Source organism: Camelus dromedarius, chromosome 8, assembly GCF_036321535.1.
Source record: "Camelus dromedarius isolate mCamDro1 chromosome 8, mCamDro1.pat, whole genome shotgun sequence".
NCBI lineage: Eukaryota > Metazoa > Chordata > Mammalia > Artiodactyla > Camelidae > Camelus > Camelus dromedarius.
The window spans coordinates 54957849-55079744 of NC_087443.1; the positions used below are offsets into that span (position 1 = coordinate 54957849).

General features: G+C 40.2%; 2 protein-coding genes across 10 annotated transcripts; one reads left to right on the forward strand and one right to left on the reverse strand.

Annotated features, from left to right (window-relative positions):
- Window positions 1–3260: 3260 nt before the first annotated feature.
- On the forward strand, window positions 3261–57644 carry ZNF518A (zinc finger protein 518A). 8 transcript variants are annotated; one of them, XR_004139732.2, is made up of 8 exons: window positions 4200–4583; window positions 7041–7126; window positions 21267–21417; window positions 22407–22497; window positions 23817–23868; window positions 24423–24546; window positions 42132–42213; window positions 57061–57644. XR_004139732.2 is itself a non-coding variant. In XM_064488300.1 (7 exons), the coding sequence occupies exon 7, from the start codon at window positions 24815–24817 to the stop codon at window positions 29282–29284; it is 4470 nt and encodes a 1489-aa protein (XP_064344370.1). In that variant the 5' UTR covers window positions 3261–3507; window positions 7041–7126; window positions 21267–21417; window positions 22407–22497; window positions 23817–23868; window positions 24423–24546; window positions 24687–24814; the 3' UTR covers window positions 29285–32397. The 8 variants fall into 8 exon arrangements, 7 of the variants coding, with proteins under 7 accessions (XP_064344370.1, XP_031317347.2, XP_031317352.2 ...); XM_064488300.1 differs by lacking the exons at window positions 4200–4583; window positions 42132–42213; window positions 57061–57644 and adding exons at window positions 3261–3507; window positions 24687–32397; XM_031461487.2 differs by lacking the exons at window positions 42132–42213; window positions 57061–57644 and adding an exon at window positions 24687–32397 and having other exon boundaries at window positions 4206–4583.
- Window positions 47819–121624, reverse strand: BLNK (B cell linker). 2 transcript variants are annotated; one of them, XM_031461497.2, is made up of 18 exons: window positions 121360–121624; window positions 112082–112262; window positions 98650–98715; window positions 94800–94849; window positions 84636–84676; window positions 80045–80201; window positions 77407–77570; window positions 72027–72108; window positions 70753–70824; window positions 62777–62849; window positions 61002–61029; window positions 60153–60195; window positions 57656–57740; window positions 57200–57231; window positions 54809–54885; window positions 53895–53978; window positions 51836–51991; window positions 47819–48215 (listed from the first exon to the last, which is right to left on the reverse strand). In XM_031461497.2, the coding sequence occupies exons 2-18, from the start codon at window positions 112135–112137 to the stop codon at window positions 48096–48098; spliced, it is 1386 nt and encodes a 461-aa protein (XP_031317357.2). In that variant the 5' UTR covers window positions 112138–112262; window positions 121360–121624; the 3' UTR covers window positions 47819–48095. The 2 variants fall into 2 exon arrangements, with proteins under 2 accessions (XP_031317357.2, XP_010972675.3); XM_010974373.3 differs by lacking the exon at window positions 112082–112262.
- Between the last annotated feature and the right edge of the window lie 272 nt (window positions 121625–121896).

The window sequence follows — 121896 nt, forward strand, 5'->3', positions numbered from 1 at the left end:
ATATCTTTTTGTGAATTTTTCTTTTCATGTGTCTTGGGAGCTTGTTCTCCTCTTTCGGGTAATATGTATTTAGGTCAGGTTGAAAACTAGGCCCTAGTTAGTGTGTGTCCTTCAGTGTGTGTCCTTTGGTGTGTGAGTTTAAGGAGAGATGAGTGAAAGAACCCTGGAGCTGAGAGAACAGGTACCACAAAGCCACTGCTGATCACTGTTGCCAATCCATTCATCCAATCACATCATGAGCAACTATTTCCTTTTTGTTGATTAGCCCTAATTCACTCTAATGATTCTTGTTTCTTTTTTCTTCCTTCCTCTTAAAGAATTGGTTAGTTTCTCTGAGCAAGAGCAAGGCAGGTCAGACACTTCTGATATTATTTGCTCTTAACAGGTAAGATTTCCAGCACTTTCACTTTATCACTAGTGACCATATAATTTTTCTTTTTTTTAAAACATTTTTTTATTGATTTATAATCATTTTACAATGTTGTGTCAAATTCCAGTGTTCAGCACAATTTTTCAGTCATTCATGGACATATACACACTCATAGTGACCATATAATTTTAGAACAATCTAGGACACTTTTGACTGAGAGTGAGAGCTAGGGAAAGCAGGTATAAATCAGTGCTTTCCAGGGCAAACTGAGTTGTATGGTCCCTCTATTCAACACTGATAAACCTTGTGTCTGAAAGTAAGGGCAGGTCTCTGTACCCTCTGGCACTTAGCAGGCATTCCAAAATGATTATTGAACTCTGGGCCACTGTTGTAATTTATATTATGATACTATATTTATCTCCTCCATCTGTCTAAGGCTTTCTGAATCTATTCTGATAGCAATTCTAGCTGTGTTTCTGTGTACCTTTATATTCATCCACATGCTTTCCTCTGTGTTTTCAGCTTCCAAGTGATATCTTTCCATATATACCTATAAAGTTTTAAAATAGAGCTTTTCCTCCGCCTTTGCATTTAATTCTTTCCTCTTGAACAAATTATGCTCTTCCTATTGTTGAATTATATTCTTAAATCCTTTTCTATCATAGCTCTCCAGGGTTGCCTCACCACCTTGAAGTTTTCTAATGCCAGCAGGAACAAGGCATGTAAAAACTAAATGAAGTGTTATTGGTTCTTTTTAATTTCATAATTATTTCTCATTTATTCCATCTGACATTCCAGGATATGCTTTAAGGACCTGTCTTCACACACACCCCACTTCCCCAACAAATGATGTTAACAAAACAAAACAAAACATGAGCACCAACATTAACACAACTTCAAGACCTCTGAGGCATTATATGGCAGTATTAAGGCATATGCTTATTTAAAACAACTAAACAATCATCTGGATTTGGGTTTGGTTTTTTCTCTTTTTTTGAGGAGGAGTTACGGAAATTTGCAGGTGGCTGTAACTTGGGAACTCTAGATAAATGAGCCATAATAATCTACCCTTACAAGTTCTTATGTGTGATTCAGTGATATTAACATGGTGCAGTGCCACTGGTCTCACAGAAATTAGGTTTGCTCTTTTTAAAAAAAAATTTTCCACAAAATATCAAATTAATTTAGGTAGTATTTAATCTCCACCAACAAAAAAAAAAAAAAAAAGAAAGAAAGAAAGGGAAAACCCTATACCTTAATTATTTAAAAATTTTAATAAAATGTACTATACATACGCAAAAGTATACAAAGGAGTATATATAACATATATATGTACCATGTTTGTTCTTAAAATAAATATAGTTAACAAGCACTCAATTCAATTCCGTCTTTTTATTTTGTCTAAGGCCCTGAGTTTTCTATGCTGTGTGTTCGCATATCCTCAGGATACAGAAATTCTTAGAAAGAATTAGATATAACTGGGGACAGGGAGAGGTACCCTAAAACATTTAGGTAAGGCCAATATAGTTTACATAGGTAACATTCTTCACAGTTGAATATACTATCCACTGAAAGAATTAAGAAAGAGGGACTATATCTTTAATCAAAAAGTAATAAAAAGGGCAACATGTCCAAATTCTCCATCATCTAGGAAGTGTAGGTTGAGAGGAAACTGCAGGGATGCCTACCCTAAAAAAATATTTCATCACCTGTCATTGTGTCTGAAATCCCACCCTTGTAATTGTTCCGATGAATCATGAAATCTTTTAGATATTCAAGAATCTCCCATCGAACTGATGACTCCATGAGGGATCATGTCTTACCATTTGCACAGTTTCTCATACATAATAAGTGTCCAAAAAGATGTCTGCTGAATAAATATTAAATGACAAACATTGCAGAGGACATTGGAAAGGATAATACTTGAAGCTCATATTTAACTAATGCTTGTTTGATAGACTGAAGAGAGTCATCAACTTATATTTTTTTGTTGTTTCTTTTTCATGTGTGTTCTTTTTTATAATGAAGTGTAGTCAGTTAACCTATAATTTCTTAACCAAGAAGTGTGACTATTTTCAGCTAGATCACCCGCGCTCTTGGTATCTCTATTTTCCCAATTCTGGTTACACTTGATGATAGTTTTGGGGATAGGGAGTCTGGATTTGAGAGATTAGCAAAAAGAAGGAAGTTATTTTTAAAAGAATTGTTCTCACTTAATTCTTGAATTATGATTATCATTTATGTAATGCTTATGATATACCAAACTACCTATGACTAAAAGTGTGCTTACATTTTTGTAAATGCATATGTAAGCTTGTTATAACTTAATTATTGGTATGGTGTTATCTATGATCCAAATGTGTGAATCTCTAGAGTGAAATGTAATTTCCATTTTATATTAACTATATTTGTGAGGTACAAAATATTCCAGAATCGTTTCTTAAGCTATGTTTCAATATTCTCTCCTTTGTATTTTCTCTTTTAACTATTGTCTTTCCTTCTTTTCTGTTTCATTCCCTTTTATGTGCTAAACTTAACATTCTAAAAGGAGGGCAAGAGAGATGGACGGAGGCTAGGTGATACACATGGAGGAATTAAAAAGAAAAGAAACAAGGACGGGTCCGATATAAACACACTAATTTTTTCATAACATATATTCAACATTGCAAGATTTTCTAGGTGAAATGCAGTACAAGAATAAAGTTGTAACGTGTGTACTGCAGAGGAGGGGGGTGCAACTTCTTAATCTGAAAAACAAAACCCCAAAACTACATCAAAACACTAAGCAACTCCATTCACGGTTCCAAATATCGTCGTCTGTTTTTGCTATTTTTAAAAAAAATTATCTATCCTCTCTTTTTCCTCTGTGATGTGTGCTCATGTCTGACATGGAAACCAAGACTGGAGAGAAGAGGATGATGTTTAATGCAATATTAAATCCATTTTGTAAACATGTTCCTCATTCCGTACTGGCATTCTTTTCGGTATTTGTTGAAGATTCCTCTTTGTGTGTTTTATACAGGCGTACAAGTACAAGATACATGAGAACATCTAATGTGGACTGCCGACCACTCATTTGCTTTTTCCAGGAGGAAATCGTGTAAATCAGTAGACAGTGATAAGAAAATTCCTTAAAGGTAAAGTGAGGTTTCCTTTGCGTACTTTTTATTAGAGGGAGAAAATCTTGTGTATGGTTATATGTGGACATTTTCAAAAGCATACTCTAAGACACTGAAAAATGTTTACGATAAACAAAGTTTTTTTTTTTTAATCACAAATGGTATATATACTTTCTAAGAACATATGGAACATAAAAAAATTGAAGATAAAAACTCGATCATAGTCCCACTTAATATTTTGGTATATCCCTCCGCCCGAGTCGGGTCGTTCCCCCACCCCCCACCCCCCGTTTCGGCCTTAACAACCCCCGCCCCCCCCAACTCCAGGAAGGTAATTTATATACAAAAGTGAGGTCAATTAAGAGGGTTAATTTCAGAAATGCTTTAAAGGCTAGAAGACGAGCCATACTGGCCTTTGGGAGAAACTTAATTATATTGACCTCTTTGTCCAGCCCTGTGTGTGATGTGGAGGATTCCTTTGTTTGGGATGAGAGCCTCCCTTGTTGGAACGATGGTTTTCAGATCAGTTATTAAAATATGTACATGTTTGGAGTTCAGTATCTTCCAGAGATGCCTGTGGCAGTTTCCTTCATTGACCTGGGCTGCAATGGTTGCCAAAACCTGCGTGTCAAAAGCAAGGGGGTGGGGAGACGCCATTTGCAAAGCCGGAAATGATTAAAATCTCAGGGTTGAGACCATTCCCAGTCAGCAAGGGTTTGCCAAGAGCACAGTTCCTGCTTCTGGTGTCTACTCTGGAGAGCACAGAGTGGAGGTGTGTCTCCCATTCCATTGGCAGTAGGCTCTCTCCAGCTGCTGGTGAGCCAAGGGGGAGAGCGAGCCACTGCCGTGGCCCGCAACGGGGCAGCGCGCTACTTTGAGAGGTCAGCGCCGAGCCCAGCTCAGTGGCCTAGTCTCATCAGGCTGAGGCGCGGACCCTGTCGGCCTCCGTCCTCTTCCGCTTGCCTCAGGTGCAGCGCGGATCCCTCCGCCGCAGCGAGCGCTCCCGGTAGCGCTGCGATCGGCTTTTCGGCAATACCCGGATGGAAGCATAATGGCCGCCATCAGGGACTCGCAGGCAATGGGGACCACGACAGGTATTCTCCGTGAGCGGGAACGCCTAGACCTGTTAGGATGCCGGGACTTTTAGAGAGCCAGCTAGTGGGCAAAAGGCGAGCTTGTGGGGGCTGCAGGGTCCTTCGAACCGCCTCAGGGCTCCGCCTCTTGTGGTAGGAAGCGTCTGTTAAATAGTCCCGGCCATTCAGCGCTTCCGCCTAACTTGTCGCAAAGTTTTTTTTCGAGAAGTCGGTCCTTTTACTCGGCGCTCTTGCAAGCTGCTAGAGCTAACTTCCGCTTGTTAGCTTGGGCTTGCTATACGTCGGGGCGTTTTGAGCCCCGCACTCTCCCACAGCCCAGGAGCTGGAGCGGGAGCGCGGCGCTGTGTGCCTCCGCGCGCCCGAGGGGCAGCCGAGCCCCGGAGGAAGGGGCGGATCGGGCGCGGTGTTTGGGACCGAGCGGGGCGCGCGGCGCTAGAAGCACCCACTCGGCGCGTACCGGGGCTGGTGGAGACTGCATGGGCATCCCTCAGACCGCACCCCTCGAGCTGTAGGTTCGCAGGCCCACGGCAGCCCGACTCGACGGCGTCCCCGTTTTGGGTCCAGTCTGTGGTCTTTGGAGGTCTTTTTTTTTTGCAGATAAATGCTCAACTTTCTGGCGCGCGCTCCTTTCTCCAGAATTGGCCAAGGGCGCTCTTCCGTGCAGACCCCAACCACACCCAGTGGCAGATGGATTTCTTTGTAACTGGCTTTCTCACTTGTAGGGTACATTTTGAGGCTGTTCTTAACATGATGGCCTCATTGTCAAGTAGACAGTCTCTTCCTAGATGGTAGTGATAATTGAAATATATAGGGTGAATGAATGTATGGTAAAATGTATGTCTTAAGTAGACCGAAGAAACAGCTATGGTAGCTTTAAGGTTCAGAATGCAAAAGTTAAGGTTCAGTTTTGTTTTGGTTTTAAATTTGGGAGCATTTAGTGCTTGAGAGCTATTTTAGCGAAAACAAGCATTGGTTATGTTTGGATATCAAAACTTCAAAAAACCCTCGAAAAATAAGTCAGTGTTTAAAGAGTTCATAATAATGTTGAACTTTGTGTGGTTGTCACAATGATGAAACAAGACCAAACTATATCTGGGTAGGAATTTCATTGACTTTGAGCATCTGTGTGTTAGGCCTCGTTCAGTGACGTTGATTTTTTTTTTTTTTAATGCAAGAAGGGGTCTGATTTGAGTGTACTCTATAAAGTTATTGTCCTCAAGTCGAACAGATAGAAACCATTTCAACTGATTCAGTGAAATACCCTAACATTTTCAGAGTTTAACTGCAAATCAATAGAAATGGGTTCACTTTCTTTAAGCAAAACTGTAATTTTCTGTAATTCGTAAAAACATTGCAGTATATTAACATTTTCAGGGTGTTAGCATTTCATGAGTATGGTAAGCATAGTAGACCATGTTGATTTTTGTTAAAATTTTCATAAATGAGTCCCAGGTCTAGAAAATGAACAAAATGGTGAAGAGGGGTAAAATGTACGTATCTAACAACCTGTCTTGCACATCCAAATTTTTCTTTATTTTTGCTGCGAAAGTAAGTATAAATATCAAAAACGTTTTATGCCTGTTATTTTTGGAAGGATAAAAGGACAGCAACCACAATGAATGCCTACTATGTGCAGTGATAGTGTACAAACTTTTAAATACTTGAGATTTTAATCATCGCACTTCACATCCTCTCCTCTCTAGTAATGGTATAGTGTACTGTGTTCCCAAAGGTTTTATATGTTGGAACATTCCAGAAGGGATACGTTTTAGCAAAAGTCTGCACTTTTACTTTAAACGTGCCCTTTTAATGTACTTTTATTGTCTATTTTTCTGTGTGTAATTGTTCTTATTGAAGCATTGTGTGGCGTATTTCACCTAATACAACTTCTTTTTTTTTTAAAATAACTTGAATCTTGCCTAGTTTCCTTCAGTTACTCTGCTAAAATTTTTTTTTGACAAAGCACTGTAAGCAGAAGAAAAGAGAGTTGAAATTTTTCTTATATTTTATCCCAGCTGTATAGGCTGTGAGTATTTCAATTCTCTTTGGGGTATTGACTTCACATGGTGAGCAGTTTTCATGGGGTGTTAGATGTCTGAAGTGAGTAGCATTGTCGTGGTAGGGTATCTGGAGTGGAATCAGATCCAGATTCTAGTTCTAGCTTTGTGACTTTGGACAAGACTCGCTTTCCCTATCTTGCAATAAAAGAAGATACTGAATTAGATTGATTCTAAGTTCTCTTGTAAGCTTTGAGTTTTGTGACCTTTGTTAATTTATGACATGTTATCACTGGATATCAATGATAGGCTATTTGTCTAAGTGTAGAGAGGTGTTTTTTTTCCCTTCTAAATTTATACACATAAATTGACTGTGAAGCATAATTGAGTCAAAAGTTTAAAGTCATTTTACTGACAGTTTTTGCAGTCAAAGTTTTAAAATCTTGGTCTTCATTTCCAGATATCATCTCTTCTTTTGATCACTGTTCCTGATTCTGGCTTTGTCCAAGCATTAAATTGTGTGCCTTTTGTTCCTTGAAGAAAGAGGTATGGTAAAGATTGAAGTACTATAGTATATAGTATATTAAGTAGTGAGTTAATGTGTTTTAATACTGGACGAAGTAAAATAGCTGTGTATACATGAGTTTTCCAAAGTTATAGTTTTATTTTTGGCCTAAGAAAATAAAATACACATCGGTTTTCATTTTAAATAAGCAAAAAAAGTAGTTTTTGTTTCATTGTTTGTGTTTTAATATTTCATTAGAGATCTAAAGATGATTTTAACTGTATCATCCTTCTAAATATAAAGATGGCACTAAGGGCTTCTGGGTAATAAATGATGGAGATAAATATGGTAGGAAGATGCTTTGAAGCTATATAAATACCAGAAGAGTGTTTCTGTTTTGCTGTAGTAAGCACAAAGTAATGCACTTAAAGAAAAATTACCTAATGTATATTTGTATTGTGATTAATGGTACCTACTTCTGAGTCAGAAAAGGGACTTAGGAATCACCATAGAGTTATGACTGATTTCCTGGAAATAGTCATCTGAATATCTTGGTGTGAACAAAAAGAAGGAAAAATACCTGCCAACAAATCCGTGGTATTATAAGGAAAGTTTTGCTTTCAGTGGAAAATGTTGTACCCTGGTCAAAAACATGGCTTATCTACCCTTGAAACACAAGTACCTCTTGCTAGTTGTGTTGGATAGGTTTTGGGATATCACAGTATTGTGTATTTCCTCTCCCCAAATATACGCCCAGGAATATAACCCTAAATTAGGAAAAAGATATGTACGTAACTACTATAATAACTGACATGAACTATACCAACTTAAATTATGTTAGTAATCACAACCTTGTTCTTCTGTGACTTTACTGACAGATGGATTTCTTGTCAGGCCATTTTTCACAAAGGCACACATTTTAAAATTTTATTCAAAGTTAATGTCTAACAACTACGATAAGTAGAGAGCAACAAAATTGAGTTTGAAATACCAGATTATCATTTATTTTCATTTACCTGTATCATTTCTTCCTGTATAACATTGATCTCTTATCATAGGAGATTCACATGGGTACTGTGTTGCTCATGAATAGAGAAAGTAAATGCTGAGTGCTAGAGTTTTCTTTATTCTGTTTGAGCCAAACTACTCAAAAAAAAGTAATATGGTGAAGAATGAAAGCTTCAAATGTAATGAAGTAAACAGAAGGCTGTTACATGGTGACTGACCAAAATGATTTGGGTTATTCTAGCTTAAAAATTGTGAGTCAAATCTGACTAAAATTTTAAAATCCTGATTGGTATGACTGTATGGAATAATATCAGAATATTGGAATGCAGGTGTATGACTTGAAGCTTAGGAAAGTTAAGTGGGTTTCACATAGGTCTCATTTGAAGAAGTGGTAATAGCTAAAAACAAACATTGGCTGTATAGAAAGTCAAATAATTCTAAAATATGGTGAAATTAGCACCGATGCCTAATTAAAACTGGGTTGTTGGAGGCTGTGGCTGGTAGCAGGCATATATATGTATGTGTATTGTTTTTGTCTACTCAGTATCTGTTTGGGGAATCATCCCTCCCTTCTTATGAGTGATTGGTGGCTTATCTTATTAGTCTTACAACCCAAGCCTAGTCATCCCTGCTGCAACAATGATTGCCTGTTACTCAAGCAGAGCCAATCAGAATCCTTCTTTGAAATTTATGTTTGAATGTTAGGAGAAAGATGCTCCCTTTTCTCTAACATTGTTAATATGGGAAGATGCTAGTGACCTTCTTTTCCCACGTGTATGGGACCCCCATCTGCAGGAGGTGAAAGTGAAGCCATATAGAGATGGGAGATAGATGGAGATAGAGTGCTGCTTTCAGTCCCAGGAACCATGGTATGAAGTAAATACGGTTTTCCTTTGATTCTGTCTGCTACTCTTGTGTCCTTCCAGTCCTTTGGGTCAAAATTCCATGTATAAATTAGTTTGAATTGGATTGCAACAGAAAACATTCTGATGAATATGTGGCCCTTATGAATTTAAGATCTATAGCTTCAGGCTGGTCATTCACATTCATCCACAATTTGCCCTTTTCCTCTACCTTGTAAATGATACCCCTTATTCATTCATTTATGCATTCATTCGTTATACAAGTATTTCTTCTTTCCTTCATTCAACCTATACATATTTATTGAGTACATAATAGTATACATAAGTATTGTGCAACTGCCTGTATAGTCATGGATTAGACATACTAGGCTGAATGGATGGTAGACTTTCTCTAATACAGCACATTTTTATATACTTAGGTTATACAGATCAACAAGCGTGTGCTGAGGATAATCAGTGCTGTACTTAACATTTTAGTAATATGTAAGAATAGGAGGAGTTCTTTGTCTTCAGAGTGCTTAAAGTTTAGTTAAGGAATCCAGGTTCATGTACATGAAACACAACACAAACAGCTAAAATAGACAAATGAATGCACAATTGTATAGTATGGATTTTAAGTCTGAATTCTGATAGGAAGGAAATTAGTGAGGGTTGGCCCAGTCTAGGAACTAGGTTTCTTGAAGGAGGTATAACTTCAGATAGATTTTGATTTATGAATTGGGTTTTGATAGGCATAAAGAATAATTTAAGAAAGGATGGAGATCAAAATGATCAAGGACTAATCCAAGATGGGGAGGAGATTGGTTTGATTGTAACAATTTATATTTTGGGGGAGTGAGAGAGAATGGGAAGTAAGGTTGGCTGTTTTAGGTAAATCTGTGTAAGAGGCATTTGGAAAGCCAGGCAGAAATTTCACTTCTTTCTACTGAGGTAGAGATTTCTTTGAGTGTAATGTTTATATTTCTTTCAGTGTGATGCCATTTTTGTGATGTGAAGATATAAAATAAGTATAATCAAGTAGTGTAAATTTATTTGTGGAAAAGATCTTGCTGCTAATATCCACCCATCTGCCTTGAAATTAAAAAAAAAGTAATTAACCTGCAGTGCTGTTCTGTGTTTTATATGTAATTAGTTTATTCTTACCTCCCCCTTTCTGAGAGATCCCTTAGTACAGTAGCAAAACCATAACCCCTGCCTAGAGATAAAGCCAATTTAAAACTAGTGTAGCAATAGTTTTAAAAAAAAACATTTTAAAAGAGATAAGGAGTGAAGTTAATGTTTGATTACTCGTAGAATATTTGTTTTGAACTCCAGATATTAGGAATGATGGAAAAGTTAATGTATCATTCTCTCATTAAATGCTATTGTTTCATAAGTCTTCGCTTATCTTCTTTCTTCATAGCCAGTTATCTGGTCCTCAACTCAGAGTTAACAGTTGGAGTATTCCGATATACCAGGGTTGGCAAATTTTTGCTGTTAAGTGGACAGGTAGTATATATTTTAGGCTTTGTGGGCCATATAGTTTCTGTTGCAGCTATCAGGTGCTGTTATAACACCAAAGCAGCCATAGATAATATGTAAATGAATGTACGTGGCTGTGTTCCAATGAAACAATTTATAAAAACAGGCAGCAGGCCAGAATTGGCCCACAGACTGTTGACTGTAGTTTGCCAACCCCTGTTGTCCACTTAATGAGGCATTTCTCTCTATATCCTTTCACAATGACATCTTCCCACCTGCCAACGTCTTTTTCTTCCTCTCTGGTAACTGTAGATGAATTGTCTTTGTTATTTTCTCAGTTCAACTCTTCCATTTGTTCGCTAGATTGCATCTCCTCTCATCTGCTGAAGGACTTTGCTACTGCATTTCTTTCTCTCCATCATTAAGTTTAACATTTTTACTGGATCATTCTTATAAGCATGCAGTCATACTGTAATTTCTCCTACCTTTAAAAACAAAACAAAAAAACTATTCCACTTCAACTCCTCTATCTCTTGGTTGTTTTTAGTAAAACTCATTGAAAGAATTGTCTGTACTGTATCTCTGCTTTTCTTCCCATTTTCTCTTTAAATTCATGCTAGTGAGCCTTTCTCTATAAATCCACTGAAACTGTTCTAATCAGTGTGACAAGCGCTCTTGACGTTAAGTCCAGTGGCCAATTCTCAGTCCTCATCTTACTTGACAGAGTTGATCTTTCTGGTTCTGGAACCACTTTCTTCGCTTTGCTTTGAGGACACCACTCTCCTGATCTCCCTTCAGCCTCACTGCTTATTCCTTTCAGTCACACCAGCTCTTTCCTTCTCATCTTTTTTCTCTAAATGTTGTAGTATCAAATAGCTCAGGCCTTGGACTCTTCTCTTTGTTTACTTACCCCTTGGTGATTTTATTCAGTTCTGTATACAAAAATACATTCACACACATATACACACACACTAATAACTCCCCCAATTGTATCTTACACCTAGACCTCTGTATTCTATATTCAGTTACATATTCCACATTTCCACTTGGATGTCAACTAGATATCTCAAATTCTAGATGGCCATAACTGAACTCTTGGTATACTTTCTAAACCTACTACTCCTACACCATCTTTTCTGTCTTAGCAAATAGCAATTCATTTCTTCCACTTGGTGAGGTCAGACTTAGAGTTACCCTTGATATGTTTCTTTCACTCATAGACCAAATTTAGTCTGTCAGCAAATCCTATAGGCTCTATCTTCAAAATAAATCCAGAGTCTTGCCGTGCGCCACTGTCTCTGCCAGGACCCCGTCACCTCTTACCTGGGTTATTGCTGTGTAATAGTCTCCAACTTGGGCTTCTTGCTTCCACTTTTACCTCCCTCTCATACTGTGTTCTTAACATAGCAGCCAGAGTGATCTCTTTAAAAAACAGTTCAGCTCATGTGACTTCCCTCTCTACCCAGAATGCTCCAGTAGCTCTCCTCATTCCTTCTCTGACCTCATCTCCGGCTGCTCTCCCCCTGTTGCTTTCTGTTCTCATCATATTGCTTTCTACTCCCATCATTCCCATCATATCCTTCCCTGCTTTATTTTTCTCCATAGCGCTTTTCAAGTTTGAATATATTATGTAACTTTCTTACCTTATTATCTAAATAAACCAATAGAGTGTCAGCTCCATGAGGGGAAGGATTTTGTCTTGTTCACTGCTGTATTCCCAGTGCTTAGAACAAAGACTGGCACACATTTGGTGCTAGCTTCAAGCCCAGCTCTGTGCCAGTGGTGGTGGTATAGCAAAGAGTGTGACAGGTATAGTCCGTATGCTTATGTAGCTTTTATTCCAGTAGTAGAGACAGATAGAATATCAACAGATAGAATATCAATTGACAAATAAATAAAATATTGCCAGAGGAAGAAAACTGTTACAAAAAAAGAAATACAAGAGGCTAAAATAGAGAAGTTTTTTTTGATTCATCTATTTATTTATGTTATTTTTAAACTTTATTGAAAAATAGTCATTTTACAATGTGTCAAATTCCAGTGTAGAGCACAATTTTTCAGTTATACATGAACATACATATATTCATTGTCACTTTTTTTTTTCGCTGTGAGCCACCACAAGATCTTGTATATATTTCCCTTTGCTATACCGTATAATCTTGTTTATGTATTCTACATATGCCTGTCGGTATCTACAAATTTTGAACTCCCATTCTGTCCCTTCCCACCCACCCCCACCTTGGCAACCGCAAGTTTGTATTCTGTCTATGAGTCTGTTTCTGTTTTGTATTTATGTTCTCTCTCTCTTTTTTTTTTTTTTTAGATTCCACATATGAGCGATCTCATATGGTATTTTTCTTTCTCTTTCTGGCTTACTTCACTTAGAATGACATTCTCCAGGGACATCCATGTTGCTGCAAATGGCGTTATGTTGTCGGTTTTTATGGCTGAATAGTATATACCACATCTTCTTTATCCAGTCATCTGTTGATGGACATTTAGGCTATTTCCATGTCTTGGCTATTATAAATAGTGCTGCTATGAACATTGGGGTGCAGGTGTCATCCTGAAGTAGGGTTCCTTCTGGATATAAGCCCAGGAGCGGGATTCTTGGGTCATATGGTAAGTCTATTCCTAGTCTTTTGAGGGATCTCCATACTGTTCCACAGCGGCTGCACCAAACTGCATTCCCACCAGCAATGTAGGAGGGTTCCCTTTAGAGAACAGTTTTTTTGTTTGAGGAAGGGATGGTTTATAGAGGAAAACCTTTCTGAGATGCTGACATTTGAACTCTGACCTAAAAGATAAGAAGAATCTAGTCACTTGAAGAATGGGAGAAGGAACATCCCAAGCCAGGAGTAGCAGGTGCCAAGGCCTGAGATGGAAAGAAAGGAAAGGAATTTTTGAGGAACTGAGAGACTATCTGTATGGTAGCTTGCTGGAGTATATTTACAGATGGGGAAAGTGGCATAAGATGAAGCTGAAGAGAGAGATCCAGGACCAGATATCACTGTTCCTTGCAGGCTTTGCAGGCCAAGAGATTACATTTTACTTCTTAAGTGCTTTGGGAAGCCTCTAAGGAGTGTTAAGCAGAAAACACTGTGATCTATTTTATATTAAGAAGATCCTGTAGAGAGAGGATTCAGAGAAAGGTGGTGGGCAAGAGGGAAGCATGAATGCCAGTTAGGAAGACTTGTTTTAATCCAAGTTAGAGGTGACAGTGGACTAAGATGCTGACAGTGGGGATAGAGAGAAGAACTCAAGATGTTTTTTGGAGATGGAATTGACAGGACTTGCTTATGGATTAATGTGGGGAGTAAGAAAAGAATCAAGAATGATTGCTTGATTTCTGGGTTGAATAACTGGGTGGACTGTGGTGTCATATACAGGGTTTCCCCTGCTATGTGAAAGTGGCATTTCTATGAAACGTTGTAAGCCAAAATAGTGTAAAACGTAGAAGCAGTTGCCTTGGACACATCTTGCTAACAGATGCACAGAATAAATCAAGATAAAGCATAGATGCTCACAGACACAGTTTAAAGCTGTGGTAGCTTGATACTGAGGGGCTGAGTGTAGTTCTGGGGAGGGAGCTTGACTGTACCACTCACTACTTGAAGTGCACTCTGCCTCTGTAATGGTTCGCTGTGAAACAAATGCTGAGTGCTATTTTCCCCTATTGCTTTTTTCCACAAAAGTGAAAATCCTCTTTAGATTTCTCTTGGTTAGCGAAAACAGATTCTAATGTAGGTCTTTTCATAAAAGTGAAGTGGTGTAAAGGGAACTTTTGAAAAGTTGGAGATACCTTTACTAAGATGGCGAAACCTGGGGAGTGGAATTTGTTTTCTGTCCATAGAGACAGGTGCTTTATCCAGCCAGAGAAAAATTGAAAGTCTTTATTATTTTGGCAAGCTGAAAGGAAACGGATTTTATGTTGATACATGTTCTCCCAATCGAGTAATAACAAATCTTTTGATTCTCCCTTCTGCCCGTGTGTTCTAAAATCTTACGCAAAACCTGCCTACTCTCCCTAGATTACTGCCAGAGCAAAATGACAAGCAGAAGAAGAGAGGAACAAGAGATGAAAATAATTTTTCTCCTTCCTGTGTTAAATTCAGTGGTCTTTATTTCACTTTGGACAGATTAGTTCTGATTTTTCTCTCAATTCCTGTATATTAAAAATGTGATTTTTGACTGTGTGTGTGTGTGCTTTAAATCTAATTCCATTGCACCAAAAAAGTTTGTGATCTGTAGCATTGATATAAATTGATTTAATCTGAAATCATAGGAAGTCACATATTTGAGTTGAAAATAAAAGAATCATTGAATTAAGAAGCTATTAGGTCCCTTTGTACACAATCTTCTTGGTTTTTATGAGGGATAAATGAGAAATATAAAATAGAACTTGTCTTTAAGAAGCTTGTAAGTTACCTTGGGAGGTAAAACTTAAAAATGAAATGGTGTAACTACAGAACAGTTGATAATAAAGGGATGAGCAATGGCTATCCTTTAAATGGATATTCAGAGAAGGGAGAGATTAGTGTCTGTTGGAGAAGGTTTCATGGCCTTACAGGAGGTAGAATTAGGAAGGAAGTTTGACCAGAATTGAATTGAGAGAGAGAAGGGAATGACAAGCCTGGTGAAAGGACACAGTATGAACAAAGGTAAATAAAGGTATATGTGGGGGAGCAGAAAGCATCTTACATATTGTGTGTATGTGTGTGTACAGTGAGCAGTCAGTTTCAGAAAGTAATAAGAAATAAGATTCACCTGAACCAGGAACTACTTCTGTATTTTAACTTTTGGTTTTAAGCTCCTTCATAATTGTACACCAGTGTCACTAGCCCACCTGAATGGTATGTGGCTCACATGTATATTAGCATTTTGAGCATTTCTGTGTCTGTACTTGATCACATTTGCAACTTCACTTTTCCTTTTTTTTTACATTATAAAATTTTTTTCATATTGAAGTATAGTTTATAATACTGTGCTTCAGGTGTACAGCAAAGTGATTTGGTTATATATATGTATATGTGTGTACATATGTGTGTATATGTATACATATTTTTTTTTAGGTTTTTTCATTATAGGTTATTATAAGGTACTGAGAATAGTACCTTGTAGGTCCTTGTTTATCTATTTTTGTATATGGTAGTGTGTATCTTCACTATTTACATTTTTAGAGCATTTATCATAATCCCAGTTTTACACTTGTCTTATTATAACAACTTTTTATTTCACTTTTCTGTGTTTAAGTTGCTCATTAGACCATGATTTGAAGAGAGCTGGCTTTCAATATAAATTTAGATGAAGTTTATTCTTTTACTTGTCTAAAATATAGGCATTAGCTGGGGTAAACTTTTTAAAACTTGAAACAGCTACAAAAAAAAAGTAAGCCCAAATGGTTCCAAGTCATGAAAAGATGGTAGTTATTGTTTTGAGATCTCTAAAATAGGTTCTGCTTTGAAAATAAGAGTTTTGGTTTTTTGAGTGTTCCAGATCCTTTTAGGCAGAACCTTATATTTTTCAGTAAGCATTTTCTATACATGCTGCTTTGTTCTGTCTCCAGTTGTATATTCATGTGACATTTTGCATTCAGTTAGCTCTGCAGAGAAGAGTTTGATGACTCAAGGAATGCGCTAGTTATGAAAAATAATGACTAATTAGTTTTCCTATCTGTGTAACGTGGCAAGTTAAATTACTGAGCTACATGCTGAGTTACAAGTAGGGCTAAACTGAAATCGGAGCTTTTTAGTTCTTTGTCTAATGTATAAGCAGCTAGAGTGTTGTGAGTAGCACGTAGATTCTTCCTTTTTATACCTTTTCACCAAAGACTGGAATGTCTTTGCTTTTTAATCTGCTGTAGAAAGCAAACAACTCTGTAGGGATGGTCTTCCTTATCCTTGGCATTTTACTTTGGGAATCATTTTTTAAAAAATTTCTGTGTACCTACTCTGTGGTTCCTAATGCATGCTAACACTGCCAGTTCCCTGATTCCTCACTTTTTATTTAGATTGCCACTTAGTCCTCTTAATTTTCTCACTTCTATTTTTACTGTTTCTCCAATATATCAAAAATACTACTTTTATAACTCTCTGCTCATGAACTAACAACTGTGGCTCATTGTTACCTTCCATTTCAAGTCCAAATTTGTCCTTTATAGTTTTCTCACTTAACCTTCCGATTATACATTCTCTGTATGATCTAGATCCTACAGTTCTTCCAACATTTAAAAAATTGTTTTTATGGTCTGGATAACCTTTGCTCCTTGTTTACATGTTTAAGTTCCACTACTCGTTTAAAGGATCATCACGAAACCTATTTTTCTGTAAAGTAAACAAAATCAGTATGGCTCTATTAACTTAATATCTTAGGTAAGAACCTTTGGTTGTTAAGTAATAAAATTAGCTTAGGCTAGTTTAAGCTAGTGTAAGCTGAAAGCAGGAATTATATTAAGGATACTGAATTTCCTAGAATTCAAGGGCAGGAACATACAGGCAGGACTCCGTAAAGACTTGTGGTAGTGATATTGCCCACTTGGTTTCAATTAGGGTACTTAGGAGAGTTGATTCTCTCCCTGTTGTTGTTTTAGTTTGGGTTTTTTTGTTGTGGTTTGGTGTGGTTTGGTTTGGTTATGTCATGTCATGCTGTCATTCATTAAAAAAATTAACCTGTTATCAGTAGTTTAGAGGGTATCTTTTCTTACTTTTTAAAATTTTTATTTTATCTATTTTTAAAATTGATGTATAGTCAGTTACAGTGTGTCAATTTCTGTTGTACAGCATAATGTTTCAGTCATACATATACATACATGTATTTGTTTCCATATTTTTTTCATCAAAGGTTACTACAAGATATTGAATATAGTTCCCTGTGCAGAAGAAATTTATCTGTTTTTATATATAGTTAATATTTACAAATCTTGAACTCCCAACTTACCCCTTCCCACTCCCTTTCCCCCCGGTAACCGTAAGATTGTTTACTATGTCTATGTTTGTACAAACATGTACTCATGGGATTGTTCCTTCTGACATAAAAATGAGGATCTTCCCTGCTAATTTAAAAATGTGTTACGTGCCTTAATCTGCAACTTCTTTTTTTGAAAACTAAAAAAAAATCACAATATCTTTCTAAGTCAATTCAATACGTATACCTCTTTCTTTATGTTTTCATGTGGGTATTCTTTTATTTAATTTATCATTTTCCTATTCATAGACATTTAAGTGATACTGATTATATATCTATATGTTGTGCTTTTATTTCTGTAAGATAGATTGTTAAAAGTAAGGTTTATGGGAGTATACTAAGAAAATGTGAAGGAAATTGATTATTTTCAAGGAAAGCATAAATTGCCAAAAGTTACTCAAGCAGTAGAAAACTTAAAGATCCCAGAAACCATAGAAGAACTTGCAAAGATTGTACTGTGTAAAAATCTAAAGAGGTACCAGGCCCATATAGTGTGTTTTTACAGTCTATGTAATTTTCAAGAGCAGCCAAGTCTCATGTTTAGTGAATTATTCCAGAGCAGATGAAATGATGGAAGACACCTGATTCATTTATAAATTCTTCATAATACCAGTACCAAAACTGTTAATGATAGCATCAAAAAAGAAAATTCTAAATAAAATTTTGTCAGATGAAAGCCAGTACTTTATTAAAGAATAATATGCTTACCTAATGCAAGTGTAGTTCAATATAATACTTAACTATTTATTTCTTTGTATAGTACATAGGAAAAAAATCAAATTTAGATTGATGTTACAATTTTTACTTTCTTTTATCAATGTACCAAGATTGGGAATCATATTATTAGTTGAATACCACTTGTTTTGTATATAAAATACATGTAACTTTTTATTTGCTTAACAACAATGCACTTAACTGCTATTCCGGTGATGCCAGCTCCCTTTACTTACTTCTTCAGTAACCTCATGACTCTCAAATAAATTGTTAAATAAACAAAAATTTTCTCTTTATAGCGTGAATTTATAAAGTATAGTGACACCTAAAGTGTAGTTCTTTATTCTCTGAGTACTGTGTTTGCCATTAGCTTTGTAGCTGTTAGTCTTTTCTGTGGTGGTGTGATTGGGTACCTGTGTGTTGGTAAGAGGAGTGCAGCGTTGCATGATACCTGTTTTGTTTAATTGCACCTTTAGTGTCTACATTCATCAATTTTGTACTGGCTCAAGTTTACTATTTTGAGTTTGTTCAGGAAAAACTCAGTTGGTTTACCACAAAGTTACTTGCTTTGTTTGAGAATTTCAAGTTTCACGGCTTTAGGCCACTTTTTGATAAAGTTTCTTAACGATGTGGTCTAGGGACAAAGAGGTTGTCCTTCTTGTTACGTCCAAATGTAAGCTATTTGCTTGTGCTAATGATAAGAAAGTATGCCAGTGTGGAAGCCCTGGTAATCCAAGGACAACATTTTAAGAAACACTGACCTAAGGATAACCAGTAATATAAGCATTTTTATGTGTGTATTCTTGACTTTTTACTGAAAACTTGTATGGGTCCATGTGTCAGTTTGTCCATCTATTCTCTATCCATTTATCAACAGTTAAACAAATTAAATCCTAGTATGTCTACTGTTTGTTTTGTTTTTTTCACCACTTACTGTGTCTTAGATATCTTCCTATTAATAAATGTGGCTTTACAATATTGTTTTAAAAATTGAATAATATTCTATTGGATAGAAATACCATAATTTATTTATTGGTGGACCTCTAGTTATTTTTAATTTTGTAATTTTGTAAACAATGCTCCTGTGAACATCTCTGATTGTTACCTTTAGGATAGATTTCTAGAAGCGAATCAGAAGTTATGTACTTTTCCCCCAGGCTTATATGTAGATGTAGGTATGATTGTATTTATGTTTATGTTTATATTATTTTATGTAAATGATTACAATACTTATAATAAATAATTTATGCAACAGTATAATAACTGCAAACTGTTCTTTGTGAAGGTTATGTCAGCCTGTGTTTCTATAATTAGTATATCATAATGCTTTTATTACTAGAAAATGAAATTTTAAAAAGAAGGCATATAAAACCCAAGTCCAAATTTTTATTGTTAGATTCAGCAGACGTAAACTTAACACTGTAAAGTTGCTGTTATAGTTTCTAAATGCCTACTGTCAGTTTCTGAACATATCTTGTCATGGATGGTGGCAAATAGTTAATGGACTATCAGCAGGCCACATTTTTAGTAGCACCATTTTAGCCTAGGAGCCAACCTAGAAGGGGGATATGGGGGGAGGGGATGGTTCGTGTCTCTTACGTATGTGGTCATTTAATCCTCTAGCTTTCTGTATTGTACCCATCCTCTCAGCTGTGTCTGGTATCCTCTATTTCTGGGATTCTGTTTTACTTGCTGCAGAGAATAAGGGTCCAGACTTCTGCTGTGGTGGGGGAACAGCAGTCACTTAGCACGGTGGGGTGGGGAAAGGAATCTTAGCATCTAACCAAAACTCAAGCAGCTTTCTCCAAATTTCTCTTTATTTTAGCCTCTTCCTCCCTTCCTCCCATTTCAGAATTACTTGGTGCTGCCAGTTCCTAAGTCTTTTGAAGATTCAGAGTGTAAAATGGGTTAGTTCCTGGTTTTCCCCACTGTCTGCCTGGGATTGTTTTCTTGGGTCTACAAGGTCATTTTACTACTTACTTATCTGCTTTCCAGCATCTAGAATTTTGTTGCCATTGTTGCCTCTTCTGTTTTCCATTGTTAATTTTTCTTTAAGGGCTGCTTACAGTTTGTCACTTTGCAGATGTTTCTCTTCTCAAGTCTTTCCTGCTTTCTTAATAACTGTGTTTACAAAATATTTACATCTCTTTCGTAGATCTTATTGTTGACAGCTGTTTCTTTTATATCACATTTCTCTTTTTAGTTCATTTTTCTTATAGAAATTTGGTTTCTACTGAAGTATTTACTTAAAACTTTTTTCTAGTGTACGTATTTAATATATTCTCTGAATCGTTGCATACTAAAATTGTGTTTTTCCCCTCATATATGAGAGTTTTCCTGGGTGTAGAATTAATTCCTGGGTTATTCTCCCTCAGAACTCTATGTTATTTCATTGTCTTGTAGCATTTAGAATTGTGAGTGAAATGTCTACTTAATGTTGATGTCTGATTAAAGTTAGTTTTGTGTGTATCTTTTTAGGTAGCTCCCTCTCCACCCTTTCTGGGTAGCATTTCATTTTTATCTTTTAAACTCAAACGTTTTACTGGGATAAGTTATGGATGTTGAGTTTTATACTCTCCCACTAGTAATCTTGCCTGGCATTTGGAGAGTCTTTGATTTTGAAAATTCAAGCCTTTAATAAAAAACAACTCAATGTAATTTTTTCTCTTGTTTTCAAAGTCATTATTTCTCCCTCCATTTACTTTGTTCTCTCTTTCACATCAGTGTGTTCTTTTTTCTCAGTATATTAGCTGAGGTCTTACTGAGATTTCCAATAATTATTGATTTTTTTTTTCAAGTTTTCTTTTTTTTCCCCCTGCAGTAACTTTCATTGTAGCTACTGTTTTTCACTGCTGGATGGGAGAATGGGCAAAAGGTTTCTCTGAGTGTTCAGATCATTTTTCCTTTTTTGAGCTGCTGCATTCACTGATGTTTTTGCATGCTTATCCTTTTTTGATGGCATTGGGAGTTGAGATGTATTCTTAGAGAATAAACCCAAATTTTCTCAGTTGTTTTGGTTAGATGGATTGGGGAACACTAATGTGATAGCTTAGAAATAATAGTTTACTTATGTGGAGAAAGGACAGAATTCTAAAACAGAAGATAGCCATGGATATAGAAAGATGTATCTCTGTTCAGAAATAACTTTTCCTCTTTACTTCTCTCCTGACAGCTGGTGCTAGCAACCCCCAACTCTGTCTGGTCTCTGGATCCAGCTCAAAGCTCTGGATTCATTCTCTTCCCATACCTCAGCCCAAGCCTTCTGTCACCCCAAAGGGCTTCTTCACACAATCTTCCTGTCAAGCCCTTACTTCTCTCCCAAGGTATGTTCAGAGGAGGGAGTGGGTGGAATTGCTACTTCCTTAATTAGGGCATGGTAGATAATACATTCATTGAATATTGGTTGAATGAATGTCCCTTCTTTAAAAGTGGTGCTTGGGACTGGGCCAGCATTTGTTTTCACACTTCTCTCTCTGGACTTTTTCTCTCTAAACACAGTATGGCATGTGCATTGAATTGTGTTTCTTGCCATTTTGTAGGATTTTCTAAATTACATATTTTGGTTTGTGTTTACTGGGCAGTTGGGAGAGGGAGAAAATCAAATGACTAAAGTTGCCTTCTTGATGCAGCAAACTTTTCTGGTTACTTTAAAGGGCCAATCATACCTTAAAAAAATAGTATTGTTATTTAAGGCTTGAGGAGATGGTGGTCAAGTCTTATTGAGGTAATAATACATAGATAGGAGGTAGTAATTTAAATAGGAGATTTAAAATCAGTAATCGTTATTGGTAAGAAGTAGAGACTGGTCTATAGTGAAAAGAGGATTAGCTAATAGGTTTGGAAGATTAAAGTTATAATAAAATTTCTTTCCTTTTTTTAATATTATCTGAGCTGTTTACAATATACAATACATTTTTCCCCATAGGTGGCAACCCTAGTATAATTTGCTACCATGAATCTGATTGCTGCCACATAAAGTAGGTTGAACATAGCTGAAGACAAAGAGATCCTCCAAACTTAAAATGTGAGGGCAGGTAACCCCCCAGATACTTAAAATACACAAACTCTCTTGATACTGTCGTATACACATCATACACTAAATATAAAAAATAATGACATTCAACATAAATTATTTAGCAGTTATCAAACTTAAGTAAAAGCTAAGTGGATTTCTTAATAAGGTGGTCTCTTTTTTCAGCATTGTTTTGCCAGTGAGGAAAGGGTGTGTGCACTTTAATTGGTAAACTTTGTGGCATCTGTTTTGGCTGCCATGCATCCGACTTAATTTTTTTCTGTTTTTTTTGTATACCAGAAGCTTGAGGTTGCTGGATGGTCAACTGAATAAACACTGTATTAATGTATATGTCCTGCCTCTTCCTTTAGATTGCAAGCTGCAATTAAAGGTAGGGACCATGGTTTTGAATCTCTCCACAGTACTCATCAAAATGCATCAATCATATTTATAGTAGTTTTTTTTTGTTTGTTTGTTTGTTTTGGTATTAGGTTGATTGAGTTATTTAAATCATGCTGATCGTCAGACTTCAGCATATGTGTTTTCTTGCAAAAAAGTTTTAAATTGTATAGATATTTTGATATGAAATTGTTGATATTTAGAAATATTATCAAAATCTGTCATCTTTTAGCATTACACATATTTTTGGACACATGTATTATTACTATAAGAAGCAGCTTGCCTTTTGTGATGAAACCTATGATACAGTCTCCTCTTGATCATATGTAGTAATAGAAGAGCTTGGGTATGGGTAGTCCAGAATGACTGCAATATGGTATCCTGGCAAATGCAAAAGAACCATTACTCGATGTGCTTAAAAAGTTTCACATGTTTGAGCCCTAACCCCAGGTTCTGGTATGGCGAAAGCTCTAGGTGATTATGATGCTTTTCACTGTTGAGAATGTGATACTCTGTAGAGAATCTTCTCAGTTGGTGTGGAGTGTCCACCAGGAATCATTGAGCTTTTTTCTAGCCATTTATTGTTTTTCTTACTTTTGAAGAAATTTTTACATTTAGCTTTAAATGATATAGTAAAAAATTTAATTTTTTTTTTACTGTATTAGGGATGGTATATTAAAAAAATTTCAGTAAACTGGAAGTCTTCTAATAAATTCATTGTCAGGTTAGCACATATATGTTTGAAAAATATAGAAGGTGTTTTTTAGACCTAACCAAAAGTTTTAAGTTTGAGAAATATTCAAAGGGCCCCTTAATAGTAATGTAAAATAATTTAACTTTTAGTTATATTCCCTTAGTAAAGGATTTTTTGAACAGTGAAGTTCCTAGTTACTTAGATTAATTGAAATTTAGAGACTTTTGAATAGACATTATGGATGAAGCTTAATGTAATCAACACTTTATTTTCTTCTAAGCTTAACCTAATTATATCTATTAGTCGTATACTGTTTAAGACCATGAAAGTAAGAAAATGTGATTCTTCTAATATGCTGTTTGATATTTTTACTACTGAACCTTCAGTACTCAGATTCCATTCTTAGCAATGAATTGTCACATTTCACTGTGCTGTTTTCTATTCCTCTGTGCCTTGAATCATAATGTCTCATATGTGGTAATCGCATACAGTAATGGTGGTAGCTACAACTTACATAGTGCTGTACAGGATGCCGTTACACATGTTTGTCATTTAATCCTCACAACAACCCTGTGAAAGAGGTAGGAGAAGTACTAATTTTTTTTTTCACTTTATAGATGAAGAAACTAAGACACAGAGATTGAAACTTGTCTAGAGTAACACAAACCAGTAAGTGTTTGAACTATTGGAGGCAGATAGTAAACTGGTCATTCTAATCTGCTAAGGGCTTTCCTTGCTAACATCTGTCTAAGTTCTAGCAACAAAAAAAGCCAAATAGCCAAAATGGTAGGGAACCAAGAACGGTAGTAGATAGACTAGGAGCACCCCAGGAATATGTGCTACTCCTTTTAATTTCTTCCGTTCTTAACAGTTAGTATTGATAACGTGAGCGAGCAGACAGTGTCTTTTTGTTGTTGTTAGATGAATGAAACTTTTGTTTTAAGCAAATTATCCCTGATGCACTAAGGAAGTAGAAATCTGCAGAGAGGTCTGTTGACATTCTCACAAGGTAATAGATATGAGGTCAACTAAGCAATTGAGAAAGTTAATGGTACATGTATATAATTGGAACCGTGTCTGTAAGTGGAACTTAAGTTTATAGGGCTCTCTTGTTAAGATTTTTAAAATCCTGTTTAAAAACTATAGTATCAATTTAATATAAAAATCTTAGAGCTTAAAGGTGCTTATCCAAAAGGTGCTTATCCAGTTGTGGTTTTCTTTAGATGAGGAAACTGAGGTGCAGAGAAGTTGAAGCTTGCCCAGTGTCACACAGCAGAGCTAAAAGTAAAACTTGTATTTCCTGAGATCCAGATTAGTGTTATTTCTTCTTCAAACCATTACTTCTTGGTAAGCTATTCTTAAAATACTTAACAGTTCTTTTATATCTTTTATATGATCAACATTCTTCCTTTGTGTCAAATGAACTTAAAATATGAAATTTACTGATACTTCTGTGTTGAAAATGTTTGTTCTTTGTTTGATTTTAGGTGAGTTAATGTGGGAAAAATCCTGCTATTTTGAAGATGTCACGACAGAGTATTGTTTCCTGTTTAAATTACAAGTAACTTCAAGTGTTTTCAGAAAAAAAGAAATTGGGTTTTTTTTTGGTTAAATCATGCCATCTGAACAGCAACATTTATTTTTTGATGAAAACCAAACTACTTTAAAAAAAGATTGTGATATGAAAAATGAAATAGTTGATACTCTCAGATCAGTACTTAAACCAAAAATTTCAGAAAGTAGTTTTCATTATGAACTAAAAAATGTGAAAATTATTTTGCCGAAGATAAATATTCCAAATGAAATTCTATTGAAACATGACGTTGACAAATACAGAAAATTATTTCAGTGTAAACCGCAGACTGCAAGAAAATCTGTCAATTTAAAGACTGTAAGCTGTGTAGATGAATGTATATTGCTCCATAAGTCTGAGAGAGTTGAAGAAGAGGGTATAAAAATGTCTGCAAAAATACTCAATTTCAACTGTTTAAAGTGCCGAGATAGCACTCGATATAGCCCGAATGATTTGCAGAAACACTTTCAAATGTGGCACCATGGTGAATTACCTTCATATCCTTGTGAAATGTGCAGTTTTTCAGCAAATGACTTCCAGGTATTTAAACAACACAGACGAACTCATAGAATCACTTTAGTAAAATGTGGCATTTGTAACAATGAGAATTTATATACTTTATTAGACTTGACAAAGCATTTTTCATCCACACATTGTGTAAATGGTAGTTTTCAATGTGAAAAATGTGAGTTCTCCACCCAGGATGTTGGCACATTTGTCCAGCACCTTCACAGACATAATGAAATCCTTTATAAATGTGATAAATGCCATTATATCTGTTTAACCAAAGGAGACCTTCAGAAGCACCTTCATATTCACTCTGGAACATTTCCCTTCACTTGTCAATATTGTAGCTATGGTGCTATCAGGAGAGAGTACCTTGTAAGGCATGTTATAACTTTGCACAAAGAACATTTATATGCAAAAGAAAAACTGGAAAAAGACATATATGAAAAAAGGATGGCAAAGACTTCAGCAGGACTTAAGCTAATACTGAAAAGATACAAAATAGGTGCATCAAGGAAGACATTCTGGAAACGTAAGAGAATCAACAATGGAAGTGACAGAAGTATAGAAAAAAACACTCAAGTGCTTAAAAAGGTGAACAAAACACAGGCTAAATCTGAAGACCAGAGCCATCTTGTTCAAGAACATTTAGATAATGAAAAAGGTGAAAGACTATACTGTGAGAATAACGATAAACCTGCTGAGTCAGAGTCAGAAAAGCCAACTCTTCTGTCTCCTGGGCAGTGTAACAGAGCCGAAGAGGGATCAAATTCTACTTCAGGGTTCTTAAAGACTGCTGTACAAGGACCTACAGTGTTAATGGTGAAAAATAATAGAATAACAATTCCTGCTAACTACAGTGCTAAGTTTATGGGCTTCAAGATGGTGGATGGAAAACAACATATTGTGATAAAGCTGTTACCTACCAATAAACAGAATTTGTATTCCCCAGGCTCACAGTCAGGTGCTGCAAGGGACAGCACTGCAAATTTACAGCCTCAGACTTTGGACACCACTGCGTTTTTGACAGGAGTAACAGCGGAGTTAAATGACACGATTTACATGAAAGCAGCTACTCCATTTTTATGTTCATCTCCTATAATTTCAGGGAAAGGAACTTCAGAAAAAGAAATGCCTTTGCTATCTCAAACAGATAATTTGCTTCAAACAGTGGATGATGAAAAAAGTGTATCTTCTTTGCCAACAACATCAGAATTGATTGCACCATCAGTGAGTTTGACCACAAAAGTGGAAACAAGAGATAATGTTGACTTATGGGGAAGTCACATTACTCAGTGTCACTCTGAAATAACAGGTACTGCCATTGAAAGTCCAGACAAAGGCACCTGTGCTACCAAACCAAATGCATACAACAGTGGAGATATGCATAATTATTGTATTAATTATGTCAACTCTGAGTTACCTATTGACTCTTCCAACCAAGGATCATTACCTTTTCATAATTACTCAAAAGTGAATAATTCTAATAAACGTCGTAGGTTTTCAGGAACAGCAATGTGTGAAAATCCTCCAAGAGAATCTTCATCAAGCAAGACCATTACTCAACAACCAATAAGTGAATCGGTTTTATCGCTAGTGAGGAAGGAGAGCTCAAACCCAGATAGCCTGTTGGCATCTATTAGTCTTTTAAATAATAAAGATGGAACTTTAAAAACACAAGCAGAAATTGAAGAACAGTGTGTTTTAGAAAAAGGACAAAACATTGATGGACAGAACCTATTCACTAATGAAAATCAAAATTTAGAGAGCATGACTGAAAAACCCAAGTGGGGTGACTTTTCTAGTATTGAGTCACCTATGATGCCTAGAATCACATCTGTTTTCTCTCTCCAGAGCCAACAGGCATCAGAATTTCTGCCACCTGAAGTAAACCAGTTACTTCAAGAAGTATTAAAAGCAAAACCTGATGTAAAACAAGACTCTGGTAACACTCCAGATAAAGGCTTTCCACTTCATTGTGACCAGCCATTTCAGAATCATGAGGGAGAAGACAAAATAGTTGAATCTTCAAAAGACTTGAAAGTACAAGGCCTCTTTCCGATTCCATCTGGTAGTATGGGGATTAATGTGCCTACAAATGATCTGAATTTAAAACACAGTGGAAAAGAAAAACAAATGTTGTCAATGTCACAAGATGTGAGAGATTCAGAGAAGACTCCTAGAATTTCTGGCTTTGGTACATTACTTAAGACTCAGTCAGATGCAATAATAACACAGCAGCTTGTAAAAGACAAACTACGAGCCACTACACAAAATTTGGGGTCTTTATATGTGCAGAGTCCACCTCTAAATTCAGAACCCAAAAAGGCTATATTTGTTCAGACTCCAAAAGGCTTTTTTGTACCATTGCACATTGCTAACAAGCCTGGATTACATGTTTCAGGAAGACCACTTCCATTGGTTAACACACAAGGTGTCCCTGCCTCTCTTCTTCTAAACAAGAAACCTGGGATGATTTTAACATTTAGTAATGGGAAACTTGAAGGTGTTTCAGCTGTCAAAACTGAGAGTGCTCAGGCTTCTGGAACCACAACTAAGGATCCTGGCAGAACACCTTTTTTAAAAGTAGAACCAAACGGTAATTGTCTGACACCTGCACTTTGTTCGAGCATTGGCAGCTGTTTGAGTGTAAAAAGTAGCTCAGAAAATACTTTGTCATTAAAAGGCCCTTACATTATTAAAACGCCAGCAGGTTCTTCAGTGAAAGCTGCTCCTACTCCTAATGTAATATCTGAGCATCAGGGCACTAAGTTGAATATCTCGGATTCAGTAAAACAGCAGAACAAGATTTTTCCGAAACCACCTCTTTACACCCTTTTGCCTGATGGCAAACAAGCTGTTTTTTTAAAGTGTGTGATGCCAAATAAGACTGATCTGCTTAAGCCTAAATTAGTCCAAAATAGTGCTTATTATAAAAATATACAGCCAAAGAAACCTGAAGGAACACCACAAAAAATTTTGCTGAAAATTTTTAACCCTGTTTTAAATGTGACTGCTGCTAATAACCTGTCAGTAAGCAACTCTGCATCCTCATTGCAGAAAGACAATGTACCATCTAATAAGACCGCAGGAGGAGAGCAGAAAGAGCCAGAGTCTTCTAGAGATGCCTTACCCTTCTTACTAGATGATATGATGCCAGCAAATGAAATCGTGATAACTTCCACTGCAACATGCCCAGAATCTTCTGAGGAACCAATACGTATCACTGACCATTCAGAAGCCAGGGTATTAAGGTGTAAAACAAATTGTACAATTGAGAGAGGCTTCAGTAGGAAAAAGACTTCGAAAAAAAAGTTATCAAGAGTAAAAACTCAAGTAAGAAGTAAAGATTCTGAAATTGCCTTCGTGTCTAGAAACAGAAGCTGTAAACGAAAGTGTAGGGATAGTTACCAAGAACCTCCAAGAAAAAAAGCATTACATAGAAAGTGTAAAGAAAAAGCAAAGCCTGAAGATGTCCATGAATCATTTGGGTTTAGCAGACCTAGGCTTTCAAAAGATTCAGTCAGAACTTTGCGGCTTTTCCCCTTTAGTTCCAACCAGCTTGTGAAGTGTCCTAGGAGAAACCAACCAGTTGTAGTTCTGAATCATCCTGATGCAGATGCGCCAGAAGTAGTAAATGTAATGAAAACTATTGCTAAATTTAATGGACGCGTACTCAAGGTTTCATTGTCAAAAAGAACTATTGATGCTTTATTGAAACCAGTTTGTTGTAACCCTTCTAAAACAAGTTACGATGATTTTTCCAAGAGGCACAAAACATTTAAGCCGGTTAGCTCTGTGAAAGAAAGATTTGTGCTAAAATTAACACTGAAAAAGATGAGCAAAAACAATTACCAGATTGTGAAAACTACCTCTGAAAATGTTCTAAAGGCTAAGTTTAACTGTTGGTTTTGTGGCAGAGTATTTGACAATCAGGATGCTTGGGCAGGTCATGGGCAGAGACATTTAATGGAAGCTACTCGTGATTGGAATATGTTAGAATAATGTACTGTACTTAACCAGTGAAAAGGAAAGTAAAATTACCTTAGAATAAAACAGTGGGTTGAAAACTAATGCAGACATTTTTTACTTTAATACAGTACCTGAAACGTTTAAAAGTTGGCTCTATTTCCACAGAAGAGAGAGTTTTAGTGTGGTATTTGAAAATGCTATCAGTGCACATGTAAGTTTTGAAAGTATCTAATCAGCACAGATGTACCTTGATTTAATATTTTAAATGTGTTCTTGGGAAGTTAGGGCCAAAGAGAATTTTGATAGAACAGTTTTCCCAGTTTAGTTCTTTAGTGACTCTTAGTAGAGGGTAACGGCTGACAGCCACATTCCCTCTCTTCTTCCACCAGCCTTATGACTCTGATAAGTATAGCTCCTCTAAAGATGGTGAGAGCCCTTTCACCATGGGGCTGAAGGAGTTTCTCATCATGTGTGAGGATACACTAAGAGAGCGTGGATAAAGAAGTCATGTACATCTGCAAAATAATAGTTCTTTTGAAGGTAATCAGGCTCCTTTGAGAGTACGTTTAACTCAACTACAGTTACACCTCATATGATGCTTGGTAAGAGTTTTTGACAAGTAGGTCTTTTTTCCTTGTAAGCTGTGTCCCATGTCAGTGATTGGAACACCCTTCCAAGGTGATTTTCTTTTCTAAATGGCTGTGTCAAGCATTGAAGTAGATGGGCTGCCTTGAGAGAAGAATTAAACCCTCCTGGTCTAGTTTGAAGTCCAATTAAATAACTTGAACATTTTTCTGAATTTTATTATATTCTCCAGTAATTCCCTTGCACAGAACTATGTTTATTTGATTTAAATTGTCCCCCATAAACAAAATGGCCATATTTTTCCCTTGGTTGCTATCCCTTTAAAGAGTGAAACATAGAAGCACTTCCAAGGGAATGGCTTTTCTTGAAAGTTAAAAATTATTCCTCAGAAACTATTTTGAAGCAAGATTAGCAAAGCAAGTCATACTTTTGTGTTTATTATTAATGTCTAAACATGTCCACATTGGGACAAACCATTTTTGTTAGCAACTTTTCAAAATGACTGACAACCCAAAGCAGGTTATTTACTGATTGTTTGCAGTTGAAAATGAAGGAGCATTAATAGTGGACTCAGTGGCAGTGCATAAAACTTCAGGACAGATTCCAAAGGGACGTGCCCAACAGGTAGGGTTTTAAAATGGTTATTTTCATGACAACAGCATCATCAATTTAAACTTTTCACTTTGTAAGTTTGGATCAAATTTTGTTGGATCATTGGATAATGGAATTCTTGTATTAAAAAATTACATACTATATAATTTTTGTTACATTGTTACTACAGGTGTTACAACATTTTCATTGATTGAAAACTTCAGGGCTTCTTTTCTGTATATAACAAAGAATTTAAACTTGTACATATTTTTGTACCGTTCAGTTATGTAAATTTTGCACAGAAAATTTTTGACATAAAAATTTATTTTCTTTCAATTTAGTTCTGTGCATGCACTAATAAAACTTCTTGTTTAATTTAAAAGGAATATATAAGACTTTACCCATGTTATTTTTTTGTTTTTTATTTCAGATGTACAATTTTTTTGGGGTAAATTCAGTTTTCAGGGATTGAACACTATTGTTAGCAAGTGCCTAAATGATGTGAAACAGTTTACATATGTCAACTGTAACAGTAGGTCCCAAATGGGCCCATTTCCCCAATAGTTTTATTTTAAAGAAAGCCATACGTAGATGCTTCAAGCTATCTTGCTATGCACATTATACATGTACTGTTTTTGTGCAGTTTGTCTACTTTCCTAGAAGTGAAGTATTTTTTTGTATAAAATCTGTTACAATTATGTTTCTTAAATTGAGCCTAAGAATGGAGTTGATTGGAAATACACAGTATATATTAATAATGTATATGGTTGTTTAAAGAATGGTAAACATTGTTAATTTCTGTAATGAACATTTTCCTCTATTAAATTTATCTTGTTTGTGTTTACACAATAATTTTTTTACTGTGCTAAAATCAAATGGAACTTTTATTTTAATGGGAAGTATTTAAATTTCAAAGTTTTTTTTTTTAATGCTAGAGAACAATGCAAAGTAAAATGGGATTCCCCCCCCCCCCCAAATTATAGGTGAAATTTTGAAGTTCTGTTTGAGAAGGGTGACATTTACTGTGATTTTACTGTTCTGGTAAGGAAAGCCATAGAGAGGCTTATGTTCTTCATAACTGCAATAAAGCTGAAATGTTCTGTTGTTATGGTTAGCTCTAGTATGATGCATCACCTTCTGTGAATAGAGAAGAGAGAGAAGGAGCTATCTTGGCCAATGTTTGCAGCACTACAAAAATACATTTTAGAATAGCCATACTGTTAAAAAAAAATCTGATGTTGAGATACATACTTTTTGCCTTAAGGTCTTAAAAGCTATTTAAAAAGCTTCATGCCCCAGATACTCTGTGTGGTTGGTACCTTTTATGAGGTTTTTTTTTTGTTTTTTTTTTTTAACTTAGGTTATTCTGAAGGAGGCAAACCTGCTTGGAGCCTCTTTATTGCCAAAGCAGAAAATCCAAAAATAAAACCCTCTTATCTTTTCTTTCCTCCTGGCTGAAACTGAGCTAAAGGTGGCTTTCCAAAATATATTCATTAGTTTGTGGTTCTTATTACAACTGGAAGAGTTAGTTTTATTTTTGCAATACAGCTTCTAGGTCAGGAATTTGTTTCATTTTTTTCTATTTGTCCACCTTCATTGAAATGGGCCTCATTATTTGTCACTCATTTAAAATAATAATTTAATTTTCAAAGAGTTTACCTTCTTACCCTATCTAAACATTCAGCACAGATTGAAATGTAATAGTTTTTTTTATGAAAAATACTTTTGTTAAGGGTTCAGTGAGGTATTTCAGTAAAGGGTCAGGTATGTAACTTAGGCTTTGTAGGCTATTTAGTCTCTGTCACGACTAGTTAACTGTCATCGTGCGGAAGCAGCCATAAACAACAATGAGTGTGAAAAAAAGGACAGTGGGCCTGATTGGGTCCCACCATATGGTTTACCAACCCTTGCTTTCTCTCAAAGGAATGTTCTTAGAGTGGAAATTTTATTAAAGACAGAAGTTTGATACAGTTTTTGTGTGTGTGTGTGTTGTACACTAGCTGTATACAAGTTGTGTAAAAAACTAAAGTACTTGTGTGTGTGTCTGTGTCTGTGTGTGTGTGTGTATATATATATATATATATTATATTATATAAAATTTACGAATGAAGATGTATTTGTTTAAAAGTGAAACAAATGTAAAGGTAATGAAAATAATGCTAAAGTAGATAGGTCTTTTGTGTGCTGTGGGTAATACAACTTATGGAGGGGTTAAAATGAGATTAAACAGAATTGCTGTGAGAATTTACATCTAGGTTAGATAGATACTAGTTCTTTTAGTGATTTGAAATCACTGGTGAGAAAAAGTAGTAGGAATTCTTTTGGATGAGGGGAAATGGAGGCGAGCTGAAAACAATATTGTATTAATTTGAAGCAGCTCACTTGTGGTTTTTTCTTTTTAATAAGTGATTCCTTTTCACCATTGACATCTGCTTACTTAAGGTATGTCTCATTTGTGCTGTGGTAGTGGCTCTGTTCCTTGCCTCAGCAATTTACTGTGATCCTTGTTTTCAGCAAAGTGCCTTGCGGATCTCATCTAGAAGTTTCTGGGAGGTGTTAAGACTGTGGTATTTGCAGAAGAATTTCCCTATAATGGACAGTTGAAATAGGGTCAGCTTGGTTGATTTTTATGTTCATTGCTCTAAGTATGCTTCCCTTAATAATTGTTAAGAAGTAGTCAGTATCTTGGAAGAGATGGTTTAATAGTCTTCTTTGAATTATTTTTTGACTGTTTCTCTGTCTAAAATGGCGTGTTAATAAATGCCCCAAGCTTTAAGAATCCTTTTTCTTTAAAAAGTGAATATCATAAATTATGGCCGTGTAAATTTGAGTAATGTAGGAAGAATGTTAAGATACTGTACATCAGTTTTGAAAATCATAATTTTAGTTGATGCCAAGGATGTACTTACTAAAAAACAGTCATTCCAGTAAAGACATTTTTAATATGTTAAAAGAAGAATTCTTCCTTAATACTTTAGAGTCATTCAACCAAAAGTGAAGATTATGTTCAGTTTGCAACTCAGATTGCTTCTGTCAATTAAGGAGTGAAACAGGTGCTTGCTATCATCAGTTATTTCATAAGTTATTGCTAATGTAAAAATGATAGGAAAGCAAATGAAAAGTTGAAGGGAGACCAAAATACTATTTGCAAGTGACTTTATTTCAGTATCTTGAAAATCCAAAGGAGTACACTGAGAAATAGTTACCTTTCCTGAACACTTGACAGTAATCATTTGGGAAGCAATAAAAGAAGACCAATTCCTAATAAGAGCCACAACATAATAGTAGTTGTGTGCAGCTGCCAAAAGAAAACCCACAAAACCTAACTGGGAGAAATAACAGTGTTTCTAGGTATAAAATTAACTATACTCCTCTTTGGTAGATCCCAATTTCCATGCCTGTGTCCCACAGAAGATTTGTATCGAATAGGTGGTAACAGCTGGTTAGTGGTACCCATTGCCCCACTCCCTGTTTCTACAATATAAGGAGAATCAGGGCAGAGCAGTTACAGAATAGTGCAGTCCTCCATTCCCACAAAGCTCTGTTGCAAGAAACCTATCTGGTTTGGTTAGATTGGCAGCCAAGTGGCAGTCCACATCTCTCCCAGCTGTCTAGTGCAGAAGAGTCATTATATATATGTTCAGCAGCTGGTGAACACTGACACGTCCCATTCTCCCTGGTTCAGGGCTATAGAAGAATCATACTGGGAGGTGGCAGCAGATTCTCCTCCCATACCTTCCCCCAACCCCCAACACATCTGTTCTACAGGGAGGATTCAAGAGGACATTGAAGAACCAGTTTCCCAGCCCTCCCCACCCCACAACCTGCTCCATAGCACAGAGGCATGGAGGTAGGTTGGAGTGAGCTTCAAAGACCTAACAATATTACCTGTTACAAAGGACCTGACTTTAGAACATACTGGAGCAATTTATACTCCATAGTATTGCTGAAAATAATACAGCAATATCACATAGCAATTAGTGAAGGCTAACAGTTGCTGGTGATACCATAGATACCAGCCAGAAGCTTAAAGACGAGAGAGAGAGAGAAACCAGACATCTCTTGTGATCAGAAAGATTCTGTGCATGCTCAAGGCTGCAACCACACAGAAGCAACCCTGACTGAATGTAGGGCAAAACGTGAAAACTCCCTAAACGGTGAAAGCAGTCTCCAAGCCTCACACAGCTCTGACGGCAAAGGATGTAAATCTCACTGATTGAGGGGGCTTAAGCCCAACCTCTGATCAATCAGTGGCTGATCGCTAAATGGTGCTGACTTAAAAGCAACACCTAGGAAGTCAGGTTTAAAGATAAAAATGAGGGGAAGCAGTGACATCAGAGGCTGCTTACTGTGAGGGGAAAATAGACTTGGTGGATTAGTTCAGCCAAGTCAACTAAAAACAAGTTCAGAGTTGGGGAGGAATATGCAGAGATCCTACAATATATTACCTAAAATGTCCAGTTTTCAATAAAATTATGAGAGACTCAAAACAGTCAAGTGTGACACACCAGGGAAGAAGGCAGTAGAAACTTCTTTGAGGGATAGCAGATGTAGGGTAAAGGTTAAGCAGCTGTTATAAATATGTTCAAAGATCTGAAGGAAACCAGATACAAAGAATTAAAATATGCTGACAACATCTCATCAAATAGAAAACATAAACAAAAAGATAGTAATTACAAAAAAAGGACCAAATGGAAGTTTTTGAGTTGAAAAGTAAAATAACCAAAGTGAAATATTTACTAGAGAGACTCAATGGTAGATTTGAACTGGCAGAAGAATCAGTAAACCTGAAGGTAGTGATCGTGAAATCTGAAGCACAGAGAGAAAAAAGAATGAGGGAAAACTGCCTTCCTCATACCACATACCACAAATTAACTCAAAATGGATTATAAATCTAAATGTAAGCAAAAACAGTAAAACTTGGTGAAGAAAAGCACAAAAGTAAGTATTTATGACCATTGTTTAGACAAAGCCACCTCAGATACGACACCAAAATCATAAATGAAAAAATAAGAGACAAAAAGAAATATATAGAATCTTTATTAGATTGTAAAGCTGATCTGTTTCATTTAGCTTGGATTAATATCAGTTTAATTTCAATAAAAAACTTTGCTCTATACAGCTTCATTTCTCCACCACCATGCTGTTACTGTCACAGATTATATCTTTGTAAACTGTACCCATAACTGTAGATTTATAATTATTGCTTTATGCATTTGTCTTTTAAGTTAGTAGGTGGTAGTTACAAATAAAAAGCACATTTTTTTTCTTTTGTATTCACCTATGCTGGTGTCAGTTCTGTATTTTTTTGTGTGTGTGGAATTGAGATACTATGTAGTGTTATTTAAACCTGAAGGGCTTTTTTTTGTAAGACTGTTCTAGCAATGTTTATCTGAAAAATGTCTGAATTTTTCCTTCCTTTTTGAAGGATAGTTTTGCTGAATATAGAATTCTTGGTTGGCAGTTTTTTCTATGCAGAACTTTGACTATATCATCTCACTGCCATCTGGCTTACATAGTTTCTGACGATAAACCAGCTGTAAATCTTACTGAGGACCCTTTGTATGTGATGAGTCACTTCTCTCTTGCTGCTTTCAAGATTCTATGTTTTTCAGCAGTTTGATTATGATATGTCTGGTGTGCACATCTTTAAGTTTATCCTACTTGAATTTCTTGAAGCTTTTTGAATTGGAAGACTAATATTTTTCATCAAATTTGGGAAGTTTGTGTTTATTATTTTTTCAAATATCCTTTCTGACGCTTTCCCCACCCCTTCTGTCCTTTGAGACTCACATTTTGTATATGCTGTTATGCTTGATAGTGTCCCATGGGTCTCTAAGGCTCTGTTTATTTCTCTTCATTATTTTGTCTTTCTGTTCCTCAACCTGGACAGTGTCAATTGACTTATCTTTAAGTTCATACATTCTTTCTTCTAACTGTTCAAATCTCTCCTTCTAGTGAAATTTTAATTTCGGTCATTTTACTTTTCAGCTCTGTAATGAAAGTTCTATAGTTAAAAGTTCTCTTCATAACATCTATCTATTTATTTATATTTATTTATATTATCTGGTTGAGGCATTATTCTCTTACTTTTCTTTCATTCCTTAAACATGGTTTCCTTTAGCTTTTTGAACATATTTAAAATAGCTAAGTTAAAATCTTTGGAAAAATCCAATACCTGACCTTTCTTAAGATTCCTATTGATTGCTTTTTTCTGTGTATGGGCAATGCTTTCCTCTTTCTTTGCATGCCTTGTAATTTTTTTTTTGTAAATAGGACATTTAATTGTTTTTATTGAGTTATAGTCATTTTACAATGTTGTGTCAAATTCCAGTGTAGAGCACAATTTTCAGTTATACATGAACATACATATATTTGTTGTCATATTTTTTTTTTTGCTGTGAGATACCACAAGATCTTGCATATATTTCCCTGTGCTATACAGTATAATCTTGTTTATTCTATATATGCCTGTCAGTTTCTACAAATTTTGAAATCCCTGTCTGTCCCTTCCCACCCTCCGCCCCCTTGGCAACCACAAGTTTGTATTCTATGTCTATGAGTCTGTTTCTGTTTTGTATTTATGTTTTTTTTTAATTCCACATATGAGTGATCTAATATGGTCTTTTTCTTTGTCTTTCTGGCTTACTTCACTTAGAATGACATTCTCCAGGGACCTCCATGTTGCTGCAAATGGCATTATGTTGTCATTTTTTATGGCTGAATAGTATTCCATTGTATAAATATACCACTTCTTCTTTATCCAGTCAGCTGTTGATGGACATTTAGGCTGTTTCCATGTCTTGGCTATTGTAAATAGTGCTGCTATGAACATTGTGGTGCAGGTGTCTTTCTGAAGTAGGGTTCCTTCTGGATATAAGCCCAGGAGCGGGATTCCTGGGTCATATGGTAAATCTATTCCTAGTCTTTTGAGGAATCTCCATACTGTTTTCCACAGTGGCTGCACCAAACTGCATTCCCACCAGCAGTGGAGGAGGGTTCCCTTTTCTCCATAGCCTCTCCAGCATTTGTCATTTGTGGACTTTTGAATGATGGCCATTCTGACTGGTGTGAGGTGATACCTCATTGTAGTTTTGATTTGCATTTCTCTGATAATTAGTGATACTGAGCATTTTTTCATATGCCTATTGATCTTTTGTATTTCCTCCTTGGAGAATTGCTTGTTTAGGTCTTCTGCTCATTTTTGGATTGGGTTGTTTGTTTTTTTCTTATTATGTCATATGAATTAGAACACTTAAAATATTATAATGTGGCAGTTCTGAAATCAGATTCTCCACCTCCTCTCACATACCCTCCAGGTTTTGTTGTCATTGCTGCTTGTTGTAGTTGTTGTTTGTCTAGTAACTTTTCTGAACTAATTTTGTAAAGTCTGTATTCTTTTTCATGTGTGGCCACCAAAGTCATGGTGTATTGTGGTCAGCCAATGATTGGACATTTAAACACTGGAAATGAAAAAATCTCCCAGTGTTTGCCAAGGGACCTTGTGTGTGTTTTGGTGATAAGCCTGCCTTAGCCTTCAATTCTGACTTCAGCAGAGCTCCAGGTCAGCCAGATATGAAAGCTTAGGGCCTTCTCAAGTCTTTCCTAAGTTGTATACATCCCTGGGTGTGTGGCCTTCCAGATTCCCAGGAGTGTGTTGGAACTTTACAAAGCCCTTATGGCTTTTCTCGCTAGCTTTTTGGTTAGTCTGTTGCTTGCTTCAAAGCTTATCTATCACCTCAGGCAGCAGCAATTAAAACATCTATCTGTTAATGTTTTCAACACTGCCCCTAGGTAGCAACTGTAGCTCTAGGCCAGCTTCATGTCAGGCAAAAGCCAGTCTTCCAAGAACTCACCAGAGTGGTCAAAACAAATAATTACAGTTCTCTGTGAGTCAGGACTGTTCTTTTCCCTCTGATACCAGGTATAGTGGTTTTTATTTTCAGGACTACTGCTAACATCAAACTTAAAGGTGAGAGACTGACAACTTTCCCTTTAAGATTAGGAAAGAGAAAGGATGTCCACTTTCTCTGCTTCTATTAAACATTGTAATGATGGTTCTAGTTATGACAATTAGGCAAATAAAAGAAACAAAAGGCATCCAGATGGGAAAGGAAGAATTTAAAATATCTCTGTTTTTATATGACATGATCTTGTGTGTGGAAAATCCTTAAATCCACTAAAAAGCCTCTTATAGCTAATAAATGTAATTGGCAAGGGTGCAGAATACAAGATCAATAAAAAAATCAATTCTGTTTCTATACATTAGCAGTGAGCAATCCTAAAATGAAATTTAAAAAATTCCATTTACAGTGGCATCTAAAGGAATAAAATGCTTAGGAATAAATTTGGCAAAAGAAATGGAGACTTTTACGCTGAAACTACAAATCATTGTTGAAAGAAATTAAAATAGGACCTAAATAAATGTAGAGACATCACATGTTTGTGCATTAGCAGACTTAAGGTGTCAGTACTCCCCAAATTGATCCACAGATTTGATGCAACCCCTGTCAAAATTCCAGCTGCCTTTTTGGAAGAAATTGACAATCTCATTCTAAAATTCATATGGAAATGCAAGGGATCCAGAAGAGCCAAAATAATTTTGAAAAGGAGAATAAAATTGGAAAACTCAGACTTCCCCATTTCAAAACTTATGGCAAAGCTACTGTAATCAAGATAGTGTAGTGCTGATATAAGTCAATGGAATAGAATTGGGAGTCTTGAGATAAACCCATACATTGATGATCAGCTGATTTTTGACCAGAATATAAAATAACATGAAAAGAACAGTCTTTTAACAGATGCTGCTGGGACAACTGGATATCCACATGCACAAGAATACATTTGGACACCTACCTCACACCATGCATAAAAGATAACTCAAGATGGATCAAAGACCTAAATATTAGAGATAAAACGATAAAAATATTAAAAAGAAACATAGATGTAAGTCTGTGACCTTGGATTAGAGAATGAGTTCTTAAATAAGACATCAAGAGCACAAGCAATCAGAGAAAAAGTGGATAAATTAGAATTCATTAGACAAATTAGAATTCATTAAAATGGAAAACTTCTGTCTTTCAGAGAACTCAAGAAAAGACAATGCACAGAATGGGAGAAAATATTTTCAAATCATATATCTGATACGGGAATTGTACCCAGAATACAGAAAAATGATTACAACTTAATAATAAAAAAGCAAACAACTCAGTTAAAAAATGCTCAAAGGATTTGAATAGATATTTCTCCAGAGAAGATATACAAGTAGCTAATAACGACATGAGAACCTGCTTAACATTTTTAGTCATTAGGGAAATACAAATCGAAAGCACAGTGAGCTATTACTTCACACCCTTTAGGATGGGTATCATCAAACAGACAGACAATGACAAGTGCTGCCGAGTATACAGAGAAACGAAACTCTCGTACATTGTTGGTCAGAATGTAAAATGGTGCAGTCACTTTGGAAGACAGTTGGACATTCCTCAAACTGTCAAATATTTTTACCATATGACACAGCAATTCCACTTCTAGATACACACCCAAAAGAAATTGAAAACATGCAGCCACTCAGAAACTTCTACACAATTGTTCAGAGTAGTATTATCCTTAATAGCCAAAAATAGAAACAATTCAAATATCCATCAAGTGATGACTGAATAAACAAAATAATGGTATATCTGTATAATATTCAGCAAAGAAAAGAAATGGAGTACTGACACTATAACGTGGATGAACCTTGAAAACAGTATAATAAGTGAAAGGAGCCAGTCACAAAGGACCACATATTATATGATCCCATTCGTATGAAATGTCAAAAGAGTTATGCAAGTCTTTAGAGACAAAATGGAGTAGTGTTTGACTAGGATGGGAGTTGGTGGAGAATGGAGAATGCCTGCTTATGGGTATGGAGTTTCTTTCTGAGGTGAGAATGTTCTGAACAGATTGTGGTGATGGCTGCTCAACCCTGAAAACAGTAAAACCCACTGTTTAGTTTTAAATGGGTGAATTTTATAGTATGTGAATTATATCTCAATAATGCCATGAAAATTATCAGCTAGTACAAATTGGTTACCTATTAGAAGGGGAAGATGGGATGCTAAGGAATCCAGAAATGGCAAATGCTGAAATCAGCTACTATTTTTAGTACTGAGAGAATAAGCAAGGAAGAAACTAAGCACTTACAATAAGGCTCACCAAGCCTTAGTCTGAGATTCAGACCTTTTTGAAGAAGTTGTAGCTGCCACAGGGACAGCAAGCCTGCTGATAGTGAAGGAATTTTCTAAAGGGTGCAGACCTGAGCCGGTTTGTGGGAGTAGTCAATTCTGTGGCTGTGAAACTCATTGAAGGGTGCTGGTCTGCTATAAACAGCCTGCTGAGTGTCAAAGAGACTCACTGGAAGGTGCTGGCAGCCTTGAGCTGGCCCACAGGAAGTTGCCCCAGTGAGTGGCCGACAACCTCACTAGAGGGTGTGGAGCCTAAAGGGTGGCTGAGAGAAATTCACAGGAACAGGTGGGCTAAAGCCAGTTAGCAGAAAATGGCCTGAGGGGTTGCAGAAGAACTAGATGGATGATACCACAAGCCAGAGCTGGTCTGCAAAACGTGACCTGCTATGTGGCGGAGAAACTCCCAGGAGAGTGATTGTCACTGGGCTTCCCTAACCCACTAATAGGGTGAAAACACACTGGAACCAGGACTTGTGAGTCAAGCTCCTTTGATTGGTATCCTGATCTTGCTAATTGTTATGGTAATTGAGACCCCCTGGCTTCTGATACTTAAGTGCCGCTGTCAATATCCCAGGGTTTATGACCTTTAGCCCTAGATATCATTAGCCCTGGCCAGTTAATGTTTGCTTCCTTCTTACCAGAGCATTTCTGATGGCCTTGGTGAACACACTTGTCCTTTGGAACATAATTCTCTGGTGGGTCTTCTGCCCTCATATAATCCACTCCAGCACACTCACTTCCCTGAGCCTTTTAATTCTTTCCTCCACTATCCGCAATAGCAGTTCAGGCATTTCAGCCTCGGTCAGTGAAGGTCATCACTTTTTCTAGTCATCCAGGAGCCACCCAGTGAGTTAGCATTGTCTCCTAGGGTCCTTGCCAGAGTGTTAAATCATGTATCCTAAGAAGTGACCTTAGGTTAACAAATGGTTCCTTACCCAGACTTAGATTCTGGCTCTTTTGCTCCACTTGAGGAACTCCTTCAGCTCCTGCTAGTACGTGGTACCTAATTCTTCAGTCACTTTCAGGATGTATTCTTCTCCTTCGTCAGCAGACCTAGTATATCCATAGCTGATTCATGCTGCAATTTAACTTTAGTTATTGGCCTAACAGCCAAGACAGGAGGTGGGGCATATCCTGAGGGGTATTTCTGTTGCCTTGCAGGAGAGAAGCCTCTGCAGTGTCTTCCCACACACACACAGGTGATGCTAGTTCTTAATGAGTGGGTAACTCTGCTGACTCTGAGAGTTCGGAGGAGTCTGGGAAGCCAAATAATTGGTGGCCGTCACCATCAATGATGGTTTCACCACCATTCATCACTTGATGTTCTCATCCCATTTGTCAGGGTCTCAGGTTTTTTGAACTAGGACTGTGATCTTATAACAGAACTGTCTTGGCTTAGCATTAAATTATCTTTGCAGCCTAGCAACTCTGTTAAATCCTGAGTTTGCTCTTCAGCTTTTTCTTTTCTCCCACTGCAGGAGATTAGCAGTTGCCACTTTGTAGCAGGGATGTTTCATGCTTCAAATCCCCCCAGGATGGAGTCCTTATTGTCGGCTGCTGGTGAGTAATCTGGTTCAATGACCCCATCTTACTGCCTACTACTCCTTGTACTAACTCTGTCATTTGGGTTTTCTGGGGAGGAGATGCTAAGATGGAGTTTGGAGTGCAAGAGGTTTATTGAGCAGTAATGCCTGGAAGAGTTAAAGGGGAGGGAACAAGATTGAGTAAGAAAAGCTTTCACACCATAATGGAGATCCAATACTGGTGAAAGAAAAGGAATGGTGAGTGGAAGCAGGATTGGGTAGAAAGAGCCACAGACTCCCATGCATCACTGATGAAGTCAGCCAACCCAATGGATGCTTCAGGTCAAAGACTGTCCATTAGAGGAGTTCCATATTGGGCAGAAATGGCCAGACTGAAGGCTGCTTAGGAAGAGCATAGATTTGGCTCAAAATCTAAGGCAGATTCTGAAGATGCTAACAGCTAAAGGCTGTCAACTAACTGCACTCATACAGCTAAGTGCCAAATTTTTCTTAATGGGAGATCCAAGCAGTGTACCTCCATGGCTGCCACGCGATGGGGCAATGTCAAATAGTGTGACATTCATGTAACTGGAGTCCCGGAAGGGGAGGAGAAGAAGGAGAACAGAAAAAAATATTTGAAGAAAAAAACGATTGAAATTTTTTCCCTAAATTTGATGAAAACTATAAATCCAAAGATCCAAGAAGCAACATGAAATTCAAGCAGGAAAAGCACAAAGAAAAATATACCAAGACACGTTATAATCACATTCCCATAATCACAAGATAAAGAGAAAATTTTTACAGCAGCCAGGGAAAAAAAGCACACATTATGTAATGAGAATCAAAGATAAGAATTACTACAAATTTGTCATCAGAAACGCTGCAAGCTGGAAGGGCGGAATGATATCTTTAAGATACTGAAGTCATCCTAGAATTCTTTCTCCAGCAAAATTATCCTTCAAAAATGAAGATAAAACAAAGACTATTTCACATAAGAGAAATCATAAGTTATGACCAGCAAAATTGCACTGTCTTAAATGTTAAAAGAAATTCTTCAGGTAGAAGGAAAATGATACCAGGTAGGTATTTGATCTATACTAAGGAATTAGGAGCACTGGCCATGGTGAGTAAACAAATACGAAAGACTGACACAACAGAAGTTGACACAACATTGTAAACTGACTATACTTCAGTAAAAAATAAATAAATAAATAAATAAATAAATAAATAAATAAATAAAGGTATAACAAATCCCAAAGGTCTATGCATATAATATGAAATCTTCAAAATACATGAAGCATTACTGACAGAAGTACAAACAGAAATCCACAAATCCACAATTATAGTTAGACATTTTAACAGCCCTCTCTCAGTAATTTATAGAACAACTAGGAAAAAAAAATCTGTAAGGACATAGAAGACTTGAGGAACACTTCCAATCAACTTCAACAAAATGACATTTGTAGAACATTCCACCCTGTACCTTCTTTGCAAGTACATATGGAACACCCACTGGATCATTATAATTTTCAATAAATATGAAAGGATTAAATTCATGCACACTATATTTTCCATCTACAACAGAAGTCAATTAGAAATCAATCTCAGAAAAAGATTCGGAAAGTCTGTAAATAATTGGAAATTAAATAGCACTTTCCTGATTAACCAATAAAAGAAAAAAATCATAAGGGAAGCTTGAAAATATTTTGAAGGAAATAAAAGCGAGAAAACTATATTAAAATTTGTGGGATGTTCTAAAGCTGTGTTGAAGGGAATTTTCAGCTTCAAATAGTTATATTAGAAAAAAAAAGTTTAAATTCAATTGTGTAGGCTTCTATGTTAAGAAAGCATGTAAAGAAGAGCAAATTAAACCCCAAATAGGTTGAAGGAAGGAAATAATGAAAGTATCTATGGAAATCAATGAATAGAAAACACAAACAATAGAGAAAGTTAATGAAACCAAAACCTGGTTCTTTGGAAAAATCATAAAATTGATCAACCTTAACTAAACTGATCAAGAAAAGAGAATATGTATTACCAACATCAGGAATGGAAGAGGGGGATTACTACAGATCCCACAGACCTCAAAAGGGTTATATGAGAATATTATTATCAACTTTGTCAGTAAATTTGGCATCCTTGTTGAATTAGACAAATTCCTTGAAAGACACAAATTAACAAAGCACATAAAGAGCAGAAAATATCAGTAGCCTGTATCTATTAAAGAAATTGTATTCATGGTTTAAAACCATCACACAGAGAAAATATTTTGCCCACCCAAATGGCCTCATTGATGAATTCTATTAAATGTATTAGGAAGAAATAATATCAATGCTATATGCATTCAGAAAATAAAGAAGGGACCATTTTTCATGTCATTTTATGAGTTCAGCTTTACCGTGATCCTAAAACCTGATGAAGACATTATAAGAAGAGAACACTCCAGACAAATGTCCTTTATGAATGTATATACAAAAATCCTTAGCACTGGATTAGCAAATCAAATCCAGCAATATATAAAATGGAGGATATATCACCATTAGGTAGGGTTTACTCCAGGGAAGCAAAATAAATATTCACAGTACATATATCTATATCTATATCTATATATCTATATATCTATATATCTATATATCTATATATCTATATCTATCTATCTATCTATCTATCTATCTATCTATCTATCTATCTATCTATCTATCTATCTATATCTCAAGGGACTTGTATCCAGAATGTGTAAAGTATTTACAATTTAATGAAAAGAAAAAACCCATTTTTAAATGGGCAAAAAATTTGAACAGACATTTCAAAAAAGAAGATATATGCACATTAAAAGGTGTTCAGTATTATTCGTCATGAAGAAAATGCAAATTGAAACCACAAAAGGTACTACTACATACCTACTAGAATTACTGAAGTTAGAAGACTGACAATATCAAGTGCTGATTGCTAGTGCCATTGTAAAATGGTACATCCACTTTGGAAACATTTTGGCAATTTCTTACAAAGTTAGAAATGCACTTTCCTTGTGATCCAGGATTTTTTTTACTCCTCCTAGGTATTTGCCCAGGAAGAATGAAAACATATGTGTACACAAAGAATTCTATACAAATGTTCACAGCAACTTCAATCATTTAGTCCCAAAGTGGAAACAATCAGATTCCCATCAGTGGGTGAATGGAAAAACAAATTGATATATATCCATGTGATGGAATACTTCTCAGCGATGAAAAGGTACAATTGGTGATACACATAAAAATGTCTGTCACAGCTGCAGTAAGAGTGGTTTAGGTCCCGGAGTGCAGGGTCTCCGAACCACTGCCCTGGCTGACTGGTTATAGCACAATTCAGGCTTCTGATATCACAGACTTAGTCTTCCCGTTGTCCACAGTGAGTAAACTTGAACAGACTTTATGTTCCTGCAGCTGCAGTCTAGTTTGCAACATCCTTGAAACAGAAAACAGGAACTGGAGTGGTTTGTCTCCTTCAGCTGTTATGCAACATACTTCTCTTTGACTAGTGACTCCTATTCTGCCACCTGACTTGCCTGAAATTGTCTCTTATGCAACACTACATGTTTGTCAGGCATTAAAAATCACAGTGAGGGCCTCTGAAATCTCTTGAAAGCTTTTCTAGTCTTAGAGTAGTACGTAGGGCCACTCTTCAGTGCTCGCTTATGTGAGTTGCAGGGGAAGACCACTGTCTTGGGTTGGGTGTTTCTCCCAGCTTTTGGGAGGAGTGAATCCCTCCGCAGACTGGCTTATGTCCCAGAAGATTCCCCAGACTCTGCTCCAAGAAATCCACCCCAGTGGTGCTGAATATCAACTGACTGTGGGTTAGTATAATCTCATGGCTGTACTCCTCCACCTGACCCAAGTGGTTAGGCCACTTCTGGGGAAGGAAAGTGGGGAATGGGGCCAAAGAGATTTTTCTGGAGCCAGGATTACTGTGGTAGCAGATGGAATTAGTGAGGATTTACTTAAGTAGAAAATAATTCCATGTAACACTGAAGAAAACTGATAAACTAGAGAGCTCATACTTCACACTATAAATGGATGCTTTGCTTTACAAAAGATAAACCCAGTTTTCTTTAAATTGTGAATTATCTCTTCTAGTACTAATTGTCACTTCTATTCTAAATAATTCCACTGTTTTCCAAAAAGGGGAAAAAAACCTTTTTATTCAAAATTTCCAAAACCCACTTATATCTCATTTCATTGTATTAGTTTCCTAGGGCTACCATAACAAAGTACTGAAAGTTGACTTAGAAAAAACAGAGATTTACTGTCTCCCAGTTCTGGAGACTAGAAATCTGAAATTAAGGTGTCAGAAGGGCCGTGTTCCCTCTGAAACCTGTAGAGGAATTCTTCCTTGCCTCTTCCTAGCTTTTGGTGTTTCATTGCCAATCTTCAGCACTCCTAGGCTTGTAGATGCATCACTCCAATTCTCCGTCTTCACGTGGCGTCCTCCGTGGGTATCTCTTCACGTAGTCCTCCCTCTGTGCATGTCTGTGTCTTTGTTCAAATTCTCCCTTTTTTAAGGATACCAGTCATACTGGATTATGGCCCACCCTAATAGTTTCATCTTAACTTGATGACATCTGCAAAGGCCCCACAAAGTCACATTCTGAGGTAGTAGGGGTTAGGGCTTCAGTATATCTTTTTGGGGGGACACAATTCAACCCACAAAGTAAATAGTAATCATAAAAGTATATGACATTTAAAAATACAGTTGTCTTTATAAGCAAGTTTGTGAGTTACTCTGAAATCATTACCTTCTAACATTTCAAAATCTTTTCAGAGATTGCTATCTTATTCAGTGATCAAATGCATTCCTCATTTAATTATTATTTATCTTAATTAGCTGCTTTATCATTTCAGAGTTGTCTAAAGTACACGATAGAATAAAAAGCTTTGATATGACAAAGTATAATACATTTCTGGGATGATCTAAGACCTTGGATGTGGCTGCTAACAATAGTATCTCTTATTCTTTAGTGCTAATCGGTGTCTATTTTTATGCCTTTGTTTTGTGGGATGTTTTCCTATGCTTTTAGTCTAGTTTTGCTCTCATCCCACTCTGAATCTCATATCAGGTTTAGGGTCCATTTAATAGACATGCAGATCAAAGAGGGTACAATTATATTTAGTAAGCAAAGCTAACAACATAATCATGGACGAGAAATTCTAGAAAGTTTCTCTCTTTCTTTCTTTCTTTCTTTCTTTCTTTCTTTCTTTCTTTCTTTCTTTCTTTCTTTCTTTCTTTCTTTCTTCCTTCCTTCCTTCCTTCCTTCCTTCCTTCCTTCCTTCTTTCCTTCCTTTTCTTTCTATCTATCTATCCATCCATCCATCCATCCATCCATCTCCCATGGTTAGGAGCACTCACAAAAAGAAATCATTACATCCCCCTTATCTGTACTTATAAATATCATCCATTATCTGTATTTTATTTTCTACACATTAAAATTTTAACCAAAACATAATTGCCAAGCATTGACAGTAGATGTCCTAGTTATATTAGTGCACCAGTGACCATTGTGGTGGCCTAAATTTCCAGCAGCTTCGTTTTATCCAAGAGTATCATTTTCTTACTTTGAGAATAGAGTGTTATTTTATTACATGACTGAAAATACTTTACACCTGTTTCTTTTAAATAAAGACATTTATTTGGAGAATGTTAGTAGCATGATAACTCAGCCTCACCAGATATTTAACAGTTCATCAGGTCAGGCAATAGAATAAGTCCATGTGAACTTCTCAAAAAAAAAATCGATGACCACCTCAATATCTTCCTTATCTTCTATTTTATTACTGGATGATTCATAACCCGAAATATGAAGTTTTGGGACTTTTTCTCAAAAGTAGAAAGGAGATGTCTGAAGCAATGATGTTGACCTCCTTTAAAAATTTTTTTTTTAATTTATGAAATTTTAACTGCGTATTTCAGTCTTGTGGAATCTTTTGTGTTATTCTGATTGTCAATAAGAACCAGGGGATTATTCTGATGATTCTTGATGATTTCAGCAACACTTCTGAAGTACTAGAGTGAGAAAATATAAATGAATTATACATTGGCATTTATATTAACCTTAAGCTCCACTCCTCTCATGTTCTCCCACTCTCTCAAGTTAGTCAGAGTTCCTAGGTCCCAGCTGACATTCTACCCAAAAAAGTCAAATTTAACAAAGGCTGTAACCTTTGAGGTGGCAGACCTTGCCCATTCAGTAAGACTGAAAACACAACTGGCAGCCTCAATTAGTATAACTACTTAGAGAATGAATAGATCAGAGCTTCTCCCCACTCCCCATATATCCACCCTATGGACACCAAAATAAATAATATATTATTATTATAGCATCTAGAAGTACTGACCGAGTCCTTTAAAACTCTTGATTACATTATCTATAATAAAAATATTATTTCTCCCATATACTGAACATCTGAATGGAAAATGAAAACTTTGGTTATATGATGTCAACAATATGAAGATTTTGAAAAATCTGTCTGTATTTGTGTTTGGGTATATATGGGGAGAAAAGTAACTAATCGATTAATTGTTTAACTTTTTTGTTTTTGCAGCTGATTTGGCATTATGTAGATACAGTATTGAGTGTTTTATAGCTTTGATATCTGTTTGCTTTATTTTGTTGGCCATGGGATTTTGAGTTACTGAATAAGTTGTTTTTCTGTCCATGTATGAATATCTCAAATACACTGAATTAGTGTAGAAAGAAAAAATGTGTTAAAGGATAATGGCAACCAAGTTATGCTCAATTCTTCATTCAATTAAATCACAGATTTACCTCAATTTCACTCCCTATTTCAAACATTTCAATCCCCAAACCACTGCAACAAAGCAATACTCAAAGATATTCAGATGACTATAAGAAAGAATGAGATGCTTGTTCCGTTTTCCATTCAGATGTTCAGTATATGGGAGAAGTAATATTTTTATTATAGATGATTTAACTAAGAGTTTTAAAGGACTCTGTCAGTACTTCTAGATGTTATAATAATAATAAACTATTTATTTTGGTGTCCATAGGTTGGATATCTGGGAACTGGGCAGATGCTCTGATCATTTTAAGGTAGGGATGAAGATTCTTTAGGCCAAGAAGAATCACTGCTTATGAGTTTCCTATCAGGACAAAGACGTCTAGAGCCCCTCTGAGAGCTCAAAATTTATGAGAGAATTTCAGGAGCTCTAAAGAAGACAGTTCCCTCACCCACCCTTAAGCCTCTTATAGAAGCACTGGACTGGGAGACTTTGGAATGAAAAACCATCCATTCAATGTCACTCTGTCCTGTTAGGATCATCACCATCTTCTACCACTGATTGCTATTGAGGAGCATATACTTTAATAAAAGATTTGTCAGATAAAGTTTTCAGTAAAAATGAAGGTTTCTGTGAGTAGGGAAAAGCAGATAGTTCTGTTAAAGTTTAACTAATGTTAAATGATAATGCCATATTTTAAAACCCAGGTTTGGTTTTGATCAGTATTTTGTGCTTTCAGATCCAAAAGGATTACGTTTTCTAACTATCTGAGACTTCATTAAGAGCAAAATAAAGCCCCAAACTATAAAACTCCTAGAAGAAAACATAGCGGGAAAACTTCATGAGATTTGGCAATGATTTCTTAGATATGACATTAAAAGCACAGTCAATAAAAACAAAAATAGACAAATATGACTACATTAAACTTAAAAACTCTGTTCATCAAAGGTCACAGTCAATAGAGTGAAAAGGCAACCTATGGAATGGGGCAAATGTTTGCAAATTGTATATCTGATAAGGTGTTAATATCCATATATATGGATATTATATATACACACACACATACATACAAGGAATATTACTTATCCATAAAAAGAATGAAATTTTGCCATTTGTGACAACATGGATAGATCTAGAGTGTATTATGCTAAGTGAAATAAGTCAGAGAAAGACAAATACTGTATGATTTCACTTAGATGTGGAACCAAAAAACCAAAATAAATAAATGTAACAAAACAGAAATAGACTCACAGATACATAAAACAAACTAGTGGTTACTGGGGAGGTGGTGGGGTGATAAGCGAAATAGATGAGAGGGATTAAGAGGTACAAACTTCTAGTTATAAAATAAATAAGCCATGGGGATGTAATGTACAGCACAGGGAATATAGTCAATAATATTGTAATTACTTTGTATGGTGACAGTTGATAACTAGACTTATACTGGTATTCATTTTGAAATGTATAAAAATATCACATCACTATGTTGTACACTTGAAGCCCATTTAATATTGTAAGTCAATTATGCTTCAATAAAAGAAAAGAACTCCTACAACTCAGCAGCAAAAGATCAAATAACCTGATTTAGAAATGGACAAAGAACCTGAATAGACATTTCTTCAAAGATGATATCCAAATGGCCAACAAGCATATGAAAAATGCTCAACCACTGATCATCAGAGAAATGCAAATCAAAACCAAAGTGAGATATCACCTCGCACCCATTAGGATAGCTACTATTAAAAAAGACCCAGAAAATAGCAAGTGTTGGGGGGATGTAGAAGTTGGATCTCTTGTACACTGTTGGTATAGTTGTAAAATGATGCAATCACCATGGAAAACAATATGGAGGTTCCTCAAAAAATTAAAAATAGAACTACCATATGATCCAGCCATCCCACTTCTGGATATATATAAAAGAATTGAATGCTGAGTCTTGAAGAGATATTCGCTCAATCAACAAATCAGTTCATTCATTTTATAAGTACGTATCAAGCATCCATTGAGGCTGGCTATTGTGCTATGGTTCTAGAAATACAGAGATGAGCAAGACATAGTCTAGTCTCTGGTCGCATGTAGTGAAGACAGACAATTAGGACATTTTCTAACATTTTAAACACCTTCTAATAAGTTATGGGTTTGGAATGGGTGTTCTTTGTGGAGGAGTATTGAAAATAATTATTTCTTAACTGAGCTTTTTAAATGCAATTTTTACTGCTTAGATTGTTCTTTCCGTTTTCCTCCTTCTCATGCCCTCCAATTTTCATTCTGTCTGTTCAAATGCAGTGTATCATTCAAGACCATAACAAGTATCAGTACCCTTCTGACCATTTGTGAATTACTGCAGCTCATATTTCAGGGCTCACTTACAAGAACAGGCTGGCTAAACAGAGACATGATAAGCATTGAGTTGGTCCAGATTAAAGTGGAATTGAAGTTCTTGTTTGGTTAGTATTTAAGAGCCATGTAATGCTTTTTTTTTTTTTTTTTTTTGCTGCAGTCCCCAAAGCTCATTCTGGTCCAAGGACTACAATCTAATGTTTCAACTCAAGTCTTTGTATCACTTCTGGATCCTTCCCTGGTCATTCACCTTGATACTTGAGTTGAAATCCTAGTTCTTAGCTTAGGAGCTCTGGGCACGGACCTTGATATTTACAACATTAATTCTACTTGACATTTGAACCTTGATTTCTCTGTCCTCTGGACTAACATACTGAATCAGACTGACCCTGCTAAGTAACAGGATTAAAAAGACTAAGATGTAGCTTTTACATCAGACCAAGTACTCTTGTGTCCGTTGTCCTCATCTCTAGCGCCTAATACAGTATGATGGAATTGTGCTCAAAACATACTTATAGAGTTGGATTAGAAGAGAAATTACTGACCTCTTCACCGTTTTTCTTCTTGCCCAAAGCATACTGTTTTGTTGCTTCAATAAATCGCACGGGTATATTATATACTCGCTTATTAAAGAATACAACTAGTGTATATGGCTGTTTGGAATCATGGCCAGAGCTTTTCCGAATAAGAAATGATCCATCCTGTTTATTAAAAGAAAGAATAATTATTGTTAGTGTTACTTATACTTCTACAGGTTAGAAATCAGTTTATGAAAAATACCTATATTATATTCAAAAGGTAATTATTTAGCTGTCTGATTTTTATTATGATTAGAACTTCTTTTATTATTTTCTAGGAAAATACTTCAGTAAAATATATACTTTAAGAAAATTCTGAATGAAGTCAATGCTAGCTTTTTGATGCATTAAATAAGATATGTTTATAAGATTTAGAAATGTGTGAAGGGACACATTAAGATCAAACCAAAAGGGCACTCTTGAACTAGGAACCATGTTCACAAGTTGTCTATGAATAAAAAAATCAAACAAATTCCATTCAAAAGTGCAATAAGAAAAAAGCAGACAGTATAAATCAAAACATTTCAGCTGATAAAAATTCTCTCTCCAAAAACTTATATTGAAGCAGAAAAAAAATTATAGCACAACATTCCAAATGTAATTAAATATCTTATAAAATATTCTGGAATCATAAATTCAAAAATTATGAACAAAAAATGGACAAAAAGCAGGAAGAAGAAATGCAGTGAGTTGATCAAACTTGCGAAAGAAACTAAAGAGAAAGATAAACCTATTGCAGAAATGAAGAAGAAATTACAGGATGCCCAAGGGAACATAGCCTTAAATGAAGACTTAATAAATGACTGAAGGAAGGCATGGAAACAACCAAGAAAAAAAAAAAGAGAGAGAGAGATTTAAAAGTATATATATAATGAGGTCAGAGTGGTTGGAAAGAAAGGGTCTAAAATACATGTAACTTGAGTCCTTGAAAAGAAAAACAAAATAATGAAACAGAACTACTCTTTAAAACTATAATTTAAGAAAATGTATTGGAAATAGGAGAAAACTTAAATCTACATATTGAAAGGGCTTCCATCTATTTGAAAACATTGACCTCTAAATCAACTCAGATACATAATGTGGTAAAGCAATTAGACTTCAAAAAGAAAAAAAATCTGTGGAGCCTTCAGATTAAAATATAAAATTACATATAGGGTAAGAAAATGACATTAGCATCAGACTTCTCAAAAGCATCATATAGCACAAGGCAGTCCAATGGAACAACACTTTTAAAGACTCAAACCAAGGATTTTATATCTAGCCAAGATTTCCTCCAGGTATCGGGCTATGAAAAACAGTTTGAATGTGCAAGAACTCAAGGAATAATGTAAACATGGTCCTTCCTGAGAATCTACTACAAGGTGAGTCTCATCAAACAAAAAGAGATAACCGAGGAAGCCAGCAAAGGGACTGATGGAAAGCATTTAATATATTTCATTGTAGAGCCAGAACTAAAGCAAAGGTGGCCAAAAAAATATGCAAATGTTGCATATTCTGACAAGGCAGGGTGCAAGTGAAAAAAAAAAAAAAAAGGAGAAGAGAAGAGAAAGAAAAAGAAAAGTGGCACTTTAATCTTGGATTATCCAAACTCTTCCTAGTGTTGGTACATGATTGGGCTTGGACTTTCCAAAAGTTTACTTCCAACTACTTTTTGCCATTTGATCCCAATCTTTTATCCCATCCATTGATTCAAAATAGCCTGTTACTTCTCACTCCTGGGTGGATCTCATGTGGCACTGAACCTTACAGAGATCTTGCCTGGAACTTTCTTCTCTTCCACTGTTTGGAGGGCAGTGGGGCCCATGGATCCATGTATATATGAAAGGACATGTGGCAATAAGATGAAGGAACAGAGAAAGAGGGAGATGCTTGAAAGAGAGGAGGGGATGGCAGTTCCTCTTGAGTAAGTAAAGATAAAAATCCCTGCATCCATAACTGTTGCAATTATTTAATTAGCCTATTATTGGGATGACAACTGTGCCTATGCAGGCTGAGAGCAGAGTATGAGATTTTTAAATGGTCAAACCTTATTTGATTTGTATAATGCCTCTTCGGCCAACTTTCGATCACAGGCACCAGCATACCATGGTTTACAGTGAACATCAGCTTCCTGAGAAATAGAGAACATTGTTGAACATGAGATGGTCCTTCAGTAACACTGTACCTTCTGTGAAACCACGTCCCATTTTGTATTACCAGAAAGGCCTAACTACGTCTGGGCCAGTAATCTGAAAATGGGTTTTAAGCTTCTTTTGATCAACCACACGGATTATGCAGTTGACTTTTTTCCCCATTTGGTCTTAGGGGCCAGACTTAGTACTGGAACAGAAGAACTACATCTGCTAGATTCCTGAACCATTTATTCCTTTCTCCTGAATAAGTTATAGTCCCCTTTTCTATAGTGATCTTGTTGTTCCTTTGTGGAGGGCTTTATGATTTCCAAAATGTTTTTACAGGTATTATATGATTTGATTCTTGTAACTACTTTGAAGGCAAGAAGGACACATGCTGTCATCCCTATTTTACATTTGAGAAAGCTTAGAGAGACTTGCCCAGGGGCACACAGAATTCTTTCTGTGTCTTTTTTTAACCTGCGCTGTTTCATGTGTTTTAACATCATATGCCTCCACAGATCTATTCTGGGAAAATTACATTGTTTAAATAGAATCTGTGTGAGAGGAAGAACAATAAAAACAACACACTTCTTTGCTAGTTTTGAAGAAACACCAGTTGTTATTTAGGGCATCTAGAATACAAAGTGGAATAAATGGATCAAGGTCTTAACCTTGGGGGGAAAATGTATTGTGTACCCATAAGCAAATGACTACACACAAGCCGGCTTAAAATAAAATCTGTTTTCAAGCTTCATTCCAAAATCTCTCGAACAAGAAGTCATACCCTTTCCTGCAGTTTGCTGATAACAATGGGTTCATTTCGTACCTGTTCTGACAAGCTGGAATTAGATGAAAAGCTGGGTAGTGGGCCATCCACGGTTGGGCTTCCGCCTTCTGGAAACCCTGAAAGGGATTTGAAAAATCAATGGATCCCATTATATCTTGAGCAGTTACTATGCCTATATCTCAACAACGTGCTGGGTGCTGCAAGGAACGCACACACTGAAAAATCATACACATAATACATCACACACACACTAAAAAAAAGGAAAAATCCTTAAGAGCAGTGTTTCTCAAAATGTGGTCTGAGGACCCAGGAATCCCCAAGATCCTTTCAAGGGGTTCGTGAGAACTTTTCCAAATACCTCTCCCTTGGAGGCCCAGTTTTCCTCATATACTTCAACAGAAAAACATACTGCGACAGATTAAAAGTAGAAGCAGATATGAGAATCCAGCTGTCTCTGTTACTCAGGCATTGAAGAGATTTTTAAAATGTAAAACAATGCCACTCTTCCCACTACGTTGTTTTTCTTTGGAAAATATAGTTATTTTCTGTAAAAATATATTGTTTATGTTAACATGTAATGAGTTTAATTTTTTTAAATGGGTTGATAAATACGTTTTAAATATTTATTTTAATTAATACATTAAATGTCAATAGAAGGAAACATGTAAACCAAAATTCCTTGTGTCTGCAATGACTTTAAGAGTGTTAAAGTGGTCCTGAGCTCAAAACGTTTGAGAATTGCTGCCTTAAGGCACAAACTCCCTCAAGGGGTTTACGGTCTAAATGTGGAGACACATGAAACAGAGAAAATACTTAGCTGTATTCATTCATTCATTCATTCATTTATTATTGAGTACCTGCCTGGGATCAAGGCATTGGGAATGTTAGAGCAGTCGACAAAACTGCAACGTGCCCTCCCCTCCTGGAGCTTCAATTTTAATGGAGTGAGATAGGTAATAAAGACATAAGTAAGTGTATATATACAATATGTCAGACTCATAAGTGCTATGAAGAAAAATAGGCAGAGGAGGGAGTGGAGGGACAGCTTCAGGCAAGTAGTATGATTAAATAGGCTGGTTAGGGAAGGCCTCACTGTGGTGGCACTTGGGTAAGATCTGCAGGTGGAGAGAGAGGAGGTATGTGGATATCTCAGGAGAGAATGTTCCAGGTACAGGGAACAGTAATGCAAGGGCCTGGCATGTTTCAGGAGCAGAGAGAGGGCCACTGTGCTTGGAGTGCAATGAAAAATGGAGAGAAGAAGAGATGAAGTCAGATAGGAGGTAATGAAGGGACCAGATGAGGTCTTCCCTGGCCACAGCAGCCCTCACTGCCTCCATTCCTCTCTTGCCCCATCCTCTGCCACCTTGCTTTGTTTTTCTTTATAGCACTTTAGCATTTACCTGATATTATATGATTTATCGGGATGTTTATTTTTCCTGTCTGTCTCCTCCAGTAGAATAGAAGCTCCATAAGGGTGGAGACTCTATTTGTTTTATTCACTGCTCCATCCCCTGTGTCTAGAACAGTGCCTGGCACATGGCAGATGGTCAATAAGTATTTGTCAGTTGAAAGAATGACTTGGGTTGAAAAACAATAAATGGTATAATAAAGCTTTTAACATAGTAAAAAAAAAAAATAAAATTTCTATAGCCACAGCATTTTCACTTTGTGTTCAGGATTTTTTTTTTTAAGTTAAACATTTTGTTTGAGTTTCATTTATTTAAGATGAATCTAATTAAAAATCTAATTAAAACCTTAAAAACTGATTTATGTTTATATAAGCATACACAAATTTTTGTATATAACAATTATTCTCTTTATTTGAATTTATTGAATCTGATTATTTTGGAATATTCTCCAAATTACCCATGTAAGGTAGGGTTTTGTTTTGTGTTTTCATTTCTTTGCCTATACTGAGTAAAAAGCAAATCAAGGTTTGAATGATTACATTCTGGGAGCCTGATTTCCTGTATTTTTAGGGTGTTTAATTGTTGGCTTTGGGAAAATTATCCAGATATTTGCCAAATCTTCTTTTCAGGGTACCTTTTAGATTTAATTTAAATGGCTATCGTTTATTGAAAACCTTCTATGTACCAAGCACAATATGTTGTTTTACTTAATCATTTTATTTTGAAAATAGTTTGTATCATTTTTGTGAAAAAAATTACATAAATAAAAGATGACCAGTAAAATATTCAATCAATACTAAAAAAGAAAGAAGTAAAAATTATCTCAGATCTATTTACTTTCCAAATAGCTCTATGAAAAATATCCTTTGTCCCATTTTACAGATGAGGAAACAAGCTAGAGAGGATACTATGATCCTCCAGCTGGAAGAGGCAGAGTTGCTTTGGAAACTGGTGGTTCAGATGTGAAGATCGAGCCTTAGCCAATACCCGATATTGCTTTTCGTGCCTTCATTATACTTACTTGGCAGAGGTATGGGTTTTTGATGGATTTGTCTGAAAGGAAGAATTTCAGATTAATTAAAGGGCAAAGCACAAGATGAATAAGTTTGACTTTTTGCTTGCACAGAAGATGCTCTGAACAGGCGCATCACAAAGGAATAGGCACGAATGGCTAATAAGACATATCTAAAGGTAGGAGAGACACCAGAACCTTCAAGATAAGTAAAATTGTTCCCTTCAGTTTTTAGAAATGAGGAGCCTTGACTAAAGTGTTAGATTTTAGTTAAGTCTGATACTTAACCCAAATATTCGTTAGGTCTGTGATTCTTAGCAGTTCTTTTAAAGTTGTTACCTACTTAACATCTTTAAAATTTAATTGCAAAGCAATGAAATATCAGGTCACTATAAGCCAGTGTCACTGTGCAATGTAACAATGCAGGCATTAAGGAAACTTATTTTTAAAGGAGAGGATTCTTACTTCTGGGCAGGAGGAAACACTGGTGACTGCATACTTTCTTGTCTATGACTAGACCCTCGGTGGCGTTCAGCAGGTATAGGTTTTTCTGCATTAAGAAAATTATAATATTAAGATTAGAGTGAAATGTCTGTCCCCATATCCAAACCCACCAACCAAGAAGAACCAGATTTGGTCAGATGTCTTCCCATGAGCATGTCTTTCACCAGGATGTCATCCCTCTGTGCACCTGTCAGTCTGATGGTATGTCTGCATTATTAAGACCAGGACTCCTGCCCAGTGGTATTACAGGCACACCCTGCCACCTCTACATTCACCCTTTGGCAGTCTGCAAATACTCAGGAACTGAACCTGTGGGTTCTGGACCTTTAAGTGTGTGATTACAGGTGAGAGCCAGGAGATGAGTAAGTTTTAGCGCCCTCTGCTTTCTGTGTGGCCTCTACCCTCCACCCAGGTGTTACAACACCCTGGTGTGTCTTCATTAGTCATAAGATGTGGAATAGTAATTTCTTACTGATAAGAGGTAAAATATTAGAGCTTGTGATTGATCTACTCTTTTTGAAAAATTAATTGAGCAAATTGAAGGTTGTCCATATGTACGTATAGGAATGTAAAATCTCACTTGCATGTCGCTGGGTATTCCTGAAAGGGAGGAAGGGTGGAATTATGTTGTTACATGGGGAAACGGGCATAACCTGAATTCTAAGAAGTCCGTGTTGAAGCCCATAGTGAACTTTATTGCCGAACCACTGAAAAATGTGGTTATAAATTATTGTGATGCTTTATTCTCCCTCAAATTTGGTCTAGAGTGTCTTAAAATCTGGGTATGCCCAAAGGTGCGTCTCCTGCATGGAAGAAAGGTTGAGAACTATTGACCTCTAACTACAGGAACCCAAAAGAAATAGAAGTATAAAAACTTAAAGATTCAAATAAATGATAAGATAGATTTTTGGGGGGGTATAGCTCAGGGGTAGAGCACATGCCTAGCATGCATGAGGTCCTGGGTTCAATCCCCAGTACCTCTTCTAAAAACAAAAATAAACAAACAAACAAACAAACTGAATTACCTCCCCCAATCAGGATTTCTTACAGTGCAGAGAAGTTCTGAAGCCTTGAACCTCTAAATATCATGTTTTTGTGTGTGGCAAGTTATTTCCAGCTTCCCTGTGAGATGTTTTGTTCATGGCTTTACAACTTTGTAATTTCAGAAGGAGAAACAATGAACACATTAGGTTGCCACGACATGATGAGCTTTGACCACACTTGCTTTGCCCTGTCCTCCAGGAGGCTTCCTTCCTAGGCCAGAAGAGGCCACTCACCCACTTTGGGTTTGGATGGCTATTGCCTTAGCTCTTTTTTTTTTTTTTTTTTAGTTATAGTCAGTTTACAATGTGCCTTATCTCTTAAAATGAGCATGACATGCCAGGCTCCTGCACTGCAGCCCTTTGGGAACGAAGACATCTGAGCTATATGGGGCATGCCAAGAGCCCCTTCTCTGCTGGTTTTCGGAAGCTCCTGAAGCCATGAAATTTGCACAGGGTTGTACTTACTTCCTGCAGAGGCTTACCCTAAGGCTCCCTGCTCAACAGGCATGGAAGACTGTAAGGGGTAGGACAGCAGGCAGAAGCATCAAAGGAAGTGTAGAGGAAAGCAAGAGAGCAGAAAGGGAGCGATTCCTCAGAAACAGCCTGGGGAAGAGATGTGGGAACTGATGTAAAAACCCCAACGGAGAAAAGCAGACAGGTGAGTTGTAATGCACATTCAGAAAATGTCTACCGCCCATTGTCAGTGAGACCAGATGTGCCCATATTAACTCAAGAAATGGTGAGATGAACGCTTGCTAAACTTTTAACACTGAGCACCCTCGAGTGTGGAGTCAGACGGCGCAGGACTTTCGCTTCCATGTAGTGTTTAAGTGTTGAGATTATGGATTCTTACTTTGTGTTTTCCCTCCTGTATTTTTCAAATACAAATTTTTGTTTTAATGGGACGTTCTAATAAAAAGTATATGTGATGTTGTTAGGTTATGGTAAAACAAAGGAAGGAAAGCATTTGAAGACCTACTAGGAAGACAGACGTTTGAACTCAGGAAACATTACTTTGAACTTGTTCAAATAAACAGTTTAGATTTTTAAACATTTTATTACCTTAACTAAGTTATTGGTACTAGGATACATGAGTGGCTCTAAATAAGTCTTCACACCTGTATAAGGCTGTGGCACTGTGTCTGGCAAGTCATATATGTCTACAGACAGGCAGGTTTGGGGCGTGTAGACTGTAGCCTACCCCATGCATGCAGCCTGGCAAGCTCAGGTCCTGATCAACTTTGCTACTCACTACTCATGGCAAAGTAGAGGCTGTTTTGGTTAGGACATTGAGGTTTATGTTTACAGTTGCCTTATAAATAATGAAACAAATTTAGAAATACATTTGTATACAAATCCTTAATCAAAATAACTTTTAGAGGACATGCTCACCCATCAAAATAATACAGATTTACCTTCACAAACAGTTGAGGCATTCTGTTGAGAGGCAACTGGAGTCTATTAAGAAAAAAAAAAAAAAAGACAAGGATCCTCAATACAGTGTTATGAGGAAATAAAAGTCAAAGCAATATGATCAAAACAGATATCTGGGGAGAACATTTCTTTGATGCATAGCTATTCTTTCGATCACAAGAACAACAAAACACAGTCTCCAGCCCAACCTTTGCATTAAGTGACAATATGCTGGAAGTGTGTCAGAGAAGAAGCAGTGTTGTCTTGGTGGGGGGACCTCCCCGCTCTGTCAGCAGAGTTGGTGGATACCGTGACCCCCAGCAGCCGCTGGATAGCAGTCCTTGCACAGTGAAAATCTGGCACCCGGCTTTGATCTCAGGGCCCCTCCATCTCGGTGTTTGTAAGTGACTGTAAATGTCAAGCTACAGTGTAGATACCAGGTCAAGGTGGGCTTCCTCCAACAGTGGGCTGGCCCAGGTTCCCCAAGTTCTGGCCGGAGTCTGAGTGTAATCAGACCTGTGTGCCTGATACACAATTGTCAGCAGTTAGCCCCCTGGCCAGCAGGTGGGAAGCAGACATAGGGGTCCCCCATGGGGAAGGCAGAGATTACAGGAGTCAGGAGCCCAGAGTCTGATCAGTCCCTCACACTCAGTGAGGATGCGACCCTCACATTCAGCATTTTCCCTGCCTAACTGAGGATTCCGAGTTTCTCTAGGACTGTCCAGGCAGCCACTTCAGTTGCTAAGATTGCCATGTTCACCTTAGCTGGAAGCACTGTCAGCTTTATGTCAGTGGATAAGAATAAACATTGTGGGAAACGTGAAGTACATTTAAATGCAAAATTCACTTACTGTCTTCAGTGGTGGAGCTGTTCTTTTCCTGGGGGATAAAAAGAGATTGGCTTTGTTAAAACACAACAAAGATAAAGAGAACCTGACTACTTATCATTTTACTCTCAAATTTAAACTAGAATAATGAAAGTGATACGAGTTTGTAGGAAGACTATCCTTGAAGGGCAGAGAGGGATGGAAGCAGGATTTAGCCATGATCCTCCTAGCCTCGGATAGGTCCACTGACAGATGGCAAAGGGGTTAACTGGGAATAAACAGGAGTGCCAGTTGCCAGGGAGTCAGGATAACTGAGCTCTCGTTCCCATTCTGCTACTAATTACTCCGTGACCTCAGGCCTGTTTCTCTTGGCTGTGAGGGCCAGTCTGAGCTTCAGTTTCCTCATCTGTTAAAATGAGGACCAGAATCATTGTTTTCAAAGTGTGTATGCAGAGCCCTCCCACCCACAACAGCACCCCAGGGCTACTGTCTGGGGAAGGAGGGTGGAGATGTGAGGGTGGCCAAGCACCACCCTCATGCCACTGTCCCCCCTGCTTCAGGTGACTGTTCTCTACCAGATGTCTGCCTGGAATCTCATTCCAAACAGATAAACCCAAGACCAACACAGGTTTGAAAACCACTGTGATCTGTGGTCCTGAAGGTGCTTGCCTGAGTTAACATGTTGGTTTGTCTCAGTTCCAGTAGAGGCTGGACTCTGATATTGCTAAGGTGTTATGCTTCTCTTCCGTGTTATTTTAAATACTACGTCTCTCTGTCTGTCTCTGTTTCGCTTTCTTTTGGCCGAGAGCTGGAAGACTGCAGGAAGAAGACTAACAATTCCCAAGTGCCTCTAAGACACCTGGCGCTGAGTTAGGCTCTTCACACGTTATCTAAGCCTCACAGTGCCCTTTTTAAATGGGGGTATTTTTATTACATTTTAGAGACCAGGAAACAGGCTCAGAGAGACTATAAGTAACTTGTCTGAAGTGATAAAGTCGAGCCAAGAAAGAATTGTGCAGAGTTTTGCTTAATAAACCCCTGAAATTAAGAAGTTCATTGCTTTACCCAGTGGCAGAATTAAGATTATAACCATGCAGGCCGACTTTGAACAGATTAAGCGTGCTTTTAAAAATGACCCGTTGAGCCAATATGAAATTATGGAACACTGTTTGTAATATTGACACGTTATAATACTCATCTGATGGTTTACAAAGCTCTTCTAAGTTCAGTAAAAAAGAAAGACTCTCTCATCCAGCTTTTGGAAGGAACTTCAGCACCGTTGCTTTGATTGCACACCCGGTGCAGGCAGCTTGGTGTACATGTTTGTTTACAGATCATTAACTACTTGAAAGAGAAGCCAAGTAGTAGAAAGTAGAGGTGAAACCTGCTAGTGGGTTTCAAAATCGTTTAGGTGCTGGAGCTTCTGCTTTGTGGGACACAAGTCAGTGAACTCAAGCTTTAATTAAAAATGTATGGGAGGAAAGACTACTAGTTTTTTTTATGTCACCAGGGACACCCCTAGTCCAGCTTGAAGCATTCCTTGGGTGTGGAGAAGAGCAGGGCATTAGGGTTTCATTTCCACACTCTTCAGGAACACGCTTCTTGTAAATTTAGGTGCATCTGCCCCTGAGCTGGGTCAGGCGTGCTCTTCTGGATGGAAACAGCAGAAAATCACCCTCCCTCTTGCCCTCAGATTCGCAGGCAGAACTCCTTTGAGGATTCCAGGCAGGCCTGCTCGCAGCAGTGGTGGAGACCATCCACTCAGATCACAGAGGTGCTTCTCTGCAACAGGCACTCACCCGGCTCTGGGCCGTGGGGACGGTGCAGCAGGTGAAGAAGTTGACTTGGAGTCCCAGGCTCCGCTGTTTCGACCTGCACAGACATACACACAGGTCAGTCTCCTGTCCTGCACCGGGGCTGATGGTCATATGGAGCTGGTCTTTATGGCAAACTTAGAAATACATGCACATTTTTTGTTACTTTCAGTTAAACATATATAAGTGGTTACATTGAAGCTGTTGGGGAAAACCTGTAGGCAAAGATGATGAAACTTTTTTTAAAAAATATCAGTTGATAAGCTCAGAACTAGGATGTTAATTAGGAACTCCATCTCAACATTGCTAAACGACCTTTTCCTTTCCTGCATGCGACAAGTTCAGAGCCCCTGATTCTGTGGGCTTGGTGAGAGCCCACAAGTGTTCCTATGGGAGGGAGCCAAGAGTTCACATTTGCATCTGTATACACTGCGCACATGCGCACACCAGAGGTGCCTGGGGACAGAGAGGCACAGACCCACCCTTCCAGATACACACTTATAGACAGCATGGCTCGTTCCTGACCACACTTACATGGTATATACACCTAACCTCACATTTGGAGGACACTCAATTCATCTCTAAGTTCTCAGAGCCTTTGCCCATAAATAGACAAATTGGGACAAGCAGCAAGCTACTGCCCAAATCTCATGATTTTTAAAAACATAACTGTAGTTGATTTACAATATTGTGTTAGTTTCAGGTGTACAGCTTCAGATTCTTTTCCATTTTAGGTCATTACAAGATATTGAATATAGTTCCCTGTGCTCTATAGTAAATCCCTGTTCTTTATCTATTTTTATATATAGTGGTATGTATCTGTTAATCTCAAACTCCTAATTTATCCCTCCCTCTCCCCTTTCCCCTTTGGTAACCATAAGTTTGTTTTCTATGTCTGTAAGTCTGTTTCTGCTTTGTAAATAAGTTGATTTAGATTAATTTTTTAGATTCCACATTTAAGTGGTATCATGTAATATTTGTCTTTCTCTGGATTACTTAACTTAGTAGGATAATATCTAGGTCCATTTATGTTCCTGCAATGGCAATATTTCATTCTTTTTTATAGGTGAGTAATATTCTTGTGTGTGTGTGTGTGTGTGTGTGTGTGTGTGTGCCACACTTTTTTATCCATTCATCTGTTGATGGGCATTTAGGTTGCTTCTGTGTCTTGGTTATTGTGAATAGTGCTGCTGTGAACAGTGGGATGCATGTATCTTTTCAAATTAGAGTTCCCTCCAGATATATGCCCAGGAGTGGGATTGCTGGATCATATGGTAACTCTATTTTTAGTTTTTTAAGGAACCTCCAAACTATCTTCCATAGTGGCTGCACCCATTTACATTCCCACCAACAGTGTAGGAGGGCTCCTTTTTCTCCACACCCTCTTCAGAATTTATTTGTAGACTTTTTGATGATGGCCATTCTGACCAGTGTGAGGTGATACCTCATTGTAGTCTAAATCTCATCTTCTGAAGTCACCCAGATGACCTTGTTCACTATACCCATTTCCCCTCCCACTACCTGAATGTAGAAGCCAGGCAGTTGTTATGAGGAAGGAAGGTGAGAGACAGCAGAGGTTCACTGCTGGGATAGAGAGCAGGCCTGGAGCAGGAGAGGCCAGAAGCCTAGCCAGCTCCCCTCAGCATCTCCTGGCTGCCTCCTCTCAGGCTGCTGCTCACCTGCCTGGATCTTACTGCTTAGTGAGACAAAGGCTTTCTGTTGAATTAAGTTTAACTGAATAAATATTGTATTAAGAATCTACTACACTTATAAGTCCACCATTCCTAATGGACATAATGGGGATACTCTAAAAGTTTAGGTTGGACTTGCCCTCAGTTTGTATTGTCTTAGTTTGCAAGATAAAGTACACATAAGTAAACACTGAGGTCATAATCTGTTACCAAGGATCACTGAGAACCTGGTATGTGTAAAGCACTTGGAGGCACTATATTAGGGGTTGTGGAAGAGCTGGAGAGGTAGATAGACCTCTGCCCTCTGGGAATTCATAACAGGGGAAGTCACGTGCACCCCATGCCACCTCATCTGACAGGACCACCTATTCCAAACACAAAAAAGAGAAAAAAGGCCTCGGAAAGTATTAAACACAGAGATCATCAAGTTCATTCTCATGTACTTTGCTAGAGAGAGGCCTTCAGGCCTTCACTCAGAGCCCATCTGCTTCTTTTCTACACACAGTTCTTAAGTAGTGTTGATCTCCATGAGCACTCACTCATGGCATCTGGTGAAGGAGTGGCCCTTCCCGTGTAAATCCTACTTTAGACGTTACCTGACCCAGATGGGATTTTTAAAAACATTTTGAGAAAGAGACTACATTTAAAATTTTTAACATTTCCTGTGTCAAGAAACTGAAATGTCATCTGAATAGGTAGTAGTATGTGTCCAACTGTGTTTCATAAGCTGGTATATCAAGTTGATATCAGTCTTCAAATTCTCAGTACTTAAGATCGACACTGGGAAAATACCCTTGGCTACTCATAGATGTTGATGGAAGATTTTGGGGAAGAGGCAAAAAAAAAAAAAAAAAAACCCCAAAAACAAAACACAACAACCTTGCCTGAAAAATAAGGAAGTAAAAATAAAGTCTAAGTCAGAATTTCCTCCCAGGGGTACCCGCTCTTTTTAAAAGCCAAGAGCTCGCTTGGCCTGGGCACATTATTGTTGTCACTGCTACTGCCTGGCTTCTCTGCTAAGCTCCCCTTTCCTTCATATCTCCAAACAGCCAGCCAACGTCTTCCTTTCCCCTTCCCTCTTCATAAATAACTTCTGTGATCAGAGGAGAGGGAGGCGCACACCTGCTGCCGTCTGTGGTGGCAGAGTACAGTTACAAGCGCTGGTGGAAAACCTGTGGTCTTGCATCAGAAAGGCGGGTTCTAGTTACTTCTCTGCCGACAGACTGGCTGTGTGACTGCTTACAAGCCACCATGCCTCAGTTTCCCCCTCTCTGGAATGGGGACACCACTACCTACGTTATCTAACTCAGACTTACTGTGGTCAGGTAATACAGTAACTTTGAACATGTTAAGAATTAGCCAAATATACAGTAATATTGCTGGAAAGGGACTGAGAGTATTTGAGGGTCAGAAACATTATGCTAAGTGAGAGGAGTCAGACGGAAAAGACTACACATTTTATGATTCCATCTACATGAATGTTTGGAAAAGGTGACTCCTTAGCAACAGAAAACAGATCAGAGTTGCCTAGGGCTGAGGGTGGGAACAGCATTGACCACAAATGGACAGAAAGTCTCCTTTGGAGTTGGGATGGGCATGGAAAATGTCTAAAACTGAATTGTAGTGCTGGTTACAAAACTCTAAATGCAATGATTTACAAAAACCCATTGAATTATATATGTGAAATGAGCGCATTTTATATGTCAATTATAACTCATAAAGGAGTTCAGTAAATATGATTATTGCTATTTTTGTTTTATCATCTTGTTATCCACACCGCAGTATCTCTAGGTGCTGGGGAACTCTGCCAGGTACCTCACGTGTGCCACCTCTCAGCCTCATATAACATCAAGGGGACTGAACAGAGGCTCAGAGGGGTTGAGGGGCAGGGCTGGGGTTGGGAACCAAGGCTATTCGATTTGAAAGCTCAGGCAGGAACTTTTCTCTTCAGCCAGTATCTCACAATGTTACTTTGGGGCATGATTTGGCATGTCAGATTTGCTTGCTGCTTCTCCCTTATATGGGGAAAGATTGATAAAACAGAGGGGTGCTTTTGTAGATGCCCACGAGAGGATGAAGGCTATCTCTTCATAGTTCAGTGACCCCCTCTGCCACCCTGGCTGAAGTCAGATCCAGGGGCATGGCTGGGGTAGGACAACCTAGTACCCTTTGACCTCCAGGATCCCTGCTTCCTGGAAAAGCTAAATTCTCAGTTGGAAAACTCCAAGGGAGAAACTGGGAATGCAGCAGAGGGAGATGTGTCCCAAAGCATCATAATGAACTAGAAAAATCAGCTTTATTTTAATTGTAGTGAGCAAAAAATTGTATCAGTGTTTAATTTAACAGCACAGGCCTTGCACAAGCTAGTGCTTACCAAGGTTTCTCAACTAGGAAAACAATTTACCCTTAGTTTTCCCTTCTACCCGATGTATTTTATACATTATGCTCTTTTTGGTTTTTACGTGCAGTGTTGGTAAGTTTCCTTATTCTGGACAATCCCAGTGTTGGCACTGTGAGCCCGTGGGATCTAACTCTCTTTTAGCTGCTGTAGACACCCTATTGTCATTAGTGGGGCTTGTGTACTAGCTGGAGCATCCTGTACTCTCATACGCTGCATGAACTCTTACAAAATACACAAAGAGATTCAATTTAACAACTTCAGAACAATTTGGGCTACAGGTAAGGTTCAACTTGCGTAATAGCAGGGAATTGTAAATTCCAAAACTATCCTCTTATTTTAGGAAATAAGGAGATAAAATACTTTCAAATGCTGTTTACTTAGAGGAAGCTCAGAAATACACGCACTGTCTAACCTCTTCTGACAAAAGCTTCTAATCAGCCAAAGGTTGCACTGCCTTCTTCTAAATGCTCATTTAGAGATAAATCACAAAAGCTTTCAGTCTTTCAGTTAGTTTAGACCAGTGGTTCTTCACTGGGAGTGATTTTTGTCCCCCTCTCCCAGGGTTGTTCCTCCGTGTCTGGAGACATCTTTGCCTGTCTCTACCAGGGAAGGGGATGCTACTGGCATCTAGTGGGCAGAGGCCAAGGATGCTGCTAAACACCCTGCAGTGCACAGGACAGCCCCCAGCAAGACTCACCAAGCTCAAAATGCCAGTTGTGCTGAGGCTGAAAAACCCTGATTTAGAGTAAAACTTTATATGGAAAGGAAGAAACTCAGTTTCCTAAAATGGTCCTCTGTCAGACTGGTCATGAATCAAGGCAGGTTAAACAGGGATTCTGAATAATAACAATAATAAATAACAAAAAGCTGTCATTTTATGAGTGTGATTTGTATCTTTTTACTCATTTAATTCTCACAATACCCCTAGGTGTAGGTACCATTTTTTCCTTCATTTTTTCAGACGAGGAAACTAAGAAACAGGAGGATTACTTAGCTTGCTCGAAGTTCAGCACCTAGTGAATGTCAGAGTCAAGACCTGAACCCTCTGGCTTTGGAGTCTGTGCTAAGTCCTGCTACTGTGCTTCCCAGGATGGAGCATGGAGGAGGGGGAGAGCCTGCCTCTGCACCTAATTCACTGTGTAATCCTCTACCAGCACCTCATTAGCCATCAAGGAGCCAAAAGCATTAACCAGAGGCAACAACATTAACCAGAGGCAAGTGTTGTAGTGTGGTACTTTGACAGAAACACCAACCTGAAATCTTAGCACTTTCATGATGCCTATCAGGGCACATTCCAAAGCCTTTAAAGGATAATGATCGATTATCCAAAGTCACAGGCAAGTAGTCTGATTATTCCTTTTATAAAACCCATCTCTGAAAGCTGTACTGTCTGCACACTCAGAAACTCCCTCTCACTGTTCAGGGTGGTCTTCCTGCCCAAGTTATCGCACTTCCTCCCTCCTCCTGAACTTCTTCCTGTCTATAGCCAACAATCATGTAAACAGGAAATTATTTTCTTGTTCACGTTTGGTTTCTTCATCTCATGCCTCTAGTAATAAAACATAGCTATACTAGATTATAGAAAGCTAATGAATAATAAATCTAATGGGCCAATGCTTCATGATGGGGCCATGAGATTCCTTAGACAGCCAGAGCTAGAGGATTCGCTTGCTCTTTCAACCAACCGACCCATCGACCATTTCAGCACCTACTTTGAGTCAGGTCCTGTCCAGGCCCTGGAAACACAGCTATAAGCGAGACATGGAGCTGAAAGTCTTATGGGAAAGACAGACAGAGATCTCAGGAGGGATCAGGGGCTAAAGGGGGAGTGCAGGGTATTTTAGGGGTGCATGCCAAGGGGATCTAGCCCACTGTGAGGTCAGGAAAGTCCTCCTGAGCCAGTGATATTTAAGGCAGTATCTTCAAGGAGCTTGCAACAGACTTAGGGAGATCAGATTGAGACCTAAAGCAATTAGAGAATAGATGTGGGCTGAGTATAGGTGGGATGAGACTTATGGCAAAGGAGAGCTCTCTGAGGGCTGCAGAAACCACAGGAGGCTTCCTGGAGGGGGAGACTTCAAGTTGGGTGTTAAAGGATGGGTAGGATTTGGTGTCATTAAAGTGAGAACACAAACAAATACCAAAAGGCAGGACACATGGAAAACAGGCTGATTGGAGTATTGGGTGTGTATTAGGAAGAAGAGGTCCATGTAAGGCAAGAACGTTTTAAGATGCAAGCACCAGAGATTATTGAACTATTATTCTGAAGGAGGGTTTAAGCCTTCATTTATCTGTTTTAATGAAAGGTTTTCTAATCCAGTGATAACAGCCATTCTCCTGAGTTATCATGTGTCAGGAGTCTCCATTTCAGTTGGGACCAAAGCAGCCTCACCATGACATTTTAGGTTGGTGTGTTGACATTTGTTCCCAGAAGTTAAGATGAGCTGGGTAAGATGCCTCTAACCTCTACTCCCCAAGTATATAGAGCCTGTGGATCCTGAAGGGGTTTGGATAAATAAGAAGAGGGTGAGCAATTGCACAGGAAATGAGTCTAGGGAAAGATTTAAAAAATACTCTTCTTATCTTTTCTCTCAAGGAGCTTGTCCTGAAAGCAGAGGTCAGTCTCCCAGTCTCTGTGTTCGGCCTTCAGGTCTCAGAGAGGCGGGAGTGCACGTGTGTGCAGGGAGGGGGTGAGTACAGGGTAGGAGAGAGGAGAAGGAGAGAATGCTGCAGAGGAGGCTCCTGCACCCCTCTGTACTGTAATAGGCTGGGGGTGTGGGCACCACTCAGCACTGCGGGCCTCAGTCTTGGGATTGCCAAACCCTACAGGAGACACCTAGGAACCACTAACTTTGTAACGGGATGAAGCTGGTAACAACTGGAGGGAGACAGAAGCTCATCTCAGTGACTCAAGAGAGAGCTGAGAGGCAAAGGTGTGGCCAGTGGACTCTCCAAGACAGAGGTATGAAATTATAAAGAAAGCCTGGCTAAGGTGGGCACAACTAAAATGGAAGAGCCAATTCAGGAAAAAGAAATAGCAGGATTGGGAAAGAACATAGGCACTCTGAGTCATGTAGCCTGGAGGCTGACTTGTAAAGAGGAATAGGAACCCAAAGGGTAGGGGTGATGGGTGCATTGAGCATGGGGCTGTGGGAAGGTCAAGGTGTTCACAAGAGAAAGCAGGTCAGGGTTGGACACCAGAGGGTTACCTACTTAGACCAGAGAAGTGAAGCCAGAATGGATGAACTTGAAAGAAGTGAAAAATAATACTCTTTACCAAGCACCTACAGTGTGCCAGGACTACATTAGGAATTTCCCATTCACGATCTCAGATTTCTCCCATCTCAGGGCACAGGCTATTATTTCCATTTCCAGATGAGAAAATGTGATGTTTGGAGAGGTGAACTACAGACCCGAAGTGGGATAGTTAATAACGAGGAGCACTGGGATTCCAACCCAGGTCTGCTTGGTGCAAAACCCATGCTCTTAACTCCCACGATATTCTGAAAGAAGAGCAGAGGGCTGAGGCTGAATTGCACAGATTTCCTCAGTCAGGGGAAGGGAGAAGGAAGAGAAGCCACAAGGTGCCCAGAGAGGTAGGATGAAAGCCAGGATTTGTTTAACGGAGGTGCAGGGGCATGGGGCCAGGGTCCTGTCACCTAGGAGCCACCAGACAGTGGATGAGCAGGAGAGGTCTCTGTTACCGTTTATTAAGACACTTGGAAATACAAGGGATTATTTCCTAATATTTGATCCGAGTTGTTTATCTTATTTAGAATAGATTAAAAACCAAACCCTTGAAATGAATCACTTCACGATAAAACAAAAAACAAAAAACAAAAAACCACCAAATCATGTGTATACTTTACCTGAAGCTTTCCCTGGAGGAGAGACTGGCTTTGAGGAATTATTTGGCTTGGTTGATCTATTCACCATGGGAGCTGAAAAACACAATTTTAAACATAGATATAAAAAATATATATCTATTAGATACATTCTACTGAGGGAGATTTACATTAATGGGAAAATGCATTCCAGAAATGATGAATCAGACCAGAGAATCTGCAAAGAATGGGAGATACACTTATTAAACCTATAAGCCATTAGAAGAAGCTTCTCAGAAGATAAAACATTTTTAGAATGAATATATTAATGATGAAAGTGAATACTGGTTTGGAATTTTACTTGGCAAACTGGAGGTCTAGGAGATGAAAGTTTTTTTTTTTTTAATCAGAAGTATATTGAACTAATAGTAGAGAGACCAGAGTAATAGCCCCAATGTCTCTGCCACATGAAACACACACCATTTCTCTTGGATTTTCTAGGGTTTTTTTGTGGGTGGAGAGTAAGGTGGTGGTGTTTAACATGTATTTATTATTTCATGGTGATGGGTGGCTCAGGAATTCAGGTGGGTCTTGAAGCTGTTGGTGATATTTAGGGAGTGCAGGAGAGGGTTACAATATGATGCAGAGTAAAAACTGAATACTGTTATTCTGGAGCCAAATTTACTAGGTAAGTAATGTTACCCGAAGAAGCAGCATTTATGCAGGATTATATTCTCCACAGAGACTACATCCAGAGTAATCACACACTGTTCCATGCCTGATCTGAGGGTATGTGACACTGGCTTTTTAAGATAATTTGCTTGTAACTGCATTTGTTATTTTGTGAAGGATTCACAAATAAAATATTTCTCATGGGCCTGAGATAGCACTAAATTTTAAAGAATTAGAACAGAGAGCGTATTTCACTCTTTCATTTTTTTCAGTCCTCTGCAGAAATTGTTCCTGGTATAATATTTGTAAGGTCAACGTGGTGGCTCATGTCTTTATGAGTGTTAGGTTTTATGAGAGATCTACTCTAAGCGAGGAACTAAAGAGAAGCTAGCTGCTTTTATAATTTGAGAAGGGAGTATTAAATCATGGAAGAAGATGTAGGAAGAAGGGCAAAGGCTAAAAAAACACAGAGATGATTTGCTCAGTATGCCCTCTGCGGGACCAGCCAAAGAAGGCAAGTGCTGTGGCTGCGGAAGAGAGAGGCCTGGGCACCGTCATTTCTGAGCCCCTTAGTGCTTGCTACCAAATAGTCTTGCTATTTGGGAGCTGCTAGAAGTGCTCAGGTGCTTAAAACTACAAACTCTTGCCTTTTTCAGATGGGACTGAACTGTCTTCTGTGGGATGAATATAGTTTTCATCTTCGTCTTCCACAGGGACCACATAATCAGCCTAAAGGAAATGCAGAAATTAATGAGGAGAGTGCTGTACATTCATAGTTTCCTGCATAAGAAGAAGTGATATTAAAAAACCTTCACTGAGATATAATTCATACAGCATTAAATTCCCCTATACAAAGTGAATTGGTGATTTGTAGTATATTCACAGTGTGCAGCCATCACTACAGTCTATCTTTAGAATATTTTCATCACCCCAGAAAGAAATCTTGTACCTATTAGTCACTCCCATCCACCCCTTCTCCTGACCTAATCAACCACTAACCTTTCTGTCTTTAAGATTTGCCTGTTCTGGACACAGAATATAAATGGAATCATACAATATAACAGTATCAACCTTTTGTGACTTCTTTCACTTAGTAATTTCAAGATTCAACCATGCTGTAGTATCTATCACTACTTGATTCCCTTTTATGGACAAATCATATTCCATTGTATGATGAGACCACATTTTATTTACCCATTCATCAGTGGATGGACATGTGGGTTATTTCCACTTTTTGGCTATTATGAATAATGTTGCTGTGAATATTCATGTACAAGTTTTGTGCAGATGTGCATTTTTCTTGGGAACATACCTAGTGATGGAATTGCTGGGTCACGTTGTAGCTCTAGGTTTAATAGTTTGAGTAACTGCCAAATTGTTTTCCAAAGTGGTTGCACCATTTTTCATTCCCATTAGCAACGTATGGGGTCTCAATTTCTCCACATACTCACCAATACTTGTTGTTGTCTGTCTTTCTGATCATAAGCATCCTTGTTGTTGTGAAGTGGTATCTAATTGTGGTTTTAATTGGCACTTCCCTGATGGTTAATAAAGTTCAGCATCTTTTCATGTGTTTATTGGCCATTTGTATATCTTCTTCAGAGAAAAGTCTATTTAACCCCATTGCCCACTTTTAATTGGGTTGCCTTTTTTATTATTGGCTTATGAGAGTTCTTTAAATGTTCTAGTTTTAAGTCTCTTATCGGATAAATAATTTGCAAAGAATTTCTCCCATTCTGTAGGATGTCCTTTTACTTTATTTGTGGTAGCATTTGCAGCACAAAAATTTTACATTTGAAAGTCTGTCTTATCTATTTTTTCTTTTGTTGTTTGTGCTTTTGGTATTGTATCTAAGAAACCATTGCCTATCCCAAGGTCATACAGATTTACGCCTATGTTTTCTTCCAAGAGTTTTATAGTTTTAGCTCTTACACTTAGACTCATGATCCATTTTAATTTAATTTTTAAATATATAGTGTGAGATAGGGGATCCAATTTCATTCTTTTGGATGTGAATATACAGTTATCCTAGCACCAGTTGTTTGTTTAAAAAACTATTCTTTCCTATTGAATTGTCTTGGCACATTTGTCAATAATTAATTGACCATAAAATATAGAGAGGGAGTGATTCTATGAGGCAGATGAGGTAACCAGATCTCAAAAGTGGTTTTTATAACCTGTCTTGGTGAGTTGCCAAAATGGGTACTGGGAGAAATAAGAACCAAACATTTATTGAACATTTATTGCCAGGTGCTCTTCTAAGTACTTTACACATGTAATCTCACTTAACCTTTGTAATAACCCAGTAAGGTAGGTACCACTAGCAGGTCCATTTTAAGATGAAGAAACTTGGAGAAACTGAGGCACAGAGAAGTTAACTAGCTTGCTCAAGGAGCATAGTAAAAAGTGGTAGAGCCCGGATTAAGTTCAAGAATTGAGTGCCCATACTCTTTTCCACTACATTTTAGTACCTTCCTTCTTCCCCTTCCTCTTTCTGTCTTATTTCTTTACTCTCTTCATTTAAGTGCTATTTCTCGTCTCTTTCTTCACCTCCAAACCTGGCTGAGAGACACCAGGTGGTTCTGTGCACACAACATCTCAATTCTGCTGTCAGAGACTCTCTGGCTGAAGGATGAGGCTTTGGAATCAGACAGACCTGGGGGGATATCCTTGCTTGTCTGTTTCCTAGTTGTATGACCTGGGGTAAATCCCTGAATCATTGGAAGTCTCTTTGGACTTTGCCAATCAGAGGAGACCACTTGCTCCTCTACGACACAGGGAACCTGATCTTCACCTCTACGATGTCGCTAGCCTCACTGTGTTAGACCGTGAGCTCTGAAAGGGCTCTTCCTTATCTGTATTTGTGTTTCCTGAGCAGTCAAAGGGTCACAGAATTGAACTGAAATTGATGCAGTCGCTAAGGCTGGGAAGAGGCTGACCTAACAACATTGCATAATGTTGATGTTCAGTGGCTGTGGCATCTCTGCAGGACCCTTTTGGTTCCATGGGTCTACCTCTCTGGATTAGTTTGTAGCCTGAGTAGTACATTCCAGGGGCTAGTTTTGTGAGAGGAGAGGCTGAGTGTCCAGGGAGGTGTGCCCATCCTCTCAAAGCCTATAGTCAAAAAAATCCTCAAGTATCTTATAGCTGAACACAGAACATTGTTATTGGCACTGAGCAATGACACCTGAATGGATATAGGGAAGGTGGAAGCACCATGCCTCCACCAAAACTTTACTGACCCTACATCACCACCTCAGAATTTATTCTTTCCTCTGGTTTCTCCATTTTGCGTTTGTATGTTCTGTAGAAATTTATTATAGTAGAAGATGGTTTATCTGCAAGGTCTAGAATCTGACCTGTTTAGAGTAATGATATTCTGGAGTTGAGAAATTTTTAGCTCAAAAGAGCAGTGATAGAAAAATAGACTTGATCCATTCCCAACAAATTCTGTTTGTAGTTCTCTCCCTGCCCCTACCCTCTCCTTCCCCATAATAGGATTTAAGGAGAAAGAATGTATAATATGTATTTTTGGCAATTCATTTCAGTTGCAGTTCAATATTTTAAAGTTGTTGCCTGCCAAAATAAGCAAATGCTCAAGAACCATCATAATTTGTATCCTAACAAGTTCATCTTCACATTACTGCAGTGTTTTAATGTAAACCACATTTTCACATGTTGCCATCACAAAAACCTGGCTCTAGTTACATGAGTGGTTGGTCTTTTGAAGCCAGGTAGATTATTCCACTACCACAACCTACATGCTTTTAGAAATCCTTCCTTGGTTTTTATAATAGCATAATTAAAAAAATAAATGGATGATTATTTAAAAATAATCTTAGATCAACTCCAGGGTTTAGATGTTCAGTAGTAAGACACTTGCTATAGGTATTTACATGTTTACCTTCCCCTAGAATTTAAGTGTGAAAAATAGGACTGTCATGGATTCATTTTATTTTCACTTTCCCATTGCCCTACACTCCATTTCATATCTAGAGTCATTTAGATGAGCTATTAAATGCCCACATGAGTTTCTTCCTTAATATAACTCATGTGGGCGTTTAATAGCTTTACATCCATTATTTTACTGAATTCTTTCAATAATACCTACCTTTTAAGTTAGGTATAGTTATCCTCAGTTTACTGATGAGGAATTTGAGAGGATTTGAGTAATCTGTCCAAGGTCACATAAAACCATAAGACTGACACCCTGCCAGGACAGGTACTGGGTCTGCTTTGGGCACCAATGAAGCCCTGGCACATTTGTGTTGAGTGAAGAGCTGGTCTCTCCCAGTGGATGCTGGAGAGGTGACACAGGGTGGCTGTTTAGCACCTGGTCTCTGGCATCTCCTTATCTGAGTTCAAACTCTGGCATCTCCTTATCTGAGTTCAAATGCCGGCTCTACCATTTACCTCTGTGATCTTGGACAAGCTTTTTAACCCCTTTGCACCTCATCTGTACCATTTCCTCATCTGTAATGGGGATGATGATAGCACACACTTCATAGGGTTGCTGTGGGGCGTTAATGAGATAGTATATGCACAGTGCTCAGAACACCAGCTGGTACACAGTGCTGGTCAAGTGTCAGCCACTCTTGTCATATGGTGCTCTCTCCTCCAACAGGGCTTTGCCCCACCCCCAACTCTGGTTGCCCTGTGCTCTCGTATTGTCCCTGAGACCGGTATGGCAGAGCTAAACATTTCTGTTGATGCTTGTATTTGACTTCTTTCCCTATATGGTAGCTCAGTCAGATTTTAATGTTGGCCTTTTTTTTTTTCTCTTTTAACCTCTTTCTTATCTTGACTGTCCATCTGCCCACTCCAGAAGGTGCCTCCTCCACACTTCTCCTTTTCCCCCAGTTCAGACTTGCCTGAGCCACCTCCACAAGGCTCCCATTGGCAAAACTTGGCCTCTCCCCACCGGAGTCCACCCCCAGTAATACACAGAAGTGGAGAGCCTCACTAAGCCACAGTCCTCACATGTCTTCTGTGTCTGAATTGATCTCTTCATGAAGACTTGCCGAATGCTGAAGGAATTCACAGTGAGACCCTAACATATAGTCTCTCCGCCGTGTCCTGTGCTCAGATTCTCCCTGCCACACTATTCTCATCCTGAGAGGGCAGCATCCCGTTTCAGATGGACAGACCGACTGAGGATTGACACACCACACTCATTCTCAGCCTACTGACTTCTTGACCTAAGCTCTCCCTAGAGCAGGGGTCATAAACTAAAATGCTTACGGCGCAGGCATGGAACAGCGATGGGGCTTGTGCAGAGTCAGGGTGTTTGCATGCCTTGAATGAGCACTGGGGATGATGACAAATAGAAACAGGGGTCATGGCTGGCCAAGTGTTGACAGGCCTTCAGTTTTCAGGAGAAACTAGAAAGTGAGATTTTATGAAGAATCTAGAATATGGTAGAAAGGAATCCGATATATAGGATACATGGAATCCTTCTGTGTGTGAGGCACTGTATTTAGTGATGCCTACATGTTCTTTTGTTAAATCTTTACAATAACCTGAAAAGATGAAAAACTGAGGCTCAGAGACATTATCTCTATTATATGTCTGGCTGTATCCCCTGCATCTTGGAGGAGGAGGGTGGAGGAGCAGACAACAGGTGTTAAAAATGAAATGAAGCAGGACAGGGAGAGAAGCAAAGGAAGGTAAAGATAGGGAAGTCGCTTTTGGAGAAAAGAGAGACTCACAGGAAACTGAGGTTGAGAAAGGGGATAATTAGAGGGGAACACACCCAGCATGGATATTATACCATAAGCCTCTAGTAAAGGAAGATGCTTAAAATAAGACCATATATGCCATTTTTAGAGGAAAACATCCTTTCAGCATAACAATGGAGAGTTAGAGGCAGTCAGTGAAGGGGCAGGATGGATAGAGCGGCCCGGAGAGCAGGGCCTGGGAGGAAGGAAGACACGCAGGAGGCCACTCTGTCCTGGCCCCTCCCCAATCCGGCCCCTGCATCCTGCCTTCCTCTGGGTCTGGAAAGCCTTCCGGCCAGATTTACTTTACCTCATCGTCGAGGAGCTCTTTGGGTTTGGGTGGGACTTGAGGTTTTTGCAAAGAAGTTGGGGCTGGCAGAGTGGCGGCCAGCCGCACCTTTGCCGAAGGCCAGTTGGGTTTACAGGGGAGGGTCTTGCTGATGGGCGGAGACTGCCTCTGGCTGGATCGATTGTCTTGAAAGGAACAACAACAAAGCATGAGATGAAAAGGCTTTGGATCATTCCCTGGGCAGAAGCCACTGAGATCTAGAAAGTATAAAACCATCGGCATCTATATGGACACACATTATTAATTGGGATGTTCCCTAAACCAGTAAAATGACATGTTAGGCAAAAATGACTTACGTTACAAAAACCAGAAGAAGGTCCTCATCAAAAATATGCTCCCAGGGAGCGATGGAGACCCACAGACTCAGGAGGACTGGAAGCCAAAGCGCTGTGCTCTGTGAGGCCCTAGCGTAGTGAGTCTCAGTCCTGCTTATACATGAGAACCACGTGCGAGCTTTAAAAAAATGCCAAGGTTCTACCCCAGACGTAGAGTTTGCACTTGTGGGGAGGATTCCCCAGGTTATTCTAAGCTGTGTTCAGGGTTGTGACAACTCGTCTGGGTGAACCTGTGTTTCCTCCCTCAATGATTTCCCTCAAATCATGGAGAAGCCGTGAGTTCCCCCTGGTCCGGGACTGTCCTCAGCAGGTGTCGGGGAAGGAGTCCAAGCTCTGAAGTCAAGGGCCCTGGGTTTGGCCCCCTGCTCTGCCACTCACCAGCCATGCTCCTTCGAGCTGCTTCTTCATTATACAACCTCTCTGGGACTCACATTCTTCATTTTTAAAGTGAGGATCATACTGTCCACCTCAGAGAGTTATTGTCAGGATCAGAGAAAGCAGCAGAAGCGGGAGCAGTGCGTCTGGCAGTCGCTGGCGAATACACCACTGACCGTGGCTGCGTCGTGCTGTGGAGGGCTTAGGCAGCAGCGGGTCTACCCGGTAGTCTGTGAGCACGGCTTCCGACTGACACACTGTAGGATGGTCTTAGCATAGAAACAGCCTGGGGGCTCCCCATCCTGGGACCAGCACAGGTGCTGCACTGCTTTCCTGCTGCTTCCTCCTCCCAGCCGGCCCCAGGCTTGACGCAGCTGCCCCGTCTGCCTGCCACCCCTGCTCTCCCCCTGGCGCTGGCTCCAGCCCTCAGCCCATGCTTCCGCCTTGCTGAAGGTGTGTGGTTAACTTCACATTGGGTGCCTCCTCGGAAGCCCCTTTCTGGGTGGTGTAGCTGTGTTCAGGCACCAAGGCGTCTGCGTGGCTGTGCCTGGTAACTGTCAGTTTTTGTAGTCTTACTGGCTACAGTAAAGCCAGTTTCCTGAGTTTACTGAGTTGGAGTTTACTGAGATTTCTTAATATAAGATCGAAGCTCATCAGAAGTAGCAAATCACAGAAGATAGGCTTTGATGAGTGTGCCCTGGAATGAGCCGCCTGAATTTCGGTTTCCTGGTCTGTAAAATGGGCCTGACTCAGCCCCTTCCTTCCCAGGGTGGTTGCAGTGATTGAATGCGGTCGCAGACACGGTGGCGATGTGTGGGGCAGAGCTGTGACGAGCAGGGGCTGTGCAGGCTGAAAGGTCCCACCTGCCTCCCAGCTCTGCCACTTACAAAACCTCAGCCCAGTTATCTCCTCTGAGCCTCACCTTTTTCCTCTGTAAAGTGGAGATTAATACCTCTTTCCTAACATCATCGAGAGAGTGAAGTAGGCCACGACTGAAACTGTGAGCTGTAAAAAGTCTAGGAGTCTGTCTGTCTTGCTTGCTGTTCAGTGCCCAGTGCTTAGCGTGGCTCTGGCACACAGTAGGTGCTCAATAGATGAACGGTGGTATGAAGCGAGGGGCAGTGCTGATGCCTGGTAAGGAGGCAGTTAACGGCAGGGACAAGGGGCACGGAGCCCTTTACATGCAGTGGGTGCTCTGTACAACTGCGAGCATCAGGGCCATGGGCACACTCCCCTCCTCATCTGTGCTGAACTCAGTCGCCTGTTAGACTGGAACACAGACTTCTTCTTGGGGGACATTAAAAGCCACACTCAGGCCTGGAGGCCACACCTATGCTGTGTCCATTTAATCAATGAAGCTGATTCCTGGCTTAGAGTTCTTCACCCTCCCCCCTCCCCAGTGAAAGTCCCATAGTCTAGGTGCAGGGTGTCAGCAGGGCCTGCTGGGGGAGGAGCCGGGGTGAAGGGGGATGGAGGAAGGAAGGGCAGTAGCAGACACTGGGATCCTTGGAGGTCATCCTTGTTCTGCACAGACATCTCAAGAGAAATTCTAGACTCTTGTGCGCAGGAAGCCAGAAGAGAAGCAGGGACTTATCTGAGGGTTGATTTCTCCTGGACCGTCAGGAATTGGGGCGGGGTGGGGGTGGGAGCCACCTCAGGGTATGCTTGTTTTATCTTTTGCCTGTTTTCAACATTCCTGATTTGGGAAGGATACCTCTCCCCACCCCCAAATGGACAGACTTTCCAGTGGGAGCTCCAGTGCCTGGGAGTGACCAGATGACCCACTTGGAGGTGGTGAGAGTGGGAGGTGCCCACCATCCTGCCACCTCGGCCTGTCCCGCTCCCTGCTGCCCTGCAGGCTGAGAACTCAGGGTCTGCCGGGGACTCACCTACATACTCGCCTCTGGTGAAGGGCAAGGCCGGGTGAACTGTCCGGGTCTCCTGCTCAGCGGGCGGCGGCTCATAGCTGTCATCTCCAGCCTCCTCCGCAGGCAGCGCATACATCTCTGAGTCCGAGTGCTCATCTGGGTTTTCATAATCGCTGTCCTGCAAGTGCAGACACCATACTCAGGGCCTGTGTGTGCTTAGTGGGCTGGAGCTGCTCCCCCACCGGAGGGACGAGGAAGCAAGGCTGATAGGGGTTGGCTAACCAGGGTTAGGCAGCTGTTAGTGGCAGCAGTGGGATTGAAGGCCTTTGTGCCTTCAAAATTGATCACCCGGACTACTCTCCTGGGGTAACATGTGGACCATCTAACCCCAAGGCTGGCTGAACTCTGTATGCCTGCAAAAAAACAGCCAGGGATAAAGTATATCTTAAGAAGACAGAAAAAGGACTCAATAAAATAGAACAACCAAATAGGGTTTATTAATCATGAATGCTGAAGGTTGAGGAAAATGTAAGTTGAATAAGAGAGGGTAAGGGGACGCTCAGGAATACAGACACCTTTGAGGAACTGAGGTTGGTTTGTTTTAAACAGAGCCAATAAGATGCAGGGACTAAGACTTCAAACTGACTCAGGGTCCATTCTATGTCTTTTTTTTAATATAAATTTTATTTAAGTCCGTAATGAAAATATGTTGAGCCAGTCTAAAGTTCAAACAGTTCACAAGGATGTGAAGCCTTCCCAGCTGCTCAGTTCCCCTCCGCAGAGGCAAACAGAGTTACTAGCTTCTTGTGAGTTTTGTTCAGATAGTTTTTGTGTGTAGCACACATACATATATTCATGTGGAGGAAATATTTGATTCAGCACTTGAGGTCCTCTGACCTCTATGCCTACTGCCCCCACACACTGCCTGACACGATGCTTGATCCATATATGATTTTCTGATGATTTGATGAGGCACCTACCTTTTGGCCTGTCTCCTTTCACTGGCAATTGTATAACACTGATGCAGTGTGTCCTTCATTGCTGTGTCCTCAGGGCCAGTGACAGGGCCAGTGACTGACAGGGCCAGCACAAATAGGAGCTCAGGATGTTTGGAGCAAATGAAGGAATCAATGAGTGAGCACTGTGCTTTCCTCCTCAGTGCATAGGGAGATGGGGGAAAGGAGAGGAAGGGGAGGAAGAGTGGGCTAAGGAAAGAGAAAGGAGGCTGAGAAGAGAGCTTTCCCGAGGTGGCTGGAAGAGCAGTGGGAGAGAGACTAAAGGAGGAAGGAGCCAGGGAGGGTGCTTGTCCTCACCCTGGAGTCGGGGAGCCAGGAAGGGACGGGGAGGGGGGAGGTAGGAAAGCTCCTGTAGGGGGGATATTCCCAAACCCTTGTCTCAGAAATAGCAGATGGGAAGCTCAATAATCCTTCCCGAACATGAATATGAAATTAGGTTGAATAAAATAATGATAATAGTAGTGATTATTATTATAATTAACATTTCTATGCACTGCATACCTCCTTGACCCCTCACCACAATCATATGAGGTAGTGTTTTTAAAATCCCATTTCACAGTTGAAGAAACTGAGGCACAGAGGAGTTGAGTAATTTGAGTCTGGGGTCTGTGTTCTAGAGAAGCCAATGATGACTCCCAGATAGGGGGCCTGGGAAGTGGAGTAGGAGTGAAAAGGTGGGCTCAGGGAGGCTTAATAGGGCAAGTGCCTGGCTTCTTAAGCCAGGGACCCTCTTCATCCAGGCCGGGGACCCTCTCGCTGCTGTTGCAGCACCCCAGGGAGACATCAGTACAAGTGCTGAGAAGCAGTTGCTTTAATAGACATCCAGAAAGTGAAAGAATCAGTGGGCAGCCAGACACATGTACCTGAGTGGGGGATGGTTTGGGCATCCCACTTGTCCCACTTTTCGTGAAGCAGGGACGGTCTTCCTAGACTTAGTTACCTGGAGGCTGAGGATCAGTGTGCAACCCGGGGAAGACCCCAGAGTCCTTGCAGCCACTGGGGCAGAGCAGCCTGACCGAGAGGACCAGGCTGGCAGGGGTGGCAGAGATGGGAGAAGAAGAGAGACCCCTCAGCAGTTCCTGGGAGCCGTCCTCCGACACTGACTGCCTCCCAGACTGTGCCCCTGTGGGGACCGGACTGAGACTGTTTGTCTAGGAGCCAGCATGGGACCTGCCACGGGGTAGGCGCACACTCAACATCCATGGGATGAGTGAATGAGCTGAGCTGCTGCCCCAGGCTCTGAAGGGACTGAGGAGGAGGGACTGGGTTGAGCTGGCCCTTCATTTGGAAAGTCTTTTCAGTGCGAGACGTGCCATGAGTCCCTCCTATTTTAAGCACAGTGAAGGCACCGAATGACTTTTCATCAAGAGAATTAAAAGAGAAACTGTTTAAACTTTTGACATAGTTTAAAAAATCCCCTTCCCCCAAATTATTCTAAATTATGACAAGATTCATTCATTTATTGATTCAGTACTTGAGCAGGTGCAATACTTTGGACAGTCTGATGGAACTCTGAAGAAGGCAATCTGTAATCAGACTTTTACAAAAACCTTCTCAAATTGTCCATTCATTCATTCATTTAATCAATTTTAATATGTACTACACGTCTACTCTGTGCCAGCCATCATGCTTGACTCTGAGCAGAGTCCCAGACCTCACAGAACTTATATTTTAGCAGAAGAGACCAACAACAAATAGTGAATAATAAGTAAGTGGACCATCAAACAGATACAATAGCTGTCCCCAGTGATAGAGGCACTGAAGGGAATGATCAGGGTCCTGAGACAGAGAGCAATGGGAGGAGGGATCCTGCCTTGGATGGAGGTGCTGGAAAGGCCTTCCTGAGAAGGAGACATTTAAGCTAAGCCTGAAGGATGAGAGGGAGCAGACCAAGTGAGGAAGGGTGGGGATGCTCTTTGTTTTCTCCTCTCTTCTCATCTTCCTTCACCTGTCCAAGGACCATGACTCTAAAGTTGCTAAGGCAGGCAGGACCTTGGCCTGACGTAAGAGCAGAGGGCAGGCCTGTGCGCCTGGGCTGCAGTGAGCAAGGCCCTGCTGAGGGGGTGCAGGGAAGGCTGGACAGGTCTGCAGGGGCCAGACTTCATCAGGCCCGGGGGTTTTAGCAATAAGCCTGGATTTCATTCTGAGTATAGAGGGAATGTAATAAGGCAAAAATAATTGTAAGTGAATGTTCACTCAGTCCTTATTATCATGGCACCTTCATTTGGTTGTTTGACTTTGCAACACAAAATCATTCGCTCCTCTCCAGGATGATTTTATTTGGTGTTTTCTAAGCCCCCATCATGTGCTCTTTTTATCCAGCCAGTGAGCTCAATTTTCTTGGCTGCCTGGTGGATGTTGGATCAGCTTAACTTTGCTTTGGATGTCGCCCTGTGTGCAGCCAGCAGGGGGCGTAGCTGCAGTGCTTCTGAGGGATCAGTGCCGCTGGGCCCTGGGAGGAACTCCATGCCCAAGTGACCCACAGACAGGCCCTCTCATCCTTCCTTTTCAAAAATCTTTTCTCTGCAGTTGAAAAGGGAGGAAGTCACATTTCCAAATACTCTGAGTGAACTCCAGGTGGCGTACGTGGTGCGGAACTGGGCTCAGGTTCAATTCTGGGCACCAGACAGGAGTCTTGGGTTCTCATTCTACTGGGTCACTAAGTTGCTAAGTGACAGCTGGCAAGTCATTTTCATGCTCTTGCCTCATTTCCTTATGGGGTATGTGGTTGTGTGGAGGCCCTCTTGGATGCCTTCCAGAGATAAAACTCACAGATTGGAGCAGACTAACATTCTGCATGAATTTGATATGTGAAGAATAATTTGTGAAGAAAAGTTTTTAGGATGTCTTGTCCTTGTAAGACTCAGCCCCAAAGAGAAGTGGCCGCTGGGGCCCTGTGGGTTGCAGAGCTACCTTGAAGAGGTTTACAATTAATTTTGACACACCACTCCCAGTGTCCTCGTGGTCAGGTCTCCTTTCCAGTCTGTGGGCCCCAGAGTCTGTTCATATCCTCTTACTCACAACAAGCATCTTGGGTTTTAAAAGCCTGGTTCTAAGATCTGAGAGCCTGGGTTTGAATTTTGGAACTGCAAGTTACTTAAACTCTCTGTGCCTTGGTTTCTATACCTGTAAAATGGGCAGGACTGATGTTCACACTGTTCAACAATTATTATGGCCCAGGTACTGACCATGACCTTGAGAGTGTCCCAGAGACTCCCTGGTGTGCCAGGCAGTTTCTCTTTAGGACCAAGCAGTGATGGGCCACTGGGGAGTTCAGGGCAGAGTCATTGCCAACTGATATGGATATATTTAAATATTTTAACATCTGTTTTGGCTGTGCTGGTGAGTACTCTGAATGCCAGCAGGAAATAGGGAAAAGAATGCCTACTCACAGGCTGTGGTGAGGACTATAGGAGGTAATGCATGATGGCGCTAGCTCACGTCAGCCACTGTGAAGTTATTGCTGCCTTGGCTATAGGCGACTCTTCCAGCCCAGCCATCTCCCCTCTGTGATGTGCGGTGCCCACCAGCATGTCATTCAGGAACAAGTCTTTATAAATTATGATACCCTCCAAGCCCCAGGAACAAATACTTACAAAGTCATCTGACCACCGCTCCTCTTCGTCAGCTGGGCTCTCTGAAATGGCACGTGGGAAGCAGAATGCATAAGCATAAATCTCAGCTGGCCAGCTCCACCCTGTCCACGAGCACCCTACACCTGCCTGCCCTGCCTGCCCTGCCCTTGGGCTTCCTGGCCCCATCTACAGGCCTCGAATGGTTATTACAGTCATCTCATGTTCACTCACTTTTGAATCCTTTTAAAAAAGAAGTCAATTCTCAAAGTATTAAGAAAAGTCCCACTAGGGCAGAGAAATCGTGCATCTGACCCTTATGTGTCTTTGTCAAGGGACATTTTGGGAACTTTAGAGTAGCAATCCATACTGTGTTGCTTCCAAGGATTTTTTTGAGTTTCAGTACGTGGATGGTATAATAGGAAGAGCACCGGACAGGGCATCAGATAGACCTAAATTCTCACCCAGGCTCTGTTCCTCACTACTTGGAGAATAGGCAGGAACATCTAATGTTTCTGGGCCTCAGTTTCCAGATCTATAAGGTAAAATTCCAGATCTATAAAAGGGGATAACTTCTATGATTCTCTCTGGCTCTAACTTTTTTATTTAAAAAAATCTTTTAACCAATGCTTTACTGCATGTCAGGCCATATTATCAGAGCATTGTATGCACTTAGCTCTCTCAAAGACCTTGTGGGGAAACTGAGGCCTAGAGAAAATAAGCCATGAGCCCAAGGTCAGACAGTAAATGGCAGTGGAGCCAGGAGTTGAGCCCTGCAGGCTGATTGACTTCCAGGCGCGTGCTCTGCACCCCAGTGCCAGGCTGCCTCGCTGTCTTTGAGCTCCAGGGTGCAGGCACTGTCCTAGGCTACAGAGGAGCTATAAAAATAGATGTGACAGGTCTTAAGTAGCTTATGATCTTGAACCATAAAATAGGTCTGGATTATGACAACCAGGGAGACTAACCCCTTTTCCTCTAAAACACATTTAGAGTATGAGAAGCTTAGCATTAGTCCCATCACATAAACTGACCTTAGAGTCTAATTACGGTTCACTCTGCTGTGTAGGAGATCAACCAGACACAGGCTCAGAGGGCAGAGTGGCTCTGATGACTGCACCATAAAGGGTCCCAGCTCCCCTCCCATCCCACTGAGCGGCCACTGCCAGAGGGCCCGGTGGATGGCCCCAGAGTCCCCCAGAAACTGACTCCAGCTCCAGGGGGATTCCAAGCAGACCACTGACTCCAGCTCCAGGGGGATTCCAAGAGGCACAAGGGAAAGAACTGTGGAGGTGAAGTGGGGGCAGGAAGGAGGTCTTTGGATCAGGGTGGCCAGATTTTAAGCAGTGGCAGCAACAGCGCCCTCTCTTGGGAAAAATATGACAGGCACTAAGAAGAAGCTTCATTCTACAAGTCCAGTGTGGGATGACTGGACTTGACATTAACAGAAAATAATTCTTATGAAATTATTCTCTGAGTTGACTTATACAAAATCATAGTGTATTGAAACCATTAGGTTTGCCAATAAACTAAAGAATAAGTGAATAAGTCCTCTTCCCAACATGTCAGTACAGGCATAGTAGGGCAATAAGATTCTAATACCTTAACTTTGGGGATAACTGAAGGTCAGAACTTAAGGCAGCAAGATGCTTCTGTTTAAACCACTTCAAAGAGAAACCTTTATGAAATGCGTTTATAAAACACACTTCCTCGCTTTGGTCAGCTTTTCTCAGTGAGTTAGGGTCTATTTATGATCAGCTGCTGGTGAGAGTAGTTGCAGCAGTCATCCAACTCGTCTTCCTGTCTCCATTTTCTTTCCTCACCAAGTCATCCTTCCAACTGTTTCTAGTTATTTTCTTAAAATAAGGGTTGGGTCATGCTGTTCCTTTCCTCAAGAATTATCAGTGGCTCCCTATGGAATAAAGTCAAGCTTCTGTGTCAACACCTTCGGACGCCTGCACCTGCTGTCCCTCCATCCCATCGACTCCTCTCGCAGCAGGGTCTTCCACACTCCCCTGCGGAAAAACCAACAGCTTGTTCCTCCGTCCTGCTCTTTTGGCAGTTCTCTGCTCTGCTCACACTGCTTCCCTACCCCATCTTCCTTCTTCCATGGAACTCTCCATCATCCTTCCTCCACAAGGTCCTCCCCAGTCTCTCTGGTCATAACCCATCACTCCTTCCTCTGGGCCCTCTTAAATGTTACTGGCACCTGATGTCACGTGTACTTCATTCTGCTCTGTGCTGTGACTAAGTCATTTGTGTCTCTTTGTGCTGAAAAGTAAGGCCGCAAGACCTATTTATCTTTGGACCTGGATGGCATTTTGCATTTGTCATCTATGCACTAATAAAAACATAAACCAATAAATGAGTTGAATCAGTGAAAATGTGGATAATAATAAGAGATTCCATTACTGAATACTTCTTATTTGTTGGGTGTTAGGCAAAGTGCTATAAATGTATTTCTTCATTTATCCTAGAAAAAGTACTATATGGTAGTATTATTATCTCTATTTTACAGTCAAGGAAACTGGGGCTAAGACAGGCAAAACCTGTCTGAGCACATGGCAGATGAGTCTGGGGGCTGGATTGGAGGCCAGGCTATCAGTATTCAGCTCCTGCAGCTGAAATCTTGTGTGAACCACCTGGCCTTCCACTCCAGCATTCAGATAAAACCTAGGAGAAACAAGAATGGCCCAATCCAGGCATCGTGGTACATCGAGGCAGAAGAGAGAGGGAAGCATCTTGTGGTAGAGATTATTTGATTGGCACCCACCCCCCATCCTCAGCTACATCCATCTTCTGGCCCTACAGGCAATTCACAGCATCACACTCATAAAGTCACAACCCAGCAAACCATTGCCCAGGCTGAAAAGTGTAACAATCCAAAGTACTAGATCCAAGTAGTGGGTGGTCTTCCAGCATCTCAGGGAGCCTCCCAAAGTGTGCAGGTGGTGGTTTTAGAACCAGGTTCCCTGGGTTCAAATCCTGGCTCTGCTCTTTACTACCTGTTTGGCAGTGAATCAGTACTTTGATTGTTTAAAGCTCAGCTTCTTTGCCTGTGAAACAAGGATAAGAATAGTGCCTGCCTCGTGTTTTTGTGAGGTTCAATTAATGTAGTACACGTGAAGTGCTTCTCAAGGCCTGACACACATTCAGTGCTGTGCTAATGTTACTCATTGTTGTCTTGGGGATTGACCGTGTCTTAATCAACCCTCAAAATGATACTAATCCTATTTCACTCTAATAGCCACCATGCAGTATGGCTACCACAAGGAAATGGATCCAAGACAGCCTCTAGTGCAGTGAATAAAACTTCCAGGAGAATAAGTTCAAGTTGAATGTGGGCCAGGGGATTAATCTGGGGTGTGAAATTGCACGCCTCTGCCAGGGAGCTGAGATGCTGGTTGGACCTCCTTGTCAGGGAGAGCCTTTCCTGTCATATTGTGTACCTGGTGTGGGGTTTATGCTCTATTTACTGTGTCATAACCCCATGCCACACATCCTCCCCTTGCCTGGCCCAGGGTTGGTGGTCAATGTGGCCCTCTCAACCTGTGCACACAGCACCTGGCACAAGGAGACATGTTAGAATGGCCTGCCTCCGTCTCAGCATCTGCTGCAGGCCAAGACGTGCAAGGCTTTGAGCTTGGGTGGTAGAGTCAGGCTGCCTTGCTCAAAACCCTGATTCTGTCATTTGCTAGCAGTGTGACCTTAGGCAAACTGCTTAACCTCTGGGCCTCAATTTTTCTCATCACTAAAATGGACATTATTGGTAGTACCTATATCATGGGGTTTTGAGAGAATGAAATGAATTAACATATGGAAAGTACTTAGAAGAGTATTTGACACAGAGTCAGGGCCCAATGAATGAGGATTATTACTATGAAATTACTTTCTCTTTAATTCTCACAATAACCTGAAGGATAGGTATTCTTATCTCTAGATCAGGAATCAGAGGCTTGGCAAAATCACAAAACTTTTCTAAGTTCAATGCTTAGGGGGAAAAGCCAGGATTCCAACCCAGGCCTAAACCACACCAAAGTCCAAGATCTTCTTATTGAATCAGCCTCTACAATGGAAATAAAATATCGTGTCTGGAAAAACAATCATCTTTTGGATTGAGGACGGTCCAGGTGGTGTAAATTTCCCAATGAATGCCCCAGCAACTGGTCATAATTCCAGGCACTGGGAGAGTTTGGAGATGGCTGCACTCAGTGAGGGCTGAGAGGTTATATGAGCCTTGAAGGAAGACTGGGACTTGGGCAAGAGAATGAAGTTGACAGGGTCTTGTGTGTCAGTCCCAGAAGTATGGCTTAGCCAGTGGATAGAAGGAGGCATCTACAAGACTTGCATAGATGGACTAGTTGCACTGGACAGTCACAGGAAAATATGCCAACAGATAGACAAAGCCAGGATCGTTGCCAGCCAAGGGGATGCTCTAGCCACAGTGGGCACTGCAGGTTCCAGTAACAAGCTGGAGATGGGGAGGCGGACAGGGAAGGTGTTTGAGTGGCCCAGGTGTGAAGAGACAGAGGCTGAACCAGACGGGGGGTCTTGGGAACGGAAAAGGATGGCTGAAAGGACAGTAAAGGACTCTGTTGAGAGCTTGAGGGAGAGGGTATGAATTCAGCCTCTGGGAGGGGGTGTCATTCAGAGCATCAGAAACTGTGGGGCACATTGGTGGCGTCCCACCCATTGGGCACTGAGGGATAAGCTCCACGGCTGCGTGTCAGCACGCAGCTTCAGCTCTAGCCTGATTCCACCCTGGAGGCTCTGCTCTGTGCCACTGGGCCCTGCCCATTTCTCCTCTTGCAGAGCTGGTGGTGGGATGCAGGGAACCAGTGGGAAGACCTCAGCAGGATGCAGGAAGAAAAGAAGGAAGGAAGGTGTTCTGGCTGCGGTGTGGGGACAGACACAGGGAAGGAACAGAAAGCAGAACTACAGAGGCTGCGGGGAAGGCGGCAAGTTGACAGTCGCACCGGGTACATCCCAAGGGGAGAAAGGGATGTAACTTAGTGAGGGGAGCTGAGGCCAAGGCCGGATCCAGGCTGGCTGGGTCAGGTGGCTTGCAACTAAATACTTAACATTTTAGAAGTTCCCTTGGTCTGTATATTCATTCATCCTTCACAGGGCCCTGTTAGCAGGAAGGGTGGGTACAGAAATGGGGGACACAGTCCTGGCTTGGTCATCAGCTGGCTGCTTGACCTGGGGCAGTCACTATGCCTCTCTGGTCTCTACTTATCCCTAACATGAGCAGCTTGGATGGGGTGACCTTTCAGGACTTTCTAGGTGTTAAAATACGTATGAGTCCAAGTTTCATTCTTCTATTCTTAGTTCCATGAGGCAGGACTGATGTCGAATACAGCTCTCCCCATGTCAGCTCTGCTGGTACCACCAGTGAGAGGGTAACCAGGGAGACAACAAATTAAGTAAATACTGGCTTCACTAAGGACACCAGAACAGGGGAAAAGCAGGTTATATTTCACTTTTTTGTGGACAAAGAGTTGTTATACACGCTCTGTGCTTCTGTGGTGGGCATTTACCAAGCAGTCCCTGTCCAAGGACCTTCCTTTGCCTCTTTATCATTACTCTGATCTCTCTCTGTATGACATCGGTGGTGGGGAGGAGAAGGTGGACCCCCTGGGGACACAACAGCCCCTTGGTGTCAGGGCCCTAGGGTACAAGGAGAGAGGCCTTGTTCAGTTCTGACCTCTCAGGGGTTTATGAAGCGCCTAGTGGAAATTCTGAAATGACCTCAGAAGACTATGGGGACACCATGATTGATCCTCCCCCACCCCCTTTCAAGCCAGACCTCAGACTCAAAGATACAGGAGGCTGTTCCACTCTGAAAGCTCAGGAAGCAGGTTCTGGTGTCAACATCAGAGGCTCGGGGGCTTTCGGAATAGTAAATAAGAAGTGCCCCAGAAAAGTATAACCATCCCAGCTTGGGTCAAAGGGAGAGCAGCGGAATGGGAGCCTGTGGTGGGTTTTCCTGTTAGTGACCACGGGATCTTTGGACAGGTTATATATATAATGTTCCCGAGACACATTTTCCTCACGTGTGAAACTGAGACAGTCATTTCTATACAATGGGCTGATGGGAGATTAAATGAGCTAATGTCTGTCAAGCCCAGAACAGAGTAAATGCCCAGTATGTTTTGAACATCTTCTTCCCTTCCCACGGCAACACTGGCTGTCCGGGAGTAATGCTCTCTGCTCGGTGGACTCTGAGGTCCCTTTGAGCAGCGGGGTCTAAAGTGGAAGCAGCAGGCTGCACGCTGGGCTGGCCTGCATCTGTAGGAGGTCCAGGCCTCCATTCTGTGTATAATTCACACTTTGTCCTTCCACACTCTATCTAGAGGAGGGACTGTGGTGACTTGTCTGATGACCTCTGGGGGCACTGGCTCTTTCCATCCTCTGCACTCTGAAGGTCGGCATCACCAAAGTCGGGCTTTCCGGCGTGGCTTAAAGGGTCTGGGAAGCCATTTGCTTCTGGGACTGGAAAGAGACATAATTCCAGTGTCCAGTAGAAACAGGTAGGGCTGTTTCAGGAGGCGTGGTGGACCAAATCTGCCCACGCCTCCAGTGAGCACCTGACGGGCCTCCTGGACTCAGGAGGTCTGGTGGGCTAAGGTCTCCAAGCCTGGAGCCTCTGAGGTCCTTGAAGACTCCCTGGGTTCAGGAGAATTGTCGGGGCTGACTTTTGAGGCACTAAGCTTGCAGCTGCACAGGGACCCCAAGGCTCAGGGGAAGTAGCTGAGAGTGCTCCTGGAACATGGAGGGGACAGGGAGTGGCAAGGGATGGAGGTTTTGCCTTTCCTGAGATTGAGTGTAAAAGCAGGGAGATTAGGCAAGGCCTCACTGGTCTGTGAAGCAATAGGATGAATGTTTGAGATCCTGGAACTTCAAAAAATTTGCCTTTCAGTTTAGGAGAAGCAATAAGGACAGAATTGGTGGTTTATAGCAGGGTTTCTCAAATTTAAAATACATCCAGATCCCCTGGAGTTCTTGTTAAAATGCAAATTCTGATCCATTAGTTTTAGGGTGGGGCAGAGATTTTGCATTTCTAACAAGCTCCCAAGCGATGCTGATGCTGCTAGGTTAGGATTTACACTCTGAGTAGCAAATGCTTAGAAGACCCGGCTGGGCCATGTTTCTGTGTTTCAGGAGATCTTAAGTACAAAGGTACTGATATCAGGACTCTTTGTGGGAGAGGGAGGGTACAGCTCAGTAGTAGAGCATGTACTTAGCATGCACGAGGTCCTGGGTCCAATCCCCAGTTCCTCCATTAAAAAAAAAAAAAATAGTTAATTATCTCCCCCTCTCCCCTCCCCAAATTTTTTAAAATTGTTAAAAAAAAAAAGACTATTTGAGGGATTTCAGGGAAGAGAGCAGGTGTCTGAGGTCAAGAAAGGGGACACTTGTGAGAATCAGGGAGATTGGAAAATGCAAATTCCTAAAGCCAGGGAAGGGTAGGAGAGGCTTGCTTCATCGCTGAGCCCTGGACTCCCAAGACTTGTGTTTCTGCCAGAGTGTTAAGTATTAGCTTTGGCTGGAACCTAAGAGATCTGCTTCAGTCCTGCATGATATAGATATGGAGAGAAGAGTGAGTTGTCCAAGGTTACACAGTCAGTTGGTGGCTAGACATTGAAGGACCTTGCGTGCAGGCTGAGTGGTTTGCGGTTCCTCTTGTTGGGGATATAGAGCCATGAAAATATTTAAGCAAAGGTACTTCAGAACAATTCTCTGGTGGGGACTGAGAGGACCACATGGAGTCAGGCATTAAGGAGACTATTCAGAGGCTTCTGTATGAGGACAAGCAAGAGATGCCAAGGGTTTGAGCTCTAGCTATGTAAACAGAGAGGAGCAAAGATATTTGAGAAACACTTCGAAGATAGAATTAATAGGATTTAGAGATTAATTTTTTTGTACAGGGTGAAGGAAGAGGAAGAATCAAGGATGATTCCCGCTGTGTGTGTGGCTTAGACAAAAGGGTGAACAAGTCAGGAATGCTACGTATCTTTCACCCAAGTAAAAAGTATAGGAAAGGAGGCGCCTGGGTGAGGGGATGAGCATGAGGGGACCCCCCAGGAGACCTCCACCCTGAAATCAGATATATTAGTCACTTAGGTTTCCATGAATTGCCTCTGAGCTCCTAATGTTTTTGTCCAGCCTCTCCAATGCTTTTGGGGCATCTACAAAGTGACAGATGTTCCTGCCCACTCCCCAGGACTCTAATTAAATGTCATCTCCTCAGAGAGACCTTCCCTGATTACTTAAGTTGTTCCCGCACCCCATACTGATTCCCTATCACTGCACCTGCCATGTTCCTTCATAGCAGTTACCACGTTCGGTAATTTATATTTACCTGTTGGCATTCTTGTTTATTATCTGACACTCCACTAGTCATTAGGTGCTTTAAGGTTAGGGACTATATTTTATTCCCTACTCCATATAGCACAGTGAGTATCACACAGGACACACTTGGGTAATACTTGTTGAATGAATCAAAAAATATGTGGTATAGCTGAAGCACCTGGAGACGTTTATTCTAGAGGAGAAACAGTTCAAATGACCCAACTTCTTAATTGTATCCTTGAAGTTGCACAGACCAGCTCTATTTCCACTTCCTTTAATATTGAAAGACTTGTACTGTGTGGCCATCTGGACAGACTCAGGAAGCCACAGGGAAGTGGATCATATCTGTGTCTAGCCAGGGCTGTCCCTCCCTGACTGGACCAGACAGGCGTGGGAGGTCATCACAGGAGGTGCCCAAGCAGAAAGTGGGCCTTGTTAGTGGTACATGGTGGTGGGGCGGCTTTAAGCATTGGATCGGATGTTAGACTACCCGACTTCAGGGCTCCTTTTAAGCCTGCGACTCCAGGAGTCCAAATTTTCCCATCAAATCTTTGGGTTTTTAACAGATGTCGCCTGCTTTGATTTCTTTTCTTTTTTTAAATAACTTAAAGGGAAGAATGTGTTTGTTCTCACTGACTTTTGATTAGGTTTATTTTAGACAAGGACAGGTGCTTTCGGGGTGGTATGGCCATAGACAAATTCGATTTTTAAAGATCAGGACAGGGTCTTTATTTTTTAGTTCCAAACTGCAAAGGAATCCCCTAACTGTCTAGATTTGCTGACTGACTGGCGATGTGAGGTCAATAAATATTCTGTGACCTAGTGAGTTCTGGAAAGTGGTCCAGTGGGTCAGTGACCAGGCTTGGTTTGCTGGTCAGCATTTCTCAATGTGATATGATTTCATTAGTGTTCAAGAGGAACACAGCTATCTGATTTATTACTATTGCAATCAGTGACAGAAAAAATAAAACAAAATAGTAATCACCTGTTAAGGTTGTGATTTGGTTTTAGCTGTTGCCCTGGAGAGGAAGAGTCTTCATCGATGTCCGTAGCCCTGTGGTTTTCACTGAGGGCTGTATAGGTCTGTCCGTGTCCAGGACATCTTTATGTTTAAGCCAGTAGAATGATATGTTAGACCTATCCTCCTAATACATCTGTTTTAGAAAAGGAAAATGTGGTGGGGAATTTACTTGGCTCACCACTGCCCTAAATGCTGCTAATCTCAAGACTAACTCCTCTCTGCTGACAAAGTTGATCCTAGTTCGAATGAGGTTGGGGGCTAAACTCTGAGAGAACTGAGTAACTATTTGCCATCAATGACCTGTTCTACCCCCTACCCCACCTCACTGGCTATCAAATATCCATTTTAGCAATTCTTCATCTAGGAAGCCTTCCGTTCCCCACTTCCTCCACAGCCTCCACCTCAGATTAGATCAGATACTGTTGTGGTGTATTTCCATAGAACTTTGTTCTTCCCCAACACACTGAATTGTAATTGCTTTAACACCATCTATTTTCCCTTCTAGACTATAAATTCTGTGAGGGTGGGGACTAGATCTATCTTATTTTCACTGTATTTCTACCTAAGACCTTGTATGTGCCTGGCACACAGAAGACACTTAATACATATTGGTAAATAGTTGAGTGGATGGGTGAATGGATGGATTGAAGGAGTACTACATACCCACTATAATCAATGCCTAATAGATTTGGTCATTCTTAAAATTAGGATGGGCTCATTTTGTTTTCAAATGAGTAGAACATTGTTCTCCTTTCAAGAAGTAATTATGAACATTAGATTAGTTAAGAGTCCAAGTATTTTAGAAATACTCTTACCTGAGGCATAGTCCCTTCGAGGCACACTTGGAGGTGCTTTAACTTTCAGCCTATAGATAACAAATTAGACAAATGGTCAGTGGGCAGGACGACTGTTGTCAAGGTCCATAATGTTAACAGCTATAGAGATAACAGGTAGTTAACTAATAGAATGATGGCTTCCTTTGGACTAAATGCATTGTAAATGTAGTGACGCTATTAGTCAGAGGTTTCCCATCTCTCCCCACCTCTCCAGTGTGCAGTGTGGCTGTGACTTGGCAAAGGTGAAGTCAGGAGGTGAAGGAGCTCTGAGAGGTCAGAATACAAAAAGCTCTGAGTTCAGAGGTTCAAGGAAGATAAATGTTGATTGATTGATAGGAAGGTAAGAGAAGATGAACTCTATTTTAATAAATAATTTAATAAACATTTTAAATAATAGGAAAAATTAGCTACAATGAGCATTTTAGTTGTAGGTTGTACTGAAATTATTTTTGCACTAGTGAAAAAAAATGCCAAATAAGTGAGCAGTGAGTGTCTCCAGGTTAGGGATTGTGATATTTAGAGTAGAAGCTGAACTGCTCAGGCGCCCTCAAAACCGCTTTACTGTCTTTACACGTGTATGAAATGTGCTGAATATTCACAATCCTTCCCCACTCACTAAAATTACATTTTAAAAGCATATCCCAGTTTTTAGGCTTTTTGTAAGTCTGACAACATTTCCCCTTCCATTATTTCAAATGTCAAAGTTTACAGTGAAGTATTATTTTTAGTAATAGTTACCCATTTTACTTATGAATGATTTGCTTGGTGAAATTTAAAATATATATAAATAAAACCTGTGTAAAAAGCAGGAGACTTCATTTACTAAAATATCACAGTGTATAAGGTAACTGTTATGTACAAAACATATTTCATTTTTTGGAAAAAAAGTACAGAAATTTACATTTGATTACAAAAAATAAGCCTTATAAGAATTGTAATGTTGCAAAAATAAGAATACTTCTATTTGCCTAGAAATTCTGCATTTTGTTTACCCACAGGTTCTCCTGTCTATTATTTCATTCAGTTCTCAGCAAGCCAGCTGGGTGTGCTGGGAAGATATTGTCATTAGACCTACGATGAGATCCAGAGAGAGAGATTGTCCAAGGTGTTGAAAGGAAGGGAGGAAAAAAAAAAAAAACTGGGTCTGGTACCAGGTCTGTTCATGGACCAGTAAGATTTCAAAAAACACAAACCAATGATTGCCCATTATTGCCATCACTTAAAAAAAGAAAAAAAGAAGAAAGAAAGAAAGGATATTTTAATACTCCCAAATGTATGAAGGTTATCATCTCAGGATAAAAGACAGATTCAAGAAAGGACTGTTGGTCAGTGAACACAGACCAGTGATCTGGGCCTCACTGAGCAGCCAACAGCTGCACGCCAACCCCCAACACTTCAGGGTCCTTAGTTTCTCATTCGGCCGTGAACCAGTGACAACTCTGTCACGGTCTTGTGTTAGGAAACCAGTGTGCTTAACCATGCTTCCTCCTTTCAAGGTAGCACCTGTTGCCTGGTTATGAGTAAGAGCTTAAAGTCAGGGCACTCAGGACCAGAGGGTCACTGACTTCACCCTGGATCATGACTGTGGCAGCTGTGTTTTCTAAGCTGAGAAGAAACATGGTTTGTCAAGTAAAAGTGCATTTGAAGATAATGGGCAGAATGAAATAGAAATTGTCTGGAAAAATTTGAGCTCCATGGCTGCTTATAAGTCTGACTGGCTATGGAATAGAGAGACATTTTATACAAAACTTCACATTATTGAGAAAATTGGTGTATTGTAAAATTCACAACTGTGGGGTAATTAATCTGGAATTACTAGTAATTAAAACAATGACTAGCAGGGCTCTCTCATTTCAATTCTATATGTATCAGAAATAATAAATGAAAACAATCAAACAATTCTCCCAGTCATAGGACAGAACACATGAAGACAAATTCTCCTCCTCTATGTGATGACCACCGTCCCATGAGCAGACCATTTTAACTATTTTCTGATGATCACTTACACATATTGAGACTCATTTATATTTTACAGACTAAAAACCCCATGAAAAGTGATTTCTTACTCTTAAGTTTAGCAAAGACCAAAAAAAAAAAAAAAAAAAAAGGAGATACCAGGAGGAGGGTATACAGCTCAGCGGTAGTGCATGCTCAGCATGCATAAGGTCCTGGGTTCAATCTCCAGTACCTCCACTAAAATAATAATAATAATAATAATAATAATAATAATAATAATAATAATAATAATAATAAAGAAAGAAACAAATCTCATTACCTGCCCCCCTCAAAGAAAAAAGAGTTTAAAAAAAAACCCTAAAGGAAAAAAGTGAATAAATTTGATTACATTAAAATGGATCTCAAAAAAATGAAAATTCTCTGTCCTGAAGGCACAAGGAAATGAGCTTTTATATACTATTGGTGGTACAAAATTTTTGGAAAGCAATTTGGTGATATCAATCATAATTTCAAGGGCACAAATCCTCCCACCCAGAAACTAGAAATTTCATTTCAGGAATTTGGCTTTCTAGTATATTCAAAGTCTGCAAAGGATATTTATTGAAGTATTATTTGTGACAGTTAAACTGAAAGAAATGACCACAAAATTTTGAGTGATATTATCAGACTACCCTCCAAAAATGTGCCAGCTTAAACTCTCACTCCCAATTTAAAAAATGTCCACCAATATATAGTTGGTTAAAGGTACATGGTTTATTTTTACATACTAACAAAGAAACATGTCCATGATATAGCATTAAGTAAAACCAACAAACAAAGCAAGTAGGTAGAATATTTATGTACTGTGATGCCATTCATGATGAAAATAATACATATGTAGGTGTGTACTATATCTACGTCAGTGTGTGTGTGTATGTGTGTGAGTAAACATGCACATATAGATATATATGCTAAATTCACTCATGACAGTGTCCATTTCTGGGGAGTAGGTTGGGATTGGGATATGAAAAAGTGGGAGATTTTGACTTTATACAATTCTGAACTATTTAATTTTCTTTCCTGATGAATCTGTACAACTTTTATTAGAAACAAAAACAAAAACAAAAAACCTTAAAGACTTAACAGAATACCATTTTCCCTTTCCTCTTGACTTAAATTTTGAGTGGCAAATGCAGGTATGTATAATTTCTATTCTCTTAAAATAAAATTTGAGAATTTTTTTTTTGGTGTGCAGGAAGATTTGGAATTCTTGATGGGGAGGGTATAGCTCAAGTGGTAGAGTGCATGCTTAGCGTGCATGAGGTGCTGGGTTCCATCCCCAGTACTTCCTCTAAGAATAAGTGAATAAGTAAACATAATTACCCTCCTTCCAATGGAAAAAAAAAAAAGGAATTCTTACTTCCCCTCTCCAAGTGCCAATTGAAAACACAATTTTAAGGCCATATTTGAAAAAGCAGAAATCAAAATATGGAAAACAGGTGTGGCATCCTAAAGAAGACAGGCTATGTCCTGGTATATCTCTTTTGGATTTCTCTAAGCATGTCCTGGTGGCCCTTAGCTAAATGATTGTCCTGTTTCTGTAAACATCTTTTTTGATGTTTGCTAGGCACCTTGAATGGCATAGCTCACCTTTCCTGCAGTGAGAGGGAAAAGCAAAGTACCTGAGTACCGTCCACTCACTCACCATGTTTCCTGTATGTGGGTCTGACCACCATGACTCTAGTCATGAGCAAGAAAGGGTCATGTGCTGAAGAGGTTGCAATTCTGCGTTCAGGTAACAAAGAGCTTTGCTTTCTTCCATGCAGCACAGGCTGACATGAGATGTCATTTACCTAAAGAAGTGCTTACATTAGTACTATGGCATCTAACTTACTTTTTGATTTTGTTCATTATTCCACCTTCATTGTTCTTAATATCATGGACCATCTTTTGAAGCTGCCTGTAAGAAATGAAATTAAACATCAAATATTAATAAGGTAGATTTAAAAAAAAGTCTCCTATCCTTCTTGAACCACAAAAAAAGAAGGAAAAAAATCCTGCAATAAAACCCCCAAATAGCATGAATTATTTTGTTTTTAATTAGGTTGACTATCTTCTACTTGAGTAGAGGGAAAGTGTGACTGATTCTCTAAGGAGTGTGGTCACTGGGCCATGACCCCGTCTATTGGATGTGTGGGTCAGTCTCAGGATGTAAGAGGAATTCCAATTCCCAGTGTATTATGAGAAGACATGTGAAGCAAAAGCATTCTAATCTATCATAGCCTCACTGTTTATCACTTATTGTCCTCTGAGCATCAACATTGCAAAGATGGAGCTACAATGAAGGAAACAATATACACTGAAATCAAGCACAAGATTTTTTTTTTGGTTAACTTTACTAGGTAGAATCAGGAAAAATTGTTGCTTAAAAATTGCACATACACAGAAGCCATAAAGAAAATAATGAATGAATGTGATTGCATAGATATTGAAACTTTTGCAGAAAGGTAATAGGAACAAAATCAAAAGATAAATGACATGCTGGAAGAAATATTTGTGACACATTAATAATAATAATAATAATAGTAATAATAATAGTAATAATAATAACTACATGTTTTGACTAACAAAGAAATCTTACAACTCAGTAAAAAAATGTTTAAACAATTCAATACGAAAATGAGCAAAAGATGTGAACACATAGCTAACAGAAAAAAACACAAGTGGCCAACAGACTAACGAAAAGTTATTTACCATCACTTATATCTAAAGAGCTCTAAAACTCTAATAGAAACAGCAGTGAGATATCATGTTCTGCCTATCAGACTGGCAAAACTTAATAAGCGTAATAATCCCCAGGGTTGGCAAGAGTAAGCAAATATAGATACTCTTGGGAGTGTTAATTATTACAATCAATATCCGCCAAAATTTAAAACCTCCATGCCTTTTGACCCAGAAATTCCACTGCTAGGAATTTACCTTATGAACATAGTCACAAAACTACACAGATAGATACATATCAGCAAGTTTATTCCAGAGTTTTATGTAATAACCCTATTCTTTCCTGCCTCTCCCATTAAAATACCTGGAAACAACCTAAATGCCCATTTATCATTTAAAGGGAACTAGTTAAATAAACTTTGATAAAGCCATGAATGGAATACAACAGACCTTAAAAAATAAAAAGAAACATACATTTGTATGGCTGACATGTAAAAATCCTCAAGAGATATTATTAAGGTAAATGAAAATGTAGAATGAGGAGAAAGAAAAGAAAGAAAGAAGAAAGGAAAATTCAGAATGTGCATATGATCTGTGTTTTGTGCTGATATGTACGTAAATTTTTATAAAAATGTGCAAGAAGTTGTTAAATGGTTGTTCTCAAAGCCAACTGAAGTTAAAAAAGTTCACAAATTAGAAAAAGGGTCAGAGTATAGGACCATGTTTTATTTTCTTCATAATAATTTTCTAACTTAAAATATATCTAAATAAAATTTCACATGGTTCTGCCTTGAAAGAGTAACATTTGAATTTACCTTTCAGGCAAGCCTTTCCTTTGTTCTGAGAGAACTACTTGATTGAGCCCTTCAGTTAATGAAATGAAAGCTTGTATATAGCCATTGTTCTTGGGGAAAATGGATTTTTTTTAAATTACAAAAGGCAGATTTCTCTGACTCTGGGAGCTAGGCCTTCTGTTAGCTAATATGAATAGTGGTGCACAATTAAGCTTAACACAGGTCTAGGAAATCCTGTTGGCTGGAATCTGGGAGAAATATTTTCTTGGGTTATGTAAGGATTTACAGTGCATATGCTGCGAAGCTTTTTGGTGTAGCGATGGAGCAGTTGAGAGGATGAGAGAGAGGACAGCTTGTCAGAGGAACTCCGCCTGGCTTGGCGTGCTGACGTCCTCTACTAAGTGTTAATTCAAGGCTGAGTAACTCTCCTATGCTGATGTTCTGCTGTGGTTGTTTCCGGAGGGCCCCTGGGCACCAAGGAGGTGGTGGGAGATTTACTGTGTAGGGAATACACGTTCCTACTCTCAACATCTTAGGAAAAGGGAGATTATCAAACAAGAAATGGGAATTTAGACTCGGGATTTGGAGGAGTGCTTTTCCCTTCCAGGTCTAATGACTGTGATGACCTGGAGGCCTGAAGAGCACAGACGAACCTGAATGGGGGTCTCAGTGGTGGGGAGTCCCTGAACCTGAGAATGGGCCTGCACCTCCGCTCTGAGAAGAGCCATCCACATAGCCATTTTCAACAAGCTAACGTCTCTCCATTGTCCCTGAATCTTCAGTAGCACCCTGTCAGGATCTGCCACCCAGCCTTGGCCTGGCTTGTGGTAGGGTATATTCCACAGGCATGGAGGGGTGGAGCGCAAAGGGAGGGGAGGACAGGCTGGAGGGTGGAGTAGAAAGATAGGAGACACTTCTTTCATGACATCTTTAAGGCTGCATCTTGGGGAATTATCTACATAACTGGGGGACTCGCTGAAGGGCAAAAGCTTGAATGTGGGGAGGTCAGTGCCAAGTCATAGTTTGGGTAGCAAAGGAAATGAGACCACATTTTATATCCCCAACTAGGGAAGCTAGGCATATTGATTCCCATAAGTGTGAGAACTCAGCAAAGCACCAGGCTCAGCAGCAGAGAGAAGAGGATGGATGAGAGAGAAGAGGACCACCTGGCCCATCGGAGAGCATAGAGGGTCCCTCGAACTGGACCCTCGAGTTGCCTGAGAACCATGCAGTACTCTAGATTTGCTCACGTATATCCTACGCAACCTCCTTGCTCCTTTTCCTGAGGAACTATGGAGAATCTGTGAGATGGAGGAATGAGGGAAAATGAGAGATAGGAGGTCTGGGAGTAGAGAGGAAGAGACACAGAGAGAGAGCTTGAAATGGATTGACTGGAATGGGTTCAGTAATTTCAAGTGGAGAGCAGAGGGCAACTCTGGTTATAAGCTGACTGTAATTGAATGGAATGTCTGGCCTAAGTTAATACCTAACCAGGTTGAAGAGCAAAATGAGCCAGAGTGAAGGACCCGACCAGAAGTTAGTCAAGAGGGAGACACATGCAGCGTAACAGGGTGCCAGGGGCTGATATGCATAAGCAACTTCGCTGTAGGTGCAGATATAAAGATGTAAATCATTGCAAAAAAAGTTTGATGTAATTTTCTCATGTGTTCAGCCTGGTATTCAATGCTTCTTGGCATGTCCTAATTAGTTTTAATTATAGATTATTAAAATAATTATAATTAGAATCTATAGTTATACTAAATTGTTGACTTGTTTCATAGACTATACATTTTGTGTTAAAAAATTTTCTCCTCCCTCTGCATCTCATTCACACAAATCCCCATGTCCACAGACTGCTCAGTTATGGCTGCCAAACTTATGTTACCTGGTACGACTCAGTGTCCCCCAAACCTAGAAGATGTGGTGATGCTCTCAGCTCATTTTATCAACTCTTCATAGACTGTGTGATGAACAGCTTTTGCTGCCCTCTAGTACCATCTGCTCCATCTTGGAGCACTTTTTTCTCTACTACAACTTAAAGCATATGCAGTAGCAAAGAAAGGTGCAACTTGATTGTTCCAGGAGAGGCTGCTCTCAGGTTATACGTCAGCTGCCTTACTGTGATAAGTTGTGTGTAGGTGAAAATAGGTAAGGCATAAAGTAGCTTCACTTTGATTACTCCTTTTGGAGATATCCTTCCATGATTGGGAGAAGGATAATAGGATTACAATGTTCGAATTTTTTAAAGTTGTGAAAGCCAGCCATGTACGTGTAACAAAATAAAACAAAGAACAAAGCCTATCTAACATGTTTTAAAATGATACTAATACATAAATAATTTTATGCATAATTTTAAAGCAGTATAGTATTTTGTCACTTAAAAATGGTGAATAGGTCATAGAGATAATTATAATTATTCTTTGTATAAACCAAGTCAAATTTTATATTCTCTCCTTCGCCATTGTTTAACATTTTTTTCAAGCTTTTGAGTTAATATCAATGAACCTATTTAATTAAAAACACACTGTATTAGTGTGGCCCTGGCTAGGCCAGAATCTCAGTACATTTAGATCCCATGATGTCCTGAGAGAGAAAAAAAAATCATCATTTGAAGGTTACCAGCAGTTTTTTGCCTTCAAAGAGAAGCAGCTTACTTTAGAATCTGACAGACCACTGGTTCTCACAGTGAACTGTACCGGAATCACCAGGAGTGCCACTGAAACCCAGAGTTTCACAACACCCCCAGAGTTTCTGATTGCATAGGTCTGCAGAAGGATTGGAGAATTTGCATTTCTAGTAAGTTCCCAGGTGATGCTGACTCCACCAGTCAGGAGACCACCCTTTGATAGATCATACCTTTTTCCCACTGCAGGCCTTTTAGTTGTGCCAAGTAAAGCAAATACCTGCTTGGGGAACATTAAAATCCTCGTTAACCCAAGTGCAAAGTTTCAGACAGAGAAGCTGAGTGGTCAGTTTGGTAACACAATTTGGATGTGTGCTTTACTACACTGTCACTTCTTTATGGGACTTGATTTTTCTCTGTGTGGATTTAGACTACCTTGTGCCTGTCTATTTTTATTTATCTTATAGTCACATACTTCCTTCTTGAGCCATACTTCACATCAGCTGCAGAGTGGAGATGAAGGGGCTGCAGGAAGGACATGCTCCTCACATTGTGCAGTAATCAAAAAGTAAGTGGACCTGCACCGAACAGAGCGCCATGGCTGGGATTTTGCTGTTCCTAATATGATGCTTGAAAACAGAGTAACACGGAATGTGGTGGCGTTGGGTCTAAGACACAACCATAGCCCTGTCTGTGGGGGATGGGTTGTCCTCACTGTCACTCATCCTGCAAAGACTCCAGTCCAGAAACTGGAAGTGAGGAAAATGAGGATGTGGTAGGCAGGTCTTGGGCTCTGGTACCGGGATGTTTCTTGCCTTCCTGGGACCTTCTGGTGCTGGTCCCTAGACTACAGATTGAGTTGACCTCTTGAAGGAATCTCATAGTGCAGAGGTGAGCTGGCACTTGAAGTGGTTTCTGGCTGGAAGCAAACCAGGGAGGACCTGAAGAACGGGCAAGGACACTGAGGGAAGCCTTGTCCAGCAGCAAATATAAATCACTCTCTGTGTTGTACTTCCCTTCTGTTATTCCTCAAATTCCAGTGAAGTCTTATTATGCATTCATAACTCTGTTAGGATTGTGGGGAAATAAGGGATGGGTTTGTGGCCAAAGAAATCCAGATGGAACCTAGAGGATGCGCCAAACCATCTGCACCAAAATGGCTCCAAGAAGGCTAGTGAATGGATCTGGAGACAAGCGAGAGCCAGAGTGGGAGGTGTGAGCAGCCCAGGACTCCCAGAATCCTGGGGGCAGGAAGTCTGTGAAGGTGGGACGGGGTCCTATAATTTGAATGGCAAAGGATAGCCACTCTTTTTGTTTTCTTTTTTGGAGTCATAGATAAGTAATGGCTGGTAGTATGGGTTGTACAGTTTCAAGTTTCTGATGATTTCTGATTAAAAATGTAATATATGCTAAGTAAAAGAGCCCAAATATATGCTAAGTAAAAGAGCCCAATCTGAAAAGGCTACATACTGTATGATTCCAAGTGGAATCTGGAAAAGGCAAAACTACGGAGACAGTAAAAAAGATCAGTTGTTGTCAGGAGTTTGGGAAGAGGGAAGGAAAGATGAACAGGTGGAATGGGATTTTTAGGGCAGTGGAATTATTTTGTATGACACTGTAATGGCAGCTGTATGCAATAGATGTTCATTGTATCAAAATTTGAAAATAATACTCAAAATGTCATTCTTAAGTCTAAACCCCCACTTTTAACATTTAATTTAACAGCCTTCCAAGTTTTTACTACACATGTATAATATGTATAGATTTTACACAATTAAGATCATACTTGCATTTTGTAGTCTGCATCCTCTACCTATATCTTGAATATTTTCCTAAGTAAGCACCATCCTTAGGCTTTATCTGCTTAGCCAGCTAGTCTTTACCTCACCTTTCCTCCCCCTGCGAACTGAAGGGTCTTTAACTGAAACTCTGACCCAGGTGGGTGTGACAGGAAGCAGTGAGATCTCAGGCCCTCTGTGCTTGAGCGGAGGGAGAGATGACCAGACCAGACCTGAGGAGACCAGGAGAAGTGAGTGCTGGTAAGAAGCAGCGCTGGATACACTTTGGGTTCTTAAGGGGCCTTTAGTACTGATAAATGCTTCCATACAGTCATCTGTATCCAAGTGTAAGGAGACAGCATTTTAAGCAACACTAAGTTTAGTACAAGTAAAACTGATGTGCTTGCTGAGATAAAATTAAATTAAGAGATAAAAACTTCAGACTGCTGGACTTTTTAAAGGGCCAGGGCAGATTTATCGCCTTCTAGGCCAGGCTTAATTGCAAAACGAAAGAGAGGACTTGCCAACCTTCAGAGTATCTTCTCACCTGCCCTCTATTGCCCGAAATATCTTTAACGGCATCTATTACTCTTTACTCCATACCCGGGTGCCAAAGTCTTACCCAGACTCTCTCCCCAGGAGAGGAACACACGGGCAAACAGGAAATTTAAGGCAATGTTGTGATGTCTGCTTTCAATAGGGGAAAAGAGCAGAAAGAATCAGCTGTGGGTTCTGATGAGCAGGCTTTCCCTTCACCTGTGCTCAGATCGGTACAAGTCGGGCACAGAGCTCCTCCTTGTCTGCCTGCTTCCTGTTCCCAGGCAGCCTGGCGTCGGAGCAGGGACTTGGACTCCAGGAGCCCAGCCTTCCTCAATGAGTATTCTCTGAATTGAAATTAAAAGCTTTCATCAGTGAGCAGTCTCTGTACATCTTCTTGAAAGAAAAGTTAGGCTGGAGAAGCGCTCTTGACTTTGGCTACACGTTAGAATCACTTGGGGAGCTTTTAATAATCCTCAGATCCAGGTCTCCCTGCTAGACCATTGGCTCCCAGGTCATTCCAGTGTGAGGCCAAGGCTGAGAAGCACTGGCAGCATCATTTGGATAGATCTTTGTAGATGCTTCAGGGAAGACCTGCTGGCTAAGAGAGTACAGGTTGGAGAGGAACCCACAGATGCTGACTGCCCATCAGAAAGGTGTCTGCAGGCTGAGAACAGCCCCAGGTACATGGAGGAAAAGAACAAGCCACGGAAGGATGAATTGGTGGGATGCAGAGCTCCACCAGGGCCGAGGGGCACAAGGAATATAGCTGCATATGGCCAGATCAACAAAGACTAGCCCAGGAAAATTCATATTGTACAAAATACCTTTCCAATAATTTTTATTAAATACAGGAGATGATTTAAAAGATGGTATCATCTGCAAGAAGTATTTTTTTAAGTTTAGTGAAAAAAAAATCAGAAAACATCTTGCTTTCATTTTAGCTCCTCAGTGCACTCACAGAGGACCATGAAAAGGCAGGTTTTAGTACATTTTTTTTCACTCTGTTTTTCCAGAAAAGGTGGAATGTAAAGCAGTGTTGACCTGAGAAAATCCCTATTTAATCTGGATTTAGGAATGGATTAAAGAGGGTTTCGTATTCAAGCAACTCTTTGCAAACAAAAAGATCAGGCAGATCCTTCCTCTTCCCGCATGCCCACATCTTAACCTCGAGTCCAGTTCTGGAGTTTCATCCTTTCAGTATCTCAGGGCCGGTCCTTCTCCCACAGCCGAGATCCAAGCCTATGGCTTCCCCTTTACACCAGGAAAAAGCTGCCTCCGGCAGCGTACCCTTCCAATTCACACTAGGAAGGTTGTTGGGGCCTCTTCAACTGATGTTTCTAAAACCCCAGCTTTCACCAGGCCACTCCCTCCTCAAGGGCCTGCAGCAGCTCCCCAGTGTCTACTGAATCAAGCCTGGCTTTTTGTCTTGGCCGAGAGTTATTCAGTCTCACTCTGAACTCCCAGAACTACCCGGGTCACTGCTTGTCAATTACCTACACCTACTTGAGTGGCTGCTCTTAGAATATCGACCTATGCTCTCCTCACAACTGGCCTGGAGTCTCCAATTTTTATGTTTCTGAGGTCAATCTGGAGTAGCAATCACTCTAATAGTTTCTTTGGTGTATGTACAGAGGGTAAACATCCGGTCTCTTAACTACTTTGTGCTATGAATGGATTTTTAAAAGTGTAACGATCATCACTAGGTCTGCTGATTCTTTAGCTGACTTCCTCCTTTATCAGGAGTTTAAATGATCTCACGTTCTTGAGTCTACATTTCTTTTTCAGATGCTGCTTTTCATCTTTATAGTACATTTTATTTTGTTATTTTAATACATTATAGAAAATCTCAATCTGTGTAAGCAAAAGAAGAAAATAACCTTGTAATCTGGTGTTCTTGGATTGTCAAGCTTGAAAGTTCGGAGATTTCTTTGACCTTTTTTCTCTCTCTGACTCTTCATCTCCTGTCACCGGTTGCATCAATTCATCTTTAGATGAATCTTACCCATCTCTACACCTCCTGTCCACTCCTTCAGATACAGCCATTGTGATCCATGGACAGTGGACTATGTCATCTCACCTCCCTACCTTCAGCCTCTCCCCTTCCCCAAATTCATTTTCTTAAATTGCTCCTTTTATCACTTCACTCTACTCATGAACAGTCCTTGATGCCTCCCTATTTCTTGCAGGAAAAAGTCCAAACTCATTAGCTTGGCATTCAAAGGCCTTCAAAACCTGAACCCAATCAACTTTAGACATAATTAACCTACTCTTAAGAACCCACAGTTGTTCCCATTCCATCCCACCAGCCCAAGACCCAGCTCAGGTCATTCCTTCCCCCTTCCAGGTCATTTCTTGGGTTCAGGAAGGGAAGCCACTTAGGGAAAGAGCACTGGATTGAGAGTCCAGAGAAGCAGGTTCTACTCTAATCTCTGCAGCTTCCTGGCTATGCAAATCTGACTGATGCTTGTCATCACTTAATTTTGCCTCTGTGGAAGGAGGAGATTGAATTGCATGACGTGTAGGTATTTTGTAGCTCTAAATTTCATTTCTATATATCTTGAATTCATAGCACCCAGGCATTACTACTTATCAGTCATTTAATCTCCAATGCTAATAGCAATTTTTGAACTATTATTTGGCTCATATGACATCTTTTGGATCTCATATCTTAAACTGGTTTTTGTCCTCAACTGAAAATAGTCTTGTTTGTTCAGTTTATGAAAGCAATACAAGCTAATTTAAAGAAACTCATGTGAATCAGATAGGTAACAAGTGAAAACTACTCACAATTCTTTGCTGGGAACAAGGAGGATCAGAGAGTTGTGAGGACCCTAAGAAGGGAGTGACTGGTTTGAGGTTTGAAGACAAAGTGACCTAGTTGCTGGATCCTGATGGGAAAATAGAAATTCACCAGACAAAAGAGTGAGGAACAGCAGCTAGGTAGCGGGAATAGCAAATGCAAAGGCTCAGAGGTGAAACTGGGATATTTGCAGTCTAGTGAGAAGCTATGAGTGTCAGGAATTGGGAGTATGGGGGAAGGGTGTGATCAAAGATGAGGCTGGGGAGGGAAGAGATAGGCAATCAGGGGCCTTGTTAGTCAGACCAAGGAGGTGGGGTTTACAGGCAGCGGGAAATCTTTCAAAATCTTTACTCAAAGGTGTGTCCTGATTAGGGTGGAAGAACGGAGGAAGGCCTGGGCATGGGGACACTGGTGGCTGGGAGACCAGTAGGAAGGCAGTTCTCTTGGGCCTGGGCCCAGGCCCACAGCAGTGGGATCCCCAAAACAGTGGGATAACATTAGGAGTTATTAAGGGCCTCAGCTGAACAGAGGGAAGAACTGATGGCCACAAGGCCAACAGCTCTCAAAGGGGACTTTGCTGGGAGGGCTGTGCTTACCATATGAGGGCCTGAGGCAAAATTACTCAGCCTCCCTGGCCCTGTTTTCATTTAAAATGCCAATATTTTGTTCATTGTGGCATTTTTTGCATTAATTTTGATATAAAGTATTACATGAAAATGATATTTGATTTACTGATTTGGGGGGCTCCCCTTTAAAGTTTATTATATGTTTTATACAAGATGTATACTTGTCTTATTTATTCCACAAATATTCAGTGAGTGCAGACTGAACAGGGCCTGTACGGATCCAGAACTACCCTGAACACAAGCCCTGCTTTCGGTAATGCAGGAGAGAGGTCCCTTCCACACACGGCGTTACAGTATCACATGGCAGAAACCCCTGACCTATGTCAGGCCAGGGGACAGAGAGAGACAGACACGAGGATTCTCTGATTCACACAAAATATCTTCCTTTCGGGTAATTTCTGTCTCAAAAGTGAAGTCTCTGGCTACCGACCATCATTTTGGACCAGAATGCCACTTTAGTGACCATTCTGTTCTTTGCACGCAGCAGACCTTGTCCTGTCGCCAGCGTCCCTCCTCCGCCCTTCCCACAGCCTCTTCTAGTCCCAGCCCAGCTTCCTTATGCCCTATTTCCTCCAGACCAGCCTTCCTGTGGCATTACTGGTGTTATATTTAGATTTGCAAATTCAGCAGCCGAAGCCACTTCCTTCTGGAGAGCAAGTCCACCATGGAGCTGGCACTGAAGTTTTGGCAGCCCCTGCCATGGTGTGCTAACCCGAGAGGCCTCCCCAGGGTGAGGTAGCTCCCCCAGCCCCATTCACAGACATAGATACTGAGGCTCAGGAGGTCCCAGTGCTGGTCTCAGATGACACAGCTCTGAAATCCCAGCTCCTAGTTCTGCTTGTCATTGAGGTAGTTAACAGAGGTTTGGTGGTTAGAGAGACTTGAGGAACATCCTGGGTCAACCTCCTCTTGGAACGGAGGACACTAAATTCCAGGGAAGTTCTGATGTCTCCCTGAGATTAATTATTAAGAATATTCCAGTCTTCCCCTCACACCCTGCTCCTTCCCTTTCCGCACATGGCCCGAGTCTCCTGCTGGAGGGCCAGCTTTTCCATGGCAGAGATCACGCCTTCTGACTTCTTATGCCACAGCCAGAGCCACGGTTGTAGTCCAAGCCAGGGGTCAGGCTTGGATCATCAATGCCTGCAGCAGAGAACGCAGCACCCACTGAGCACGAGTTGTGTGCCGAGTGCTTCACGTGCATTAGCTCATTTAACCCTGGCAGCCCTATGAGATAGGGGTCCTATTGATGATCCCCATTTTAAAAATTGTGGGGAAAAAAAACCCTCCATAACAAAATTTATGATTGTAACCATTTTTAAGTATAGAGTTCAGTGGTGTATTTGCACATTGTATATTCACATTGTTGTGATTATCCCTATTTTTGTAGTGAGAAAGTGCTCAGAGAAGTAATTCACCCCAGATCCCACACCTAATAAATGACAGAGCTGGGATTCAAAATTGGGCCTTCTGACTCCAGAACGTGTGCTCCCAGCCACCCCTGGATGGTGTGTGCTGATCCCTCACCACGGTGGATGACCAGCTTCACCAGGTGCCTCGTTGGGCACCTTCCTCTCTGTCCCTGGAGAAGGCACCCAATCCCTCTACCAGCCAAGTGGTTTTGACTGGGGACACATGTGCCCCCATCACTGCCCTGCTGCTTGTCCCCAAAGTCAGACTTGTTGCTAGAGGGTTGTTGGGCTCTTAGGGGCCTGCTTCAGGCTTTACAGAGGGACAGAGCAAAAAGAGGAAGGGACAGATGGCAGGAGGAGGGGGAAAGAGAAAGGGCAGTGCATGCAAGTGACAGGAAGGGATGTGGTAGGGTCTCTCTGGGGTCCAGAATATGCTCAGAAGTAGAGTGGCTGAACTCAGCTGCAGGGAGACCTGGGCACTTAGCCCCAGGCACCCATCTCATCACCCTCGTCAGAAAGGCCACCTGAGTCCTGGGGTGGGGGCATATATGAACCTCACACACGAGCATCTTGAGGCCTGTCCTACTAACCACTTATTAACCAGAGAAAGTAATTTGCAAGTTTCTTCAGACGCTCTACCATTTCTTTCTTTCTTTCCTACCGAGATCTGCAAATATTTTGTGGTAGCTTTGGCATGCCTGAACCGCTGATCTGGGTTATAAGCAGACAGAAACTGGGCTGACTTGACACAACCAGGAGTAGGGATGATCTTACGAATACCCCGAATCCTTTCCAAAAAAATCCTCGCACTTAGGCGTGGGGTGTACTACCTTGACGCCGATGAGATGGCAAGAAACTAGGCTGCACTAGCTGCACAGAGGTCTTAGAGGATCTGCCCCCTGATGTCACAGCAGACATTGCCGGGCTCTCCCAGTCCCTGATTTTAGGGGCCTGTAGGGATGCAGCATTTTCCTTCCTCTTCTGGTCCTTTCTCCCACCACCCACACAGCTGGGAGGGGCTGGGGTCAAGGGAAGTGTCTTCCTAAAACTATGTGAAAGCAGGTTGTGAAACGCACAGAAGTTAAAGGGGTCTCTTGCCTCCACAGATGACACGGGCTCTTGGGTTTGGAAGAGCGCCCCGAAGTCATGTTATTAAATCCTGTCACTGTGCTCGGCTCTGATTTGCTCATTGTTCTAACTAGGTGCTGAATGACAGCTAGAGTTTTGCAATGTTTACAGTCTCTCCTCTGCCAGCATGAAAATTATTGTGTGAAACTGATGATTCTCAAATTTGTAAGACCAAATGACAAATAATTAATTCTAATCATTTTCAGAAAATTCTAAAAAAGGTAATCCGATGTACTTCTAGAAAAGGAATATTTTAAGAATTTAAGCATGTTCTTTTAAAAATTAAACTTAATGGGGAAAAATGAATTGACTGTGTCTACATGGCACAATATAATACTGTCACCCATTTGGGCATTCATTTCTATAGCTAAAAGCAAAGATATTTTCATGGAGTAAAGAGCAATTTTGAGGAATGGTATTTCCGATAATGCTGAAAAAAATTTGATTCAGTTAAGCTCATTTCATTGGGATCTGAGTTTAAAAAAAGACATTGGGGAATATCATGTGTGGGGATTGAAGTGGAGGAAAGCATTGTAATTTTTAAATGTTTACCATCCAGAAACTTTTATCAATAATACATTTTTTAAAAAGCTTGAGAACAATACCTAAGTGTTCAAACAAAAATATGATCAAGGGTCCCCAAAATACAGCATTTTATGGCAAGTAATTTCATTATCAATTTTACTTATTGTGGCTTTATGTGTACTTTATTACACATAAAGTAAAATTCATCATTCAACCATTTCAAAGTGTTCATCTCAGTGGCACTTAGTAAATTTATAACACTGTGCATCTACCACTGCTACCTAGTCACAGAACATTTATTTCATCACCCCAAAAGGAAGCCTCATACCCCTTAAGCAGTCATCAGCAATTTTAAAGTAGATTTTTTTTTCCAACTTACTTTTGAGGCACATGAATAGATTTTGTTTTAATCATGTTGATAGTTGTTTTCAGCATTCATCAAGTAAATTAGGCTCAATCATCTGGGGTTGGTTGGGCCACTGTGATGCTTTTTGGATGTCGTGATGACATGAAATTAAAAGTCTTTCCACTGTAAAAAGAGAACTTTGACCCCGTACAGGCTGTAAGAATAATTTAAAAGGCAAAATAGTCACATCTATGTAGAGGGTGCGGGTTTCTAATGATTTGGTATTACAGTTGCCATTTTCCTTTTTGAAAGTTTATTTCTCGTGTTTGCGTTTGATTCTATATTAGTTATTTGCATCAAAAATAACTGTTTCCTTCCTGTCCAGGGTTTGATCTTTAATGTGCTTTACGTGCTTAAAAGGTTATTCTTCATCCTGTAGCTTTTTATACTTTGAACCAAGTAAAGTTGTAAACAACCAATTCAGTGGGAGAGGACATTTTCTTCTACCTTTGAGCTCAACTCTCTAATCCTCTTGTCCCAACACCCTTAGTCACAGCCTCCCTGAGGGAACGCCCTTGACTTAGGTGCGGTCTCTCTCCTCTGACCTTTCCCCTTATCATCACTTTCCTGAACAATGTTCTGTTCTTTCCGCTAACAACCATAGATTGAGCCACCACTGTGTGGGAGACAGAGGAGCAGAGCTCTCTGCCCCCACGTCAGATGCAAGATTCTGGCCTGGGTGTTAGTGACAGATAAGGGCTTATCACCTTAACCTGTTACATTTAGTGATGTTTAACTTTGAACCAGGGCTCTGGGACACTGCCTTATCCCAGGAGGATGTTTCTCTAACAGTACAATTTGGGGCCACAGGAACGCCCAGGCTAGCAGGGATCTCTGGGAAGGGGACGTTCACTGAACTCTTACTGTCTATTTGATACCTTTACTCTCATAACGCCCCCCAGTATATCGTATATTATTATTCCCATTCTCCAGGTGAAAAGGCTGAGACTAAAAGGGATTAAGTGACCTTCTCAGGGACCATGAGTCAGTGAGTGCAGACCAAGCATTCAAACCCCTGGGCTGCCTGATTCCAAAGTTCATATTCTCTCCAGTGCAGCAAAAACACCTTTCTGGGGGCACTTCTTAAATTACTAACCACTTGGTCCTATATGCTTAGTCTATACATAAGACCAACTCTGCTCTTCTTAATTATAACATTCAGAGTACATGAACTATTGTGGGAGCATTCTTTGAAAAATACATAGTGTCAGTAGGGCACCAAACCTGCCTGAGTCAGTGGGGAATTCAAGTTTGGACCTGGAAACATGTAATGGCCTGAAATAATGACAGAATGATCCTGTAGGGCCTCATTGGAGTTTCTGACTAGTAAATTAGCTGCTTTTTAGTTAAAAAAAAAAAAAGTCTAGGAAAATATAGAACCCAGACTAAGCTAGAATATTTCATTGGCTAGTAAATGACACAGAAAAAAAAAAAAAGAAAGGAAACTGTGGACTCTCTTCCTCCGTCCTCACAGGCAGACATGGAGATACAGTTCTAGACCGGGCCCTGTGGGTGTGAGCTTGGATATGTAACTTCACCTACCTGGGCCTCTTACTTTGTCTTAAAAATAAAGGGGCTGGAGAGATGGCCTCTCCATCTTACTTGCCAAGTAAACCTCTCTGATCCGGGAGCTGGAGAGGGGAGGGGAGGAGGCTTCTCCACTGGTGTTTGTGTCCCTACACATGGCAGGGGGAGCGGGCTCTGCTGAGGTGGCCCATGGAACCTGTGGTCAACACTGGCTATGTAATTCCTGGAGCCCAGTGTAAAATGAAAAGGCAGGGCCTCTAGTTCAAAATTATTCAGTATCTCAAGACTGCTGCAGCAGAGCATTAAAATCAAGCTTGGGGCCCTGTGGGACTGCACCGCACACACCCAGGGAACTCAGTGGCCTCTGCTGCCTGGCCTGCTCCCTGCACTGTGGGAAGGGTTGAAATCTGGAGGAAATCCGGGGCTCCCAGCTAGTCTGCTGGGAGGCAGGGACACCTCTGGGGTAGCAATCTCCTTTCTCAGGAAAGTGGCCGACAAGGAAGCTGAGCTCCTTAAGGAGATGCAGCATGGCCCTTTGTTGGCTTCTGTGCCTTGCTGTGGAGGTGAACATTGAAACGGCCTTGTGGGACTGAGGGACTAATGCCTGTTTGGGGGCCTAGACCATCATGCTGTGAAAGGGTATGAAAATGCCCGAGTGGAACATCAGTCTGCGGGTGTGGCTGTGATGGATGCCCTTTCAGAAGCATGGTGCGGCTGGACAGGTAGAAGAAGGCAGGTCACACCAGGAAGAGCAGTGACTGCAAGGAGGAGCTGTTGGGAACAGACAGTCCTCAGCTGTGGAGTGAGGTACAGGTATGGGAAGGAAGACAATCTTGCCCAATGACGGGTGTAGAACTGGGGATGGGAACACATGAGTCAGCAAGGAAGCTCAGCCCACAGCAGGAGGTGTGGTTCCGAGAGAGGGTTTCTACCGCAGGCCAGGCCATCTGTGCTCCACATCAGAGCCTGGGCCAAAAGCCACTTCCCAGCGACGTGCTGAGGAGCCTTACGGTCGGTGGGACCTAGAAGACTGCAAGCTAGTGGCACACTTTGGGGTTCACGGCTCCCTTGATCTGGAGGTGGGTCTGGGTTGGGTGCTGGAATTTCACCCACTCTGCAGGTGGGGCTTATTTCAGGAACAACAGGTCTTAACCCCTAACTGTGCACTTGGTCCCTGGAGTCCTAGGAAGCCCAGCAAGCGTGTAAAATAGGAAAACCAAAGCTGTCTCCAAGAGCTTAGACATCCACACCTAAGAGAGCAAACAGAGAGACAGAGGGTCACCTTAAAGAGGTAGAATGGCCCCAAGTCAGTGAGATTTAAGGGGACCTGGCAGATCCAAATCATAAAGCAAGAGACACAATGTGTCTGATGGGGAGGCAGTGACCACTCTCCAGGCCAGCCCCTGTGGCTCCTCTCCTACAGAATCGGATTGACTTTTTATCCCAACATTACGGGTCTCTACTCAAGGTTCACCCAGTCTACTCAGAGAGGTAGAAACAGAGACTATTCCAAGGTGAGCTGATGTCTGGAAATCTTTTCCTTCTCTCATTTCTCTGCCCAGGAGAAAACAACATATACTTCAGTGGTGCATGTGGTTCATGGAATCTAGTTTTGTCTGACACTAAAAATTCTTTTCTCAAAAACAACTCATGGAAATATAGGTGCAAGCACCTCTAGACTTTCCCCATGGCAACCTCTGACTGAAACCGCCCAGACAGAGGAAAATCAGTCCAGCGAGCAGAGGCCACATCAGTTGCAAAGATGTATATTAATATTCTAGACTTTAAATACATATTGTCACTATAAGAACATACAAATGAAGAACAGAATACGTTCCACTTGGTTTGAACCAGTGTCCCAACAGTAGCACTATTGACGTTTGGGGCCAGATAATACTGTGCTGTGAGGATAGGTCTACACAGGTCAGGACATTTAGCAGCACCCCTGGCATCTACCTACGAGGTGCCAGCAGCACCCCCTTCCCAATTGTGACAATAGAATGTCCCCTGGAAAGCAAAATTTTCCCTGGGAGAGAACCATTGATCTAAATTAGGCAGTAATTATATTGAAGAGGGAAGGGGAAGGTAACTTCTATGGGATTTATTAAAAAGCCAGAGAAAGCCATCCAGTGTTTCAATTTTTCTATAACAAGCTATCATTTAATTTCTCTTTTTTTCTTATTCACCTTCTTTAATAAGCCTAGATTTCTTGATGTCATTGCATGAGGGCAAGAGTAAGATCCTCTTTGAAAATGCACCAAACTAGTACATTCTCCACAGAACAGATGAAGTTATAATCATCCGATGGGGGAAAACCAAGAGACTGTAAATGTGTGCCTGAAGCATTTGGTCCCAGCCCAGTCTCCTTCCATCAGTGATGTAAGAGGCAGGGCTGGAATGTAATTGTGGTTCAGTTCTCGGAAACCTAATTAATTGTTTTGTAGCCTATTTGGAGACAGGTTGCATGAAGAGGAAGGAATTGTTCAGCCACAGCACACATTGTTCAGGTGATCATTGGATCCAGGAGAGAGGGTTCCTCAAATATGTGGACTCTGGTTTAGGGTTTTTCTGGCACAGCCATGCCTAGAGTGGGTAAGGAAGAGTGCCTTGAGCTTTCTTAGATGATGATCCTGAAATCCCTAAATACTAAGCGAATTTCTAATGTGGCTCCCTGTCACTCGCTCATGAGAAGAAAGAGACCTTGTCTGAGTATTCCATCCATTGGTGTGACACAGGATGGCCCAGGTGAGCAGACTCTCAGGTGAGATAATGCAGGTAGGTAGTGTGACAGGAATAAGAAACCATGCTTCCTAGGATGTCCATTTTATCTCTACTGTTAGATGCCATGCCTTTTCTTCACCCTCACACATCAGCACTGGCCTCTGCTCTAAGCTTATAAGGAATGAAAGGAGAGATGCCCCAGACACACATGTCTTCAGGAGGTGCCCTATCCACCGTGCGTCCATGGGCAGCTTCCCGCTCTGCTTGTCACTCCAGTTAAAGCGGGTTGGATCTATTACCATGAATAGGAAGAGAGATAAATGGTCACTCATGATAAGTGGGTTGAAGTACTGATCGTGGCGTTTACTTTTTATTTACTTGTTATATTGACCATGTGACAAATATAATCTGGGCACTTTAGCCCATGTCTTCAAAACAAGCCTATGAGGAAGGCACCTCTAGTTTTATTTGACAGTTGAGGAATCTGAGGCTTAGAGAAGCTGAGTGACTTCCTCAGGACCCATAGCTAGTAACTGACCATAGGAATCCAGCCCTTTTGGGCTCCAATTTCATTGTCCTTCTACATACATCATAGTTACCTTCTAGATGATTCATCTGGATGCTGTCTAGATTCATCCTCTGACCCCAGTGTTCAGAGGTGGGCAGCTTTCAAAGCAATAAGAAAAGGGCTTGAAAATATTTTGAAAACTATTTCAAATAAGTTGACAATTCCATCAGGAAATATTTCCTGAAGGTCATGGGATAAAATGGTAGCCTTAGAGGATGTAACATATATCAAGCATGGTCTTCATGCCCTAACGGATCACACAGCATCAGAGCTGAGAGGAACCTGGGGAATTATCTGATCCAAGCTCCTCATTTTGTAGCTGGGGGACACAGGGGGTGATAAGGACCTCTCCAGGATGATGTGGTAGGAAAGGAAAGGGCACATACGGAAGCATCATGAAAGAAGGACTACAGGGTGTGGTAGGTGAGTGGAGGTACAAGAGTGAATCAGACCTAGGGTTGATGATGACCATTGACAGAAACAGGGAGGAACAGCGATAGAGCTAGTGGCAGAAAGGTGAAAAGAAGGTGAGTTTGTTTCTGAAGAATTGAACTGAAAAAGTCAAGTAACTAGAAACTCCAATTGAGGATTCCAGGACCTGAGACGAGACGTCATGTCCCAGGATCTGTTAAATAGGATGTCCAAATGAGACCCCTAACTGTGAGACCCAGACACCCATGACAGGGCTCTGTCATGCTTAAGAGTCTTGTTAGCCATGTAGATAAAGGCAAAGGGTATTTGTCATGTCTGCAGCCCATGCAAAAGCTAAATGCCACAGACATCAGAATCAACAGGTAAAATAGCCAAAATAGCTGGAAAGAAGAACTGAAACTGACATGAAATTTATCAAGGATCAATGTACAGTGCTATGTTTATGTTCAGAGAATCAACTGTACACCTATAGAATTAATAAGAAGAACAATAATGATATTAAATGACTACCATTACTCTAATAATATGTGCCAGGATCACTATGTGTCAGTTGCTTCACAAAATAATTTATCTAATCCTTACAACAGCCCTGGAGGATCAGTGCAGTTATTAATCCTATCTCCCCATCCAAAGAAGCTGGGGCCAGGAAAATTAAGTAACCTTTCCTAAAGTGACACATATGTGGGTTTGACTGGAAAATATCATACTCTTTAACCAATAAGATAAGGATTAGGGAGATGAGACTTGACCACACCTGTGTCAAATAATTTCTCCATTTGTAAAAATAATTGAGTCTGTGTTTGGGGGCTACAAAGAAAAATATACAAGCATAGACAGTGAATCAATTGGGAGGTTATTAGAAATAAAAAACCATACAATTTCCTTTATAAACTAGCTTCACTAACGTGAAAGGAATGTAGTCGATGTGATTTGGGATTGTAAATGCTGAAATGTTTACTTAGAAGTGTAATCTTTTAATGAATAGGAATACTTACTATGGAAGAATGTAGAACTCAGGTGTGAGCTGCATTTCTGTTGGTATCATTACCTTATAAAATCCAGGAAAAATCATAGCTAAGATTCCACTAAAAGATTCCGAGATCTTTTAACAGGATCTGGATTCCCATTAACAGACAGACTGACTTCATGGAGTGCCTCATTGGGAGAAAATAGTGAGAATCTGTGCTCACAAATTTCTATGCTCACACATTTCTGTGCTCACACACAACTTAGCCACTTCACCTTTCTCAGTTGTTCCATGGTAGAGACTCTCAGGCTGACTGCTCATCCCCAACTGTGTCTGTTTGGGAAAGTGCATCTGGGAACCTTCTCTATGTCCTTCATTTTGAAAATCTCTTGTTTCCTTCCAGTTCTGCCTGCCCTCCTTTCCTTGGTTGACTCTGCTTTTCCTCCCTCCTGGTCACTCCTTCTGTTTCAGTCCTGGGAATATACCCGCTAGAGCAGAGTCATCCCTTCTACCCACCCCTCCTTGGTGGACACATTATATTTTTCTGGCTAAGAATTTAAGCAAATTATCTTGTAAACTTTGATAAACCTAAGAATTTGAACACAGCTCCTCACTTATAACTGTTATGAATGTGTGTTAACCAATCAGGACAGAGGATACAAACCACAGGGATCAAGTATTTCATTTCCCTATTCCTTGCCATCCCATCTAATTACAGAAAAGATTTTAAATGGTGCTTCAAGTTCATTGTGTTTGCAATTTCATTTCTTTGAAAAGTTCCATGTTGACAGTGCACGTTTTCCAAAAACAGGCCAATTCTGTAAAAACAACTGAGTAACCAAGTGGGGAAAAAGTTACTTCTACTTGAGCAGGTGAATTTTAGTATATGATTATCTGCAATACAATTTTGGTTTTCTACCCTGTTATCTATGGCTGTGTATTGCCTATCAACCACCCTGTGACAAAGCTGGACTTTGTGCCTGAGGGAAGGATCAAAATGTGATTTAGGCTCTATTGCCCTTCTTTGTTTAAATTCCCATCTGGATTTCCTGGAAGAGGTTCTAAGACTCAGTTATGGTTAAGCCCTGTGTTATGGAATATCTCTGAAAAGGATTTTGTAAACCCTCTTGCTCATTTGAAAGAAACCCTAAAACCCATGCCTTGTTAGTTTCTTTGGCGTGTCCTTCCTACCTCCTTCCCTTTCTCTTCTCACCGCTGTGCCCCAACGTCCAGGCTGCAACGCTAGAGGCTTGAGTTGCTTAACTGCTCCCCCTCGTATTGAGCACCCCCGCCTCTGGGGTCCCTCCCCCTCCAATGCCTCCTGCCAGCCTCCCTTAAGCTTGTTGTCAGGACATCTGGAACAGTGCAAACCATTCTCCAGTGCTCCGTGGTTAACGCCCTCACTGTCCTTCATGATCTGGCCCCACCCTGAGCGTCTAACCTTATCAGGACCTTCTGGTCCCACACACCCACTCTACAGCCTCTGTTTGGGAAGAAAACTCTCCTTATTATCCTACAAATGGACTGTACTCAAGTCCAGCTCCCAAGCATCAGCTTCTATGTTTCCTCCCTCCCAGCACAGCACGCTTGCCCTTTAATTCTCCAACTTCTTTTATCTTACCCGCCTCTCAAAGCCTAGCTCTTTATTTTGTTTTATTGAGGTAACATTGATTTATATGTTTCACGTTTACAACATTATGTTTCCACTTCTGTATATACCACAGCATGCTCACCACCAAAAATTTAGTTTCCGTCCATCATTGTATAGTTGACCCTCTTTACCCATTTCACTCCCCTACTTCCCCTCTGGTAACCACTGCTCTGTTCTCAGTAGCTACGTGTTTGTCTTTATTTGGTTTGGTTTGTTCATTTATTTTGCTTGAAACATCTCCTCGGTCAGAATCCCTCCAGCTACTCTAATTCCCTTCTTCTACTCATTTAGTCACTTACTGCTTCCACTGTTTTCCCTGCCCCCGTCCCAGGACAGTGTAGCAACATGAGGCCAAGGGCAAGACTGAGGAAACTTCTCGTCTGCTGTCCGTGCAGATCACACAGCAGCACTTACCAGCACAGCCTTGAAAAGGCTGGCCGCCGCCATGCTGCCTCCCGATTCTAGGTCAGCAGTTCCTTTCAAACTGTCATTTTCCAAGCACCTACCAGGTGTATGACCCATGTTCTAACTGTGAAGGGCTGTTCCTCTGCCATTGCCAGGGTACTATCTTTTAAATCCTGTCTCAGAAGCTCTAATTCTCTAGCTCCTTATCATTTGTGATAACTTGCTGCACGTGTCACCTCACCCCATGAAAAATGGAAGTTCAAGCGGTAGCTGGAATATAAAATACTCATCGAACATTCAGTTTTCCAGTCTCCAAAAGCCACGATGCTCTTACAGTGAGACAAAAAGAGGATCTTCAAAATCAACATTTGGGAAGTCTTTTTTGCCATAGCTCAGAGGAGTTTCTTGATTCCTGCCGCTTGGGCCACTTCTGGTTTATTCTATCTCTAAGTGGTTTTTTAGAGATAATTGTTACACGGACATGAAGACACTGGAAAAACAGACCCAATCTCCGCAAAACACTTATGATATACACCCACAAATAAATGAGACAGTAAAACTACAATGAATACAAATTATTGCAGCAATCCTTAGCATTGAATAGTAATCCACAGTGAAATATTTAAGTACTCGGATTAAACAAAACATTACTTAGAAAAGCTTGTTATATTTACACTCTGTAAGTTGACCACTGGTAGCCTCTAAGCCCCTGGCTTTTCTTTTTTAATTGTTTCAGAGCTTTACATGTTAATCCACCACTGGCAAAATCCAGCTAGAATAAGCTCACTTGTTCCTACATATTTCTTTAAAATCTCAGTCCACTTCCCTGTAGCAGTTGACATCCCACTGCCTTAGAACTAGCAAAGTATTTCAGGATTTCAGTATTTCTGAGGCGCAGTAAGATCATTGGAAAAAAGAAGAAGAAGAAGAAGAAGAAGAAGAAGAAGAAGAAGAAGGAAGAGTATTGGTGAAAATCTTACCTCAACTTCTGACTGGCAGGGACAGTTATTTTATTAAGCTTGTCCATTCTTTTTGGTAATTACTTGAGCCACAAATCACTGTCCAGTGGTAACGTCAGCAGTCCCTGGCCCTCCTCGGGAGGAGCATGGTAAGCCTTTGATCTCAAGGGTCCCAATCACTTGAGCCTGATTTCTGAGAGTGCAGCCTGCTGGCAAACACCCCTGCACTAGGGAGAAGTAAAACTTGCTCGAGCACATAGTCAAGTTTCATGTTTCTGCATAATCATGTGATCTGGATAGCCAGCCAGCTACCCAGCTTGGCTGATTACTCCTCGTTGTGTAAACTTTAATAGTGAAACCTATTGGACATGCAAATTTCTTGCCAGCTGCTTTCTTTTATAACCAGATTTGTAACCAAGCCAGGACCAGCTTCTGGCTGGTCACTACTTCCTGTTGTCCTGAACACATATAGTCCTTGTTTTCAGCAGGTGTCATACTGTCCCCTTCCTGGACTCAGGGGAAAGCAGAAGGATCAATCCCATCTGATGGTCTCTTTGG

Coding starts and splice junctions, on each gene's coding strand:
- ZNF518A (XM_064488300.1), top strand. CDS start 24,815: ATGCCATCTGAACAGCAACATTTATTTTTTGATGAAAACCAAACTACT.
- BLNK (XM_031461497.2), bottom strand. CDS start 112,137: ATGCTGAAAACAACTATCAACATGATTAAAACAAAATCTATTCATGTG. Junction 80,202..84,635: donor AGCGGTGGTCAGATGACTTT/GTAAGTATTTGT, acceptor CTGCACTTGCAG/GACAGCGATTATGAAAACCC. Junction 57,741..60,152: donor TGCCTCAACTGTTTGTGAAG/GTAAATCTGTAT, acceptor TTCTTAATGCAG/AAAAACCTATACCTGCTGAA.